Here is a 137,041-nt window from a genome sequence, read left to right as displayed (position 1 = left end):
CTCTTAGAAGTCCAGAGTCATCATGATCTGATGTACTATTTAAAATCGTATTAGGAATGTATGGATTCATGATTTTGTTAGCTGACTCACTATAATACCTCAGCATCTCAAACTGATACATTTTGCAATACCGTATAAATAAAGATTGGCTGAAAATCTATCTTACATTAATATGCTTGCAATTTCAGTTTATTAGAATATTCAGCATGTTAAAACTGCAATATCTTGTGTTTTGTAGTTCATGTCCCTGGTTTAAATCTGATGATAGTTGGGTTTAGCTCTAACTGTGATTGAAACTGGGTACTACATCCAGATGTTTTAATTGGGGGCAGTTTGTTCAACTTTTCAAATTTTTTTAAGATACCACTGGATGTTTACAGAATCTCATCATCTGATGTTACAGGGGGTAGTGGGATTATTAGCTGGATCCAAAGGAAAAACAGTGACGCTAATCATTGTCAGCTTTCAGCAATATTACACACAGCTGAAAGTGGATTACACTTCCACAGCAGTTTCAACACTTTGTAAGCTCCTTATCCTGCTCTCCGTACTTCATCCTTATGGAAGAAGATTGGCCTGGAAAGAGCAAAACCTATACGATTAAGCGCTTATAAACACGCCTTTCATTTCAATGTGAACCCTTTATTTATGATATTTAAGTAATAGTTCATATTAAAAAAGGCTGTAAATACTTAGGAACTGAATCCAGCTCTTCTTTGCACTTGTTGATGGTGTTAGAATCTGGAAAGCTGCCAAGTATGAAAACTGCCAGATGTTCTGTCATTCTTACTTTTTCTATTAAGATCTTTAAAGGGTTAAACTGTGACTTAGGACCAAATATCATGGACTTCTCTAAGGTCCTTACTGCCACAAAATCCTTGTGTTCTCTAAAGGCCAGCGACTGACTGCAGGCCATAGATATGGCAAGACTCGACCATTCCTGTGGCTCTTTGAAGCTTCACCTTATGTTGCTTTGCCCTTATACTGCAACTAATCCTGTTCTGGCAGTAAAAACATCTTAGATTCTTTGAATATTACTGATTGAGACAACAGTGTTGTAAGATAATTTGAGCATTTTGAAGTAATAATTCTAGAAAAAATAATGTGAGAAATAGATTTAATAATCAGTCACTGTGTGTCCATGTTAGATATATTGGCGAAACTTAATATATTTTTATAACATTTGTTTTGGCCATACACATTTTGCAAATTAATAAATTTATGAGGGCAATCATATTTGTGATCTGAATATATTGGGATCTTCCTGTGCAGATTCTAAACTGCCCTATGCCCTTGTGAGTGCTTGTGTTGGTGTCTTCGTCACTCTGCAGTAACACCACCAAACCACCTTGAATTCCAGATATTTTCCACAACCCTAATTATATTTCAATGCGTAGGGTACAGCGTAGGATTCATGTTGAGGTGGGACCTACACGTTTCTCTTGGCATATTTTTGATTCTGAAGCATAAATTGGCTTTAACACTGTGGCCACAAAATGCTCATTTAGACTCATTATATATTGTCACTTAAGCTCTGCCGATTGATTAAAATATTTAAGCATCACTACAATATGGATTTGTGACTTAAATATTATTTTGTCTGTTTTCTTTCCACCTTGTAGCTTCAAATGCCTGAAATTTGGTGAACTTGTTATCCACTGTGCTATACAATTCTGTCCAACAATTCCTAGTAATCTACTAGCCTCCTCTCAGTCCCAAAAAGAAAAAAAAAATTGCACCCACACACTTTATTTCTAACACCCCTAGTAAATCTCAATTGTAATCGGCCTCTATGTGACAATGGATGTCTTGTTATATTTACACAGTCGGCAAGCCTTCTAGTCTGAGTGAAAATAATGGAAATGTGCTTCTGAAGACAGGATAATTGCGATTGTTTCATGGACTGTGTTGCCACTCGTCCATCTCTTGTTTCGCTGGTGAGAAAAAGCCTCCCATCCGCCAGACGGTCGTGTTTTCACGCTGTTGTTTACCAGCGGCGTTGTTCTTGTTCTTTCCTCTTCAGTGTTTCAGCAGATTTGTCGCTCTACTGAAGAAGGTGGTGGGAAAACCAGAGGGAAACAAGCATAAATGGAATCCTCTCAGAGCTAGAGGGAAGAGTGAAGGGGCCAATCATAGAAGAGCTCTGGCATTCAGCCCCGGGGCTCTGATAGCCTAATTGAGGCGTATATCTCTTTTATCAGGCCGTGATGGAGAGACACAGAGTTTATGTCATGGAGTGGAATGGAGAGGCAGCAAGAAAAAGAAAGGAAGAGGGTGAGAGAGAAAACACTTAGGCATGAAGAGTAGAGTGAGAATGAATTTGTGAAGGAAAACACATTAAGCACTCAGTCGAAAGCCCTGAAGACAGAAGGACAAGTGGGTGATTGGGAGGAATCTGATACTAAGACAAAGAGAGACAGAGAGAGAAAGAGAATGCGAGTATGCGGATAGATGGAGGAGAGTCGTGAGAAAGTGCTAACCACAGGAAAATCTGTGAATAAGAAAATAACACGCTAGCTTCCTTGCGAGTGAAGTGGCAAATTATGGAAATTCCTATTGGATACAGACAGAGAGAAAAATGGTCAAGAACCACAGCAGTGACAGAGCAGGGCTATTCTTTTAAAATTCAATGAGGTCCAGTTACTAAAATGTCCTCCAAGCAAAGATCCAAACATCAGAACTGGCTTGGTCTCATAGCGGTGTTTCACATTGCTGCTCCTCAATAACAGCACACTTTCAGACCCTGTAAGACCCACTGGTTTAGGACCAGCCCCAGGAAGAATGACCATAACCTGCTCAGTCCATCCATTTTTATTTACTTACGTTTCTGCATCAGCTTTCCTTATTTTGAAGCAAGCTAAGCTGTCCTCACTCTCAAGTCCCTCTTGTTCTTGCTAGGGAACCGGCCATGCTGTCCTCACTCTCCTGTCCCTCTGGCTTTCTCTATTGAACCAACCACACTCTCTTCTTTGTCTAATGAACTGACCAAGCTGTCCCCCCTATCACGTCCCTCTCACTCTCTCTAGTGAACTGACCATGCTATCCTTGCTCTCTCATCCTTCTCACTCTCTCAGATGACCATGCTGTCATCTCTTTCACATTCTCGCTCTTGCTTGTCACACTCTCTAGGGAATTGGCCATGCTGTCCTCACTCTCATGTCTCTCTTGTACTCTCTAGTGAACTACCCATGCAGGGGAAAAATGTGTTTGTTTCACTCAGTGCCATATTGCTGCATTGCCATTGACTGTCACAATGGCTGAAAATTATTACTTTTTTTTTTGTCATTGTGCCATTATTTTGTGTCTGTGTTACAGTCATGACCTAACCTAACAAAATATCACTTGATACATATTGTATATTCACATGTATCTTCATAATGATGTTATTCTTGCCACATCATCCACCCCTACAACTGTCCTCTGTGTGTAATCTGGTCCAGTTCTGCCAGCAGTGAGGCCCACGTGCCTAGTCAGGATCCATGCGTGGGAATCAAAGGCTGTAACAAGCATGAGCTTCACACCAGGGGCATGGCTAATCCCCGGCACTTCCCCTTCCCCCCTGCTATCACTTGCTTCTCAATTAACTCCGTATCGGAGCAGGCTGATGGCCCTCTGATCTCCCACTCACTGCCATTGTAGAGCGTGACACCCAGAGCCTCTGGGCTCAGATGGTATCGGCTTGCTAGAACTCCGTCCTCTTTCTCCCAGAGCTTTGAAATGCCAAGAGAATGGAGGGAGTGCTCCTTTGGTGCAGATCTACTGTTCGAGTCAAGACTTAGAACCTGCCAACCTTGTCCTGGGTGCTCCCAATTACACACACGTGTACATGGAGTGCTGCTGGAGATTCATGGCCTTTAGTAACTGATAGAAAACAATGCAACACAGTAAATCCATTCCATCCATGAGTCTTAGTTCTTGTTGACCAGATAGTTCTTGTTCTTGTTGACACCTGTGGGTGTTTCTGTGCTTGAGTTGGCTTATAGTTGCCATGGTTTCATGCCAGATGCTAAGGCAGTAGGCAATATTTTACTGGCTAGTATCTATACAGCATGAACATACTCTGTTTTTCCACAAATCAGATCTCTGTCCAAACATCAGATGTGTCTTCATTATTAATAAAAACACTGCAGCCATATTTTGACAATAAGCTTCTGTTACGTCTCAACCGGAAGTAATATGTAGGAACTAAAAAACATGGGTACAACTTTTCAGATCAAAAGTATGTATCACCATGCTCTATGTACATTTGATAATCAAATCAATTCCCATTATATTTGCATAAATTTAAACTTTGCTCAGCTTTGTACAACCACCAACTCCACCCACTTCTTGTGGCTAATGTTTGTGCTGCCTCTTGTCACTGGAAACATCCAGCTTTCAGTGGAAATCAGCACAGAACCCAGGGTGTGATATTGACTCTGAAAATGCATTTGCTGTTGGAAATGCAATTCTCAGAGATGCTCTTTTTGGGTCGGGTCATCTTCTGGGTGGAGGTTATTCCACCCTCTCTGTGTCTGCACTGTTGCTAAGGAATCAGTGCAAGAGAACGGACATCAGAGAGTGGGAGTGTGGGGGTGGTGCTTTAGGATGAGTTTATAAACGCTACTTTTAGATTAGTTACATGTAGTCAAGAGCCTTTTTCCTTAAGTTTGCACATCACAACCAATACAGTGCAGCTGAAAGGCCTGGACTTTATCTCCTTTCTGTTTTAATATTTTGGGTTAAACTCAGTTAATGAGGAAAATAACAATATTCTCAGACACTAAGAGTATACTGTACATTTACAGTACCTATACACCCTAACAATATACTCACACACTTAAAAATACATCCATATACTAATACACAATAACAATACACTCACACACTAACAATATATTCATATTCTAACAATACAATAACATGCTAACATTACAGCCAATACAAGCACAACAGCACCTATTTACAGCTCTGCATTCAGGAAGTAATGGATTGGTTAAAATATTTGCCTTTGTTTGAGTCTATGTTGTCACCCACATTTAGCCCCAAATTTCCCACGGTTGTTCCCATATTGCCTTGTTACAAGATCTGCTCAAAATAAAGGCCAGGCTGGTGCTGGTTTAGCTGGTCTCCCAACATGATCATGCTAGTTGGCCAGTGTACCCTTTTCCAAAACAAACCATATGCTGGGTTCATGCTGGTCTTTGCTGGGTAATCCAGCAGGGCCTTAAGACAATGCATTCACATGTTAACATGATGGTCACTTTTGTTGTTCCACATTGCAAAGAAAATGCTATTTTTTTCATTATTATTTATTATTTTATTTATTTATTATTTATTTATGTTTTCAAAAATGCCTTACATTCCCAGGTTTCAAACCCAAATCGCCACTTGAGCAGGAGAGCATATATCTGAGCCTTGGTTTTTGGCTCAATTAACGTTTCCCCATGACTCTGTACTTTGATTTTTTTATTTTTTTTGCCAAAACATGTGTTTTTCTATTCCAAAGAACCAGGACCAGTACATAGAAGAAAACAAGCTTGATCTGTGAATTTTGTACTCTGTATAAAAATTATATACTGCGTGTTTTTTACTGAGCTTGAGTTGTAGGTGTCATTTCTGTTCAGTTTAGGTTTTTTTTTTTTTTATTTTTGTCATGGGGGAGGTATTTTGGGGTCTTTTTGTGGGTCTAATAACCTTGGGTAGATGCGGATTGCTTTGATCCATGCTCTTTATTTTTGTTTGGGATATTTTCCAAAAGGTTTGAGATTATAGAACGTGTCAGAAAAAAAGCAACAAAAGTGTTATATTTGCATGACTTACTGTATTTTTCAAGAGAAGAATTATATCAATGTGTATATTGAGTGGACGTTTGTTGATGACAAAACAAATTAGGCATTGAAATACCTGTCCGAAGTTTGAATCTAATTTCTGAGGGTTTTAGGTTTAGAATTGTTTTCTATCTCTGATGTGTTCTGCTTAATTAACTATTTCACCTCTGACTCAAACCCTCTTCTGCTGCCAGTGCAGTCATCATCGCAACTCTGAGGGAAAGATGCTACAAACGGATCTGGAATAGCTCTGGGACCATGTTCTAAACGCTGCATTAACTTTGTCTGCAAAGGTCTTTTTAATCTTCAGGACCAAATATTGACTTAGGCAAGAATATCACCAGACCTTAGAGCTAGATTAAATCTAAGAATGACACCAGATCTAATCTAGAGCCTGTTTCTTTAGCAAGTCATCATTTACAAGAAAGGTAAAAAAGGTAAAAATATACAAGCAGAAAAACTCTTGTAGCTAAAAAGCTCATTTATTATCCATTTATTTTTAGCTGAAAATCTAGCTAAAATTCAGGCAGAAGTAAAGAATTTTAAAAAATTAAAAATATGATTGCTTTATTTGGAAGTTTAGCAAAGATTCAACCAGACAAACTGAGACATGGCTGAAAGCCTAGCTTCAAGTAGAAAACATTGATGAAGTGTTTTAGCTAAAAAGCTAGCAAAGGTTTACGTAAAACAATAAAGAAATACACAAGTGAATATTCGCTAGTTTTTCAGCTAAAAAATGTCCTGAGGTGATTTTAGCTAAAATGCTAGCATTCTTCAAAGAAGCTAATGGTTATTTTCATCTATTTGGGAAGTTAGAACTTCAGTTAGATGTATTACAACATTGGAAACATTCTCTGCATTAAGCTTGTAGGAGTCCAGTGGAGGCCTTCACTCCAAAAAGACAGAAAATGTCCAGCAGCTTATCGGATCGATGCTAAATCCACAGAAAATCCGGTGAAAATTCCAAGCATGGTGCAGCCCACTAGCAGTGAACAGTGAATGGAACTGGGGGCTGTTTGAGAGAGTGCAGAAGCTGAACTTTTGGGGGTTTATTTGTCTCTGGGGAGTTTTTCTGTGTTTGCCATTTCCACTCATGCCCAATCGATGGATTGATTGGTGGGGGCCAGGAGACCACAGCTACAGGCTGCAGCCAAAAAACAACAAAATCCCAAGCCAACTTACTCTAAATTTGAGCCGGAATAATATGTTTTAGACTCTCCACTGAGTTTCATTTAGCGAAAACCTGAGACCTGAGAAATATTTCCAAATATTTGTGGACAATTATTCATCTGACGCTTCTGAAATGAAAGGTAGAGAAATGATAGAAGTCAATCAAAAACCTAATGCTGGGGGCTAGTCCTCTATTCAACACTTTGAGTATGGTGAGGTTAAGCTCATGTGCAACTGCTTCAGTGCCCAATTCCATTTAAGGCCTGGAATTGTATATTTTGAAGAGTGAAGCTACATATGTCCTGTAAATAGGACTGAAAGAGAACAGATAAATCTTTTATTGTCTCTTGGTTCAAATCAATAATCAAGATCGAATTGTCAATAATTCATGAAATGAACTGAAGTATTAAAGGGGATTTTTCTCTGAGTTCAGAGAACATTCACAGAAGCAGGAACAGGCCCTGCTTTCTTTAGTTTTCATGATTTAATTTTAAAAACGTCGCTGAAGTTAAATCTGAACCAGAGCTTTTCCAGAGCAGTGTGTGGAGTTTCAGCTGTTCATTAATATTTTTAAGTAAAAAGAGCTTATATCTGGTGTTTTTCATTGTAAACATTTATATGATTATTCAGCCTATTTCTAGACCTTTCTTTGCTTGTTTTAAGTGGTTTATCCAGGGAAATTGTCTTATTCATTTGGCATTTGGAATGTTTCAAGACAGAATGCAGATCATTTTTTCTTTTTTAAGGCAAATAGCAGACTTTCTCTGCATAAAACCACTCAAACAATTAAAACCACCCAGAAAAGGGGTGAATAATTATATAATATTTCTGAGAATGGGAAATATTAGATGTAGTGGCTATATTTGAGATAGATTTGCTTGGTAATATATGATTCTTCTGCAGTGTAAAAGGCACGGTAAAGTCGAACATGTTTAAACCGAGTGACACTCAGTGGTTTTGGGAGAAGCTTCATCAAGAATTTATTCTCTCAGATCGACTGTGTACATTTCTCAGCCTGCCTCTTCTTTTGATCGCCATGGCGGCACTCCTGAAAGACACTTTGACTTCGGAGAGAAAATTCAATTCTCACAAACTGGGTTATTACTTACTTATTTACTCGCACACTGTATCTTTTGCTGTTAATGACATTCAACCTTTTTTCCCTCATCACTGATTCTGTACAAAAGATCAATTTCTATATTTGCAATAAATTTTTAATTAAAAATGAAAATTCTGGGCTGATTTATGTGTAGTAACTCTACATTAGCCAATGACTGTTAAAGCTAGGTCTTCAGAGAAAAAGTCTAAAAATTTTGCTAGCCAGCATATTTGAGAGCCTTGGTCTGGAACTAAATGCTGCAGAGTAGATTAAGCATGTGTTTTAGCTGTGTGTGTGTGTGTGTGTGTGTTTATGGGCCCAGTGGGATTGTTCAGCTACTGTATGTGTCGGTATGAATTAGCGCTGTGGGGGAACCTTCCCAAGGAACAGAGACTCCCAGAGATATGGTTCCCTCTCTTTAACACTAACTCTAATGTAGGAGAGATCACTCAAAATATGATATCCTCGCAAGTCAAAGCATGTTAAAAACCATAACGGTCATAATATTAAAGCCACCTCTCTGTTTTTACGATCAGCTCCACTGACCACAAAGGAACACTTTGTAGTTCTGCATTTACAGATTGTAGGCTGTCCATCTGTTGCTCAGCATATCTTTTCAATGGTCTAGATCCCAACAGGACAACCACTGAGCAGGTAGGTAGTTTATTTGGGTGGTAGATAATTCTCAGCGCTTCAAAGCACTTGCGGATCTTTTCTACCGTTCCTTTCACTGTAAAGTTTTCAAAGAGAAAATGGAGATGGACGGTTTGATTGTGACTAGATGAATCTTATCATGATCTTATTTTCTTGCTGCACAAAGCTGCTCCACAGCCCGGAACTTGTAAAACGGAAGCAAGTAAACACTTTTCCTGTGGCCAGAAGGTAAAGAGATGGAGAAGGACAGAAGAGGAGATGGAAGAGAAGAAGGGAGTTTTACTCTCTTCCTGTGTCGGGACTCAGCAGTGGGAATTGGGAGTGTGCCAAGTATCCAGAGAGCCTCTCAGGATGTCTGTGTGTGTGTGTGTTAGAGAGAGAGAGAGAGAGAGAGAGATATTGTGGTGCAGAAATCAAGTTGTGGACAACAAAATCTGTTTTAACACTCACATTGTGGGGACTTTATTTACCTTACTCCATAAAACATGTCCCCATAACAACACTCATTACATTTAAAGATGGGTAAGGTTAGGTTTTATGTTAAAGTTCAGGTTAGGCCCAACATCCCCCCCCCAAAAAACATTGATTTTTGGGATTATTTGGAGTTCCATAACGAATCATCCAACATCAGTATCTGACTTCACTAACACTATTATTGTATCTGCCATCAAATCCTCGCTGCAATGTTCCCATATAGTGTAAAACCTACCTGCCACAAAGGGTTGAAGACCTACATGTTATTACCCTTCGTTTAAGAAGACATGCTGGACGAGCAGGCCTCCACGTAGCTGTAATAATAATTACTGGATGAACATGAAAGGTCAAAGAGGCAGGTGTGCAGTGTTTTGTACACTGTGTATAAACACTAAAGTTACAAATGTGAATATTGTTTCACTGCAGCTAAATGCTCCGTCAGCAACAAGCTAGAACAAAAGCGCTAACGACAGGGCGAACGGTATGGATAATGAATGAGATTGTAACTCTGCTGGAACAACAAAAAGAACTGGATGCTGCTGCAGAACTAATGCAGGTTTCCACCTTAAATCTGCATTCCAGGTAGGATTTTATCCAACAGAAAAAGAGGTTTTGTGAGTGAGGGAGTGACTGAGTTAGTGAATGAAACCCATATATCACTCATAAAATACACTGGACCTTGTTATTGCAAATATAAAGTGTAACTTTGGTGGTACTTTAGCTGTTATATCCACAGCAACCGACAGAAAAGCACTTATTACCAGAATTGATGTCCAAAGCTAAAATGTGAGCTAATGGGAGAGATCTGTGCCATAAAGCATTACGCATTTCTTGTGAGAGCCCCATGATCCATACGTTTCTTAGTCTAGTAACAAGCAGAAGACCCATCAAAGCAACCACAGAGGCTCTACTCTCTCTATTACAGCTCAGTGGGACATCATAATCATTTAGAAGCTGTAATGTTAAGGTAGAAATACTACATAGTGTTCCTTTAATTCCTTGTGCAAAGAAACAGCAGTACACTGTCGCCCCCTGTGCTTCCTGTAGTATATTGCAGTCTGTCAGAATGAATGGTTGCAGCAAAAACGAATTTACACCAAAGAAAGAAACACCCAGATATTGTGTGTAAATGTATCCAGATCTTTATTAAAGTAACAGAGTTAATGTGTTTTAATTATGACTGTAGATAAATTTAAAATAAGTAGAACTTCACAGTGAAGCTGAATGATCATATGTTAGATACAGAATTTTATATTTTAGCTTTTAAAAAGGTTAGGTTTCTCTAAAACAAGCAAAGGTTCTCAGCATTTCTTGGCATTTGTAGTTGCTCTGCTGGTGAGGGAACTAACCCATGTGTGTGTGTGTGCGTGTGTGTGTGTTGAAAGCTGCCGTGACACCATGCAATTTGCCATGAATGTGGTGTGTCATCTTGCACACGGCATTAACAGCCACAGACGGATTCATTCCCCCACTTACCAAGAGATTAACACTCATTTAAGCCATTCTTCTACTTTCTCTCTCTCTCTCTCTCTCTCTCTCTCTCTCTCTCTCTCTCTCTCTCTCTCTCTCTCTCTCTCATCATATTTGCCATAACCACTTCTACCCTTCTGGGAAGTCTTTACTAGATATCAGAACATTGCTTCGGGATTTGATTGCATACACAATAGCATTAATGAAGTCATGGATTGATGTTGGAGGAATAGTTCTGCCACTCCGATTCATCCCAAAAGTGCTAGGTGGAGCTCTATTGGTTCGGAGAAGACCTATAGCTATAGGAGAAGGTCCTATAGATCCACAGCTGAAGGCGTTACACTCTTCCTGCTGACACTTGGCATTGGGAACAGGATCATATTCAACTGCTCCATTCTGTCAACACGGTGAGTGGGTTTCAGCATTAACTACAGCTCAAAGGCCCTCAAGGAAATTTGTGCACAAATGTTTGTATATATAGTGCAAGCAAAGCTGTCTGAGAGTCTTCAAACAGCTGAGATATTTGCTTGTGTGTGTGTGTGTGTGTGTGTGTGTGTGTGTGTGTGTGTGTGTGTGCGTGTGGTATGTGAGTGTGTGTGTGTGTGTTTTCAGGTACATTCCTACTGCCTATCTAAGAATGTAATATGTGGCAAAAATGCCTGGATGGAATGAATGGACCTTTTTCTTTGACACTGAACACAATGCATCAGCGAACAATCAGCAGCTCAATGACCACATCACCGGCTGAACAACGCAGCAAAACGAAAGGAAAAACTGATACAATGAGTGGGCAGTGATGTGTAGACTACAGCCCGAAGCCCACAGCACTGTGTCCACTCTCTCAGAACACACACACACACTCACTTGGAGAGCTCCAGGCCTTTAGCTGAGTCACAGAAAACACACACAAACACACACACACACACACACTGGGGATGTTAGTGAATATATTATTCACAATGTGCATAAACGGTTTAATACCACACAGCTCCCTCTGGAAGTTTCTATCTGTGGAAATCAACTTCTATTTCTTCTAGACTCTCACTCTCCCAATTCAAGCCTGGCATTTAGACCTGAACCCAGTCTTAATCATCTCATAATCCTCTCACATTTCTGTTTTGTGTGCACTGTCTAAGTTGAAAATATTGGGATAAAATGAGCCGTTCTGATTCTGCTCTGCTTCTGACATCGTGTCAGAATCTCTCCAGTCACAGCGCTGGACATGTGTTTATGGTAGAGAGCAAGGATGAGGTTAAACTGAACAAAAACAGATGCAATGAGAACAGAGAAATAAGAGCACTGAGTAAAAAAGGAGAAAAGGAGAACAAAGAAGAAAGAGAACCAAGCGAGAAAGCAATAAACCAGAGCTTACTCTTTGGTCCTCACTGCTGTGCACTTGGGGTCGGAGTGAACAGTGGCTCGTTATGTTTTAAAGTAACGTGCTGAAACCGGCCGCTCTGAACAGATCTGTTTAGACGGGGAAAATACTGCTGTGGTGCTAGATCCTTGTAGTGATTTGACCAAAGCAGGTCACAGATGTTTCATTCAGACCCAGAACTGTGTTGAAACTTATGTCACCTTTATGACTATGTACAAAACTGACCTGAATGCTGCCTCCATTCCTCACCTACACACTGCTTTATTAATTTCCAGACTAATCCTATATCTCTCTTCAGCATGCACCACTGTTAATTTAGTGCTAACCTAACACTGCACCTACACTAGAGCTGCTAGTGAATATTAGCACTCTGCAGTGTGGGAGCTTTTGCAGCATGACTTTTTTTTTCTCAGGCTATTTTACATCTTCTGGAGTTATTATTCCATCGCAGCAAGAAGACTTTCACTCGAGTGTGGGTTTCCCACCACAATCCAACATAAAGCCTGCCACACGCTCTCCCCCCGGCAGATTTCTATTAGTTCCACATTGATTGAAACTGCCATGGAGCCCGGAGCTAAGACCACAATTATACAATTATTAGAGCAGCTCGCTCCGAACCGTGTCATGATGAGTTAGAGCCCAAAAAATGGTCGCCAGTGTGCTCCAGCCTTCATTCCGCTAATGAGGAGCTGATTTCACAGTGCCGCCGATGTTTGCCTTGAGTGTGTGTTTAAGAAGCAGCTTCTGATTCCATTAATGTCACATAAACCAACACACCACACCTCAGAGAGTTTCTTCATCAGAAACACTATCACTGTGCTGTTAGGAGAAGTGATATCGCAGTGTTAGTCTGTCATAACCCTTTTCCACCAAATTAACTATAGTTTTTGAATCGGTTCTGGTTAGGATTCCAAGGCTATGTTCACATTACCAGGCTAAAGTTGGTCAAGTTCAAGTTCATTTTTGTCAAATCAGATTTTAGTTATGTGGTGCTAGATCAGATACAGAACTGATTTGTGGCCATGAGACATTCATGTGAAAAGCAAGATCAGTATTCACTGACCACCTTTTTTTTTTTTTGTCCAGGTCCACTGTGCATTTTATTTGAGGCTCTGTGCTCTTTCTGGAGTTTCTTTAGCTTAAGACACACATGGATATTTTCATGATTCCTCCTGAAGAATCTACTATTCATTGGGTCCCACTGGGAATTAACTTATGTGCTTCAAGAACCATCTTGGTGGAAACATACTAAATTTTTCTAAAATTTGCTTTGCAAACAGGAACTGAACTAGTTCACTGGTGGAAATGACTAACAGAATAAACTCCAATGTCAATCTTTGTATTTTGTAAGATCATCCTATTTGTTTCTCTCAGGTAAAATACCCCTGTGTTAAAACCTCAGCACACTTCTGGCAGTCAGCCAGGCAGATGAAATATGCACACAGCAGCTCCGCAAGGCTGTTTAACAGCTGAAAAATGAAGGAGCCTGGGGGAAAAAAGCTGAAACCAAAGAGCAAAGGTCTAAACTTCAGCTAAAAAACCTTAGCCTGCTCTCTCTGTTTAGCTGTATCCTCCTGCTAAACAAACCATGGAAGCTGGTCGTGACAAAGCTGACACTTACACCAGACTTGGCGAAATAATCCCTTCTCTATGTTCCTGGAGATAATATTTCTAGCATGCTAGCAATGCCAGTGTCATTGGTTCAACTCCCTGGGAGCGCAGATACTACTAATAAAGGCAATAGACAAGCATGGCTATTAGAGCTAGGCCTTCAGTCCGGGCCATACATGTCATAACTCCAAATACGCTAGCACTCCTATGGGATTTGTAATGCTGTGTTTACTCTAAAGTTACGGGAGAGCACACAGTAAACACAGACATTTGTTATTGGTTAAAGACATTCTCTGTGTTTTATTAGAATTTTGTAACCCATATTACCTTATGTCCAATGTTGTATGCAGCAGCAATTTCCATTTCAAAAGAACTGGTGAAACCGCTTTTAAGAATGTATCTAGAACTTTAGTTAAGGACTAGACTGCCATTTTCCTTATATTGGTTTCCCACATTGTTAATCAGTGATTGGTTGATTCCATTGTCATATTTAAGGTCTTCTGACCAGCTCCTGAAGACCTTGATAATGGGACAGCTAGCTTGCCAGATTATACAGAGATACCACAATGCCCTGAGGGTGCCTTGTAATATATATATGAAATGTAAATGGAAAAAAAGGCTGTGATAAAAAGATTGATAACCAAAAGTTCTAACATCACTTAGAATAGCATTCCTAGGCTGCTCACAGGTAGGGACTCATTTTTCACACCAGTTGTGTTTATGGCCATTATGCAGAACAAACAAAGCTGTCCTCTGTAGCAGATTAATAATGTTGAGGGGAGTTTGGCGAGGGGGGAATCAAAGGCTAATTCATCTTTACTTAAGCATCATCTATCAGTTGACTGTTCCTTTGACCGCGTGGGTCAATCCATTTCAATAGCACAAGCCCACTGGTATTTACAAACACAATGAACTGTCCATAGAACCTTTTGTGCAATAACTGGCCATTTAATAAGAAACTCCACCTTTGGTCCCCTGAGTAGTGCAGTGGTCTAAGAAATGCCTCTATAATCAGGATTGTTTTGTTGTCCAGAATCATTGTCTAATCAGCTGTTCTAAAAGAGGTGTTAGCTGGTTGGCTCTGTATCGTGGAGGAAGCACTTGGTTGCCTTCAGTTTAGCAGGACTGTATGTGTGATTGGGTGGAGTTGTAGCTTGTGGAATTGGTGATGACACAGATCCATATTTTCTTGAAAAATATGTGTTTCTCCCATGCTTCGTGGTGTTTTGATGTCTCTTTTCAAGAGGTACTATGGCCCCCTACTGGACTGGCATAATAATGCAAATGTTTTCGTATTCATATGGATTGGCATATTTTCAAAAATATGTAGTGCACTAGGCACGTCATGAAATTACTGAATCTAGAGTTTAATAGTGCATTATATATTTCAAATTAAACAGGAAAACCTCCATACACTGTAACCTAAAATGCTATTTTCAAGTGGACAGGAGGCCAAAATATATCTGTATACATGTGGGGAGAAAAACTGGGGGAACCACCCCTACAGTTGTAGCTCCACCTTCTTTGTGTAAAGGAAGAGACAATAGCCAATCTGTTGATTTTGCTAGTCATTCTATAATCCTTACATATTCAAACACAGACTTTGAATCCAGTTTTCAGTCCTAGGATTCCTGGTCAGTTTGACTGGTCATTTTCTATGAAGAACCATTAAACTGGTAAAAGAAATAAATATTACATTGTGTAAAGGTTCCACAAAAAATACTTCATCCTCTAACCAGAGGTAAGGCAGAGCCTAAGTTGCTAATAAAGTGACCATCTACTCCAAGTTAATAGCAGGTGTTTATAACGGTGTTCTTCTATAATGCCTTTATAGCTACATTAAGATCTGAGCGGGTGTAACATCTATTAAAGGAGAGTTTTCACTGGGCCCTGCTACAAACAAAATGGCTGCTACAAAAATGTCAAACAAATACACTCCCGCAGGTTGATTGATTGATTCAGCTTTTATGCTTCAAAGAGTCCAACGTTTGGTTCACTGAAAGATGCATGTCTGTAAATATGGTCTAACATTACCTTCCAGATGTTGCCAAGTTTGTGTCAGGTTAGTGGACGTAAGGAAATTGAATTCTTTTCTGTGTATTTGCATCTGTAAGCTGAAAAGCAGGGGAACGTGGAGATTAGTCTCAGTGTTAGTATATTAGAGAATATGTTTTTAGCTACTATTGGCAGAATTGCAGCTTTTATTCCATCAAATGCCAACAGTCAAAACTAAAACGAGCCTCCATTGATTAATTCAGTGTAAAGTCAGTAATAACTCTTCCATTTGCAAAAGCAAACGCCAGAAAAAAAGGAAGTTAATTATATCCGAAAGGCACTATCTCTGCCTTTTAAGAGACCCCAAATTGCTTTCCAAATTGGAATTAATTGACTGAAAAACTTGAATGATTTTTGAACAATGCCAACGTGAGCCGAGCATCCGAGACGCCGCTCGCTTTGGAAGCGAGTGTCCCATTATTTCCAAATTCAATAGACACAACTGGGTGCAATGCTGCGAAGTGAATGTAAAAGTTCAGACTGCTGTGTCTGAGTTGAGGCTTTTTGTTTTGATCACTCAGAAGGAAGAAGGAGAGATGGTAACCTTAGTGATCTGTGGAAATGGCGATTATAGACAAGGCCTGGATGATATAATACAATTTATCAAACCCAAACAACATGGGTTTGAACAATATTCAAAAAAACGATTATGCCATTGTGTTGGTATTAGTTGCATAGACTTGAATGAGTAGTTGAAACCAGAAAAGCTGTGACTGGGAGGAAAACATAAAAGAACAAAATATAATCTTTTTATTTATATTTTCTGGGTTCCTAGTGGGTATATCTTAACTGCTGTTAGAGGAGACCTGGCGTGTGCATGTTCATGCCGTACAGAGTGAAATAAATTAGAGTGGAATCCAGTCTCTGTGCTCCATGTCTCCTATCACTATAAAAATAATGCACATGGCTTTCTGTCCTGTTGGGGGTGCTGTGTTTGTTTCAGTGAACAGAGGAGCGATCTGTTTAATTGGAGAAAAGATAACCACTGTTTTCTAAGTAAAACAATAATTGCTCTACACTTTTTTGCCATTGTTTTTGCCAATTTTGAAACAATGTTCTTATGTGTGCACACTGAACAATGAAAGTGACGCATGTTATGATGAATAAGATCATAACTGCGATTATATAACGGAACCCTGTTCCAGCTGTGATGTTTTTCCTTCTAACTCTTGACCTTGAGTGAGCGAGCGAGTGCTCCTGCTCATCCGTTTCCTGAACTCCTCTATCAACTTGTTTGCAGCTGAAGAAGGCCATGGCTTTGTGTCTGGACTCTGGCCTTCAGCTCTTCACTTTTACATTCCTCTTCAGTTTGCCCTCCGCCGTGTCCAATCAATTACGGCTGTCCCTCTCAGCAGCGTCCACCCCTCATCCATCAGCCATCACCTCCGACCATGTCCATCCTACACCCTCACTGCTCTGAATCCTGTTCTCTCTTTATATATTCTCCCTCTCCCTTAATTGCTATCTTCTTTATCTATGTGATATTTTCTCTCTCTCTCTCTCTCTCTCTCTCTCTCTCTCTCTCTCTCTCAGAATATAATTTCACTGATGAAAATGGCAAGCTGTATCTACAGGCCATACATGTCAAAATCAAGTAAAAAAATTGATCCTGAATGTAACCCTTTTGGTTCCAATAAAAACAATGTACAATACTAAAATGTGTCCAATAATTCCTATGACTTTGATTTACAACTGAGTAAATCACTATTGTCTGTAAACGGATAGTCTTTAGGAGCTCCAGGGAATAGATACAAACTTACAGAGTGTGTAAAATGCCAAAGCTAATCAAATGTTGATGTAACACTCCTGGGGGCCTTGGCATTTTCCTGCCCCCTTTTTGCACTCTGCTCAAAAATCATCCACCATACCACATATACAATCGTCCACTGTAATTCAAATAAAATAATAACATACTCAGTTACCTCTATTGATTCATTTCAGTCCTTCGTACAGTGACCACTCAGGGTTCACTAATGAGAAAACAAACAGCAGTGTTCTCTACAGCTGTAAATCAATGAGGAGAGAGAGAGAGAGAGAGAGAGAGAGAGAGAGAGAGAGAGAGGTTATTCTTATTTACCTTTATCAGTCAGCTGGAAACGAGCTTGGAGGTCACCAAGACACTGACAGTAAATACAAATAGACAGCCCTTACACACACACACACACACACACACACACACACACGCACGCAAATACATGGTCTATATCCAACAGTGTTTCAGTGTTTAGCCAGAGACCATATTTCATTTATTTAATATTTATTCAAATAACTGAGGTTATAATGTTCTTTATTTTTTTGTGTCTATTTCCTTTTTTCAGGGAGTGTTTCTTCTCTTTAGAAACACGTCCTTTGAGACCCATAGCACCGAGCTGTTTTTTCTCAAGTTGAAAGGGTGGTTGTTAAAGGTAGCTACAGAGTAACCACATCTACTTTTTTGGAAATTTCTTTTTTGTGCTGCATGTGGATTATGAATGACGTAATCTCCTTAGAAACATTCATTCATTCATTCATTCATTATCTGTAACCCTTATCCAGTTCAGGGTCGCGGTGGGTCCAGAGCCTACCTGGAATCATTGGTCGCAAGGCAGGAATACACCACGGAGGAGGCGCCAGTCCTTCGCAGAGTGACACTCACTCACTCATACCTATGGACACTTTTGAGTCGCCAATCCACCTACCAACGTGTGTTTCTGGAGCATGGGAGGAAACCAGAGCACCCAGAGGAAGCCCACGAGGACACAGAGAGAACACACCACACTCCTCTCAGACAGTCACCCGGAGGACACCCACGCAGACACAGGGAGAACACACCACACTCCTCACAGACAGTCACCCGGAGGAAACCCACGCAGACACAGAGAGAACACACCACACTCCTCACAGACAGTCACCCGGAGGAAACCCATTCAGACACAGGGAGAACACACCACACTCCTCACAGACAGTCACCCGGAGGAAACCCATTCAGACACAGGGAGAACACACCACACTCCTCACAGACAGTCACCTGGAGGAAACCCACACAGACACAGGGAGAACACACTACACTCCTCACAGACAGTCACCCAGAGGAAACCCACACATACACAGGGAGAACACACCACACTCCTCACAGATAGTCACTCAGATTAAACCCACACAGACACAGGGAGAACACACCACACTCCTCACAGACAGTCACCCGGAGCGGGAAACAAACCCACAACCTCCTTAAAAACAATTATTGAAGATAGGTAATAAAGATCTTATTGAACAACTTTAATTAAAATAGCAATGAATTCAAAAATTACATACATATACTAAACACACACACACACACACACAGATACTAATGTCATCAGCTCATCCACATCTCTATTCATTTCTGGGATGCACTTGATTAATGCATTCGTCTGCTCCCACACACTCACACACACACACACACACTCACGCACACACACTGAGCCCAGGTGTGTGAGGATGTACATACAGGCTTGATGCATCCATCAAAAAGCCCTGGAGAAACACAGCACAAATATAAATAAATAAGCAAACAACAAGCCAGAGAAGCTGAGGAAATAAACTGCTGCACCTTACACAAACACAAACACACACACACACACACACACCAGGCGGTCAGCGGTCTGTAGAACATGTGAGCATTCACTCAGAAAATGCAGACAAATGAAACACTGTTTGACATGAATAGTGTCCCGCAGATTGTGGCAAAGTCAAACCTGCTGCAAAATTGTAGTTAAACACCTTGTTATTGTGAGAGATCTCCTGCGAGCTGTGCTTCCAAGAAAAACACTGCAGGTAAACAATAGAAAAAATGTGTAGAAACAAGCCTGAAGTGGATTGCTGGCATTAACACTAGATTAAACCATAGCAACATTTTTGGAATTAGCCCCATGCTCTGTCCAAAGCTCTTTTCACATATGAATTCACTTATGAGATGCCATTTCACACATATAGTGTACAGTCAGAGATTTTCAGTGTCAGGTGCGTCCTCACAGCCGGAAATGTTTTAGGCGTGAGGCAGCACCTTTGCAGGAGGCACAGCATGGATTCACTGTATTCTCTAGAACATTAACAACTCTATTCACAAATTCACAAATGGCTCACTCTGACATCACTCAAACTTTGTACTAGGGTGCGAGCAGTCTGGGTAATGTCTGGTACAAATATTACAGATGGTTGAATTTACATAACATTCCTTCAGATAATGTCTGGAAAGGTTAATATGCATGTGTGAAAGAGGCTCATTTTACTACTACTAATAATAATTATCATAACAATAATAATAACTTTTTATAGGGCACCTTTCATGCACAGAGCATTTCATAGTGCTTTAAAATTAATTAATTAATTCATTCATTCATTCATTGTCTGTAACTGCTTGCCAGTTCAGGGTCACAGTGGGTCCGGAGCCTACCCGGAATAAACCCTGGATGTCACGCCTTCGTCCTGTCAAGTCTGTTGTCCCCGGTCATGTGCTCCTTTTAGCACATGGCTATGTTTTGTTTATGTCCTTGTCTCCGCCCTCGTCCCGCCTTTGTTACACCTCCTCGTCCGTGTCATGTGTTAACCCGTCCTCTTCGTTATCTGTCCAGGTGTGTCTCGTTTGTGTCAGTATTTAAGCCCTCTTGTTTCACGTCCTGTTTGTCGTTCAGTGGCTCCGGCCGTTTCGGCCCCCGTGACTGTGGCTCCGGCCGCTCCTGATTGTGTCCGTGGGAAGGCCCCAAGGACTTCGGGGTTGATCCCTAGAACTGTGCCCAGGCTGGTTCCTCAGACTGCCCCACAGACATTTGCCAGTCCTGGGCACCCCCAAGTTATATTGGTTCCCTTGTCTGTCCCTGTCCTGGTTCCTGTCTCTGTCCTTGTCCCTGTGCCCGTGTCTGCCTTTGTCTCTGTCCCAGTCCCTGTTACTGTATTCGTGTCTGTCCCCCTGAACGTCCTGGTCCCAGTTCCCCTACCAAGTCCTGTCCAGTACCCTGTTAGTCCAGTCCAGTCCCTGTTTCAACCTTCTGTCCCCTCTCCAGTCCAGTCCCCGTTGCAGTCTAGTGTCATGTCACCTGTCCTGTCTTCTGTCCAGTCACAGACCCCTGTCCAGTCTAACGTTTCTGTCCGGTCCAGTACCTTTTCCCCTGTCTCGTCACCAGTCTCTGCTCCCATCCATTCCCAGCAACCAGTTCTGTCATCTGTCCTGCCTCATTTCCAGTCCCCATTCCAACCCTCTGTCCTGTCTCCTGTCCAGTCCCCGTTTCAACCCTCTGTCCTGTCTTATGTTCAGTCCCCTGTTAGTCATGTCCAGTCTCCGTATCCGTCCAGTGTTCAGTCACCTGTCTTGTCTCCAGTCCAGTCTCCCTTTCAACCCCCTGTCTTGTCTCAAGTCCTGTCACCTGTCCCGTCTTCTGTCCAGTCCCTGTTCCCATCCAGTGTCATGTCCAATGTCAAAGATCCTGTCCAGTCTCCCGTCAAGTCTCATGTGTCCACTCCCATCCTGTCCAGTCCGTTCTCGTCTCTTTTTCAGTCTCTTGTTGCCCCCCTTTGTCAGTCTCCTGTCATGTCCCATTTCCCATCTCATTTATCCGGTCCTGTCGTGTGCCCAGTTCCTGTGTCTGTTCCTGTCTAGTCTTGAGTCTTGTTTTCCGTGCCCTCTCCTGTGCCAACCCCTGGGAGGTTTGGGAGTACGCGCCCCGGGAGTTGCGCGTTCTTGGGGGGGGGGCATCTGTCACGCCTTCGTCCTGTCAAGTCTGTTGTCCCCGGTCATGTGCTCCTTTTAGCACATGGCTATGTTTTGTTTATGTCCTTGTCTCCGCCCTCGTCCCGCCTTTGTTACGCCTCCTTGTCCGTGTCATGTGTTAACCCGTCCTCTTCGTTATCTGTCCAGGTGTGTCTCGTTTGTGTCAGTATTTAAGCCCTCTTGTTTCACGTCCTGTTTGTCGTTCATTTCACATTTCACTTCACTTCATTATGTATTGTTCCCTAGTCATGTCTTGTCGTGGTGTTTATCTCCCGTTTTCTAGTCAGGTCATGTTTGTTTCATAGTTTTGTCGTTCTGTGTTTTTCGTGTCTTTAGTTTATATTCCTCGTCTTGTTGTTTTCTTTATAGTTTGTCTGTGTTTTGTTCTATCTTTTGTTATTAAAAACCCTCCTTGTTTTAGCAAGTGTGTCCACCTCCGTCAGTCCGCCCCGTGATCCTGACACTGGAAGTCAGGCGGGGGGGCAGTCCTTCACTGAACAACACACACTCACACATTCACTCACAGCTAGGGAGACTTTTGAGTCACCAATCCACTTACCAATATGTGTTTCTAGACTGTGGGAGGAAACCGGAGCACCCGGAGGAAACCCACACAGACACAGGGAGAGCACACCACACTCCTCACAGACAGTCACCCGAAGGAAACCCACGCAGACACAGGGAGAACACACCACACTCCTCACAGACAGTCACCCAGAGGAAACCCATGCAGACACAGGGAGAACACACCACACTCCTCACAGACAGTCACCCAGAGGAAACCCATGCAGACACAGGGAGAACACACCACACTCCTCACAGACAGTCACCCAGAGGAAACCCATGCAGACACAGGGAAAACACACCACACTCCTCACAGACAGTCACCCAGAGGAAACCCATGCAGACACAGGGAGAACACACCACACTCCTCACAGACAGTCACCCAGAGGAAACCCATGCAGACACAGGGAAAACACACCACACTCCTCACACACAGTCACCCAGAGGAAACCCATGCAGACACAGGGAAAACACACCACACTCCTCACAGACAGTCACCCGGAGGAAACCCACGCAGACACAGGGAGAACACACCACACTCCTCACAGACAGTCACCTGGAGCAGGACTTGAACCCAGAACCTCCAGGGCTGTGTGACTGCGACACTACCTGCTGCGCCACCACGCTTTAAAATTGAGGAATAAAATGAAAACATATAAGTAAAACATACAATATCAAAAAGACAAAAATAACAATGACAAATATAAATAAAATGACAATAATATAAAATAGACTGAGCTTGCTTTCCCTCTAAGGGCATAATGGTCCTTCTCCCTTCATCACCCACAACAATGTTAGCTAATGCAGCCTTCTGTAAGCTAATGTAAAAAAAAAGCTGGGCATTTACTGTCCTCCTCCAAGCGTGTTGAGCTCCAGTGAAGAATGATGATGCAGTGGAGCCTCACGTGTCTTCGAGGAAGTAGCAGGTTTTTAGAATGTTGAAGGATATTATCTCTAACATGCTATCTAGCATTTATAATATGCTAACATTACATAATGATTAATAAATAATAGTGATGGCCTTTCAACTTTGATCATTGATTTTCCAAGCAAGCATTCACCTCCCAGACCCATCAAAACGTTTTATTTTAATGCATTAGGTCAGTTAGGCTCAGCTCCACTCCAGATTGAAGCAGGAGCATAGAGCTGCAGGGTGCGAAGCAACTGAATAATCTGGTAGAGGACAGAGTGCTGAGTAATGCTGCTAACTGGCTAACTGGATAGCTGGCTCTAGATAAAAGAGCAGAACAGTGCTGAGCTAGTCGCTTCAGTTGTTCTTCATTTAACACAATAGAGCCTCTGTCATGGCCTAAGATTTACTGATTTCAGACATGCATATGCTTTAGTTCAAACACGTAGTTCTTAATTGAGGAAGGCTAATTTGCATATTGTCCTAAGCAACAAGGAGTCTGGAGCCTCAGACATTCTGCTCAAGCTCTTTATCATTCCTTAAAAAAAGAGCATACAGACCAAGGCAGCAGAGAAGGGATTGGAGATTTCAGTGAGAACATTTCTCGCTACATTTCAAGCCAAACACACACACACACACACTCATAAGTCCCTATACATGCACATCAACCCAGAAATCGCACATATATGTATGCATTAAACATGCATTCAACACCCCAAATGGCAACCGCAAGGCATGCTGGGGTTTCTCCCCCTTCATCTCCAACAAGTCCCGTCCCCATTTCATGACTAATGCCATAATATTGTCAATTGTCTTAATTCACTAATTATTTTTTTAAAACTTTCTTGAGTAATTGATTAATTGAATGCTTCTATATATTTATAACTTATAAAAGGGTCTGTAAATTTCAAGGCACTTCTATATGCTGTATTTTCACAGCCACATTTAAGGCCTTGTGACTGCATCCAACATCTTATACAAACAATGTTCATAACATTAACATGTAAACTTTATTACAGATATACAGCTCAGCCTGACACATTTCAGGGTCAGGAGAGAACTAAGCAGTGGGAAACTAGTTATGAAAGACAAAAAAAAAAATAAAAATAAATAAATAAAAAAGAGAGAGAGAGAGAAAAGGAGGAAAGTGATTAAAGCCATGGCCGTGGCTCATGCTAGCCAGGCCCTCCTTTTCATTTCACCAACATTAAAGTGTAGAATCCACACTTTTATGGCTGGTAATTACTCCCCCCTGGGAGGCCTACAGTGCTACCATTTCTTCTGCCTTCTTTCTTCTTTATGCTGTTCATTTTTTCTGCTCTCTTTCTGCAAAGAAACAGAGCAAACCTTGGGCTCTCTGGGGGAACGTTGCTCAATGTAAAGCTGGCCATGATGAAATTTTTAATAAAGCAGATGAAAAACTTTCAGCTTTTATAAGATTGTTATAAGATTTATGTCTGTATGCTGTAACTCTGAGATTATATATATTTTTTGCTTTATATGCAAATATAGTAAAGCTGTCATAAACAAAGGGACCGTTCACGAAGTATATTTGGCTTAAAAAAATTAACAATACTGTGTACTAGGAGGCTACTAAACTGCTGTAAGCTAATTCCCTGGCTGCAACAATTGCTATTAAAATCCCAATCTGTGTCTTACGGTCTGCGAAATGTACATAGACAGTTAAATTAATGAATACATTGTTTTGGTTTTCATAGATATATCATAATTTTATGCCAAAATTAAATACATTTGTTTAAATTTACATTGCATATATTTGTAAAATCACAGTCTCAAATTTTACACAGTCTTTAAATTTTAGTATGGAATCATCATTTGTGGATCAAGTCCCTCGCCTGTTTTCCGTGAAATATTTTGCTCATTTCCTGTCATGGGTTTTTGGATTTGGGATTTGGGTTTTGGGCCAGCAGGTGAATAAGCCACTGCTAAGTGCCACTTTCTGTGAATTTCAGCCAGAGACAGGCATGCTGTGTGATGCCAACATTTCCCAAAACCTCAGTTTACTTCATCCAAATGAGAACAGTGGCAACCACTTATCCAATTTAGTTTTCTCAATGGGTGCCAAGGGGAATCACACCCTGAACGGAGTATCGGTCCTTCACAGGGCGACACACATTGACTCATACCTATGGACACTTTTTGAGTAGTCAATCCACCCATCAACGTGTGTTTTTGGACAGTGGGAAGAAACCCATGAAGACACAGGGAGAACACACCACACTCCTCACAGACAGACACCCGGAGGAAACCCCATGAAGACACAGGGAGAACACAACCACTCCTCACAGACAGTCACCCGGAGAAACCCCATGAAAACACAGGGAGAACACACCACACTCCTCACAGACAGTCACCCGGAGGAAACCCACGCAGACACAGGGAGAACACACCACACTCCTCACAGACAGTCACCCGGAGGAAACCCACGCAGACACAGGGAGAACACACCACACTCCTCACAGACAGTCACCCGGAGGAAACCCACGCAGACACAGGGAGAACACACCACACTCCTCACAGACAGTCACCCGGAGGAAACCCACGCAGACACAGGGAGAAGACACCACACTCCTCACAGACAGTCACCCGGAGGAAACCCACGCAGACACAGGGAGAACACACCACACTCCTCACAGACAGTCACCCGGAGAAAACCCACGCAGACACAGGGAGAACACACCAAACTCCATACAGACTGTCACCCGAAGAAAACCCACTCAGACACAGGGAGATCACACCAAACTCCATACAGACAGTCACCCGAAGGAAACCCACGCGGACACAAAGAGAACACACCACACTCCTCACAGACAGTCACCCGGAGTGGGACTCGAACCCACAACCTCCAGGTCCCTGGTCCGATGTGACAGCGACATTATCGAATTATCGACATTTTCGAAAACCTCTTTTCAGTGACCTAAAATGCCATTTTTGAACCTTTGTAAAAACCTTTGTTTTTAAACATAAACCGATCCGTGTGGATGGAGCCTGAAACTCACCAGGCCAGAGTTGTTTTCAAGAACTTCATGTTCTTTCTTGTGCATTTCCTTTCATTTCCTGTGACATTTGAAGATACAGACTTTTCTAAATGACTTGAATCGTGACCAATTAAGATAAAATAAAATGCTGTAATTACTGTTAACACTGACTAAAGCATTAGTGGGGTCAAGTACTGATGGTGGAGGATTAGTTCTTGGTAATGAACACCACTCCAACTCATCACAAAAGTACAGGATGGAACTTTACCACACTGGAGAACACAGCTCCATTGTTCCACAGCTCATTTCTGGGGGGCTTTATTCCAGTATTAACAATGGTGCATAGTGACCTTATGCTCATATGCAGCTGCTTCAGAACATCTTGTTCTTTTGGCAGTGGTTTTCACTCACTACAATCTTTTGGATCATAGTGTATTTCAGAGTGTGGTCTTTATACTGCCACCTAGGAAAATAAGAAAAAATAAATCACACTGTGAAGTATATGAAATATATAATATTTCTATTGTTAATGTAGAAAGATATATGGGGTATATGATATATATTGTTTATTTTTGTAGGCTAACTCCTAACACCAATTATATTCTAAACTTTGTTTTTTGTATTTTTGTATTTTTTTCACCAGGTCTCTGAAGGACTTCACTCAGATCCGCTCCCTAATGATGTGTCCATGCTTTTTTTTTGCAAAGTGACACGTTTACATAAGCTGACCATTATCCAGCATGGTGTTGGTATTAAACCCCCGTCCACCTCGCACCTAATCCGTAGCTGATTGGTCACGCTCTCGTCCTCCAAACTCCAAACAAGCCACAGCAGCTACTGTCCACAGACTAATTGGACTTCCAGCTTATCCTGACCTTAATGAGCACACTCTCTTTCAGCTTGTCCAGGCACTGGGGAATTCACTTGCAGTGGGTCAGGTTAATCAATCAATACATTGACCTCTCTCCTGCTATTCTCCAATTTGTAAGCACAAAATAGGTACAGCAACTTGTGTATGGTGAGTGTTAGTGTTTGTGGCTCTGGTGCGAGTGGATAAGACACAGCAGTGCTGCTGGAGATTTTCAATTGACTAAAACTAGACAAAAATGTGTTTTTGTTCCATTGACTGAAACGAGATTAAACCTAATAATTATTAAATGAGTAAATTGAGAGTGAAACAAATATAACACAATGTAGTTAACGTATCCAGCCAACAGTGTCCACTAATGAAGGACTAGAGCATGACCAACAAAAATTTTGCAGCTACAGATGAGCTACTGTCTCTGATTTTACATCTACAAGGTGGACCCACAAGGTAGGAGTGTCTAACAGAGTGGACAGTGACTGGACACAGTGTTTACAAACTCAAGCAGCTGCCCTGCCCCCACATCAGTGTCACGCAAATAATAGCCTTCCTAGGAGTCCTGGGTATTGAAGGGTGTCCAAACACAACACACTTGAAGGAGAACACTAACTGCTGAAGCTAAAAAACACTCCCTTTGATAAATTCTGATTTGAGTGAAGGTGAGAGAGGGATGGCAGTTATGCGCTGTTGGACTCGAGGGATGGGTCAATCTCGGATCAATGGCTGCCTCTTATTGTAGCTGAACTGACTCGTTATTGGGAGTGTCCACAGATGTTTGGATATGTAGCGTATCTGCTAGCTTCATGCTTTTTTCCATGTGAGTGTTTGTGCTTGTGATATGATATTCATAGCCCCCGAGGTTGTCCTGGTGACAGTAATCATAATGCCCTTCTAGAACAGCATTGGAAGTGCACTGTTTACCTGCTTTGTTGGATTGTGTGCAGATCTGAACTAATGTGCGAGACACAGAAATGCGTGTAAATCCCGCTCCGGGGAATGAAAAGACATTTCCAATCATCCTCCCTCTCGCTCAGTGGGAAAACATGAGTAGTCCACCAGGCTCAAAGTGAAACAGGGTTATCACACTGATGGTTAATAAGACAGTTTCTCATGCAGTGTTTTGGCATTCTTCTCACCGTATCAAATATTTATGTACCACTGCTGTCTAAATTACGGTGTTTTTTTGCATAACTCCGTTGCCACTAGAGACCGGAGAAAGCTCATGCCTGCACATTGCTCCAAGGCAAATACAGTAAGCCCAAGATGCAGCTCAAGTGGAGAATATAAGCAGGTTATGGTTTTTACAGCTAGTACAGATGACAATGAATAAAAGATCTGTTTCAGAGCCCATAAAAACCAATCAATCCTTCGTTGAGTCCAACCGCGTTTTTATTATGCATATAAATCATACAAATGTCATAAAAAGGATGACATGTTGTCACATCTGGCTGAGAATTAGTCACGTTATTTAAAAAAATGGCTGAGCAACCAGCAAGTCCATTAACGTCCCGTACAATTAACTCTGACATGATGATGCGTGGTGGCTGTGTTCCGCAGGGTTTCTGCTTAAAATGTGCCCATTATAGACGTTTTTATCAGTTAATGGCCTCACGTGATGATTTTAAGGCTGGAATATGTAAATGAGCGCTGATTTGATTGACTGTCCTGTTTTGTAATGTTACGTTCTGACTGAAATCCTCCAAAATTTTGGAAAAATATGTTCATTTAGAGCCAAACGATCGTTTGGCATGCTGCTTCCTGACAGCCAGGAACAGCTCAACATTTAACTACTCTCACATTCCTCTCCAGCAATTATTCTGTGTCAGATTGTCTGCAGGTAGCACACTCTACAAAACTTTAGTGGAACTAGGTGTGGCTGTATGCTGAGTGTGTGGGGTTACTGGTTGTGATTCAAAATGGCTACATTCAAAATGGATTGTTTGGGCAGCCTAATTGTTATATATGGATTGCATGTGTTTGCAAAGCCTTGCGCCCAGTGCTTCTGGGGAGGCTCCGGACCCACCGTGACCCTGAACTGGATAAGCGGTTATAGACAATGAATGAATGAATGAATGTGTTTTTGCGAAGCACAACGTTAACAGTGTTTACATGCTACTTCAACATCATTTATTTATTTTCTTGATTTAAAGGAATGAAAAACTCTTTCTTCATGCTAAGAGCCCTTAAGATGTCTGCTGTGAATCCTCATTCTCGAGTCTAGACACTTGGAGTGCATTTGCTGTCTGTCTGCTGTGAGATGAGCGATGCTGGGTAATGGGTAATGGGGCTGAGGTGTGGAGGTGCAGACAGGAAGGAGATGGAGATGGATGTTTTGGGAGAGAAGAGCGCCGGCCACAGGTCAGCAGACTGGAGAAAAACAGATGGAGAGAGAGAGAGAAAGAGAGAGAGAGAGAGAGAGAGAGAGAGAGAGAGAGAGAGAGAGAGAGCACTATGTAAGAGCCAGAGAAAAACAGAAGAAGAAACAACAAAGAAAAATGAAGGAAAGAATAAAAGAGAGGCAGAGAAAGTAATGAGAGTGAGGGAGGATAGGCACTGAACCTGTTTCCAAGGAGAGGAATCATTATAAATTTAAATGCTTGAACAGAATGCTTCTTATTCAAATTTGCCTGTCCACCTTAAATGGTGCTGCAGTGTCAATTAGAGGCTATAGTTACAGCTGCCAGAATGTAACAGCTGCACCATTTAAGGTGGAAAGGTGATTTGAATTAGAAGCACTCTCTCCAATTTTTCAAAACTCCAGTTTCTTGGAACATATGGATGTTTCCAATTACTTCACCCCCATAAAGGCGTACTGAAGTGAACTGACTGAGCTGTTTCTCTCACTGGAGTCACCTGAGACTAAGTGCAGTTACTATCCTTATGTGGACACCCCTATGGCTATAGCACTGCAGCTGGACACTATCAATATGGATGACCCTTATGCATTTTTCATGTCTACAGTTTAACCCACACTCTTAACACAGTGCTCCATACAAGTGGAGAAGTACGCTGCTCTACACCCAACGATTAAACTACATTGATTTGGGAACGTTAGAATCAATTATAATCAATAAACAATCATCATCAATAAGTTGATGAGGTCATTTCTGAATGAAATGAAATACCCAGGCTATTGTCAGACACAGAAAATGCTTTGTGAATAGTTTTTTAATTATATGGTATTAATATCTGTCTAAATAATTAATTCATAAATAATTGCTATAATGAAGACAAAATAAACAGTCCATTACTGTGTACATAAAATGGATTATAATTTATTTGTTTATTATAAATCAAGTCTTATTTTTCCCCCTAAAGTGTACTTTCAAATATTTATCCATACATTCATCTTCAAAACCTTTTGCAGTGGTCATTATCAACCAAAAGGGGTCATAACACAGATAACCAGTGACTAGTGACAGGATCCGTTTAAAGGTCGTCTGTTTTATTTCTTAACATTATGCAGGAGAGTGAATTGTTTTCACAGCAGGTGGTTATTTTTCTTCCCTCGTTGCTCCCTAGCATCTCAATGCAAAGAGATCACAGCAGAGTAATAGGGAATAATTTTCTGACTAGATTGTGATAGCTATAAAAATAAACAGTGGAACAAAACCCTGTACTTAAAAGAGTATAAAACCTGCATTTTTTTTTTAAATCAAAAGACTTTTATATCAGTGTAGAACAGTAAAAATGCATGGGAATCTGATGACAGGGACAGGGATTCACAGCCAGTCATTTGCAGTAAGTGCGTTTTGTGTTTCTTCTGAGACGGCGAGGCTGGTCAATAGAAAGTGTTTTGATAATATTGACCGCAGTCTGAACTGAGCGAATGTGCGCAGCTTTAAGAGGATTGCTTTTTAAAAACATGTTTCATTTGGCTTTGATTTCTCATCAGCAGGGAGAGATTCAGAGAGACTTTTGGTTTTTCATTTTGGGCACGGTTAGAGCTGCTTTTCTCCCTTTTATAAAGAGAGGCCACCTTAAGGCTTATGAAGTGGTGGCTTATTGTCCAGCATTCATTATTTAGCTTTACAATTTCAGCGGTGACCACAGCGCACTAATGGAAATATGAAATATAATACAGGATGAAATAATATGTAGATCTAGGTAAAGAAATTGGCTTATAACCTTGTGCGCCTTTCAGTAGTAGATTTTTCTGATGTATATTGACTGCACTCTTAGAAAATAAAAGGTAGATTATTGTCACTAAAGGTACAAAGAGTCTAAATGTATTTTTAAAGGTACAGTAGTGGTGTTAAAGTGCTGTTGTGATGGCTAAAGGTACATTATATTGGCTTCTCCAGAAGGAGAGGGGAATAGTTCTAGATTTAATTATAGAACTGTGTAAAGTAAAAAAAACACAACATAAGACCTGTGTTCTCCCTGTGTCCGTGTGGGTTTCCTCCGGGTGACTGTCTGTGAGGAGTGTGGTGTGTTCTCCCTGTGTCTGCGTGGGTTTCCTCCAGGTGACTGTCTGTGAGGAGTGTGGTGTGTTCTCCCTGTGTCTGCGTGGGTTTCCTTCAGGTGCCTGTCTGTGAGGAGTGTGGTGTGTTCTCCCTGTGTCTGCGTGGGTTTCCTCCGGGTGACTGTCTGTGAGGAGTGTGGTGTGTTCTCCCTGTGTCCTCGTGGGTTTCCTCTGGGTGACTGTCTGTGAGGAGTGTGGTGTGTTCTCTCTGTGTCCTCGTGGGTTTCCTCTGGGTGCTCCGGTTTCCTCCCACAGTCTCAAAACACACATTGGTAGGTGATTTGGTGACTCAAAAGTGTTCATAGATGTCAGTGTGAAGGACTGGTGCCCCCTCTAGATTGTGTTGCCACCTTACACCCAGTGATTGCAGGTAGGCTCCGGACCCACCGCGACACTGACATGGATAAGCATTTACAGACAATGAATGAATGACCAGGAGATGAAATGGGTTGTATGAAATCAACACAAATGTAAAATCTACAACTGATGTAGAATAAGGTACATGTTCTGTAACTAAAGTATCCTTGAAGGAACCATCACATTGACCGTTTTTTTGACAGTGTAGCAGCTTCCTTTCTTTCTTAAAATGCTTTAAAGGGGCACTTTAAAGTTTTTGTCTTGTTTTATGTATTTTTGTCTCCTGGGAATCCCACAAGTGCAATTAATTTTTAAAGCACTGTACTGACATCAGTGAGCAGGGGGACAGAGTGGCCATGGTTTTCTTACCCTCCTTGAAACGTTACATTGTGCAGTCTCTGCTGTGCTGAATCCAGAGTACCAAAGACAGAGGCTCTATTCTCCCTATTACAGGGCAGTGGAGCAGTTGAAGCTGTAATTATAAAGTAATACTATTTCATTTATGTTCCTTTAAACCAGGTTCTGGAACACTGCAGTGTAGATCTGATAGCATACAGTTTAAAGTGTTAGTAACTTGCTGATGTTGGATGATTAGTGACAAGTGACAGATTTATTTCAAATATTGTTTTCTGTTAGTGTACCTTGTTAATAATTATGACTTATGACTTGTTTAATTGTGTCTGTGTGAGTGTGTGTTTAGCCATGTGTCCAGCATGCGCATGCCCTTCTATAAGAGCTATAAAACAACAAGTAAACAAATAAATAGTCCTGATACCACTCGGCCGAGTGTGAGGACATCACCAGTTGTCCAGAGTGAACGCTGTAATTAAAAACGTTTGGTAGAAACAATGCCGTCAGTCTCAGACTCCTCCACTGACCGTGAGTGACACAGCAGCAAATTGGATGATGTCCTGCACTCAGTGAGTCATTTGTTATCACAGAAACAAAATGTGTCCGTCCCCAAAAGGATATTCCTTTATTAATCCCATTCAGGGCAGGTAAGAATGGGATGGAGTGAAATTTTCTGTAACAGCTTCATTCTGACAGGAGCCTACCCAGAATCAGTTTCACACACTCACCCAGCAGCTCATACAATAACTCATTCACACCTGTGGACAGTTTCAAACACTTACCCAGTCACCCTGTCACCCTGCAGACAATTTTACACAGCCAGTGCACTTACCAACATTTGTATTTGGACTGCTGAAGGAAATCAGAGCACCTGGAGGAAACCCATGCAGACACTGGGAGAACACATCACACTCCTCATAGACACATAGACAGGAATCTCTGAGGTTAGAGCCCACCCACCCAGGACCCGCATTCTACCCGCTATTGCTGTCATCTGTGTGTAGTTATGTTGGGCTATATATATATATATATATATATATATATATATATATATATATATATATACACGTTTGGTGGAAACAATATATATATTTATATATATATATCAGTCAATGAATTATTCATAATCAATATAATCATAATAATTCTCAGTGTACACAGATGTAATGTTTTAATGTATTAATGCAAATTGATTCTATGTTATTGTAACAACCAGGAGAGACTTCAGCTGTGGCTCACTTCACTCGACCATGCCTCGGAGCACTGCTTTAACACACACACAAACACACACACACACACACACGCCTCCATGACGTCTCCAGTGAGTTGCGTAACTCTCTGTGGCTGGAGAGTGACTCTGAGCCTGAATATCATCACTGCATAATGGACCCAATGTGTCCCTAAGGGCCCCTTCTTGACCCGGGCTCTTTCCTTACGTAAACAGAAGCAGTCAGACGGGCTTGTGTGGCAGATCTCACGTCCATTAAAGGCCAACAGTGTCAGCGAGGCCTGAGCTGTAGAGGTGAGCATGTTAAGTGCTGTTTTTGAATCTGGCGACAGAGTGAGACCGAAAGTTAACCTTCTCTGCTCTTGGGTTTTTGAAAGAAAACTCACAGGAAATGGTTCAACAGGTTCAGAGACTCTGTTCCAAACATTCTGTTACGTGCAAAGGTCTGCTCTTCACTGGCTACATTTAGCTGGAGAGAGCCATTGACATAGCAAAACATTGTCATTTAAGGAGACCTCGGGTTTCGTAAGCCACAACAACAGTGGAGGTAAGGTAAATAAGCACTGTTTACTCTATAAGAATCCACACGTTGTTGTTGTTGTTGTTGTTGTTGTTTGGGACTGAACACAGCTCTTTGTATCAGTTCAGACCAGTGGTGTCAATCAATTAAAAAAAATTCAATTAAAAAATCTATGACAAAAACCATAATTTTTACTTTATTCTAATATTTTCTAGTAGAAAAAGGCAAAAAAGCAGAATACAGCCAAGTCAAGCAGAGTAGGTACCATGCAGTGGGAAAGTCCAATATGATCCACCACTCAAATAATAGAAACTAATTAATTATTATAATTAATTAATAACTAATAATTGTACTCTGACCACTGATAAACGAATTACACAGACAAAAATATATGGGCCTATCAGGTTGGTGGACTTTGTAAAGTTTCCAGTGGAAGTTTGAAGTAGATGTTCCCTTGTTCAGAGAAACCAGCCACCACTTCTTTTCAAACCTCCACCATTGCGCATCATTTGAGCTCAACATGCTTGGGGGAGAATGCTAACTGCCCAAATATTTTATGCTGTGAACCAGATACCCATTTTGTCTGGCACTAGGTTTAGTGATGGAAAAGAGAGAGAGGACAATCCTACCTACCTAGAGAGACAAAAGATAATTGGACTCACTGTTACGGATGGCTGTGTCATCACCAGGGATTGAGCACACAATCATCCAATGTAGGTTAGTGTTTCTAATAAAGTGTCCACACTGTGGAAGGTAAGGGTTTCTGATAAACTGGATAATGAATGGAGGCTGGGGCTTCTAATAGGGTGACTATTAAGATACAAGGTTTCAAAATATATCTAATATTAGTGTAAAATCTGCAACTCTGTATTTGTCAAATGGCCATTAAACCTTTTGCGTTTGAGATGTAAGCCACTCCTGTGGTGCAGAAACATGTAGACAGGCAGCAAATAATCCAATTCAGCTCTATCTCTCTGTCTGTCTGTCTCTCTGTCTCTCTCCCTGGGTGAGCCCCATATTAATCCTCATTGTGTGTGCCACTATAGCTCAGTGCACAGTTAATGTACTGCAGTGTTCTAGTGCGGCTGTAATGATTCACTGTGTTCAGAACTAAAACAAAGGAGGCACAGCCTCATGTTGCTGTGTTTCAATGGATTTTTCACTTGCTCGTTATGCTAATGATGTTTACCTGCACGCAGCTCGCTCATTTTATCCGTCTCTCCATTCATCTCAATGCAGACATAGGACACAGATGTAGATATCTTGCTTAAGGCGAGCTACAGCAACATCCTGATGTCCGCATGCAAGATCTCTGCCCGTTCTCTGGTCGTATGAAAATATACAGATTGATTGGCTGTCTCAGACACTTGGAGTCCAACTGCAAATCTTAATATCATCATCAGGCTATAAAAATCTAATTTACTTGATTTCCCACTGACCACAGTTGCAGTCCACTGGCCAAGATGTGTTTGGCTCCTTTTGTAAAGAGCTAGAGCTATGAGGCTAATATGGCTAACAAACACTGGAAGGGAATAGTCACCCACAAGGCCTTTGTAAATACATCAAAACAAACTTCTATTATGGTGTTTAAACCATGTCTAGGTCGTAATGAAAGCACAATGGACTAGTTGATGTGTTTTAGGATTGTGACTCTGTTAACTAAAAGACCAAGAACAAGCTGAAAAATGAGAGGGCCATTTTGGATTAACCGTAATTAATCTTTATCTTCAGCACCATTTATCGTTCCACACAAGACGTTGCAAAATATGCCCATACACATTCCATATAAGCCGCAAGAGAACGAGGAAGCGGAATGTTATGAGGATAATAAAATTGGGTCTTAAATGTATAACAACTTTCAGTTTGTGCAGTTTTACTACAATGTTATATTTAAAAGCAAGTTTACAAAGCAGACATATTTTGATGTAAATGATTATATTTGTATGCATTTTCTAATGCTGTCGATATTAACCTATTTTTTTTGAGCCGATTAAACAGTTTACCAAATTTGGCCACAACTTCCTCCAATAATTTCAGTCTATTTACTTTGCAGAGCCAAGAGACATAGTAGCCATTTTATTTAATGAACATAGTGTCATTATCGTCAAGTTCACAAGTTAAAATATGTATTTATCATGAAATATGTGTTAAATCTCATAACTAAATCTCACTCTTACCCTTCCTCCTCCTCCCTCTCTCCCTGAAACTCCAGGGTCCTGGGGTTGTGGGTTAGAGTCCCTCTCCGACTGTCTGCAAAAGGTTTGGTGTATTCTCCCTGTGTCCGGCTGGGTTTCCTCCAGGTGATCCAGTTTCCTCCCACAGTCCAAAAATATATTGGTAGGTGGATTGATGACCCAAAAGTGTCCATAGGTGCGTGAGGGAATGTGTGTGTCGCCCTGTGAAGGACTGGCGCCCCCTTCAGGGTGGGTTTTCTAGCCTTGCGCCTGGTGATTCCGGGTAGGCTCCGGACCCACCATAACCCTGAATGGCATGAGCAATTTTAGACAATAAATTAATGAATGAATCATGATTAATTTCAAATTATTCATCAACAGTATTTATTAAGTCTATTTGGGTGACTATTCACATCCAGTGTTTGTTAGCAATGTTAGCTTTTTAGGTTTAGCTCTAAAACAATGAAGCAAAATCTGGGCTCAAAACATGTCTTGGCCGATCAACAGCATGTAGTGTCAGTGGGAAAGCCTGTGAATTTGTTCTTTAAAGGTCCTCACTGGTGCAGTTTCATGTCCAGTTTGGTGCAGTTTTTATGACCATCATTTTATATCTTAGAATTAAACAGGTGGCCTTACTGTGCCTTTCATGCTCATATATGTAAATGAGCTCTGTTCACATGTTTCAAAATGAAACATACTTTATAGTTCCATTGTTAAAGAGTGGGGTTAATCAGCCTTGAGTTGAGTGTGTGATTGTGTGTACATTATAAATTAGTTCACCTTTACAATTAGTAAGTTTGAATACTTTTAGCTTCCCCAGTTGCTGCATATGAGCCAATGGTCACCATGCTCAGTGCCAAAAGTTGGCGAGGGTTGTATAAAGCCACCCAGCATTGTTAAGGGGTTGTATTCTCTGGAACATCTGAGCACCAACAAACAATTTTAGGAAGAGTTGAGACCCAAATCTAATCATCAGTACCTGACCTCAATAAGGCTTTAGTGGCTGAATGCCATCAAGTAATCAGCAAAGTTCTGGCATCTAGACAAAAAATTAGAAGCTGTTACTTCAGCAAAGAATGAACAATTCACCCTCATTTCAGAGGAAACGCTCGTGTCCACAGTGTAGCCTCTTTAGCATATCTATTATTAATTCTGCTGCTATTAAAAGTACAGTTCTGCAACGTTTTGCTTAGCCATCATTCTCTGACGTTCATCAATAATGATTTCTCTCACCAAAGCTACAGCTTCACTCCCCCTCTTTAGCTCTTTCATCAGTTCACCCATCCATCCATCACTCGTCATTTATTCCCCCGTCACCTCTCATCGATCTGTCACTTCGCTGCTCTGCCTCTTTTCTGTCCTTTTATCACTGCACTCTTTCAGCGTCTGTCCATCCGGGCCGCACCTCGGGCCTTCGGATGGAGGGATTATTTGTTGCAGAGGAGGAGGAGGAGGAGGAGGAGGAGGAGGATGGAGGGAGGAGTGGAGCAGGGGATGATTTACAGTGCGGTGGTAAAAGCTCATCTCACCACATAATGGCACGCTGCTCCACAATGGCAGTAAACGGGATTTAACTGAGACTCTGGCAGCAAGTGTCCACTGGTGGGAATCTGGTGGTGTAGCTCTCTCTCTCTCTCTCTCTCTCTCACACTTTCGCTCTCTTCTAAGAAGACTTTACACAAGCTTTTGGAACATTTCTATGGATCTGATGGCATTCAGGAATGAGAGCATGCGGATGTTAACAGGATCACTAAATCCCTAATGTATTGGATGGAGCTCCATCACTCCAGGAAACGCATTTCCACTGCTCCACAGCACTGTTATATACTCCTACCACTGATTGCAGCAGTGACAATGACGGTTTTAGAAACTCTAGTAGCACTGCTGTGTCTGATCCACAGTGGTACAATCTGGTCAGTGGAACTGATAAAATGGACAATGAGTGTAGATACAAGGTAGGTGTTCCTAATCCTGTGATCATTCAGTGTATATAGTAGGACCACAACCAAGTTAAATTTGTCCCAGGTTTATTCACTGAGATCTTGCTCTGGCCTAATGCTTTCAATAAACAAATTCCAGCAAGCAACTAGCATGAGAAGAATTCATGAAAAATGCAGCTGAAAATGCGACGCTGCATCTGTTCTAACAGATGGAGCCGGTAGATGTGTAATCCAGAGCAGGATGATGGATTAAAACCTGTCAGGGGTTCTCAAATTCCTTCACAGGACACAATACAGGTCGTCACTTATTTTAGCATGAGGGAGTGTAGAGGCATTACACCTGTGAGTATGTTTCTGATTGATATTACTAATTAATATACTAAAAACATTTACTAATGCTTAGTTATTAATGATATTACTAATAAAATTAAACTTAATTTCTAACTCATTTTCATCACTGCAGGGGTTGGGGGATACCACTGGTTTGTTTGCCCTGACCCACCCCCCCTGAACACCTGAATGTGAACATTCAAAAAGTGGGAACAAACAGGGAAACTGGGAGGCCTTGCCCTTAAGCGAGGGAATACCTCACACCATGTTGAGCTCAAACACCCAAACCATCAACTTCCCACAGATAGGATACGAACCCTGCTTGCTCACTTGGTAGAGAACAGGTTCCTCATTTCCTGCAAACATAGTTTGTGTCCCATGTCTGTAGCGCTGATGGCTATCTCTCAGATTGTGCCTTGAAGTTAAACCAGGTTGGAATTTCCCCTTGCACATGGGTTCCCACTTTCTGAGGTTCAGAGTTTCAGGAGCCCTTTGGAGTCTGCGAGGCTGGGTTCCCACATGATGTTTTCCTACACATAGCTGCTCTAAATTCTTCACAGGAAGGAATAATAAAAATAAATAAATAAATTAACTAACAAGTACAGATGCCTAAAGGCTCAGGTAAAATGATACTCATACATACACCTCACATAAATGTCTCAGGTCAATAAAATACTTCAGCATTGGGAAATGTCGAGAAGCTCTGTGGAGCAGTTCCTAGAATGCTCTAAGGCCATTGCTGCAGGGTGTGTATTACCCTATCTACTAAACCCATATAATGCTTCATTTTATTTATTAAGTCTATTATTTATTCATTGATTTTTATTACAAAGAGCCATTGACAGCTCACTGCGGACCACTTGTTTCTATTAAAAATGGGGCCATCTCGCCAGAGGGGGTTTTATGCCCCACTTGTGGTCCACAGACCCATGCCTGAGAAACTCTAGAAAGGTCCAGTGCCTGAACCAAAGCTGGAGTTTGTGCGGCATTATTCTCTTTTCAGTGCTCAACAGCAACGTTTAGAGGGGCTTTACACAGCACTGTTTTGTGACATTATATTGTGTGTGTGTGTGTGTGTGTGTTTGAGTGTGTGCACGTACAAGTTAAAAACCTCTGTGTAGGGACCACACTTTGAAGGGACCACAAGCCCTGTGTTACGTTAAGGTTTTAAGGGTTAGTGTACGGATTGGTTTATGGTTAGCTTTAGGCTAGTAGCAGTTATGGTTAGCGTTAGGTGAAGTCTCCACCAAACAAACACAACCCCAATTCCAATAAAGTTGGGATGTTGTGTAAAACATGAATAAAAACAGAATACGATGATTTGCAAATCCTTTTCAACCTATATTCAATTGAATACACTAAAAACACATGATATTTAATGTTCAAACTGATAAACTTTATTTTTTTATTTATTTTTTTTTTGCAAATATTCACTCATTTTGAATTTGAGGCCTGCAACACATTCCAAAAGAGTTGGGGCAGGGGCATGTTTCCCACTGTGTTACATCACCTTTCCTTTTAACAACACTCAATAAGCGTTATGCGACACTAATTATGAAGCTTTGTAGGTGGAATTCTTTCCCATTCTTTCTTGATATACAACTTCAATTGCTCAACAGTCCAGGATCTCCGTTGCTGTATTTTGCACTTCATAATGCGCCACACTCTTTTACTACGAAGCAACGCTGATGTAACACGTGCAGAATGCGGCTTGGCATTGTCTTGCTGAAATAATTAGGGATGTCCCTGAAAAAGACGTTGCTTGGATGGCAGCATATGTTGCTCCAAAACCTGCCTTCACAGATGTGCAAGTTACCCATGCCATGGGCACTAACACACCCCCATATCATCAGAGATGCTGGCTTTCAAACTTTGCACTCATAGCAATCCAGACAGTCCTTTTCCTCTTTAGCCTGGGGGACATGATGTTCATGATTTCCAAAAACAATTTGAAATGTGGAGTCGTCAGACCACAGGACACTTTTCCACATTGCATCAGTCCATCTCAGATGAGCTCGGGAACCCGGAGAAGCCAGCGGCGTTTCTGGGTGTTGAACATTAAATATCATGTCTTTGTAGTGTAGTCAATTGAATATAGGTTGAAAAGGATTTGCAAATCATTGTATTCTGTTTTTTTTTTTTTCTGTTTTACACAACGTCCCATTGGGGGGTTGTAGCAGTCTATATATAAAGTCCTCACAATTCACAGATACAAACTTGTGTGTGTGTGTGTGTGCTTTAAACTTCCCCATCGGACTGCAGGGAGTCCGGATCACAGTAACTCTGAGGATGATGCAACTTGGAAAACAAATGCACATCCTCCATATTCTCACCATCCGGAGCATTATTCCCTCACACTCAAAATGTGTAGTGGATACTGATGAACTCGTAGTACATAGTGAAGAATTTGTAAAATATTTAATAGTGGATAGCAAATAATTAGTTGTGGGTCATGAATTATTAATAGTAGATAGTGATGTGTTCTATCTTTTATATTTTAATTGTATTCGTGTATTAATATTTACAGTAATTACAATATTTACAGCATTTTACTTTTGAACAGGCCCCAGTTTTGTTTTTTCAGAGGGTTGTCACAATCAGATTCTCAGCAAATTATTCACTCATTCCCACACCCTCAGGCTTCACGAAGAGCATGAGGAATTACTTCACGTCATTTTTCTTGTTACAACTGCATCAAGGCACGGAGCTGATCTGAGACCTTGAGAAGCACTTTAGTGTGGAACGTCATCCTGTGAATAAATACATTCCTGAGATACTTTCCTGTGTATGAACTAAGGTTCACATCATCTATGACTAGGACTTTGATATTATTTAAAGTAAAAACCCTGATCTGCTTCAATTTCAAAATAATATCGGAAACCTTTCTTGAGAACAAAATTCAATTAATATATATCTAATAACTGCTACTGAATAAGTGATATCTAATTTCCAGTTTGATGGCACTGCGGGTATTGTCACTGCTGCAGAGTTCCAGGGTCCTGGGGTCCCGGGTTTTATCCTCGTCTGGGGGTGTCTGTGCCTCCTGTCCTCGAGAAAAGAAATGAGCAGACGTTCAGAATTCAGGAATGTAACAGTGCCATCTGCTGGTCAGGAATGACAATGCTGCATCTCAGTAATGGCCTGAGTGCGTTTGGACCCGAAAATTAACATCTGAAGACGTCTAGCAAGCTAAAACTTATTCTGTTTTTATGGAAACTACAATATCTCTCTCTCTCTCTCTCTCTCTCTCTCTCTCTCTCTCTCTGCAGTAGTCTACAGGACACTGAAATAAGGAGGACACCTACTGGAACAGTAGGTGGGAAGGGATAAGGAGGAAAGTAGGTGGCCAGTGAGTATGCTCAGTGTCTTTCCCTCTCCCTCTCTCTCGATCCTCATGCTCTCTATCGAGCTCCGTTTATCCCAGTTTCTCTCTATAACTGGATCACAGAGTTTTAAAGTTATATAGCTCCAGAATGTCTAAGCATGTAGGCATGGCCTTCCCACTCCTGGCACACACACACACACACACACACACACACACACACACACACACATTCATATTCATGATTGATGAGTTGATTAGGATTCTGAAGCAGTGTCCTGTAACTGTGTTGCTGACTCAGGCTCTATTTCACAGCACTGGACACACACACTCACACACACAAACGCACACACATCTCCAACACATGCCACAATAAATCTAGTGCTCACACACACACACACACACACACACACACATTTAGCTTAAAAAAAGTTGTGATGCTCCACTGACCTGTAGTAGGGGGAACATAGTCTCTTTCTATGTTCTTATGGACTCTGCACTGCAGAAACTGCACTGTGTAACCTTTGGAAGAAGGTAGAGAACACCTGTGGACAGTGGACTAGCTTAGACCATCATAGAGTAGTTTCCATCCTGTTTTCTGACTCACTGATCCTGCACAACTCCTGTAGACTCATTGCTCAGTGTGTTATTTGCTGTGACATCAAAAAACAATGGATTCTAAACTGGTTTAAGCTTCCCATCATTTTTAGTTAACTTCTAATATGCCTTTAATAGTCATGATAATATTTTGTAGGTAATTTTTGCTTCACCAGCAGGTGAAAGCTGCTTGTGACAGTGTGTTAGACCAGTGATAATCCCATGTCACAGGACTGTGAAAGGCTTGGCTAAAAGCTGGGGTTAGCCTTGAACCATATCTCATATAGTGCAATTCTCTGTTTGGATGAAGCTTCAAGCTAGTTTCCCTTTCTGATTTCCCAGTTGTCCCACTCTCCGCATCCTCCTCTCCTTCATATTCTATTTCTATTTGATCTTGAGTGAAGTATGACCTGGCTAAAATAGATTTAGGAGTAGCCTGTGGGCTCCTTTCTGTAATGAGGTCCCACTTGGCGACCCATTTAACCCACTACAAAACAACTTACAGTGGAGTGACACCTAGTGTTCACGATGGATACCACAGAGTTTCATTTGCACAAAACTTCATCCCCTTTTAGAATTCAAAGTCTACATGTTAATATTCATGTTAATAAACTCCTCTCATTTCAGTTAATTTTTTATTCATCTATTTTATCAACTCACTGACCTTTTAATAACTCATTCAGTGGTCAGGGCTACCACAGGTCTACCACAAAGTAGGTATTGTTCAGGTGCTGCAGTGACATCGATACTGTGCTGCTACTGTGTGTTGAGAACATCAGAGTGGATTAGACACAGCAGTGCTACTGGAGTTTTTAAAGACCTCAGTGTCAGAACAGTCCACCAACCGAAAATGTCCAACCACCTCCTGTGTCCACTGAGGAACTAGAGGACGACCAACACAAACTGTGCAGCAACAGATGAGCTACTGTGTCTGACTTTACATCTACAAGGTGGAGCAATGAAATTGGTGTGCCTAACAGAGTGGACAGTGAGAGGACAAAGATAAATCTGTGACTGATCCACTCATACCAGAACAAAAATGTGAACAAAAAACCCATTAAGGGTGGCACGGTGGCGCAGCAGGTAGTGTTGCAGTCACAGATTCCCGCTCTGTGAGGTCTGTGAGGAGTGTGGTGTGTTCTCCCTGTGTCTGTGTGGGTTTCCTCCGGGTGACTGTCTGTGAGGAGTGTGGTGTGTTCTCCCTGTATCTGTGTGGGTTTACTCCAGGTGACTGTCTGTGGGGAGTGTGGTGTGATCTCCCTGTGTCTGCGTGGGTTTCCTCCGGGTGACTGTCTGTGGGGAGTGTGGTGTGATCTCCCTGTGTCTGCGTGGGTTTCCTCCGGGTGCTCCGGTTTCCTCCCCCAGTCCAAAAACACACGTTGGTAGGTGGATTGGAGAATCAAAAGTGTCCATAGGTGTGAGTGAATGTGTGTGTGTGTGTTTGTGTTGCCCTGTGAAGGACTGGCGCCGCCTCCAGGGTGTATTACCGCCTTGCGCCCAACGACTCCAGGTAGGCTCTGGACCCACCACGACCCTGAACTGATAAGCGCTTACAGATAATGAATGAATGAATGCCTGCACAAACCCATAAAATGTAGACTCTCATTATACAAGGCTGTCGGCGCCACTGGTCCTGAGGATTGAAGAACGGGGGGAAAGGGGAAAATTAAGCAGAGCAACAGCTGGGCTACAGTCTGTAATTGTACCTATGTGTGGTCAAGATGATAAAATGGCCAGTGAATATATAAACTTTTTAATGTTATTGCTGATCTGTGTAGATATATATTTTTACATTTTTTTTTGTATATAAGGGATAACACTTGTAGTACAACAGTACTGTGTGTTCTGAAGGTTTAGACCTAACATGATGTACTAAACCCAATTAGATTCGGGTGAATCAACACTAGTAACCCAGCAGTTGTGTGGAGATGAATGAACACATCATCAAACAGGCAGAACTTACGTCATGATGCGGCGGAGCGATACGGACAACAAAAGCAGCTCCTTTTAAGCGAATCCACATAACGCAGCACTGTTTTTGTTATCGGGGCCCAAGCTATTTGGAACCTGTTTATTAGATAAATGTTTTAAAATCGCAATTATACTCTGCGTTTCATTTAATCCATAGTCCACGCACTACTTCTACGCGCGGAGGGATGTAGACCTGAGACGCGCGGAACGAACAGGTGCGTGACGCAAACACAGTCACTGCGAGGGTAAAAAAGCTAACGGGCTCATATTCAACCGTATATTAATTTAATTTAAACATATATTTAAAGCTTTAGCCTTCATATAAAATATATACATAACTGTATAAAACGGCAGAGCTGCTGACAACTGAGATAAACATGGTATAAAAGGTAAGAGGATGTTTTTTTCCGAAGGATGTTTGCTAGCCTCAGCGCTACACTAACGTCAAGCTTCTTCTTTAACACTTTCCTTCCTTTTATTGCTTCTTCTGAGTTTGCAGAACATTTCGCGTGTTCTTCTTGTTTTTTTTCAGACGTTTGTTCATTCGTTCACTCCTTTTCCAGACGTTGTCTTCGTATTCGAAATTATCATTCCACCTTAAACCACCTTAAATGCTGCAACAGTTCCATTCTGGAGCATGTAAGGTTACATACAATTGAATGCGTGTGTACCTACGTGCATCAAAATACTGTATAATTTCACACATATACACGTGTGAAATATATATTCTTCAAACAATTTTCTAGGTAATGGTAATTTCATTTGAGATTATTCAACATTGGCTCAGTCCTAGTGAAATAATTTTATTATCTTTTCCTGCTCTTGGATGTGCTTTGATTTAAACAATTTTCCTCTGGGCTTTTGAATAGCTGTGAGTCTTACCTAAATGGTTTAAGTTTTAAGACATCTTGAACTTATAGCTTAGTCGGTTGGCGAGATTTGTGTGTCCGTATGGGTTGGAACTGGTGGCACATTTATTACTCCACTACTTTACATACAGCAGGTGAGGTTGGGCAGTGTTTGTCTTTGGTGGTTCACACCCTTCTCACTGAGAACACAGGGCAGGCCTGAAGATCCTGCTGGAGCCTTAGAACATATATGATCTACTTTACACCCATTAATTAAGAAATTATTCTATTAAAAAGACATCTACCTCATTGTTTACTAGGGATGAGCGTGGTTATTCAAACAGGTGCGTAACACTTCTTGCTTTTCTACTTGATGTGAATTCCATCCAAAAAGCCTACAGTTTAATGGATGAAGTGTAAACGAAGTAATTCAGAAAGGTTTAATATGAATCTCTCATTGTGGAGAAACCTGATTTGGACTTCTGAGTCCAAACCAAACCACTAGTGAACCTACAGACATCCTGTGGCTTTATTTTTATGATGGTTAAAGGGTGATGCATCCATTTTGCAGAATATAAACCTTGTTAAATCTGCACTAGGTAAGATTTGGTTGTTACAGCAGAATGAATTGTCAATACTGAGTCAAGAGTAAAACAAAATCTCTGCTTATGTACAGTGCCCTACTGCTACAGGTCTCACTGTAAAGCCTGAAACCCTCAACAATCAAAGCTGTCTGTTGTTTTTGGACAGTGTGATGCATGTTTTAGATATTAATGTCACACACAGGCTCTAAAATAAGTTCACACCCTGATAGAGGGTTCTGAGTGATTTGAGCTAGGAAGGCATGCCACCTTTGTTTGGTTTTCCATTCTATGCTGACATGGCTGCTTTAATGGCAGTGCACCTCAGCTGTTCACTGCTCAGTCTGTATATGTATGGGTTTTGTATGATTAGGGGGTAATAAGCAGAGCCACATCAAAGGGTAAATCCCCATTTCCTCCATTTTCTTCCTTCCCCGTTGTGCTAATCTAGGCACAACACATGGTGAGTCATTTACAGTGGTCCCCTTTCCCCTTCCTCTTTTATGCTGTCACTAATTTAGCCATGCATCTTTGCTCATTGAATGAATCACGGACCCTGTCTCTGCCTCTGACTCACAGTGGGTGGGTATTGATTTTTTTTTAATAGACTAAAGTACATAGAAATATCACATTGACCCAGTGCTCTCACCAAACTTACTTAATCAGCCAAGGAAAGGGCTGATTAATTTTGGTATTGGAAATGTATAACCCACTACTTGGCATGATGCAAGTTGTATGGCTTGGTAGTGCTGGGCGATATGACTGCAAATCAATATCATGATTAATTTAACATTTTACCTCGATTACTGATTTATTAATGAGTGATATATATATATATATATATATTTATCCCCCTTTCTCCTTTTCCCCCCTCTCACTTCCCTCATAGTTCACTGACAAGGCTTATACTGTTTTTGTCAGTGTTTACATTTGTCTTTATGTTCAGGTTTGTCTTCACTAAAGACTACATCAGAAGTTCTGATTGTGCATTTTGATTAATTTCAGATTAATTGCCCAGCCCTACGACTCGAGCTGAATGTCCATAAAGGTCCACACACAGGGTGGATAATTTCCAAAGTAAAGAATGAACTGAAATGGCTGGCTCTGGAGCATTTCAGAAGTCACAGTGACCAATGCCAAATGCTAGCTAGAGGGTTCTGAATCTCCCCTGGTTTACAGCGGGAATTTCCTCTGTGTTGGAGGTCCATCCAATCAGTACCTTTTAGGATGAGTTAGAGTCGTGTTTTATGATCTAGAAGTAATCCTCCAACATCAGTTCATGACCTCACCAATGGTCTCACAGCTGAATGCCCTCAGATCTTCTCAGAAATTCTCTATCTTCTAGTCCAAAGTCTACCCAGAAGTGTATTTCTGTGTGTAAAACCTGGATAACAACAAGTGGAGTGTGTTACGTTACTGTGATGTTATTTAAATGGTGCTAATCTGTGATTTTCGTTCATTATTAGCAACATTAGCTATTACTGTTACTGTTACTGCTGCAGCTCACCACTGCATGGCATTTCTTCCCAATCTTTCTAAATCTCTAACGGAACCACTTCTGGTCCTTATTTGTGGTTATACGGCTCAGTAGTTTTCCTGTAATCAGTGAGTTAGACTCGTTTAGGCCTCTCTCTCTCTCTCTCTCTCTCTCTCTCTCTCTCTCTCTCTCTCTCTCCTTCTATTTTCTGCCATTACACTGAGATGGAGGAGCCAACACAACATCTGGTGGTTTCCACTTCTCAGATTTTAAACCGTGCTTGTAAAAACACTTCTACATGATTAGATAAAACAGGAGCTGAGAGTGCAGGAGGAAGCAGGGAGGGAAATTCCAGTGTTTTTACGGAGTTTGTCAGATTTCAGATGTGATGTTAACACAGGGCTAATCAGAGAGGACTGATTTGAAGTGGTTAATTGTAGAGAAACATATTGATTTCTTTCGGTGGATTTCTTTACACTGGTGGTGATAGGAACCGGGGGCTGTGGTGTTTACAATGTGAGTATTAGATTATTTTTACTGTCCTGAACCACTGTTGTACTGTTTTACGTAAAGTTGTCTCCTGAATTTTGATGTTTATACTGGAGAGGTAGTGGTCAAATGTAATATATTAATATTAATATTTGGAAATATTTTACTCCACAGTGTCTTGTGTTTAAATCTCTAGCATTAAAGCTTTTAAAATAATACATTTTAGGTTTAAAACCTTTTCTCAAAGCATTATTTTATTTGTATGAGGAAGCAATGGCTAAGGAATTGGCAAAGTAATCTCGTGTGTCTGTGTGTGTTTGATTGCGTGTATGAATAAAATTAACTATGAATAGACAATTGTTGAAAAGTGAAGAGAAAGAATGCCTGCAGATATATAAAGAATAAAGTGTCCATATTTTATTCTTAACACATTTTCTCTTTAGTAAATGAGGGTTTTGTGTCATCATCTATCATTTAGCCCAGTGGGTTTGTCACGAGTTTAGCTCTAGAACAGCAGTACCCCTGTAATATAATCACTCTAATGTTTGCTAACTGTTTTTGTGAAGTAGAGGAACATCATTCCACTAAAATGTCTTGGGAGGATTGAAGTGCACATTGCGATTCATTTAAACAATTATAATTATACTCAGTTTGTTGAAAAAATAAAAATCTTCTGTAAGAGAGTGACAGCAAACCAGTTCTTTCCTGTGAGAGCAGGGGGTTTTATAGTTGTGATGTTCCAGAAGGCATCAAGCAACAAATCAAGCTGAGGTTTTCTGTAAGTTATGTAAATGAGATATGACGTGTGGTAACAATAACATAATTGAACCTTATTACTTCCTGGATCATTGTCTGAGGTCTCCACATTGTACACACTCACAAATGACATCAGAAGTGGCCCTGATATGAATGATGTCGCCTTCTAGTGGGACAAGGGGATCAATATATAAGTGTTCATTGCTACTTTTATTAATGAATAATACAGAGAACGTGTTCATTTTGGATGAATGTTTGTGATTAACAGTTTGTTAAAGGCAGTATGAAGATATTATTTCCACAATGATTCACAAATATATTAGTATTATTTATGAAAGTTGTGTTTGTAAAGATTGCTCCTGGTCATGAGTCAGAGAGTCGTGTTTGTTCATGTGCTATTGATGAACCAGTTTAGGTTTCTCCTGTCTGTAATGTGGGTCAGGGGAAATCCTTTTGACTCTGATTTTTCTCTCTTCCTCCTCAGTCCGGCTCTTCTGTCCACACCGTCAACACTCTGCAGCTCCTGCCAGCATGTCTGGTAAGTCCTTCCCAAACTTGTCTACTTTAAATGTACTTCTTCGTTGAAAGTCTTGACTCTGCTTGGTTTAAGCATTATTCTTTGTCCTTGTTTCACCTTTTTTACTCACTCTTGCTAGTCTCAGCCCTTTGCAGTTCTTCTGAACCTATAGTGCTGGACAATATAGACAACACACTAACTGTAGATTTCATTAAAGTGCAGAAGAACCATGTCATACTTTAATGATTAAATACCCACTGCATATAGCATGCCCTTCTTGCATATATTAAAAATATTGTCTGTTATGTTACTTCATATATTATAAGATTATTTTATAAATGAGAGTACGTACTGCATATCAGAGTTCTTTAAAAATCACAGTAGAGAGATGGCATTACTTTGTTTTGAAACCAGTGTCCAAACTAACATTGAAACCTTAAGTATTAAAAATAATACTCATCTGATTATGTTTTCGTTTTTATTTCTGTTTTTCAGGTAGCTACACTCCGGCCCCTGGGGGCCCTTTCTCGGCTCTCACTCCCAGTATGTGGCCCCAGGAAATTTTGGCCAAATATTACCAGGTATTTTAACTCTTGCATTACTTGTGTTTAATTGTAAGGAAACTTTGATTCTGAGAAAAGTGCAATATTAATAAAGCTATGTGTTATTTTTATATTTATATTATTCTTATTAATATATTGTTTACACATTGACAATTACAGAAAGACCAAAACGTGGATACGGAACTTCAGTACGATGAATTTGGCTTCAGGATCGACAGTGAAGGTAGGCTTGAAGAATTTTACTAACGTTAATGACTATTTTTCAGTCTCTTTTCATAACCTCAGAATAAACAGGCTGTTTCTCTTACTGTGCCTTGAGGACAAACATATGTACATGACCTTTGCTCCAGTCGGCCACCAGGAAGACTTGCTGAGGTTCAAAGTCTCTTAAACAGGAGGACCATGGCCTCGAAGGCCATAGCACACTTAACAGTCCATTTTTAATCTCTTTCTGCATCAGATGGTGTAGAATCTCATGAGTGGCTCCGAGGGGATGGCGCTCCTCAGAGGGAAGACCCACAGCAGAGGCTACGCTGGCAGGCCCACCTTGAGTTCACCCACAACCACACAGTGGGCGACCTCACGTGGGACAAAATCTCTCCAAACTTGCCTCGCTCTGAACGGCTCCGGACACTCGTACTCGGAGGGATCCCCCACAGCATGAGACCACAGGTGAGAGATGTTCTGTTCATAAGGAGCAGTCACCCACTGAATGTAGCTAATTTATATTTTTAAACATATTATATTTTTTATGCTTTTCCCCCCTTTTAATACATCCCAGATCAGATGAAGAATATGCCACAAATGAAGCAGTCTATGTTCTGTCAACTGGATCTCCCACTTGGGGTCATCCATGCTGAAAATAAATAAATTTAGTGGCCTCTACAGTGGTGCAGCATTGGCCCGATCTTGGGACATTTGCTAGTTTGATCCCTAGTGATGCCTCAAAGAGCGTGGCCTTGCTCTCTGGGTGGGTAGTACTTGCCAGTGCCGCTGCCTGTTGACGGGGCGGTTGTAGTACTCTTCCAAGCATCTTGAGCTCCAGAGGTGTTGTGTTAAGGAAAGTTAACAAGTCTCAAATGTCATTTAAAAAGATCAGATGTGACACATCAACACACTTTAGGTTGAGAAAGTGTCATAACGAAGACAAAATGACTTCTAGGTCCTAATAACTACCTTTTTTCTTTTTCAAATGCCTCATATAACATCAATACAATAATTCTGACTTGTGGAGTTTGTCAAGAACAGAGCATTTCACAGCAGGCACCTCTGAATACATTTTTTTTCTTCCATCTTAATGAATTAATTATGTAAACATATTCCCTTTTAAACAGGGTAACCAGGACTCATCTGTTGTACAGCTGTTTTTGCTTGTGTTGAATATGCGATCTGGGATCTGAGGGGGATGGTGCCATGTTTGTTGGTGTCTGTTTTGATTATTATGGTCCGTCAGCCTGTTGCATGTCATATGCTGATGTAATTTCTCTATGGAAACCGATTTCCTGCTTGACAGATGCTTGGAGATGGCTTAGTCTTGCTGTGTGTGCTGTGTTCCCAGCATGGGATATTTTTAGAGCTTCTGAGGCGAATACATTTGAGCCCTGTGTGTGTCTGTGATCGCGGGAACAAAAGCTGATGGTCTTTTATCTGATGATGTTGTGGGGTTTTTTCTTTTCCCTTCTCTCTTTTCTTTCCCCATTTAACTCCATCTGTTAGTTATGGATGCGTCTGTCAGGGGCTCTGCAGAAGAAGAGAACTTCAGAGATTTCATACAGAGAAATCATCAAAAACAGCTCAAATGATGACACCACAGCTGCTAAACAGGTACTGCCCATGTCTGAGAGAGAGAGACACACAAACACACACAGATGCACCTCTGATAACAGGTAACACCTCAGATTCAGGAATCACAGTAAGGATTCATAATGCACACACATCTGATCTTTTTGCAGCCATTTTTAGATATTAATGTGTGTCTGTAACTGACATTAATCTGCTCTATTGTTCATAATATACCACATTTTGCAGGTTTTCATTTTACTTGTTACCAATTAAAATAAGCAAACACATGATCAGAAACACACTTTACACGTTAAACAGTGTGTGACTAAACTTTGGGGATAATTTAACCACTTAAAAGAGGAAGCGATTAAAAAAAAAATACACAGCAAGTAGATCACATTTGATGTGTTCCCTTGGTGCAGTAGTTAAGAAGGTAGTAATAACATAGTTCTTACAATCTCCCCCTCTCCTGAAGATAGAGAAGGATCTTTTGCGGACGATGCCCACTAACGCGTGTTTCAGCACTGTGATGAGCGTTGGAGTCCCCAGGCTCAGGAGGGTGCTCAGAGGGTTGGCTTGGCTGTACCCCGACATCGGCTACTGCCAGGGCACTGGCATGGTGAGAAACTCTGTCTCTCTTCCATATGCTACAAGTCTTTTATTGGTACAAGACCCCCAGGGTAAGAAGACACGTTTTGTATCTGAAGCATAATAACCAAACAGCCGATGAACCACATATGGGAAAAGTATTACGGTAAACCATTAGTGTAATGCCATGCTATTTTCACTGTGTATTTCTGCATGTAGGTGGTGTCGTGCTTGCTGCTGTTTCTGGAGGAAGAGGATGCTCTGTGGATGATGTGTGCTTTGATTGAGGACCTGCTGCCTCCATCTTATTTCTCCTCCACTCTCCTGGGAGTGCAGACAGATCAGCGTGTTCTTCGGCAGCTTATAGTCCAGTATCTGCCTCGCCTCGATCGACTGCTGCAGGAGCACGACATCGGTGAGATGGACGCTAGAGAAGCAGGATGAAACCACATAAAATCTGTAGAAAAGCCTACCCGACTAGCAGGGACAGAAAAAAATGGCTCTTCTACGTTTAGTTGCTAATAAAAAGGCAATTCATTGAAGATGGTTTTAATTAGAGCCACCTACTGAGAATTACTGGATGGATATTACAAGTGATATTTATATAATGGAACAGCTTGAGTTTATTAAACATAAGAACAGATTTTGTGCTGCCTTGAAGATTGTTTAAAGGCATAATGTACAAGGTATTATTACGCAATTGTGTGGGTGTAGAATGTAAGCTTTCCCTTGTTTCTGCTGTAAATAGTTCCTCTTTTTAAAGCAAATTTTAAATCAAATCAAAGGTGGATTTTAGGTACTTTACATTCCTCAATATTATATAGTGCTGATGTTTTATTAATTATTCTTATCAATGTACACCTCTTGCACCCAGGGATTCCGGGTAGGCTCCGGACCCACTGCAACCCTGAACTGGATAAGCGGTTACAGACAATGAATGTACACCTGTGATAATGTGAAGCAATTTTCAAATAAACATAAGAAAAGCATAACCAATATCCAATACAATGGGGAGCTATGGAGCAGCTACACCTGAGTTTAAGGCCACACTAATGCCTGATGCTTTCGGCTCGAGGGCTATGAAACCTCATGGCATTGGGCTGTGGAGAAGTGGAGCTTCATCCAATAACTTTAGGAGGATGAGCTGGACTTATGTTTGCGATCTAGAGCAGACTTCACTAATGCTCATGTGCCTGACGTCCAGTGCTCATAGAAATGTTACATATCTACAATAGAGCCTTTCCTTATTGATGACCACACTTTAGAAGACCCCTGATTTCCATTTAACTCTAGTGTTCAAGGTCAGAATACAGACTTGAACCTAATGCAGATTTGTTGAAGGGCTCAATGCAGTGTGTTCCCTCTCTACAGAGTTGTCTCTGATCACTCTACACTGGTTCCTCACCTCCTTTGCCAGCGTGGTGGATATCCGAATCCTCCTGAGAATCTGGGACATGCTCTTCTATGACGGGTCCATCATGCTTTTCCAGGTCACATTGGGAATGCTCAAAATCAAGGTGGGTTTTCGCTCAACTTGGGGTCTTCATTTGAAGCATGGGTTTAACTATAGTGTGCTATGACTTTTACAACCCCGTATGGATCTTTTGCAGCACAGAAGAAGTCAAAATTGTATATAGCTACCACACTGTGGATTGATTTTTAAATCTTCTTTAGGATTAGACTGTCACATTTCATCATCATTAAAATATTAACATAATAATATGATTGAATTAGTTATTCCAGTCATATTGCCACTAGTTGAGAGACTCTTCTTTATATTTTTAAAAGACAAAACCAAGTTTGATGGACATTATAATGGTTTTTCTTCAAGTGAAAACATAATTTACATAAAGTAATTTTCCAAATAGAGAAATAGTACTTACACCTCTCCTATAAACACTTTTTTTTAAATGATGCTACTGTAAATGTGGGCCATTATGTTTGTTAAGTAGAACAGTGATGAAGAGACTATGCAGATGGCCTTCTGTAATCTTCCTCTAAAGGAACCCCTGGGCAGTGCCTTTGGAAATTAAAACAGTGTGTCTTTATCTGCCAAGGCCACAGAGAAACACACATGCTATAGTCTGGTGGTTTCTACAGGCCTTCAGAGCTTTGAATTGGCTTTAAATAACAGAAGTCGTCATTAGCTTGAAACTAAAGCACAAAACTTTTTTGATTAAATCTGCACTGCTTTCATCTAAAACCGAGACGAATACCTCAGTCTTTTGAAAATGCTTTCTTTCCCTGGAGGAGTTCCTCCCCTCCCCTGGAACAGTGTTTGTATTATACTTGGGATTTAAGTCAACTTATTGATTTCATTTTGTGCTTCACACTCTTCAAATAATCCGAACTCTCAGGTGAATTCACTCATTTCCTTGTTGCTGATAACCTTTAAAGTCGGCACTAAAAGCCTGTTATATTTGTTATTAATCCTCTCCTTTACAAGATCATCAGAAGCCATCTAACGTGTTTAAACATGGTCTGTGTGTGTCTGTTATGGGATTGGTTTTATTTTGATGTATAAAGAACCTTTCTTTCTTTCTTTGCATCTTTCTTTCTTTCTTTCTTTCTTTCTTTCTTTCTCTTTCTCTTTTTCTTTCTTTCTTTCTCTCTTTCTTTCTTTCTTTCTTTTCTTTCTTTCTTTCTTAGATTTTGGTGCCAGAGTTCTGTACATTTTATTTTCATCAAGCTTCTTTGTGCTTTGACATGGAGTGAAAAGCAAATTCAAATTTTATATTAAATATAGCATTGTTTGATGTTACTTTCTGTGCTGTTGAAATCTGGTAGGAATTTGGCTAACTGTTTCTTATCAAATATATAACGGGGCAGCAGTTGCCTAATGGTTAGAGGACTGGGCTTGGCACCAGTGGGAACATCCATGGCTGAAGTGCCCTTGAGCAAGGCACTGAACACACAGCTGCTCCCCGGGTGCCGGGGATGGCTGCCCTGACCCCCACTCTGGGTGTGTTCACAACCCCTAGTGGGTGTGTTTACTGCCACAGATGGGTTAAATGCAGATGACACATTCCATTGTACAGTGACAGATGTTTGCACATTACATTACACCACATATAACATTAGCAAAAGCTGAAACTGAAAGACTAAAAATTCCTCTCTGACAGGAGGAGGAGCTGGTGTCTTCTGAGAACTCAGCGTCCATCTTCAACACCCTCTCTGACCTGCCCAGTCAGCTGGAGGATGGGGCAGCGGTGCTGGGTGAAGCAGTGAGGCTGGCTGGCTCACTCACTCAGGATTCACTGGATGCTTACAGACACAAACACCTGGCTTACATCCTGGCAGAACAGGCCCAGCTCAACTCCAACAACTCCCACTCACTCAGCACCAACCTCAACAAGGTAAGACCAGAACACAGGGCATCACACAGTACACAAACCTGTATTAATGAGCTACATTACCTTCGATGTGGCAGCTATACTACCTTAAACTCAATGCTGTGTCTTTACAGTCAGTCCTCATTTTAAATTCGTTCCCTCTGAAATGTGATGGCCTTGTGCATGTTTTGCTAATACAGAGAGAGGCTGTGTTACTTACTGTGCAGGTGGTCCGCAGACAGAGTCTCCGTAGGAAGTCCACCCTGAGCCTGCTGTTGTTCGGGGAAGATGAGGCTGAGGCGCTGAAGGCCAAAAACATCAAACAGACAGAGCTTGTGGCAGCGCTGCGAGAAGCTATCGCCCGCACTGCGGAACATTTCCACTGCCTTGACCCTCGGCATTGCAGCATGGTCAGTCTCTCAAACTTATATTAGGCTCCTCGTCCACACTAACGTTTTTCTCCGGTGATTCTGCATCACCTTATGAAACAGCAGAGTGGCCTGGATGGATCAGATCATTTTTAATGAACATACTTTATACACACACACACACACACACACACTGTGTAGCATAAAGTGGTTCATAGCACTCAGGGAACATTTGATATTCGATTTTTGTTTTTCTTCATGTTTACAGATTGCAATTATAGCAAAATTCATTCATTCATTAATTCATTATCTGTAACCCTTATCCAGTTCATGGTCGCGGTGGGTCCAGAGCCTACCTGGAATCATTTGCCAGATTTACCAGAATTTATCATACAATATCCAGAAAAAATTCAGTAAAAATTATATCCAGATAAATAAAAATGATATATTTAAATCCAGAATTAAGTATTAATCATATAAGTATCTGCAGTGATGTTAGTGTTAATTGTATGAATCATTTTCCTCTTCAAGCTTTGTGTATCCTGTAACGCTTCAAAACATTGTACAAGTATATAACAGACTTCAGTGACGATGGAAGAAAGTTCAGAAACATAAAGTTACACCTGCCTTTGTTACAGTCGTCATGTTGTTGTAGAAAGTTAACATTTTTCCTCCTGGACGTCCGTATGTGAGTTGCATGTTCAGCAGCGCACTCGGATCAGTGAATCGGTGAAAGCTTCACCTTCGTGACTCAGCGCTGAAGCTGATGTAACGGCGTGGCACTGGGGATGAGTCAGTGGATCTTTTCTCCCTTCCTTTAAATACAGCTCTGTCATCTCGCTTCAGCCCCACAATTGTAGGTGTAGGTTTTCTAATTTACTCAAACTGTCAGAGCAGCTGTCAGAGCTGCACCCACACACACATCATTACTGTCACTCACGCACACACACTGTCAGTCTTTCCTCTCATATTACATCCCCGAGGACTTGATAGAGAAAGAATGGCATGAATACAACAATTGAGACACTTTCACAATGTGCATCTCTCAGTTTTCTTTTCATGAGGTTTGCAAATATTCTCTGGAAAAGAGCAGCAACAAAAGTGTCATATTTGAAATAAGGCTCTGATAAAAGATATAAACGAGATAATAATTAATTTATTCGTGCTAATGCAAATCAAAAAAGTATCTAAACCAGAGAGGGACAACACTACTCTAGTCGATATCACGCCCAGACACCAGCTTAAAGCTGTTCTTCCTCTATGAGAAAAGGGAATGCTGTTAATGATCTCAAATATAAAGAGACAACCTCACTCCAGAGGTTAGCTACCGGTCAACTTCTCGGTACTGTGTCACTAGCTGTTATTGTTTACAGACTCTAAAAAAAAAAATGCATGGAGTTAGACCAATTATAGTGTTGAAGAAGTGTCTGTGTACCATTGTATTTTGCTGTTGTTTATTAAGATAACAATAACATGTCCCATGTCTTCATTTATGGTCTTCAGAGTAAATTACACTTTTCAATAATCTTAATCCATTTTTAATCATGTCCAGGACTTGACGCCGGACTACTCCATGGAGAGTCATCAGAGGGATCATGAGAACTTCCTAGTCGTGTCCCGGAACCGAAGGAGACGAGCCAAAGCTCTGCTGGATTTTGAGCGCCACGATGACGACGAACTGGGCTTTCGGAAAAATGATATCATCACGGTAAGTACACAGAGAGTGAATGTGTGACCTCAGAACAGTCTGATCTTCATTGAGAAGGTACTAAACATGACTAGAATTTCAAATCTGTTATATCTATGTGTGTGTGTGTGATTGCTCTTTTTTTTTTTTTTTTTTTTTTGCTTTTTTTAGATGTATTCCTTATTTTAAAGGAGAGACTATCAATCTCTTTCTCACATGACGGTGTTGTTGTCTCTTTTTTAGTGGGCGCATTTTTAGGTGGTTTTAAGATTCAGGCTTGTATATTTAATCTTAAAATCTCAGATGTGAACTAATATTTGTCAGAGCCATGCCCATGATGTGCTCTGCGTTTGTTGCAGCTTGGAACTTTTGCACAGACTTTATTAAAAACATTTTTCCACCTAATCTTCTTGGTGCTGTCTTTTAGATCATCTCACAGAAGGACGAGCACTGCTGGGTGGGAGAGCTGAATGGACTCAGGGGTAAGAGTTGCTGAAAATATTGTGTGTGTGTGTATGTGTGTCTATATATATATATATATACATACAGATACATACAGATGTATATTTTTGATGATGATTTACTCACAAATTGTATTATTTTTGTGCAGGTTGGTTTCCTGCTAAATTTGTTGAGATCTTGGATGAAAGGAGTAAAGAGGTTGGTGGATGTAGTCATTACAAATCACAGACCTCAGTGTCTTAAATTATATATATATATATATATAAATAAATAAGAGTGTGTGTGTGTGTTTTTCAGTATTCCTTAGCAGGAGATGATACTGTGACGGAGGCCGTAACAGACTTAGTCCGGGGCACGTTGTGTCCTGCGCTGAAGGCTATTTTTCAGCATGGTCTGAAGAAACCCTCTATTCTTGGAGGACCTTGTCACCCCTGGCTCTTTATTGAGGAGGTAACACCCCTCTTCTACTGCTATATCTACATAAAATGTTCATGCACATGTACAACTGTTCAAAGTCTCAATACCTCTTATCATTAGTAAATACACACACACACAGTGTATAATCTCCATAGAAAAACATATAATGGGATGCTCTGCAACAGCTTATCCACAGCCTCTTAAAAAAAACGCTTTGTCATCTCCTCAGAGAATGCATCCTAGCCAGTGCACATAGGTTAGAGTCCAAATAACATGGAAGCAAGATACCGCTAGATACAGGAGTCAATGCTGAGACATAAAAAGCGAGAAGCACAAACTTAAAGCACACCTGAGTTCAATAACAAATGAGAATAAGAAACAGTTCAAACACTGAGACAGTGAGAGAGAGCACGGGACAATAGGGCACAGTAGGGGACTTTAAACGGTTTGGATGGTAAAAGCTAGTAGAAATTTATTCCACACACTCAGAGCCATGTCAGAGAAGAGTCTTGATGTTTGTCTTCCAGTCGGCTTTAAGGAGAGTGGTTCAGGCCTAGCTGAATAAATCAAGGCATGAATTGAGTTTTGTTCATTACCCTCATGTTGGGAAGGGCTGATCCATTTTGGTCTGATATTAAGGAAAACTTTAACTGTTAAAACAACACTCAAAAATGGTACATAATTGATGGTGTATTCGATTGCAGGCAGCCAGCAGAGAGGTCGAGAGGGACTTCAACTCAGTTTATTCAAGACTGGTGCTGTGTAAAACATACAGGTGAGAAACTTTCAGAAATAGTACAAGCCAGTGATACACAGTGGGGGAAAAATACAGACCTGACCTCAAATATCAAAGTTCAAGTATGTTGTTGCTGTCCAAAGACAAGTTAAAAAAATGTAACTTTCAACATAAGTCAATGTGAATAGATTTTATTCCAAGTGACTTGGAACTCCAGTCCATTTAAACTGACGATAGCTTTAACTGTATCTTTCTCTCCAGGTTAGATGAAGATGGAAAGGTGCTGACTCCTGAGGAGCTTCTGTACAGAGTGAGTGTCTTCTTGTTGTCATTTCCTCTTGAAAGGGATATTCACTGCATTAAATTCTCTCTCTCGCTATCTCTCTTCTGTAGGCTGTGCAGTCTGTCAACATGAGCCACGACTCTGCACACGCTCAGATGGATGTCAAGTTCCGCTCACTCATCTGTATTGGGCTGAAGTAAGCCTCTCATTTCACTTTCCATTTCTCTGTAGTAGCTGATGTTAGACAAAAGGTAATGAAAGGTGTGTGTGTGTGTATAATATACAGTTATGAGTTTCTCTCCTTAAAACAGAAGCCCTTTGGAGATCAGTAATGGCAGGCAACTGCGAGAAGTATTGTACTGTCATAATTTAAGGACAGTGAAAATGCATACAGATGCCCTCAGGTTGTTTATCACAGTCTAAGAAACCTGCAGCTGAAACGCTGGAGTCTTATAACCCTGCACTATTTTCTGTACTTTGTCTCATGTAGCACTACTAACCGAATTAATTAACTAATTAACAAACTCCCCGTGGTCTTTTGCATGGGTATAAGAACAGGGACAACACAAAGTTCACAGCCTGAGTTTACCACAAACTGGGAAGTATTAGAAGAAGCAACACCTGTATTGATCTTCTTAGGGAAATGGCTTCTCTTCATTTGACCCATCTGTGGTAGTGAACACACAAACACACACTAGTAAGCAATTCTTCACAAACACTAGGGGCATTGACCACACACACATCCGGAGCAGGGGGCTTGGGGAGCAGTTTGGGGGTTAAGTGCCTTGCTCAGGGGAGCTTCAGCCATGAATTTATTTTCTCTTGCCTGTCCTGGGAATTGAACCAGTGACCCTCTGGCCTCAAGGTCGCTTCTCTAACTTTAAGGCCATGATAAGAAGTAAGACTGTGCATTCAAACAAACTTTAGTATTCCAGTCTTGTATTAGAAGAGTAATATAGGGTGCAACAGAGTAACACTGGGTACTAAAATATTTCTGTTTTCTCCTGACTGCAGTGAGCAGGTACTTCACCTGTGGTTGGAGGTCCTGTGTTCCAGTGTAAACGCAGTTGAGAAGTGGTATCAGCCCTGGTCCTTCCTGCGCAGCCCCGGCTGGGTCCAGATCAAGTGTGAGCTCAGGTGAATACAGCAATATATTAATGTCTTTGACCTCAAAATTAATTCTATTCCATTATCATTTAGGCAGATAATATTTGTTTTAGATTGAATCTTAAAAACTTGAAATAAATATACTGGGGACCTATTTACATAGTAGTTTCATACAGATTAGTGTTTATTAAGAGCCTGGAAATATTATTTTGGCCACAGAAAAAACACATGCATTGAGTATTAATTAATTGTAGCTGTTTAATAAATGTTTAACATTTTTAAAAAATAATTTTCAGATTAACATCTGTTTTCGTCTTGTTTCAGAGTTCTCTCCAAGTTTGCCTTCAGTCTCTCACAAGACTCAGAACTGCCTGCCAAAAAAGAGGTAAGCATACCTTTATCTGCCTACACTCTGCCTTTCTGTCCTTCACATGCTCAGAAAAACACACACTGTATGCAGGATACTGCACATTTGCGTGTGACTGTGTGTGTGTGTCTGTCTGTGTCTGCTGTTCCAGAGGTCACCCATTCTGAAATCAGAAGTGGTGGATGTCTTGGTGCAACATCACCTCTTTAGTTGGGATCTCTAGGTAACTCTGGCAAGCTGTTAGCCTGTTAGCCTGGCACCCATGGTCGTAGTAGCTGTGGCTTGGGGTGTGTCCCTCTGCTTTATTTGCTTTTTCTGTTTTCCACTGTAGTTTTACCCACCTTCTAATCAGCTGCCCCTTTGCTAAACCCTTACATACTGATTGTCCAGTAGTTGTAACTAGATACAAGCACCTACTAAATCAAAGGCGTTTATGGATGATTAATGGCACACGTTCCAAAAAAGGCTTTAGCTAAGAGCTAAACTATTTCGTTCTGTTTATATTTTTTAAATGGGTTTAAATTTTAATTTTTTAATTTTATTTTTGTGCTAACAGTCTTTAAATTAATCTGCTCAAGGAAGTGACCAAAACACAAATGGCGGTGCTAAGTATTGTTCTGCAGTTTGGCATGCAATTACAAATTTCCACCAGAGGGCGCTTCAAATCCCCAAAGATCATGTTTTGCAACAGAATCCATATTTCTTTCAATTCATATTTCAAGATTCAAAGTAGTTTTATTGGCATGACTGTTATGAGAACAATATTTCCAAAGCATTACAACAACAACAATTACAAAAATGAAAAAATAATTAGAAAAATAAGTACAGGTGGTCCTCGGGTTACATCAGTCCTGAGTTACGATGTTTCGTGGTTACGACACATCTCCTATTTACTGTATAAAGCCTTGTTTCGACTTAAGTGGTTTTGCGTCGTAAATGTCGTAACGTGAACTTCGTGTTTGTTGTGTGTGGCGGAAGAATACACGGTTACGCGGCTCGGGACCGAGGAGGATAGGTGTTAGGATAGGATAAGTGCTTACGTACATACTGTACGTAAATAACATACTGTACGTAAATAACATACTGTATGTTCCGACTTGCACTGAAAATTGGTTTGCGACGCGACGTAGGAACGGATCAACGTCGTAAGTCAAGGACCCCCTGTATATTAATCAGTTTCATATGAAATATTTTCTCTTTTCCATGTTTGAATATACAATTAAACTGCAAATATGGGGCTGTTTAAAGTTTGACCACTTGGTAATGTTTCCATAAACGGCAACTAAAGTAATTTATTTTAGTAAGTTACTTACTAAAGTATGTTGGATCACAATTGTTAGATAAAATAGTGTTCCCAGATAGAAGGTGATCTCTGACTTCTGCCGAACACCAGGGTTTTATAGTATTAATATTTGTCAAGCAAACAGGAGTACAGTTAAAATTTGACAAATCCCTCTGACAGCTGTAATCCCTAGTGGAGGAAATGGTCGGCTCACCTTTGTGTAAGTACTTGACTATGGAAACAAACACTACACTTCAGCTACGTAATATTTGCTCAGGGGGGTGGGGGAAGAAAAAAAAAAAAAGGAACAAACAACTGAAAAGCTGCAGCTCAAGTGACCCGTCTTGATTAGAATAAAGAATGGTTTTCTTTTATGCGCTGCTCTGTGGTCATTTCTATTGCCCTTATGAAAAAGCCTATGGAATGTGTGCTTTGTCTTGGACCAGCTCACACCTCGCCCACCTGAATGTAACATATGCCTCCAAAGGAAAAGCTTGCTCACCGGGGAAACCAGAGAATACTCCCTTAAATGTCAAGGCTAATACGCCTCCCTGAGCTGAAGCTTTTTCTGTGCTGACCTTTTGCGAAGTGTACTGTACATGTGCCATGGCTACAATCTCCACTGTGATCTAATGAGAACCGGGGAGCTTGGCTTGTGGGCTGGACAGGCTTTGTCGCTGAGCTGCAGACAATGATTAACTGGAATGATTGCCGTTGCCTTGAGGTTTGAGGATGTCAACATAAACACATCCCACAACATAAACGTAGTCACAGTATTGTTTTCTTTATCTATTACACACTATGACTGCATTAATAATTAAGCAGTAGCACAAATGAGGTTGACACACTTGCTGACCTCTACTTGGCTGTAATTTGGTCCAAGGCTGAAGTGCTTAAAATCAGCAACAGTGCCACCTACAGAGTGATAATGCGTTAATACAAGAGCCATGAATGTGAATGTGCATTAATAAACCACAACAGATGTTTGTGTATTTAATAATTTATTGGTCCCAACCCACACAAGCAAAGCAAGGCAAGCAACACACAAACATTGACCTTCATTCTCTCTGTCTCCAACTCTGTCTCTCTGTAGGAAAAGGAGCAAAAGCCACTGAAAGAAGGTGTTCAGGACATGCTGGTTAAGCATCACCTCTTCAGCTGGGACATTGATGGTTAAACCACAGCTCAAACCCGCGTCATGTGAGACACAAACAGTCACTCATTGAAACCACGGGAGGAAAAAACACAGGATTCCAGGAGGACTTGGTGTTAGAGTAGACCAGATGCTTTTTTTTTTTTTTTTTCCCCCTCCCCCTTTCTTGTGAAATGCTTTACATAATAATGTCGAGATTGTGAGTGCTCACGTGTACAGACAGCAGTATGTCTCACCAGTGGCCAGTTTTGTGTACTCGCACTCGCACTCACTACCATCAACACTTTGGGAACACACAGACACTTGGGGTTGTACAGACCTCTGAATTTGTCCGTCGTTGTGTAACTAGCGACATGCCCATATTAGGATTTCAGGGTCTGAGCTTCATTTCTTTTTGGGGGAAAATGAACAGCACTCTCAAAAATCACCTCCTGATGTCTAGGGGTGGTTTTTCAACACGTTTTCCTGCAGCGTGTAACTGGATCCGCTGAGTTTTGAGCTGCTTTCTCGTGGAAGTGTGAATAGTGCTGCAAACATCTTACAAGAATGCTAAGAACCCCACTGCATTATTAAATAATAACACCAGCTACTCATTGTAGCCTACAACTGCCAAAGCAGTGTTGGGTATTTTGGTGAAGGTGCTGGGGGTATCATCACTTTAATGACTCAATAAAACAGGATCTAGGAACCCAAATAACAGCAAAATTGATTTTCAGTTTTCCCATAGATTAAATGAGCTTAGACACAGATCCTTCTTTGGACACGACCTGCTACTGAATGACAACAGAACTTCAGAGGTCCGTTTAGTTTTGTCTGAAGATGATCGTCCTCAGCTAAGGACATGTAGTTTGTCTGAGAAGGCACTAAATTAAGGGCATGCACAAAGCAATGAATGAATGAATGAATTTCTATGGTTTCTTTACACACTTCTGTGGACAGGCACCTCCCATACCTTGTTTAGCCCCTTAGACAACAGTCCTACGCTTGCCTTTTTTGCACATCACCACGTTGGGTCGTCAGAATTTGCACCATGAGTACTGTATATACTGTACATAATATACAAATTATACCACGTTTGCTTGTCAAACCACTCTTTCATAATCATTTCAGAAATCCTGACTGATTGGCCGTTAAACTACTATTAAAGACAATTGGGTTTAGAGGGGAAGTACCCCCATGATTCAGAATGTCCTCATAATTCTAAGACTTTTACAGTCATAATGCGCTGTGAAGAATATTGACTCAGATTTGTTTACTGTGGTGGTGAGCGGAACCAGGCTTACACATTTCTACCACACGGATTTATACATTTTTTTTTTCTCTCCACTAAGTCTTCTGAACTTTATATTGGATGTTAATGATGGGAACATACAATGAGGGGAAACAAAGCTTAGAATAGCATTAGATGTCTGGTTCCTACTGGATCACCACCACTGTGAACAGATCTGTCTTTAAGTCCCTGTTCATACCTAGCATTAACATGCACCTTGTGTGGTCTGAACACAAGTGTATTGCTGGCTACTCCTGGTGTTTTGAATATGTCTGGAGTGACCACTTATTGGATTTCTACATCATTCCACTGAAGGAAGTGAAGCAGAAATGTCAGTTTTCCCCTGCATTTATTTTCCATAAGAAAATATCTTGTAAATCCTCGCTCACGTTCCAGGATGAGACGCTCTATGCTTTTAGATGACGTGGCCTGCCCTGCTGACTCCTGAATGAGCAAGAAAGCTGACAAGGACCAAAAGTTTGTAGCCGTCTAAAATGCATTTCTGGTCTTTTTTTTTTTTTTTTTTACAGATGCGATGTAGCGTAATGTGCCCCAAACTACTTCTAAATTAGTTTCTTCTGATCTAATCCACACACTTCTCTGCACTGTCCCTCAGCGCAGACTCTAAGTCTAAAAGAAGCTAAATAGTTGTAGGTGTTGGAGGTAGAGTGAGGTCAGCATATATTTCTCTGTTTCATCAGTTTTGTGACTGACTAGTCGTCCTTAACACGTGAACATTTCATGATGATTGGACCAAGAAAAATAGGTCCAAATTAGCTCAAATTTTATCTTATAGCATTGTTTTTTCTCCTGCTCTATTTCAAAAAAAAGAAAAAGGAATGTGACCAAACTAGTTGTTGTATTTCAGGGTTTGACAGGATTGTGTAGTTTGTGTACATTTCACTTCTCTGGAGTGCAGTAGCCTGATTGCACTTGTGTGAACTGGTCTCTGTGGGGCCAAACATGACGACACTGATGTATCCTGAAGTACCTGATTCTTTGCTTTGCAAATGTATATTTTGAAATGTAAATGACAATCTATCTCCCAAGGTTTCTAAACACCCCTCGTCATTAGTGAATGTCACTACGTTTAAGTGTGCACACTATTATAATCTGCGAAAAATACATGAAACACCACCATGCTCTGGAGCAGCCACACATGATGCTGGCTAGAGGCCTTTAAACCCCTCCAGCATTGAGGTGTGGAGCATTGGCTGCGTTCTGTGGTGTGACGGAGCCTTATCTAGGATGGGTCGGAGTAGGGTCTGAGATCTAATCATCCTCTTACCTAACCTTACTCATACTCCTTTAGCTCAGTGTCATCTAATCCTCTCTTCAAATGGTTCAAAATCCATCTGACGCTTTCTGGAACTCTGGATTAATACGGTTAAGTTTTGGATAAATGTTGGCTGTGTCCACAAATTTGAGGCCGTAGTGTGTTTGTTCTCTAGCAGCCTGTGGTAAGGAGAGAGCAGGTAGTGTTTTGTATTGATCTCATGTGCATTTTTATTGGTCTGGTGTTTAATTTCACTCCTCTTTCTCTAAGCTACTTTTGAAAACACAGGGTCCTGGACACTGCTTGGGTGGTCACTTTTTGGAAATGGTGCAGATGACTTTATCAGGGAGGAGGGTGTAACGGTTGAGCATGATGGATCATTCTCACTATGACTGTACAAAGAAAAACCTATATACAAGAATAAACCTCTAGAAGAACATGCCACGTCTCTTTAATGATGCTCTCACACACTGCATGACCTTCCTAAGTCATGGCCTCAACTTCTCACAGTTTAAACTTGTCATTCCCATACCTTACTGAGACTAGTTCCTCGGTTATCTGAGCCTTTACACAAGACATGTGTGTTTCGTTCAGGGGGAAGAATATGTTAAGAATGATGATTAACAGCTCAGAACAGATTTTAAAAAGCCCTACAACACGTACTATATATTTTTATTATTATTATTGGCTTAAATGAGAAAAACCAAGACCCTCCAGGACAAAAGGATAATTCACCACCAGTTTATTGTATTGTAACATTGGAAAAATGGTGTGCTGTTTCACATGTAAACAGTGAAGATGGTCCAAGAACTTTTCAGTGAGGACAGAAATGTCAAAAACCATTGGAAATGCTGTGTTTGGTGTTGTGTTATGGTGTTTGAGAACAGTTTTCACACAGAGGATGGTTTTCTTTACTAAAGGGACTGTTGGGGGGTGAGGGGGGGTATTTTATATTTATATATATTTTTGGGGAGTGGTGGTATTTAATATTTTTATGGGAGCTACGTTACAATCACCTGTAGGCAAACAAAAAAAATTGTGGGGTTTCAGTTTTCACCACTTTACTCATCTCTACAGGTTTGTACTTGTGTCAGGGGACAGAGAAACACAATAGTTCCTCTGTCTGTGAAATTCTGCTGAAAATAACTGGACACATTTGATCCGCTGTGGGATTGTGGGTTAATGCTTTTTAAATCACTAGTACACACTCTTAATGCATTTATATTTTATGTCAAAGCAAAAGCATATGTTTGTCCTTTTTTTTAATCACTTTCATACCTTGGATTGAATTCCCTGTTCAAACAAAAAAAATGCATAAAATTTAGAACTCTTAAAACAGGATCATTTTTAAAAAGGAAAAAAAAAATCACTGAGTTTCCAATTCAGTGCACGACGGCAAGTCGGATGGTAAAGAAACTGGCCAACATTCTTCCTCAGCCCACGATTTTCCTTCTTCTAAAGGAGGCACCACCACCAAGATTTTATAAAACAGAAAAAAGGAACTAAACCAGAAAGAAGAGAACCATCATGCAGCTTATCTTTTTCCTTATGTTCTCAATAACTAGAAATAACTACAGCATAAACCAATAAGAACACACATTTTCATTATAATAATAATAATAATAATAATAAGTTAAACTCTGAACACTGCATGGTGGTTCTGGACTCCTCCGTGTTTAAGAAGCAGTGATGTGTAAAAACTAAATGAGAAACGTTGCGGGTCGCGGCCGACTTTAAAACCTCAATGAAAGATCTTCACTGCTCTGGAAGCTACAAAGACACTTGATGGAGACTAAATGAGAGAAGTTTAGCAGCTCCCTACTGCTCCTGCAGGTGGTGCTGTGGAGTTTGTTTGAGATTTGCTTTTATGCCTCTGGCCTCCTCGTCGCCGGCCTCCAGACTTTGGCTGCAATGAAGAGAGAAGAGACCGAACTGTTATTACGGCATGGCTTTGCACATAGCCGCTAGACTGTGTGTCCAGAAGTCTGTAGACACCCCTTAGTACATGGAAAATCATGAAATAAAGTGGGACATCATGCTCAGTCCAGAGGAGTAGGTTTAAGCTGGTGTGATAAACCAACCAACATCTTTGAGAAAAGCTATGATCAAATGTAAAGACTTGCTAGAAGAGTAGATGCTGTTACTGCAGTGACGAGCTTCCTGAGTCATACCCTTCATTTCAGAAGAAAGTCTGGATGAGAATGTGTCCACAAACTTCTGTCCATATAATGTGTACTCCAACAGCAGTGCAGTGGAGCGTTTCACAAAGCACGGTTTAGCCAGATAACTAGGAGTCAAAGCTGTCCCATTTTAAGGGTAGTTTCCCACTTTGGAGAAATCCTGCTGTGTGAAATAGCCTCCAGGAGAAGACGGAACTGAAGTAAATACATTTAGGATTCACACTGGGTTTATTAGAAACATATACTGGCCATTTTATCAGAACCACCCCAGCTATAATTTGTAGGTTTAAAATTAAAATATGCTGGGGTTGAGGCCACATAATTCCTCGCTCTGTCTGGATCATTACCTGTCAGCGTCGTCCTAATGCTGAATGCCCCGAGACAACAGACATGCTACAGCAGCAACATAGACTATAATTTGGCTGAAAATGTTTTAGTGGAAATCACGTCTGCTTCTGAAATCTCTTCCATCTCTGGTGTGTTCCTTACTGCAGGCATCCGGTAGACTGCTGCCTGCTTTATTCATGTGTTCAATTATGCATATTGCATAATCTATTTAATGTGTATCCATTGTTTTTTTCCCCCCCTCAATCTGTTCCAACTTCTTTACAGAGCTCAGAAAAATACATTTTTAAATACAATAGGATGCTACATATTTACTACGATGCAAATACAATTAAATAATGTAATATGAGCCTTCCTGGTAAAATGGCCAATAAATATATGTAAAAAGTACAAAATGGGCATTTCCAGTAGAGTGGCAACACTGTCTAAGGAAACCAGTCTAAGGAAATATCCATGTGGTGTTAAAGTATCCAAAGTGGTTTAAGTCTGATGCCCTATTTACACCTGCTCACTTCATGTGACTAGTATCTGGATTGTATTCTGAAAATTGTAGACACACAAGACATTTGCTATTCAAAAGCTTGTCTGGTTGGTGAAAATGAAATGGAATATGCAAATCGGCTCATTTTGTGGCAAACAGTTGTTTATATGTTGAGCCTGTCCCTGTGCAGTGCTAAAGTAGTGTCTGTTCATACTGTTATTATGAGCAATTTCATGTGCTTCATCCCGTCCTCAACCGCATGCATTCTCTAGGGTTCTCTTTCGTACAGGGACCACTTCCTGAAGCCTTTTAAAATGTTTTAAAAGTGTCTTGGGTGTTTTTAAACATGTATTTTTATGTATCGAGAGATAATACTGAATAAGAAGTGAGCGGGTGTAAATGTGGTCAGCTTTATCAGTTTTAACACAGCTTCCTGGAGTCATTCCTAAAGAATATGTTTTACATTCAATAATAAGTTAATACCAAGAAACCTGACTTTAAAACACACTGGTTAAAAACGTTTAACTTGTTAGTGGTGTTCTCGTGTCTGTGAAGGTTTCCACCAGGTTCTCTGGCTGTACGGCAGTGCTTCTGCCTGCAGTGACACAGAGCTGTCCACCAGAAAACATGCCAATGCTAAACACACATTACATCGCAATGGCCAGTTGTTTAGAGCTGTGGACTTTAAACTGCCCATTGGCTTGAGCATGTTTTCTAAGTACAAGGAAATGCCTTGACATTACTGCTGTGGATACAAATGCAAATACAAAGTCAAACAGATATAAATTATATAGGTTAGATTATATAGATTTAAAACAGTAGCATAATCCTTTAAACGCTATGTCAAAAGAGGACTGGTGTCTTAAGCTCAGATGAGTCTTGTTACCCTCTCACTCATGCTGCGAACGGGGAGTCATTTCTCTTTATGATTTACCCATTTTTACCTTGTTCTCTTTGTTGCCCTCTTTAGTCTGAGGGTCTTCCTCCCCCTCTGTCTGAGGCAGTGTGAAGAATTGGAGGTGAACAAAATTTTAAAATAATTGAGTGGAAGGAACATGGAAAATGAAAAATGAAGGAAACCCCGAACATAGAAGTGTGGGGAGGTATGGATAAGATTTTTGAGGTTGAATAAATAATAAAGTGGGAGAATTCAATAAGAAGTGGAGGTTTTTGATGATGAGAGAGAGAGAAGGATATTGAGAAATACAGATTAGTGAAACAGTTTAACAGTGTGGAAAGTTACTAACACTTTTCTAACAGCCTTAAAGCTAGGAATAACCAACATGGAAAACACTATTCATTATTGGGGAATATTCCAGTGTTTTTATCCTGACCTGCTTCATCTGTAGCATTTCTTTGATGCCTAAATTTCCATAGTTTGAAAATACAAACTGGTCCTTAGATTAATTTCATGATGAAGTGACCAATAGAAATGCTTCAAAAAGGACTTGGGAAAGTCTGCTGAATTACCCATATATATTATTTTTGTGAAATCACTAGATACATGGTTTTGCAGATATTAACAATGTAACATGATCAAGTTTCATGGACAAGACATGTCACACTTGGAATAGAAACCAATGGCAAAAATAGCAGAATCAACTGCCCATTGATTTGTAGCAGGTTTGATTCTACCACAGTTGACGCTGTCCTTAATTAGACGCCCATGTTATTGTCCATGATACAAATGCAGTAGATTAACATAACATTAAAAAACACTGGAGTATTCCTTTAAATTCACCCTCATTTCCCCAGGTTTCTTACTTGTTGCTGTGCTATGAGCGGACTGACCGGTATCCCGCTGAAAACCGGCTCCTCATTGGCCGGCGCTGCCCCATCCTCTCTCTTGGGAGCAATTTTCTTTGTTGACTGCATTTTGATTTGTGGAGGTTTGGAGTTTGAAGGCTGATTATTTGTTGACTGAAGTAGCTGTTCAGGGAGAAAGGAAGGGTGAGGAATTACAATAATTAATTTAACACACTGACAAATAAAATAGGGTGTTTTTGAGCAGCTGCAGCTCAATGGCACTAGGCAAACTTGGGCATAAATCCCCAGGCTGGGCCCAAGAAGCAGTGGAAATGTGCTGTGAGCTGATGCTGTTCTATCCAGTACTTTAAGAAATAAATGGAGTGATCACCTCACTAATGCTCTCATAGCTGAATGCCATCAAATCCCCACAACATTCTTTAATACTGTAGAGGCACAGATCATTATCTTCTACTTTTCATTAATGGTCAGCTGTCAGTGTGATGTTATTTTTGGTACATGGACATTTCTCAATCTAGCAGTGGTTCATGACAAATACTTAATAAGATTGAACAAGCTTTCTTCTATAACACATACCTTAGTGATGGTGCCCACAGCCTTGGTCCTGCCCTCCCTGAAGACCAGCCTCTGGTCTGTGTGCAGATACTCAGGGGTCTTTATGAAACGGAAGTGGACTGTGGCCTTGTCTCCTGTTCGTAAACAGTCTCGGTTCATAGTCAGGATGGTTGCCGTCTGCCTGATGCTGCCACAATGCACTGCAGGGCAAAAAAAAAAAAAAAAAGAGATGAGATAAAGAACATTCTTAAAAGGTTTAGAGAGGTCTTTATCATTTTTAAATCTATAAAATTTGCCACAATTTCCTTCAGGATCAATAAAGCATCTCATGATGTTCAGGGGAATTGAAAGGATGTAAGCTTAAATAAAAAAGGTTAATCTTGTCATGCACTGAAGTGTCAAAGTGTAAATAACCATCTATCATTTGGAATCTCGCACAAACCATCAAGAGACAAACTATCTGGACAAACTATCTGGACAATTCTTAAGACTTTTCTCAGCCTTTACGCAGCACTATGAGCGTAAACCCCTGCAGAGAAAGTGGGGAATTTACTTTGATCTGAAACATATACAATGTTTAAAACTCCCCCATTCAGTCATCAATTAATACCCAAACCTCCTCTCTGTTCAAAAATTCCTAAATAAATATTAAAAATATCACACACACACACACCATAAAAATATCAAAGATGTAGTATGTGTGTAATTAGTCCCTGCCTCTATCACCACCCACTCGTCTGTTGCTCAGCTTGAAAACCAGCAAAGTGACAGGAAATATTCCTTTGATGTAGGAGTTATGAAACTGTCTATTTGAATCTGTGTATCTGAGACCATTAATTTACTCAGGATACACATTCCAGCATCACACACACATCACAGACTGCATCAACTTGTCATACAATATAATTATGAGTTTTTGGTCTCCTCCTCACCCATAGCCTGGTATCTAGGCGAGATTGTCGTTGGGTGATGAAGTACCAATATTTCTGCTTCGAACTCCCATGATGCTTGTGGGTTTAACCGGGGCGACACCATCACCATCCCTTTCCTTATTGAAGAACGCTTTATCTGAGTAAGATCAGAAGACAGAGGGAGAGATAAATCAATCAATCAATAAAAAACAAAAAAAAAAAAAAACAGATTAATTAACTGTAAACGTCATAACTACGTGTTCAAACCTTTTTCAAAGCAAAGGAGGCAGTCTGTCCACCACGAACTTCCTTCACGGGCATCCTCTTGCGGTGGATGGATTTGACAGCAATCGAAATGAAGGCACCCAGGGGATCCGGCCCCAGTAACATGGTGTCATTCAGCCGTATCAATCCACGTAAAGTAGTTCCTGACACTACAGTCCCCACACCCTATTAAATAAAAAAGAATCTATTTAAAGCGTGTCTATCTTCATGTTAAGATGAATATAAATTTACACAAATCATATGAGAAAAAAATAATAATGTTGCTAGGTATCACCTGCTAAAATATTACGAAAAATGACTATACAGCTTTATCTACACCTAAAAAGACCACACTGACCGGTACTGAATAGGTGTCGTCTATCTGGAACTCCGCTGGCTCGTCGTCTTTAAACGACGTCCTGGAAGAGAGCAGGTTCAGGAACATCTTTAGAAGGTCCATGTTCTCCCCTGTGACGTTAGAAATCTGGAAAATGGGACACATTCTGCAAAGCAAACACAAACATACACAGAATGAAGAATTAGGTAAAGAACAATGCCTCAAAAGTGTCAAGGACAATAAAAGTGACAGTCATTACACTGCCACATAGCGACTCTTCAGTACACGAACACTGGTGAGTACAGATCTGACAGAAACAACAGTGTACCTTTCAGAGCTAAAGTTGGATGCTGTGACTATGACATCATCTTTGTTCTGGACCAGGACAGGGATCTTTCTGCAGCCAGGAGACTTCAGTAATCTCTGCAGCAGCTTCAGTGTCTCTGAGGGACAAACATCACTGATCAGTTGAACACTGAACTTCTGACAAAGCATCCTGTGGTTTCAGGATTTCCCCAACACTCCTGATCAGCCCTTTACCTGAATGACTTATTACATAGCAGCTGTTTCACATTAGGTTTAATGGGATTTAAATGAGGGTAAGGAAAAACAGCTATTATAATACTATCATTATAACTGTTATTACTATAACGAGTGTAAGTGCAGCTGTTAATGCTTTTTGGAACATCACACGTAAAATATTCAAAAAGCGTCAGGAGAGTGATTGTACTACTACAAGTAATATGTGAGACCCACCTTGGAGAATGTTGGCTGGACACATATCGATCTTGGTGACCACCACAAACACAGGCACATTGAGAGCCAGCGCTAAACCCAGATGTTCTTTGGTCATGCCAACAATCCCTGCATTACTCCCCACCTGAAATCATGAAAAACACATTCTCTACTGCAGCTGGTAAAAACGTAAAGCAGAGCTGCACAATTTATCATTCATTCATTCATTAACAGTCATCAGCCTGTGAAATACTGATCTCATAGAAGGCTTTAATATGCAAATCTAAAAAGATCTGTGTTGTTTTTCTGCACTGGGAGGATCTTGACCTATCACAGCTCCTGGTGAGTTTCTGTGAGTGTTCTGATTAATCTAAATATTTATGTTCATTAAAAACAAAGTAATTTAGTCCAAACAATGCTGGCTACTCTTTTGTTGACACATTTTGCAGTGATGTGACATGGCTAAAGTGCTAAACTAGCACCTACTGTGCAGCACTCTTACAAAGAAAAAAATAAATAAATAAATTCATGGCCTCTGACCATCAGCATGCAGAAGTCCGGTAGATGGCCGGTCATGCCGAACACTGTGGTCTTTAGATATTTCTCGTGACCGGCGAGGTCGATGAACGTGATGACTTTGGAGGACTTTTCGCAGATTTTGGTCCAGTCCAGGCTACCGCCGTGACTGTCTGGCTTGTTGACTACTTGACCCTCTTGGTCGAAGCCCAGGATGTCGTTTCCTACGCTGCTGGTGCGGCCGCTCTCCATCTCGTGCTTGTGCCTGAAGAGTTTCTGGCGAGCGAAGCCACGGCCGTTATCCAGCTCTCCATGAGTCAGCACTCCCAAGAGAGTGCTCTTACCAGCGTCCACGTTCCCCACCACAGCCACTCTGAGAAACGGGGAGAAGTCTCATATCAGGTGAAAACGGGAGAAGAAAAATCTACCTTCTCAGTTACAACTGGTGTCCTCGGTTCCCACACGATTACAGAGTGTTGTTAAAAAGGAATGGTGATGTAACACAATGGTAAACAGGCTCCTGAAACAAAGTTTTTTGTAACATGTTGCAGCCATTGAATAAAGTTAATGAGCAGACATTAAATCTTGTCTTACCTTTCAGTTTTCTACTAAATAAACGTCAAAATTTTGCAGATTTACACTGTTTCATTTTTCTTACTGATCTGAGTTTGTACAATTTAAAAAAAATAATAAAATACACCCTATCCATCTAGCCACAGAATACCTCCAGCCTGAGCACTCACCGGACCTCCAGGAAGTCAGCTTCTCCAACTCGTCTCCTGATTAGATAATCTCTGACCTGTCCTCCCGCCTCAGTGCGCTCCCTCAATAATATAAGGTCAGCCTCAATCTGCTCACACAGAGACTGGATTGTGGCCACAGATGCCTCCATATCGCTCTCATTTAGACCATAGTCCCCTCCATCTGTGTGTGAGCGTGTGAGAGACAGACAGAACCCCAAGTCAATCTTTGTATCTTTGTCCAACCTGTTTCGCTCCTTTTGTTACTCAAGAATATAAAGAAGGGACACAACCAGCTTAAGGCGCACTACTTTAGATCTTTGCACTCCAGTCTGCCCGAACAGAATGATGCAAAAAGATAATGATGTTGATGTGCACCCAATAACACTAAAAAATATAGGTTCACCTGTGGCTTTTCCTGGTTACTTTTAAACCAATGGCTTTCTATGGGGAATTAATAAATGATAGACATAGTGAGAGTCAAAAAATCTGAAATGTCTCCAGTAGGAGGAGTTATTAGCATGGAAAGTGCTGAATTACAGAAGAATCCGTCACAAATATACACCAACAGAAAATGTCATCTTATGTCATGAAATGAAGGCATGAAAAATACAAACGGAACAACTTTGCATCGTGGGATAAAATTAAAGGGTTTTTGTCAGACTTTGTCTCGTTTTCCTTGCAGTGTGTAGACAACATTTACCTTTTTCATCAATTTCAACTTTTTTGAAAATAAATGTAAAAGGTCAATTATGTCTTTGAATGATATTCTAGATGACATTTATAATGTGAAAATTAATAGCAGCCAACCTGCTTAATGTCACTGATTATGAGGGAGCTCTTCAACTACCCGAGTCTCTAAGTGCAGTCTATGTTTATTACACTAAGCTACATTTTTATTCTTACCAGACCCTACTCCCACCACGTAAATGGTCTCTCCACAGCCCTCATCCATCCTCTCTCGGAGTTGCCGTAGTAATAAATCGTACTGTTCTCCGTTGGGGCTGACCAGTGCCAACTGTAAACAAAAAGAAAGAATAGTGTGAATCTCACTTTCTGATGCTGCCTTCACATTTATGCTAACAACACATATTGGTCTATGTGAATGCTACATATAGGCTTACATCTGTATATAAGAGGTAAAATAACCTAAATATATAGGCCTCTCATTTGAGGATGTTGGCACCACAGTCACATTTGGCTGGACTTCAACCTGTTTGTATGTTTCTCCAGTGGATTGCATCAGATTTTATCATTTCACCAAGCCTCAATGTTCTTCTTCAATAGTGAATCTCTCTCTCTCATATATATATATATATATAAAGGCACTAACCTCTTCTAAAATACAAAGCAATAGAAAACATTTCAGAATGGCTCCTGTACTGCTAAAGTTGTTCACAGTTTGTCTTAAAACACCTGGCCAAGTTCCCATGACCATAAACAATGTGGAGCACAGGGTTATTTTGTATTTTCTATTGGAAATATGGACTTAATCTTTCATAATGAATATAATGATCTTGTGGGGGGGGGGGGGGGGGGTATCTCCTTTTACTCTGTCAAAGTATCTCAACGCAGTACCTCAATGTTTGACAATACACTTTTTACTTAGTGCAAATGGCACACACTGCAATATGTTTTTGTTTCAGATAATCTTGTCATAATTATGTCATCATAATTTCAAATGTACAGAATTTAGGGCATTTCTGTACATTTTGAGATCTCCTCTGACATGATGTATTAAGACATTTTTCAAAACGTTAAAAGGTACTTTAAGTAGGATTTCTGAGTGTCTGTGTTATTGTACTTCATCTACCTGGCCACCATAGGTCACACCTCCCAATCCCATCCATCTCACTAGTCTATCAAACCAACGCTATCTCCAGTGACCAAGCCGGCTAACCCCGACAATGCAGTCACTCCATCCAGGAGTATGGTTTCCTGAACAGGTGTTCTCAAGTTCACAATAAACTGGTGCTGATGCCACTAATAAAATATCTATTTTTAATGTCTGTAATCACACCCTTCATATTTTAAAAATAATTTGGTATAGTTTGAGAAGTAAATAAAAATCACAGCTGTCCTCGAGTGCTCGTCAGTATTTACATTTAGAAACCTTATTAAAACATTTTTTACTCTAAATAAACTTGATATTATGACTTTATACAAAAAAACTGACCTTTTCAGTGAATGTGGCTGAAAATAATGCCCTTTCTGCACGTTACTGACAACCTCAAATTAATGAATTATATCTTATACCTGACCCAGTCAAAATGCAAGTCTGAAATGTTGACATGTCTGAAATGTTGAAACAGAGAAAGAGAAATAAGTTTTCTCCTCTGTTTGTGTGTGATTATTCACATCTTAAATCCTCTCTTTATCCACGTCAACACTGCCCTTGCTCTGGGATTTCATCAGGGTAGAGTCGTCATGACAGCAACCATGACCTGGCTAACGATATTTACAGTGTTTAACAATGAGTATTTTCATTTTTACGTAAATTAAACCAACGTTAAATAACGGCCTTAATTAACGAGCATGTCTACAATACTCCAGTGTGCAATTCCGATTATTTTTGTCATAATGTATTTATATTTTAGGTAAAATACAAAGCTGACTTAGGCTTATCATAACTTTCCGTTCCACCTTAAATAGTGCAGCGATACCAATACAACCGCTGGACTATTTAAGGTGGAATGCAGAGTTCGAATAAGAACTTGTTTAAGTGGTCAGTTTTTGTCCACACGGCTGTGAAGGATTTTAAACATGAACACATCATGAATGAGATATTAAAGACGAATACATTAAGTGTCCAGAAAGACCTACAAAAACAGTACAATAACATTATATATCCAGTGCTTAATTCGAGGCCTAAACGAGCGACCTTGCTAGAGAAGTCCACTCCGTGATCCCCGGCCTCGCCGTTGAGAGCCTCGCCGTCTTCGAAGCACTCCGGCCCGTCTTCCTCGCCACAACCTCGGCTCGGTGGAGCGAACATACTTGCAGGAACCAAAGACTCGGCAGCGGACATCGGCCCAGAGTTTAAACCCGGCTCCGCGGCCGTTAAGGACGCCATTCGCCTAAAATTAATCTGCTGAAATCCCGTAAAATAGGCTTTTTGACTCTTTTCAGCTGCTGAATATAAGCTGATGCAGCAGATCCGCGCCAACGCCAACAGCTGCTACCTGCCGCAGGGTCACAGCTACAGACTTTAACTTTACCCACAAAGCAGAGTATTAATCATTAATATTTTATATTTATCAGTGGCTTGGTACATACTGAGGACATTAACTGACCACTGTTAACTGACCGTAGCTCGCTCCCACTCTTATTTATAGCTTTGAAATAAAAACAGTTAACATGTGTAGCCACATCGACCACGCCTAGTAATTTATTATTCATCCGTTCCGCCAATCACTAAAGGCGCTGACGCAACACCGAGCACCAAGTACAGCTAATCACAACCTGACGTTTTTCCTACATTTAAATATTGTTTGTTTGGGGCTTTGAACTAGTTTAGAGGTGACTTACTTTATTTGTTTATTTATTTATTTGTTTGTTAGAAGCCCTTCAGTGACACTGCTGGATTAGGAATAGTCCACCAACCAGAAATATTTACCCCGTGTCCACTGATGAAGGACTAGATACGACCAACACAAACTGTTAAGCAACAACTGAGCTACCGGCTCTGACTTTACATCTACAAAGTGGAACAAGAATGTAGGTGCGTCTAATACAGTGGGCACAGGGTTTAATTCTCCAGCAGCACTGCTGTGTCTGATTCACTCACATAATAATAATGATGACATCTAATATTAATGCTAAGGCATTAAAGCCTACAGAGTTTTGCTTACCAGCACCATACTGACTCCATGTTTCTACACACTATCTATAATTGCCACAAGTCAAAGGTCAGTACAAGAATTAGTGCTAGTATTAACCATTAACCAAAACATATTGCCCATGGTAAGTGCAATGACAAAGATGGTCCAAGCTCCACCCAACAGAAACTGAAACTAGCTCAAGTTTCACGTACAATGGTAACTTCTGATGAAACAAAATTGCAACCGGTGACAATCGTCTGATGAAACAGATGGTAAAACACAATGCTATATTTTTTATGATGACACATAGCCAAGGTCCATTTGGGGTCATTATTAAATGCATTTAATTATCCGAACCAAAGTCATTTCACTGCATTTGAGTGTTTATACTTACTAGATATTGAGAACTTCATGGAACCAGCTTGTAACTCACTCTGATACACATTTACAGTCATGAGCTGCTCCACAAATGGGTCCTATTCATGCTTTGGCCTTAAATATGATCACTTTCCACACAACTTTTGCACATCTGAGTACATTTGGTTTATCAATTCAGTCATAAGGTTTGTCACAATATACACAGTACAATTATGAGAAATGCTTTGATAACTGTCTGCTCACATGAAATGCAGATAGAAGTGATTAAAAATACAGGTGTTAAGCCATTAAAATACGAAAGAGATATATACAATAAAAATGTCAAATACGAAATGGCACTCATAGGTTGGCATTGATTTCTTACACCAGGCCCAAACCTCTTGTTTCCATACTACCTGAAAGATTCATGACTGTGGCAAAAACTTCTTACAGCAGATCTGTGCTTGTTTTTAACTCAACCATTTAAGTTGTGACCAATTTAACATTCAATAATTTATTCTGAATCAGAACTAATATTAAACATGTTACTGTAGGTTAGTCACATGACACCTACATGAGCATTTTATAACTGAAACATTTCTAAAGGCTTGTTCCAACGAGCAGAACGTGTCAAAATTCTGAACGGCAAAATGAACAGAAGCAGCTTTTGCCAAATCTAATCTGCTTGGGGGGAGGAAAAAAAAAACAAACAAAAAAAAACATACATTTATATAAGGCTTATGTCGGCTGTCACGAAAGACTTGGATAGCCTTGTGTTCAGTGACCTACAATAAAGCATTAATAAATATTTGTGACAACATGGGTCATTTAAAAATAAATCATGTTGTATTTTATTTTTGGTACAGAACATCCCCAGGTTATGCATCAACCAAAAAGGCAAAAGCATACAAGATTTATTTTAAAGTAAATTTATTTAAAGAATCAGCAGCTCCAAGACTGCCATCCACTTCTGCGTCAACAGCATCATCCACAAGGAGGGGCCCAAGGATAACCTTCTCAATCTTCTGCAGCTCTGGAGGGGAAAACAAGAGTAAATTAAACAAAGCAAGCGGTGTCTTCAAGTTCTGGCATTTAATTCCCATATAGACTCACCTTCAGCAGAGACATCTCTTCCATTTCTGGAGCTGCAGGTCGTCTCACAGCAGCTACACACCTGGTCATCACCGCATGCAGCAGTCCACCTGAAGATGTCACTGACCACATGAATACTTTGGGCCTGTATATTTTATTTAATCTCTCCCCCCCGCCCTTTAATTTACAGCAACAGTTTAAACCCGAGGTGAATTGAATGGGTTCCAAAACTGTCAGGTCCTTTGAAGCGGCCTTTAAATGCTTTTAAATTACAGACCACTAGATGTCAGATATCTCAATTCTGATGTTTGCCCAAAACCTGTTAAACTTTACTTGTTTTGAAACATACTGACAGGGTTGTACCATGTCCTTTTTATTCAGTATTTTCTTTTACTCAGGGCTTAACAGTGCAGCAATGTTGTGCCTTTCGGCCCACTGTACTAACACCTTCATGGCTACATTGATAACCAACATAGCTACAACAGAATTTAGTTTAACCCGTGCACGCAACTTGCAATTCCTGTTCAAAAACGGATTTATAAGAAACCCAACTTGCCCTGCATCGTTACAAACTCTTGTAGGCTTGAAAATGGTGCCTCCAGAGCTTTGTTCACACTGCAGGGCAAACAGGGTCAAGCCTCAAAACAAGGACAAGAACATACCTATTAGCAGAGAAGGAACAAGCCTTGTTCTCAGCATCAATAAAGGAGGAAGCTGCCATCACCTTCAGGAGGCATGTGACATAGACCTGCAGGGAGGACAGATTTCAAACCAGGCCTGTACAGTATTAAGTGCTCATCATTTCAATATTACATATACAGCCTCATTAATTTAGCATTGAATTGTTTTTTGTTTTGTTTTGTTTTTAAATAGTCACATTTGAGAGTCGAGTTCTATTTGTTTTCATAACTGCAAAGATTCACTTGTGATAAGACCTTTTGCATGTGAAATCAGGTAGCACAGCAATTTAAGCCAAATTAACTACACTTCATCTTAAGCATTATGTAGCAAGAATAACTTGCTGAAAGCTAGTTAGCAAGCCACGTACTTCATAGATATTAAAAGGCAATGAAGCCAATACTATGATTAGGCCAGACCTTGAATAGGGAGTTTCCACCCACCCCCACCACAAAGTGGCTAACGATTCAAGATCTGAAATTAGCCCTTGAAGACATGATACAGTATTAAAACATTGTAGTCCTCTGCATACTTCACCACTGTTGTCCTGTAGGAACCTGAAAGCCTCCAGCTGAAACTGTAGCTTGTTACTCTGATCCTGAGGAAGGAAATGGGACCTGGAGGCTGTGATCTTGGCATCAACCAAGCACCTGTAGAGAGATGTACAGTTTGAGCTGCATGTCAGAGCAAGGCCTAAACTAATCTTGGGACACAGCTAATCTGAGCCAGGATTTTTTTTAAATATTATTTGAAACTGCCTTCGAACCTGGCTTGAATCTCACTTGGGGAAAGAGACTTTGTTTTGTCTTTTTGACAATGTCGCTAATGCTAACTTTATACTATAAGACTTTGAAAAGGCACTAAAGACTTCTACAAGTCTGACACCCTCTCACATCTAAAGACAAATGTAAGTTTAGTCACAGACTGATTTTGCAAAGATTGTAATTATTATTAAACAGCCGATTTCTATTCAAACATTTATATAAAAAACACCTCTACAGCTCCCCAGCCTACACCAAACAATCAAGAGTTGCAGCCTGCTTCTGTCAAGATTCAAGATTTTCCTACATTAGAATTTAGTCTGTGATAGTGAAATCATCCAAAAAGTCCTTTGGCATATTGCTGCATATGTTTGACCAGTGAGATCTGATTTCACATGGTTCTATCATTCAGGGGTGGGATTTCTTTCAGATTAAGGTCAGAAAGGGCTAAAGATGAACTCTACTCACCCATGATTCTCAATAATGGAGTATTTAGGGTCTGCACCCACATCTGGGACAGGAGTGGCCACACAGCTGTCCACAAATATACGAAGAGGGGCATGGTTGAACTGCATAACAGATGCTTCAATGTTGATGAACTCCCCCAGGTAAAACTGGTAGGATGGCCTCTCATACTGCCAGTCATCTGCAAAATGGCAGATCAGATCAGTCAAACAAATTAACTACAGCCATTAATTTGGCACCATATTTTACCAAGCAAAGTCATCTTGCCCAGTTTTCAAAGGTTATAAAACGACCCCTCCCCATTAAACTGCAGATAACAGAAAAGCTAGCTATATGGCCAAGTTTAGCAATTTGTGTTTGGAACATTTCAGGCAGATTGGTAATACTAGTAGTACTCAAGCTTCCTTAAATGCTGGAAACTCAACATACCTATTGGCATACTTGATCTCAGATGGTACATAAGGCAAATAACCAGCAGACAAAACATGATTATGCAATACCCCATCCAGGCAGGAACACAATTGGTGTTCCAATGCAGTCTTGGGAAAGACTTGTCAGACAACATCATTTTACAATCAGTTCCAGTGCAGGGACAACATGTTAAGCCACCTTAAAAAAGTTAAAATCTCAGGTCTACCAACCTGTCATAGGTTTCAAGGAGAAAACCAGCTGTTCTTCAGCTGCTGCTGTAGCAGAGTAAGGAATCCATGCAGGCAGCAGGGAACTGCTGCTCACATTATTCTTCCTGTATTGGGTTAAAAGAAGTTTCAGTATCAAACAACTGCACAAACTGCTGCAAAACAAATGGATGTTCTTACCTGGAGTAGTGGCACTCAATGCTAACAGCAGCGCTGCCAACTCGAACAATGGGAGCACTTTGAAATACCTCTGGGGTGTAGATTAGCATGAAGGTGTAGACTAGCTCATCCTCAGTCATCTGGGAGGAACAGCAGTGTCAACACCAAATGTTAGCATAATACAAACAGAACATCTGCTGTTAGCCATGCTAACATGTTTGAGCTTTTTTTTTTTTTTATTTATTTTTTTATACAGCTTAAGCAAATAACTTCTGACTTCAGCACAGGGCTCAATAACATGTTCCACTTGTTGAAACCATGCTTTTGAGACCATTGCACAAGCCATGTCTGGTCAATCTACTGTAAATAAGCCTACATTAGGAATGTACTAGTTTTAAGCCAAGTAGTTTTACCCTCAAAGTGCTGCCGCAGGCCTGGAGTTCAGACTCAAAAATAAGGACATTGGCAGTAACATCTTGGCCTGATGGACTACAGCTACCCAGGGTGAAAGCTGAGGGGATCAGCAGCTGTCCTGTTCCAAAAAAGTCTTGCTTCACCTCCACATGGACAACATTCTCCTCACATTTTGCTGCCACACTGGAGGGGGGGATTGGATCTCTCAACTGGAATGGCACTGGGGGTTGCTTTGGCTGCTCTGGAACTACTGGGAACCTCCATGTCACAGTCTTTACAGGGCCTTGGATTAGCTGCTGGGACTGGAGATACATGGCTTCTTGCACCACTTGTTGGTTTGGTAGAACCACCTCAGGGTTCATCTGTCCAAAGTTTTGAGACTGCAATGCTGTTAAAAATGGGACCAATTCCTCACTCTGTCTTTGAGGATGCTTCCTGGAGCCAGTTTGCCCAGCTGGAGTACCTCCCAAATTCCAGGTTTTTCGTTGTGCTTCACTGAAGTTCACCACAGCAAACAGCAGCACTAATCCAACCGGCTTCAGCCCCATTGCTACAAGGCCTGGAGTCCTAGGATCACTTCCAGAGCAGAAAAGCAGCTTTTTTTTGTAGAGCTCTGCTCTACTGAAGCTCCGCCCCAACCTTAATCCCTCTCTGGAGCTTGTTAGTGCTGCACAGGTGGACGTGATCTGGGATGTATGAATGACAAAGGTTTTCATCCAAGGGGAACTCCCAAGGGTTCTCCATGTTTCCCTAATTAAGTTGTTGAGGTGTAAACCAAGTCTTTCAGTGTGGTTTGATGTCAAATGGCAGGGCAGTGGGAATTTCTCACCAGCTCAAGTAATTACTGTGCATTCAACTAAAGAGGCTTGGTCTGGTTCCTATCACAACAGTTGTACACAGCTCTCACATTGACCCCAGTTTTACAGCTTTACTCTTAGGTATGTGTTGCCAGCCGAGCAGAAGAGGGCAGCATTGTGACAACAATAGACACCGTCTTAAACTTTTGCAGTACATCAAAAATGTCCACAATTTTGTTTGCACCACCTTTAATTAGTGAATTCAGCTTGATTATACTTCACCCATTTTTGATAGAATGTAAAGTATGAAATAAAATGGGATCCACATTTACAATCCCAAATATACGTTAGAGTTGTATTAAGCCTCCCATCATTGAGCTCTAGAACAGTGGATTTACTGATTTATTCACTGAAGCCAAAACACAAACAAACCAGAAAATAATAATATTTGATTTCCATTTCCATTGTTCGCAGCTTAGGATCCATGTTAAGTATGTACTTTATAAGAGTCTGACCAATCCGCAAACAGAAGCTAGGGTTTTTAAGCTAGAACCAAGCTAACTGAGCTATATTTTAGCAGATCTTGGCTGAGGTCAGTGACTTTGCATCAAGTGACAAACACATTCCCTCTGTATAACTTCACACTACTTCCCTTTACAACAGTATTTCAAACAAAGTCACAAACCCACATGAAATCACAACTTTAGCCAAGCTGAAGTTACACCCCTTCCGTCCAGCTTTTTGGTGAGAACCAGTCATTGTGCACGCATGTTTTTACCAAGCTGTTTTTCATCAGTCAGTCATTCAGTCAGTAAGAGAATCTGGACACTTTGTCCAGAAAATATCCCTTAAAAAAGCTGAAAGTGAAAGAATGAATAAATAACTCTAGTTTTGATTAATTGTTAATGTAATTGTTAATTGTTGCTGTCCAAAGAAAACCAGATTAGCTTTAAAATACCAAACCAAAATGTATTCATAAGAGAAAGAATAAACCTTCTTAGCTTTCAATGGAAGTCAATAAAAAACATTTTATTCTCTGGTAATTTTGGAGCATTTCTACTGGTTTATTCAACATGAGATGTTCACACAGTGTAAAGAACAGCTGCTGTGTTCAAATGTGTAGTAAACTAATAATCCACAAAAACTGATATACATGTTTTCCTAAGAAAAGTCATGAAAAATGATGGAAATGCACAAAACAATCAAAAAAAAAAAAGAGTTCAAATGAAAAAAATAATAAATAAATTCATGAACACAGAAGAACAAAAATATGGGATAATTCAGTAAATTCATATAAAGCACCATTGCATTGGCTGATTTTGTGATTGCCTGAGGTTGTGCTATCCGGGACTTCTGTTTACGGATGGCTGTGGCATCGCTGAAGATGGAGTTCAGATGATATTGCTGATGTTTACTCCCTCTCTCTCTCTCTTTAGTGTTTCCATGTTTGCCTCAAACTCCATTTTTCCTTTACACATCAAGTCGCATGTCTTTTGCCATGCGTCCATCTCGGAGCGCCACAGATTTAACCTGCAGCGGATGATCTGAGACACTTGGTTCTCTGTTCCTTCACAAAGAAACTGCCACACATTCATCCCCAAGTGCTTCAGCGTCGAGCTGAGCTTAGACCTTTTGCAATTTTTAACTTCACACGTAAAGGCACAGACCTTTTGACAGGTTTTCACCACTACGTGCTTCACAGCCGAACAGACGTGGGTGAGCAGATACACTATGCTCTCTTTTACTTTACAAAGAAAGTCACAGATATTTTGCCATATTTTCCACACTAACTTCTTCAGAGTCTGTCCAGAGGGGACGAGCTGAGACATTTCACCTTCTTTAACTTTGCAGAGAAAGTCACAGATCTTTTGCCTTGCTTTCATCAAAAAGTATTTCAGAGCCGGACTGGAGCAGATGAGCCGACACAGTTCACTCGTCCTCTTGAGTAAGACCCCAAAATCAAAAAGAAGGGATACACCATTTATACCCAAAAATATATAGGACTTCATTTTAGTCAAATCCAGTTGTTCCAGAGCTGAAGCCGTGTCCACAGTTACATCAATACTTTTGACTATTCTGTGAAAATTCATGAGCATAGCTCCCAGTTCTATGCTGCCTTGGTCCAGTTGTGTTATGGGACGCTGACCACTAGCTGCCTGCTCCAAACAGTCTACAACCGTCTGCATTTTCCCCGCAATCTTGTTGATATTTTCTTTGGCTTTTGGTATACAGCATTTATTTCCCAAAAATCCCATTAAGCCTGTGAGAAGGCTAATGATTCCACTTGTAGCACCAAGGATTCCCCCTGTTTTTGTGAGGCTCAGAGAGTTCTCTGCAGGAAAAATACACTGACCTCTGATGGAAAAAATACCCCCAATAATGCCAATAATGCAGGCTATTATTGTGAAGACTCTGCACACAGACTTGATCATATCCAGCTGATCTGCCTTCTCCTCCAGACCAGACAACAGCTGGAACATTTCTTGGTCGTTTATGTCCATGAACTGCTGACCGTTCAATAAAAACGCCAACCGGAAAGACTCGTCTGTTCTGAAAGAGTGGAAACATGAACTAGTGTTGAGTGGGACAGAATATAACATTAAAGCTAATAGTTCTCAGGTACTGGAGGAGATGAAATGCTCAAACCTGATTTTGCTCAGCTGGCGCCAGTGCTCAGTCACTCTCTTCTCTGACTCGTGGGTACTACAGACCGTCGCCAGAGGCTCACTGTTTTCACATAAAAAAAATCTCAGAAATGCAGCAGTTGATTTTCTTCTCATAAACTACTAGAAAGAAAGGGATGAGATTATACCGTAGATGGTGAAATCCCCATTTTTCTTACTATTTTAATTTAATTCATTCATTCGTTCATTGTCTGCAATTGCTTATCCAGTTCAGGGTCGCGGTGGGTCCGGAGCCTACCCGGAATCACTGGGAACAAGGCTGGAACACACCCTGGAGGGGGCGCCAGTCCTTTGCAGGGCAGCACACACTCACACATTCACTCACACACTCTGACACTTTTGAGTCACCAATCGACCTATCAACGTGTGTTTTTGGATGGTGGGAGGAAACCCACAGGGAGAACACACCAAACTCCTGATGGTCACCCAGAGCGGGACTCGAACCCACAACCTCCAGGTCCCTGGAGCTGTGTAACTGTGACACTACCTATTGCAGCTAGGTTTCTGTTTCATATTAATCTTCTGAAACTCTCAGGTCTGTGTTGATGATACTTACTCCTGAGGGACTGTAACTTTCGATATGTTCTTGGATCTGTGGAAGAAATACTTAAATATTTAATACATTAAGCAAAAAATGTTTGCTAATTACTTGTATCTTGCATGAATGGTGAAACAGATAATAAAAAGAAAGACTATTAAGAAACATGCAAAGAGCCTTAAAGGAGATGACGGCAGTCTTTAAAAGAGAAATCAGCTATTTTCTCCAGTGAGATTTTTTTCACATTATACTGACACGTAGTGGCCTGAATGTGTAAAAGACTTTTTAAACATGGCCACCCCACATGGGCGACCCTCTATTATGGAGTATAAACTGATTAATTTAGAAACTATAAAGCAGTTTGATTCTTCATTTTGTGAGATGCCCTTTGATCAGAAGTATCCATCCATCCATCCATTATCTGTAACCGCTTATCCAATTTAGGGTCGCGGGGGGTCCAGAGCCTACCTGGAATCATTGGGCGCAAGGCGGGAATACACCCTGGAGGGGGCGCCAGTCCTTCACAGGGCTGATCAGAAGTATTTGCCAATTTATTTTTTAATGTCTTTGTCTCATCCTTAGCCTGCTCCTCAAGCACTGTTTATGTAGCTACAACTAAATAAGCACTCACCTCAATTGCTTGCACAGCCATTTTGTAATGCAGGTGTATTTGTGCAGCTGAAAGATCAGAATGTCTATGTTGTTGATTACGGGCTGGAAAAACCCTTTTGCATCTCTCTTGAAGGAGACAAGGAATGGAGAGACTTTTCTGGCCGTGGAGATGACTGATCGGACCTCCACAGCACTGACACCTTCCTGAAGGAAGCCCTCATCTGGAAACATGGAGGGCGAAGTGACTGCTAGCATTTCCACTGCGTCCAGAAAGGTCTGGAGAGTCTGAAGTCCCTCCCGAGTGTCGTTCAGGACTTTACTCAGATCATCCTTTAGTTCCTGGAGTTTGAAACCAGCCATAAATTCCTCTGAGCTTCTTTTGATGGATCTCATCTTCTCTAAGTTCTTTTCCCTCTTGTCGATCCATTCTGGCTCTTTGTCACAAAAGTTGTTTACTACATTAAAGTAGTTGCATGTTTCTGAGATGTACTCCTCCTGAAGTCTTTAAAAGGAAAAAAAATGAGGGAATGTTATGAATTGCTTAATAAAACAACAGCCCTGAGATGTTAAAAGTTGAGTTAATTCATTCATTCACTGTCTGTAAGCGCTTATCAAATTCAGGGTCGCGGTTCAGGGTCGCAGTGGCTGAGCGCAACATTGAACACACTCTGGAGAAGACACCAGTCCTTCGCAGGGCAACACACACTCACACATTCACTCACACACTCACACCTATGGACACATTTAAATAATAGCCAGTCCACCTACCCATGTGTGTTTTGGACTGTGGGAGGAAACCCACTCAGACATGGGGAAAACACACCAGACTCCCCACAGATGGCCACCTGAAGTGGGGCTTGAACACACAACCCCGGGATGTTGGAGCTGTATGACAGCGACACAGTGTGTTGCGCTACCATGCCACCCTTAATATTTTTTGTAATGTATTATTATATTTCAGAATTCTAACACTTTCCCACTCATTTGTTATTAAACAAAAAACAAAACAAAACAACAAAAAACCTCACAAAAATCCAATAAAATCCTGTATATTTAATCAATATATTCATGACCAAAATCCTATCTAATAATATACCTCCACAGTACCATTTTTTCTGAGAGTGTATATCCCCAGCATTGCCCTGTAGAGCTGCTAAAGTCATAGTGTTTATCATCCACCAGCAGCTCCTGACCTCACTAATGCTCTCATGTCTGAATGACATTAAAACATCTTCACAGCTAAATATCAGATATCAATTACCTGTCATCCCAGGGGTTTTCTCCACCACCACACGCCATCGTGTCCCGAGTTCCCATTGGCCAGGAGAAGAAGAAGATCTGAGGAGCAACTGGATATTGTTAATCGAGTACTGATACAATAAATAACCGATGTGTGGTTTCAGCATGTGCACTCCCCTCCACAATTACCGACACTGCTTTCACCTTTTGGTGAATGAGGATAACCACACACAGAAAACATGAGAAACCTGAGAGCCATCTTCTGGTGTAAACTGGTCAGCCATAACATTAAAACCACCTCGTTTCTACATTCACTGTCCACTCTGTCAACTCCACTGACCGTACAGGAGCATTTGTAGTCCATCTGTTGCTCTGCATACGTTGTTATCCGATTTTCTCCATGTTCTTCGATGGTCAGAACGCCCCCCACAGGACAACTACACAGCCGTTATGATGTTAGTTGTGGCTCATTCTCAGTTAGTGTGTGTTGTGTAGGTATACGTGGATCAGAAACAGCGGTGTTGCTTGAGTTTTTAAACATCTCAGTGTCTCTGCTGGACTGAGATTAGTTCACCAACCGAAAACCTCCACCACCCAAATAATACCGGCTCTGTGGTGGTCCTACGATGGTCCTTACTTTGAAGAACATAGAGCGGGGCTACAGTGTGTAATTATAAAACAACACAATGAATGTAGAAACAAGGGGGTGGTGTCATATGATCGGTTTGAAATGATTGAGGACAAGGCAGGAATTCATTCTGAACTGGACGCCAGGAACTGCTACTGTATCTTTTCTATGTTGTAGTCTGCAAGAGTGTTTGCTGCAAGAGTGAACTATGAAGGTGTGGCTGCAGATTACTTCAAACCAATGATAGAAAGCCTCCCAAAAAAGAATAAGAAACTGCAATATGTTCAATAATATGGACAAAGTAAAATATGAGTACAGATATTTCCATTTCCAAACAAACACAATCTTAAATGTGTATTATATATTTTTAAACTCTCTGTTTCCAATGCACACATGCAATAATCTGCTGCATTATTACGGTTAATCACTTGAATTGGATTCATGCTAAAATATCAAAAAGAGTGTAAAAGAATAATAGTGTTACAATAAATATACAGTATTGTACACTTACGAGTCCAGTGTTGGTGCAGAAGTTGTCCAAAACAATGACTGAGCAGGTTTGATCATCTCACACCGTGCTTAATTTTCATCTGCTTGTTTTCACCACTTCTGCTAAAATCAGTTTGAACCCATGAGAAACCTGTCAGTTAGCACCCGAGGCGTGAGGAGACGCTTCTGAAAGAAACCACACAGGAAACCGTCTCTATGAGCTCACGCTGCAAAATCATACACTATACCTTCATCACAAAAACACACTCTTATTATCTGCAGAAGATCTGAGTGTATCTCATAAATCATAACTAATCAGAACACAGAGCATTTATGAACATCACTCGTTAACACACTACAGTCCATAGACCATGTGGACACCTGCTGATACAAAATTTCTTTTAACATTCTTTTGAGAAAGTTATTAACAAGGTGTTTGTCCCTGTGACACTGCTTACAACCACTATCATTCATAGAAGGCTTTACACTAGGTTTTGGATTGCTGTGGGTATTTGATTTGATGGCAGCCACAAGAGTTTGAGTGCATCTGTCTTGAAGGTGCTAAGAAAATGGCACCATTGTGACGACAAAACACAATCTGAAAATTCCATAGTACGCCAAATGTCCACAAGTTTGTGGGGCTCTACTTAAATTAATGAATTCAGATTCTTTAAACTTCAACTATTGTGAAATCGTTCAATTATGCATACACAGAGAAATGTGATCAATGAAAAATGGGGGCTAAAGATATATGAAGTACCCCATCATCGGTGTTCTCTGAATTTTTATATGTATGTAGGAATGAACAAAAGTTTCATAAGTGCTCCCTGTACTAACTGGATTAATTCCATTATAATTTCAACAACAATGAACAAAGAAGTCATCATCTATTTTTAGCTTAATCCATTTCAGTGTGACGATAAAAATCAAATAAGAAATTACATATTTATTGATTTATTTACTAAAGCCAACACCCTAACAAACTCAAACAAAATATTGTATTGTTCATTTTCTTGGTTGGGAAAAATAAACACATATATGTACATACAAATATGATACATGTTTATTTTTCTACTTTGTAACATTGAAAATGAAAGCATACAATTTAGTCTGGTTTTCTCCCTTTCTTCCCTCTGTCTTATCAGGGCCCACATTCCCAAAAACGTGGTAGCATTAAGATAATCTTAGCTGGGAGAGAGCGCGTTTAATGTAATGCTTGCTCCACCATTTAACAATGTTCTTAGTTCTCAGAAGCCTTTGGGAAATTCAGCCCAGTACTTTAAAGGGACATTTCATTCATTCATTCATTCATTCATTCATTCATCCATTATCTGTAACCCTTATCCAATTCAGGGTCGCGGTGGGTCCAGAGCCTACCTGGAATCATTGGGTGCAAAGCGGGAATACACTCTGGAGGGGGCAGGGACATTTTAGTTGCATTTTATTTTATATATATATCTGTGAAGAGTGGTCAATACTCTTCTCAAAACAAGAGATGGACAAAATACCCCCAATATGTCCATGAACTCCTGACCATTCAATAAAAACGCCAACCTGAAAGACTCGTCTGTTCTAAAAGATTAGAAACATGAACTAGTGTTGAGTGGGACAGAACATAAAATTTAAAAAGCTAAAATTTCACAGGTAGTTGAGGAGATATTCAAACCTGTTTTCGCTCAGCTGGCGCCAGTGCTCAGTCTCTGTTTCCTCTGACCTGCTGGTAGTACAGAATCTAGTTTTCACATGTAAAAAAAAAAAACAATAATTCTCAGAAGTGTTATACAGCCTTCTAAATGTAGGTGGTTACTCTGCAGGTGCTTTTCATTTCAAACACTATTGGAAAGAGGGAGATGAGTTTTATATTCTCGAGACATGGAGACATGTTCACTGGCTTCTTACTCAACTCACTCCCAACATGATTCTCTCAGATTTACGCTGTTGTCAAACAAAACAAAATTAAACGTCTCACCTTTGGTAGCAGAGATTTTTAGGTATCAGATATGCGAGCCTATCAAAGATGAACCAGCGAGCAGTGGTTTCTAATCTCTGATCTACAAAGTCCATTCCCAAAAAAGAGCAAAATGTCAATAAAATGCAATGATGTGTAATCATTCAAACACTATTTTAACCAAAGACAAAACAAAGACCATGTTTTAAATGTTGAAATTCATAGATTGACTGATTGATGCCTTCATTCATTTTCTGGTCAGTGGGCGCAAGGCGGGAACACACCCTGTAGGGGGCACCAGTACTTCAAATTCACTCACACCCAGGGAGACTTTTGAGTGGCCAATCCACCTACCAACGTGTGTTATGTGGACTGTGGATTGTGGCAGTGAACACACACACAGACTAGTGCACTAGGGGCTGTGAACACACACCTAGAGCAGGGGGCAGCCATCCCTGGCACCTGGGGAGCACTTATGGGACATTTATGGGTTCTTATGGGACCTTTCTTAACAAAGTATGCAGGGCAACCATGCCACAGATGTTGGGTAAATAATATATATTTCCATTACATGTTTTGTGATAGCTGCTACTATAATTTCAAAGTGATATATTGTGTATTTTGGTATGTAATCTTATATTCCACGTGTCTCTACTGTACACCTTAAACAGGTTTTGAAGCTCAGCACGAAGAGATGTCCAGCAGAATGTCACAACTTCAGATTTGTTGTAAGACACAGTAAAGGAGAGAAAAACAGGGACAAGAAGAATATGGAGAAGAAATGCAGATGAAAAATTCTCTGACGTTGTCTCCTGTGTATAGCTGCCTTAATAAAATCTCTATGGCTGTTATTTGGTTCCAGGAAATGCATAACCTTTGTATATAATGATTAATGACATATATACACACATTTACATATTCATATTTTAACACTGTTATGTAAATGACTCTATGGTTTATGGCAAATTGTAAATGTAGTCACATGACAAATGTTGTACAGCACTGGATCCTGAGCAATTAAGAACACGGTGGAAGGTGGTTAAATATATGCAAAGCAGTTAATAATTAATCTTTTATATTATGGAAATGCTACATGAGTTGACGAATGTTTGGAAACCATATGAATGATTTTTTGTTATTGTTTATATTGTGGAATTTTCTGTAAGATTTACATTTTAATAAATGCACAAGAGTGAAGGAGTGGGGTTCGGGATCCAAAACAAATCATCCAGCATCCGCATCTGACCTCAATAATGCTGAGAGAGAAAAAGTCCATATTCATAACCTGCATTTCCCAATAAAACCATAAACAAAGCTGCAGCAAGACTCTTATTGTGGAGAAAAAGAGATGACAAAACTTTCTTAAAAGAAGTTCATTTATTGTAAAAGTTTTGAAAATTGTATGAGCACAAATCATTTGTATCAGCACAAATTCTGATGCAGTTTTCATGAAGAAACAACAAGTTTCAGTTTAATGTATTTCTTTGACAAGCTAAAAATAAATGTACAGTAGGTTTTACAGGAAAACCAGGAAATCCAAATCAGTTCTTCAGATCTCAGATGACAGTAAACTGAAACCACCATCGCAGCAAAAGCCTCTTTCTCACTCTTCAGTGCTAACATCTTTTAAGATTTCTTATTCTTAAGACCATCAAGAACACAATGTAATTTGATGAACACTGAAACATCGGGAAGAAAATTAATGAAATGAAGTTGGAAAAATAAATAAGCTTAGTCTATGTTAGCTTCATTTAGAATGAATTAGCTCAACAAAGTCTGCATAGAAAAGTTAGAGCCATTGTTTTTAACTTGTTTGAAAAATTGATGTGTTATAGAGTACTGAATGGCCATAGGTAGTGTTTTTGTTGTATTTGTTCAATCATTAGTCCGTTCATGCACTCATTCATTAATCTTCTGTAATTGTTTCATCCTGTTCAGGGTTGTGGTGGGTCTTGAGCCCACAAGGAATCATTTAGAACAAGCAGGAACACACCCAGGCTCCAGTCCCTCACAGGTCGTCACACACTCACCCAATCATGCACACTGGTGTAGAGAGTTTCACATACTTACATACGTACTCAGTCACTCACTCACAACTGTTGATAATTTCACTTATCCAGCCATTCACACACTCACAACCTTATACAGTTTCACACATTCACTCACACCTGTGGTCAGTCCATCTATCAACTTGTGTGTTTGGACTGTGGGAGGATTCCGGAGCACCTGGAGAAAACCCACACAGACAGAGGAAGAACACACCACACTCCTCACTGACAAAGACCCAATGAAACAATCCAACCCAGGACTCTGAGACCGTGGGCCTGTGTGTTAGCGGCTGTATTGGGTTTTGTGGCACATTTAATTTGAAATTTTTTTTGTTGTAATAAACACCAGTCAATATGGCATTCCAAGTAGTTGCTAGGTGGTTTGTAGCATGTGGTTGCTTTGGCTTTGGAAGTGACTGTTCTGGTGTGTATAGGTGTGTACTGTTATGACTAAGGTGCAGTAAGTGCTGGCTGCAGTGTAGGATCAAGGTAAAAAAAAAATACTAAGAATTTGAATATACACATAATAATAGCCACATCTGAAAAAGTAACAATAAAGAGTCATTTGATTTGGTCCTGATTAGTTGAATATAATTATTCCAATCCATGGGTTCCAGTCATATGGTTTTCTTTGTGGTGTGCTAGCCATATTGGGGACCAATTGTCTGGTTTCAGAGTGTAGCACTAATGTAAACAGATGGGAAAGATGAATACATTTATCTCATACACAGCTCCTCTTCATGTGCTGGAGAGAGTCTCACAACACTCAACACACAAGCACAAGAGCCCATTGCCCCTTTGCATCAGGGCAGTAAATGATCTCTCATTGTTGCATAAGGAAGAGAAAAAGACTGTTATCAACTGTTAGCTGTATTAGCATTTTCATCATAGAGTCTAATGGAAAACTGTTAACATGTTAACATGACTGTAATGAATAACTCTGCCCTTGTGACAGAATCTGAGTGAGTTATTCATTCACATCATATATAAGTTTTAGCAATCATGTTATATCACTCATGTTTTATTTTAATGTGTAATAGACTAAAGTCACAAGCCACAAATTCTTTTCCTTCAGTTTGCAGGGTAAATAATCTGAATAGATACTTGGAGGTTACAATTTTATTGGGACTATCTGCCTGTAACTTTTTTCTTATTTCTTAAAGTGAGTGACAAGTGAGAGATGGTTCCTGCAACCCATGAATAGAAATGGGATGTGATTTTGGGAATGAGATTGGTCCTTAAAGTATGGAATCAAGTTCACTTCTACCGAATAAGTTCTGGTGGATAGGATTCTTTTCTAAGGCCGGAATGGTTGCTCCAGAATTGTGTGGCTCTTTTTGAACTTCCAGATCCCTCTGCAGAGAAGTTTACTGATCTTCTCCCATGCTTCCAGCTCGGAACGCCATAGGAGTGATCTGGATCGGATAAGCTGAGCCACGTGGTTCTTGCTTCCTTTGGCGAGGCTGATGCTGTTGTTGCAGATTAAAAAAACATCAAGTCCGATGAAAAGTGCGTTTAAAGTTATCATTCCTGCTCTCACTGATTTGGAGAGGGCTACAGGAGTGCTCTTAGCCAGCTTCCCAATGTCAGGAAGGTCTGCAGCAAGGTTGGGGATGCCTCGACCCATGATGGTTGCAGCCTTAACTACCTCTTCAACCTTCAGAGTTTTCCCAGCTCCAACTGCCATAGCAATCACTTCCGGGTCCACTCTAGGACCCTCACTGCTGGCAACTTGCTCCATGCAATCCAAAATCTTCTCCATGTCCTCCATGAAACTCTGGAAGAGGTTGTTGGCATTTTTCCCATGATAGTTATTGACTGCCATATCAGTGATGCTTGTCACCAAGCTGTTGACCCCACTGGTGACCCCCAACCCAACCCCGGTGAGTGTGAGAGCCAGGGACACTCCTGCAGTTACAGGAGCAAGTGCAAGGCCCACAATGGACAAGACACCCCCAGCAATGCCCACTGAACTTCCTGCCACAGTGGAGATGCTGGAGCCCTTCTTCATCTTGTCCAACTGGACAGCAGCTTCCTCGAGATCTGACAAGAACTTGAGCATCCTGGAGTGACGCTGATTAAATAAGCCAATGAAGTGCAGAGCATCCCAACTGAAAAGGAACGTCAGCCGGAAGGATTCGTCCATCCTGAAAATGGAAAGTGCACAATTCAACAGGAGAAAAAAGCATAGTTTTCAATTTGGGGTCAAATATTATTGTAAGTGGAATTAGTTTGTTTGAATCCTGCTACATAACGTAGCAACATCCATGCAACATACTAGACTTCAATACCCTGCTCTGGCAAGAACAATGTACATTACCAATAAGAGTCCTTGGACAACACTCCAAATATTAAATGAATCTATGTCTGGCATTCTATTGCATTTAAATATGTCAAATGTAACTGCACTACTGACAAGCATGTCATGTCATATACTAATATAAGTTGTAATAGGTCAGATTAGTTTATCATTAGCATTAATGCTAGCTGTAAAATTACTAGGCTAACTGTCAGTGTTTTTCATATGTACATAATATAATCTCATTTTTTTGTTAACTTATTTTGTAAAATCCTTGTATATTTTTATTATTGTCTTATACGTTTCTTTCTAAATTTTGTTGTGGTGTATCTTGCATATGACAGCAAATCACATGACTACTACTGGCCAACTAGAAAATTCTTTGCCAGAAATAACATATGACACGATGTTTGACATCTGCCATGACATGTTTACAGCATAGTTCCTGTTACAATGCAGGGTTTAAATAAAGAGTTCCCATGAGAATAAACACAGCACGTGCCCGCAAAATGTACCAAATTGGACAACAGAAGAAAGGTCTTTACCGGATTTTGATTAGCTGACCCAAGTGGTCATTCAGTTTCCGCAAAGCGTCCTCGCTCATGTTCAAACTGAACTTCAGTGAAGAGCCACCACTTTTCCATCTGTAATGAAATGTTAGGTTTAAGATCAGGAAAATTTAGTGTAGAGTTGTTAACATAGGTTAAAGGTTAAAGAAAAGAAAGTTTAGTGTAAATCTAGGAATACTTACTCATAATTGCTTCCAGAATATGATAAGCCCATGCACCTGCAGAGACAAATACACCATGTTTCAAAAGTGCCTGTAGTAATTGGACTAAAACCATAAATGCAAACCGTTGTTTACAGTGTTTCTACATGTGTTCATCCATACAGTTCATTCGTTCTGTAATCACTAGATTACAAGATCACACCCTGGACAGAGCTTGGGTCAATCACATGGCTTCATACATTCGCCCTGTCACAAGTGGGGACAATTTCACACAGCCAATGCACCTACCAACTTTTGTTTTTGGACTGTGGGAGGAAGTGGAGCACCTGGAACACAAAAAAAGATTGTCTACACGTTTACTATAACTATGTGAAAATATACAACATATTATCTAGGGGTCTTCAGGTCTAGTTGTGTAGGGCCAGTGTCCAGCACTGTTTGGTGATTTTCACACTCAAGCTATGTACAAAGCTGGTTATTATCTGAAGTTATGAAGCAGATACATTTGAGCAGAATGCTCCCCAAACTGTGCAGGACAAAATCACCAAGGCCTTGAACTGATTACCACTGATCTTTGATACTGAGCAGATCAAGCACTAACTTTTTCTCCAATCTCTCACAGAGCTGCTGTGTGATGCGGATATATTTGTCTAGCTGGAAGGCCAGGACCTCCACGTTGTCCAGGTTGGGCAGAAAGAAAGCGCCGCCATCTCTCTTAAAGTGGACGAGGAGTGGGGACACGATTCTGGCCGTGGTGATGACAGATCGTACGGTTGCCGCACTCACCCTCTTTGGCAGGAAGCTCTCCCCCACAAACACAAACAGCGAAGTGACCGCTAGCCTTTCTATTGCGTCCAGGAAGTACTGAAGTTTCTCCAGACCTGCCAGAGTGTCTTTCAGAACTGCCCCCAGCTCCTTCTCCAGCTCGTCCCTTTTAGAGTCTGCCTTTACTTGGGTCAGGCCATTCCAGACGTACTCCCCAAAAGCTTTGGCCTTGTTCTCTGCGTTCTTTACGTGGTCAAACTGTAGAGAGATCTGATCTGCCCTGTCTTTGATGTCTCTCATCATGTCCAGCTCCGTCTCCCTCTGGAGGGTCCATTTTACTTCTCGATCGCAGAAGTCCCTCACTGTACTGATGTCCCCAAGGGTGTCTGAAACGTACTCCTGCAGTCGTTCCTGTAGTTTCTCTCTAAGAAGAAGACAGTGAAATCAGTACAGTTTTTACAACAGATGTACAGTCTCTACAAGTCCAAGCAACTTTGCAAAACTTGCTAGAATAACAAATATATTCCCATCAAAAAACAAACCTTAAAGCTTTCTTACACTGCATGGTACCAACTCTAACCAACTCATATCTCCCTTCTGAAATGTAGCAAGAGACATTGCACAACACATCAGTAATGGCAACCACAGGCTTTGGAAATCATAACAGAGGGTTGCTTACTCATTGTTTTTTTTTTTTGTTTTTTGTTTTTTACAAAAAGAATTTACCAAAGCCTATTTTTGCTGGATGTCTCCATCTTGCCATGTAGACCTATCTATCTGACCAGTCAGTGCTCTGCAAAGTTTACACATCACATTTAGCCCTTACCTGGCTCGCTTGGGAGCACAAGTGAGCAGAGGGTAAAAAAATGTACCCTGTTCCAGGTAACAGGTAACAAACTAGAACAAAGTAGAATCAAGGCAAGCCGAGTAGATACCATGCAGTGGTATGCCTTTTGAGATAGAGGAGAACATCATGCTCCATGTAGAGATTGACCTTCAGAGCAAGTCTCCCAATATAAATAAAAAGATAACATACACTACACTAAACACATAGTGGTCTGATTTTAGCTGAAAAATTAATAATTTGGTCTTAATGCCTGAAAAATAAACAAATGAAGAGTAGTATATATCTCCTTCCTTACACAAGTTCTTTATTATATATCTAATCTCCTCTGAACATTCAGTTGGTTCATCCCAATCATGGTGATGGTGATGGTGGATTTGGACACAGAATCACTGATGATAAGGCAGTAAATGGCCCTTTAAAAATAATTATGATATAATAATTATGAACAGCACTAAAAGAGTCATGAGGTCCTATTATCACTGACCCAATCTGCTGGTGGTTTAAAGTAATGGAGGAGCCTCTGTGCTGAATTGATTACCGGCCACAAATACAGCTATCAACCTGTGGCTATTTGAACAAGTCCCAGCAAATATCAAGATTTCAGCTTTGAGAAACTATATGTTAATAATCTGACCCGTGCCTATGAGATTTTACACTGTCCTACCCATTAAATGAGCATTATCTTGTTATAGGTTAACAATAAAAAACATATAATGAGAAATCTCACTTTCACATGCCAAGAGCTAGAAACAGCACTAATGACCAGTAGGTGACAGTATGATGATTGTTTCATAAAGTGAAGGAGCTTTATTGGGGAAATTACTGACTGAAATGCTGCTGAAAGGCCATATTAAAACATTAATTATAAATTATAAATATAAATTATAAAGCTAAGAAAGCATTCAACCTCTAAACCTTGACCACTACAGGCAGATACAGAAATTACATGGGTATCAATCTTAAATCTGTGTCACTAGAACCTGAACCTGAAATCATGATGCATCCATCCATCCATCCATCCATTATCCACCGCTTATCCGGGTCTGGGTCGCGGGGGAAGCAGTCGGAGCAAAGAAATCCAGACCTCCGTCTCCCCAGCCACTGACTCTAGCTCCTCCGGGGGGATACCGAGGCGTTCCCAGGCCAGTCGAGACATACAGTCTCTCCAGCGTGTTCTTGGTCTGCCCCGGGGCCTCCTCCCCGCTGGACATGCCTGGAACACCTCTCCAGGAAGGCGTCCAGGAGGCATCCGAACCAGATGCCCGAACCACCTCAACTGGCTCCTCTCGACGTGGAGGAGCAGCGGCTCCACTCCGAGTCTCTCCCGGATGTCCGAGCTCCTAACCCTGTCTCTAAGGGAGAGTCCTGCGGATGTCTGGACGAGCGGAGAGTCCAGAGCGGAGCGGAGAGTCCAGAGGTCCCGGCTCGACGAAGCCAACAAGACCACATCATCTGCAAAAAGCAGACATGGAATCCTGAGACCACCAAACCGGACACCCTCCGCCACTTGGCTACGCCAAGAAATTCTGTCCATAAAAATTGTGAACAGAACCGGTGACAACGGGCAGCCCTGACGGAGTCCAAATCCGACTGGAAACCAGTCGGACTTACTGCCAGCCATACGAACCAGACTCCTGCTCTGTTTGTACAGGGACTGGATAGCTCGTAACAAAGAGCCCAGTACCCCATACTCCCTGAGCACCCCCCACAGAATACCCCGAGGGACACAGTCGAATGCCTTCTCCAGATCCACAAAACACATGTAGACTGGTTGAGCAAACTCCCATGTACCCTCCAGGATCCTAGCGAGGGTAAAGAGCTGGTCCTGTGTTCCACGACCGGGGCGGAATCCGCATTGTTCCTCCTGGATCCGAGGTTCAACTATCAGTTGGACTCTCTTCTCCAGTACCCCTGCATAGACCTTACCGGGGAGGCTGAGGAGTGTGATCCCCCTATAGTTGGAACACACCCTCCGATCCCCCTTTTTAAAAAGGGGAACCACCACCCCAGTCTGCCAGTCCAGAGGCACTGCCCCTGATGTCCACGCGATGTTGCAAAGACGTGTCAACCAGGACAGCCCCACAACATCCAGAGCCTTGAGGAACCTGGGGTGGACCTCATCCACCCCCGGGGCCCTACCGCCAAGGAGTTTCCCTACCACCTTGGCCACTTCAGCCCCAGTGATAGACGAGACCCCCCCCCCCCCCCCCCGGGGTCCCCAAGCTCTGCATCCTCTGCGGAAGACGTGCCGGTGGGATTGAGAAGATCCTCGAAGTATTCCTTCCACCGTCTGGTGACGTCCCCAGTCGAGGTCAACAGTTCCCCACCCCCACCATATACAGTGTTGGTGGAAAACTGCTTTCCCCTCCTGAGTCGCCTGACGGTTTGCCAGAAACTTCTCGGAGGTGACCGAAAGTCGTTTTCCATGTTCTCACCGAACTCCTCCCACACTCGAGTTTTTGCCTCAGCGACTGCCGAGGCTGCAAGCCGCTTGGCTCCTCGGTACCTGTCGGCTGCCTCCGGAGTCCCCTGAGCCAACCAGGCTTGATAGGACTCTTTCTTCAGCTTGACAGCCCCCATCACCCGGAGTGTCCACCACCGAGTGCGGGGATTGCCACCCCGACAGGCACCGACAACCTTGCAGCCACAGCTCCATTCAGACGCCTCAACAATGGAGGTCCGGAACATGGCCCACTCTGACTCAATGTCACCAGCCTCCCCCGGGATGCAGTCGAAGCTCTGCCGGATGTGGGAGTTGAAAATCTTTCTGACAGGTTCCTCTGCCAAACGTTCCCAGCAAACCCTCAGCACACGTTTGGGCCTGCCAGGTCTGTCCGGCATCCTCCCCCACCATCTGATCCAACTCACCACAAGGTGGTCATCAGTTGACAGCTCAGCGCCTCTCTTCACCTGAGTGTCCAGAACATATGGCCGCAGGTCAGATGATACGACTATAAAGTCAATCATCGAAATGCAGCCTAGGGTGTCCTGATGCCAGGTGTACTTGTGGACACCCTTATGTTCGAACATGGTGTTCGTAATGGACAAACTGTGACGAGCACAGAAATCCAATAACTGAACACCACTCGGGTTCAGATTAGTGGGGCTGTTCCTCCCAATCACGCCCCTCCAGGTCTCACTGTCATTACCCACGTGAGCGTTGAAGTCCCCCAGCAGAACAATGGAACAAAATCATGATACATCAGGTCTTTAAATACAGGTTCAGGTCTGAACATTCAGGGAAACGTCCAGGCTACTGAGGAGAGCAAACAACCATATATCTTATCAGACTTACACGTGTCCAATCAAATACATCTACAGAGGTCATTGGGAGAGCACCAAAACTCCTGAAACCCTGCACCACACCTGAATTTGTCACCTTTTAATAGATCTCTTACTCACACAAAGGCACCACCTAATCCTGGTCTGCACAAACAGGTGAGCAATAAAAGAATATAAAATATCTTATGATCTGTACATTCAACTCTTAGTTCCTTTCAGATTAGAATGTATCTACAAATGAGAATGTCATTCCTGACAATATCTGGGACAAAATACATCAGTAAATCATTGTATTCTAGTATTTTGGGCTTAAGAAACAGTATCTCAAGCCTTGACGGCAACAGTTTTGTGTGAATGTTGCTTTAGCCACTTTTAATTTGGGCTAACGTTATGAAAAAAAAAAACATAAATTTAATAATGTGAGAAAACACACTTAAAATGGACAAGGCTTATTTTGACAGGCATCAATTTGCCGACAGTTACTTTACAATAGAAAGAGTGGATTCTGTGCAAATTCAGAGACCGTACTTCGTTTTTGTTTCCCTTTTTAAACAAAATGGCGGTCAGATGCAAGTTACCCTTTTTTTCCGCAACATGAAATAATCAGTAAAAATTAAAAAGTAAAAATTTTAATTAATTAATTAAAAATTAAATAATGAAGTAAAAGAACATGAAGAAGACTCATCAGTTGAATACAACTATGTATTTACAGAATCAGTATTTACATGTATTGTTTTTTGTATAGTTTATCAAACCCCTACTGTTATTTTATTCCTTTTTGTACATTATTATTATTATTATTATTATTATTATTATTATTATTATTATTATTATTTATGTATTTATTTTTTTGTCTGTTGGAATGCATTTTCTTCTAAATTTCAGTCTTAAACATAAGTTGCATTCGACTTCTCACTTTGGAAATCAACAAAGTATGTACTTTCTCCATGTTTATTACATCAGGGAATTCCAAATTTTAATATACACATTTATTTAGATTTTTATAGTGATAATTATGACTTACACACTAAGTTTCTTCTTATGAATTAATAGAGATATGTTAAGCTCTAATTATTTATACATTAAAATGTAGACCCCTTGAATTTTCAAAAACAACGTTATGAACTCTCACTTTATGTTCACAAATGCATTGCTTTGAAAAACCTAGATCAGTTTAAACTACTAACCTGACTGTGGTCGCCATTGGATGTAAATTCAAGGTTCTTCTCTCTTCAGTTCTTCATTAGATGTGTATCCTGGTTCTATCTGGCGCAGACAAAAGAAGATAAAAGGTTCCTCACTAAACTTTTTTTGTTCTCATTAAAACTGGGGGCAATAAACTCGCCACAACAATAACTTCCAGTGATTCAGTCATTTCAGGTGTTGTCGTCGTTTATAAAAATAATGTCATGCCCTTAAAGCATTTCAATAGATGTTTTTCTCAGAACTATCCCTCACAAAAAAGTGAACAAGTTTAAGAATGGAACAGAGAATGCACACTTACTGACAACGCTCAGCTCTGAGGCTAAAGCCAGACTTGAAATTTAAGCCTGACTTTCCAGCTGTTTAATAAAGTCCATCAAGTTTCGCTTTCCTTTCTTTAACCTCATACCACCGCCTGGGATTATTGTTGTTTCTTCTGCCAAGCCACACCTCTTCGCGCTGATTGGCTAACTCACACCTTGTCTACCGACTGGCGCAGCCAATCCTAGTCCAGAAAAAAAAAGAAAAAAAAAAACACGTGAAAAAGAAAAGACTGAGGGGGTGACTCACCTTAAGCCCTGCTCCCAAGGAAAGTGAATGAGCGAATAAGTGGAATGTTTTAAGATCATTGTACAACTGTACAATGAAATTTGACATTTAACCCAGTAGTAAACACACACACTCACCCTAGTGATTAGGAGCAGTAAACACACACACACCTGGAACAGCGGGCAGCCACCTGGGAGTGTTTGGGGGTTGAGTACCTATGGTGATCAATAAAAGTGTTTCTTTTTCTTCTTCTTCTTCTTCTTCTTCTTCTTCTTCTTCTTCTTCTTCTTCTATGAATCCAATGTAATGGCATTTACTCTAGGATTAAATGGTGCCTGAATGTCTATCTGACACTTACATTTCTGGTCAAGACATCACATTAGAGCTTGCATATGGAAAGGTTTGAACAACCATGAAGGCTAACTGAGAAATCCTACTTAGTCATGGAACAAATTAAATATGGTTAAAATCCAGCAAAAAAGTTCCAGCACAAACTGTACATAAATTATTCTTCTAATATATCTAAATGTATACCTAACATCTAATCTCACAATAAATGGTAGACATTGTATATAGGGGATTTGGATATTGGATTAAAATATTTATATAAGAATTATGGCAAATACAAAAATATTTCTGCAAATTATTAACAATTTATTTGCATTTAACTACATTTAGAAAAGAAGAACAGATGTTCTGACTTCAGCTGCTGCAGACAAACAGCACCACGAGACCTAACACTCCACCATACACACAATGCAAGACTTGTTGTGTCCCATTGCTGTGAGCTGTTCACATTGACAACATGATGTTGTTATACTCCAAGGAAATACAGAGTGGGTAAATTCAAAATCATGATACTTTCTTAAACAATTCTTATATCTGATCCATAGCCAGACTCATACTTTATATTTATTGGGTCTTGTTTGCTTCCACATACATGTATGACACTTTATTGTTTGTCCAACAGGTTGTTAGATCACATTTGTGTGTATGATGTACACAAAGGAAAATATAATACAGTGTGAGATAATAAAAGGTGAGATAAAACAGGGACATGATACAAAATCCATTCCATACATTTACATGGTTATCCTCATCCACAGTGGAGCATCTGGTACATAAATCACAATGCAGAATAAATGTGAAGATTGAAAATGATAAGGTAGCTCATGAAGTTAAAATGTGTCTCAGTGATTCATGTATTAAGAAAAGCAAATTATTTTTTAATGCAAATGTTACATCACATGACCAACAAATATCTTACAATAGATAATAGAATAAATCATGTAGAAACTAACAGACAGAACATTATATTCATAGATATATTTCATAATAAGATCACATTAGAAAACCAAAGACAACTTAAAAGGAAAGACTGTTTCAGCCTAAGAAGTTATACAGTATTAATGATATCTGTTATTTTCTGAGAATATATAGTGATATAACTGTATAACTGAGTGCTTTCGTCTACGTATTGAACAGCATGTACGTGACATATACTGCCACATAGACTAGTGTATCAGATTTTTGGCCAGTGAGCAGTTACAAAAGACCATTTCCCAAAATTTTTATTGGGTTTAAAAGCAAGTATCAGTGATTTAATTTTCATTCAATTGAATATTGATTTCACTGAAAGACAGTACAAAAGAAAATATCTGTACAGTTTACATTGAAATTGATTGTTTTTGTGAATATAAACACATTAAAATGTTTTGCCGATACGATACATTCCAAAAATGCTGGGACAACAGTGGTTTCCATTAAATATGGCTGATAATAAGAGACCTAAATGCTTTGCAGCCTTGTACTAATAAATAATCTTTTGGACTCTTTCACTGTCTTTGATTGTGTGAATTCTGGGACACAACCCACCATTGCCTGCAAAGACTGAGACTTTGGTGAATGCTCATTTTATACCTTTTATATTCACAATTACAGTATAATGCTTTAAAACAGTGTGACGTGTTTTCTATAAACATTCTTTTTTATGGTGTGTCACAGGTGTCAAATTCTAAATGTTAAATGAAAGGTTCAGTACAAAACAAACCAGAGAATCAGGAATTTGCGAATATTACAAAATTTCCACACTTTTCTAAAAAAGGGGTTTGTAATCTTCTCTGTTTTTTTGTTTTATCAAACTTTAATTATTTAATGTGCTTTAGCTACTCTGGCATTTTAACTCATATTTTCAATTAATGCATTTAGGTTTAAGTAATTAATAACATTGCATGCAATCCTTTTAATGCACTTCATCCACTTCTGCATTTTTGATTTTATCATTTCCAAAACTGTAAATGATTGGTTGAGTATTTCAAGGTTTTTCTGGAAGGTGGCTTTCCCTTCACACAGACAGTCATACATCTTATCCCACGCCTCTATCTCTGTGTGCCACAGAGCCGATCTGGAGCGGATTGCCTGAGATATTTCGCTTTTCTCTCCTTTGGCCAAACTCACACTTTCCTTGCAAATGAACAGAACATCGAGGCCAATGAAGAGTGCATTGAGAGTAATAAACCCAGCCCTGGCTGATTTGGAAAGGGCCAGAGGTGTGCCCTTAGCCAATTGCCCAATGTCAGGAAGGTCTGAAGCAAGATTGGGGATACTTTGTGCTGCTTTGGCATCTTGAAGACCCATGTTGACTGCAGCCATAGCTACTTCTTCACTCTGGAGAGCCTTCACAGCTGATGTTCCATCCACAATGGCGTCTATACCTTTGCCTACTGTTCCAGCTCCAGAGATCACTTTCCCAGCCACAGGGACAATATTACCATAATTCACACTTAATTTAAGACACTGATTACTTCCCTGTTCTAGACAGCCCTGGACAGTTTGCACATGCTCCATGAACTTTTGGAAGATGTTTTTAGCTTTTTTCCCATGATGTCTATTGACAGCCATCTCAGTGATGCCTGTCACCAAGCTGTTGAGGCCACTGGTGACCCCCAACCCAACTCCGGTAAGTGTGAGAGCCAGGGACACTCCGGCAGTTACAGGAGCAAGAGCTAGGCCCACAATGGACAAGACACCACCAGTAATGCCCACTGAACTGCCCGCTACAGTGGAGATGCTGGAGCCCTTCTTCATCTTGTCCAACTGAACAGCAGTCCCTTCAAAGTCTGACAAGAACTGGAACATCTCAGAGCGGCACCCACTGTATGTCTCAATGAAGTCCTGAGCTCTTCCGTTAAATAAGAACATCAGCCTAAAACACTTGTCCATTCTGGCAGAGGGAAATTAAGGTTAGGAAATTGTTCTAATGCCACAAATTCTTCTGAGTTAAACATGGGGTCTAATTCTCTTACCTGATTTTGCTCAGTTGCTCTATTGAAGCTTTGATGCGCCAATGTCTGAACCAACTGAACCTCGATGGAGGCTGGCTGTTTTACCATGAATAATAGGACAGAAAGCATTTGTGTAGACATGTGAAAATTGTGACACCTCTAGCCAAGTGATATGAGGTTTTTTTGTGTGTGTTTGTTTGGGTTTTCTTTTTTTTTTACATAGAAGTAGTAAACATCCTCAGTAGCTTATCAAACATAGAATAAAAACTATATATTCAGAAAACCTCAATGCACTGTTATTCTGTCTTTCATAACATAAACATAAAAAAAAAATCAATATCATCAAATTGTCTCATGCAAAATTTGAGTACCTCAGAGCATCAGTAATTACCAACATCAGCTTCAGCAGAAATCACAGATTGCAAACATATTTGGAAACAACTACAAACATTTATTAAAGGTGGGATTTTCCCCCCACTTTCTCAGTAGTAGTCCTCTAATTCTGAAATGAACTTAGAATGTCTATCTATAAATGTTCTATGTTTCAGTCAAGGGACTGTGAGGAGTGTCCCAAAAGCTTATTTGTTATATTTTTCTTTTATATATATTTATTTATTTGTGTGGGTGTGTGTGTATGTGTGTGTGTTTGTGTGTGTGTGTGTTTGTGTGTGTGTTTGTGTGTGTGTGTGTTTGTGTGTGTGTCTTTGCTTGTTCATAGTGAATAGTACATTATTGGTCATTATCCTGTTGTAGAATATTAGTCATATTCATTCATTTACCAGATGGTTTGTTAATGGCATCTAAGATGTTCTGGTACTTTGTGGAATCCATTCTTCCTTCCACCTCAAGCCATCCCTTCAAACATACCTTTGCTTATTGTGGAAAATTAGTTATTCTTCCCTTATACATAACACAATTAGTTATTATTGCCTTATACATGTGTATTTGAGTATATTTGAACTGTAGTTTGGAGTGGAATAGCAAATGTATAAAACATAGATAATCTAATAAAACTAAAACACCATACATGACTAAAATGTCATTTGTACGTTGAGGACACTTTACTTCATCATAATGATTTGTAGTTATTTTTTGTTCACTTGGTGAGCCCCCATCCACTGTTGGCTTTGTTTCACTACATACACTCAAGCTCTGTTATTTACCCAAAGAAGAAATATGAACACAGATTTCTTGTCAGTAACAGCAAAAAAAACAAAACAAAACACAAAACTAAGTTTGTAGACTCTGCAGTTAAATCTTCAGGTTAGGTTTAGAGTTACTTTTGGGTTTATGATTAGGTTTGGGTTTAGGGAAAGAAGTTTTTCAATTGGGTTGCCAGATATTCATTTTACACCATTTAGGATTCCTGGGAATGGTATTTAACGGCTTATTTCATATTACACTTTATAATTATAAGTGGGATTTTATATACCTATAAATATAATTGTGTACTACATTAATTGTTGTACAAATTGTCATACAAACTTAGATGTAAACTTGTAATGTAATAATCTTACACTTATAACACAGTGAAAGTATTTAAAATATATTTATGAACTAAAATGTGGGCAATTTGGACCCAAGATGTACTTAATAGTAAATTACTATCACAGTGTTTAACGAGTCTAAGAAGTATAAAGTTTGCAAAGGCCACTCTGTTCTTCAATGGTCAGGACCCCCACAGGACCACCATAGAACAGGTTTGATTTGGGTGGTGGATCATTCTCAGTGCTGCAGTGACATTGACAAGGTAATGGAAGGTTAGTGTGTGGTGCGCAAGCTTACTAGGGCATTGTTCTCACTGGATGCTAATATGTGGACCATGGTGCAGTGCTGGGAATGATACAGTAGCTAAATCATACATGCTTTCTGGTGGTCTTGCAAGGTTTAATGATGTGTATACACTTACCTCTGAACACCTATAACATCCAGCATGTTCTCAGATCTGTGCAGAAGGAATTGACTTTAGATTAATCACAACACTCTGAAGGATTCCCACACTGTGATTAGTGTGTTTATTATAACAGAATTACTCACATTCTCTCGCAGAGAAGCTGGGTGATGGAGATGTATTTTTCCAGATAGAAGGCGTGGACGTCCACATTGGCCATGCTTGGTAAGAAGAAGTGTCCTGCATCTCTCTTGAAGAGGATGAGGAGTGGTGACATAGTTTTGGCCGTGGAAATGAACGTTCTGACCTCCACAGTGTCCACCTTCTGCATCAAGATGCTCTCATCCATGAAGACAAACAGTGAAGTAACAGCTAGTTCTTCCACTGCATCCAGAAAGAGCTGAAGTACACCTAGTCCTTCCAGAGTATCCCTAAGGACCACCTCCAGCTCCCTTTTCAGTGCCTGCTTTTTGAAATTACCTGAGAATTTCTCTGAGCGGCTCTTGATGTCTCTCATCATTTTCACTTCTGTCTCCCTCTGAAGAATCCATTCCTGTTTTCTGTCACAAAAGTCCTTCACAGTTCTTATGTACCTGAGGGTCACTAAGACGTACTTTTGCAATTCTTCCTCCCTGTGGCAAAAGATGAGTAATTCCTTTAGAAATCATTTTAAAAAGATTTAAAACATTATATAGAACAGGGGTAATAAATTAAAATTCATTAAGGTCCAGTTAGAGAAAAGGTCCAGAACATAATGTACAACCTGCATATGATCAGTGCCATATCCTGCGTATTGAAGTAGTCTTGTAGTTATAGCAACATTATATGTAGTTAACAATGGAATTTCAAATCAAATTACACTTTCAATTACATTTCAATATATTTCAACAAGATTTATAAATATTATAAATAACAAATACTCTAAATAAAATGTCCTTTTCTAATTTCAAGCAAAATTTACAAATAAAACAATGTTTTGAACCAACAAAAAATGTAAATAAAGGCCCTAAAGTCTTATGTTGACTTAATCAGCAATCTGATTGGCTCTTATTGCTGGAGGGCGGGACTTTATCCATTAACAGTAAGCTGATTGGCTGTTTATACTGAAGGACAGGACTTTTTTTCGCAAACACAATCCATGTTCAGTGTTATGAGAACTGAGCCCTGACATAATGCATACCATTATATATATACTATTATATACAATAAAAGCCTAAACCATAACTCTGTGTAGGTCCCTTTTGTGCTGCTAAAAATATCACACACTAGAATATATAACTTAATATCAAAATAAGTGTGTTTTGGCATGTCATGACACATGGAATGTAATATAACTCCTTTAAATAATTATTTGTGTAATAATTAATTTAATTCTCAGCACTACAACACACTCTTTTGAGCATGTGACCTTCAATTTTTTTCTTGCTGGAATACAGCATAGCTTTTTCATAATCTAACATACTCATCTTAGTCTTTTACACAGTCAGCCTTTTACACACCTGATTGTGGAATCCATTTCACATCTGATGGTAGAGGATGTTATTTCACTGCCCCTCTGATACCAGTTGAGCTGAAATCATAGGCTCCTGGCAGTGCTTTCCTCTGGATTGCACTGGACTGAGACTGCATAAACACGTGGAAGAGTAAATTTCAGCATGCTTTCTAGTTTTAGATCCATTTGAAATTTATTGGTACAATATATTTTACATTCTGATGTTGTCAAAAAGCAGATTTCATAGCAAGTCCATAGCCCAGTCTCAGTGGACTGACTAAAACTTAATCAGAACAAGAAGAGACTCCAATAAAGAACTCAAAACACAGAATCCAAAGCAATAACACTGCAAATGCTATAAGGAAATGAAAAAAAAAATAATAGCAAACAACAATTGCAAAAACATGGCCACAATGAAACAACATCTGGTCATATTCATATGGAAAGCAACATAAATATACAGAGAAGAATTTTAATCAAAAACCACAGGGAGACGGTTAACTGCATTACCGACAGTGCTACAGAACTAAACAACTTGAGTTACAAATGAATTTGTGTGGTAATTCATACAGTGAATAAAAACTTACAAACAAGTTAAACTTCAGCCAGCACCACCAACAGTCGTTTTTTCCCCTCAAACACTGTTCCACTCTAAAAGACGCTTAACTTTGCAATATAATCAACCAGAGAGAACTGGTTTTCCCCACATTCATATCCCTTTAAATATATAAAGTAATAAATAATTATATGATGAGCATATACCATGTGATAGCTAAATCTATGTAAGTACTTACTGTTACTCTTTTTAGTCCCTGAGTGTGTGAGAAGCTCTTATTAAGTTCTGGGTTTAAATAGAACACTGTCAGTTTCACTTTCCACAGTCCCCTGCATTAATAACAACGGTCAGACTGTGTGAGGATGTGATGACTCATGAGAATAAATTAAGGTCAGTATGGAGCTAAATCTATGACATAAATATTAAAATCTGAATTTTGCATGTTTTAAATATATTTAATATGAAATGTTTACATTTGAATTTGAATTCATTTTTGTATGATTTTTTAAACTTGATATTTATAGATGATGAAATATTCAGATTTGATAAAAACCCAGGCTGTAACCCTACGGACACATTTGAGTCGCCAATTCACCTACCAAACGTATGTTTTTTGACCGTGGGAGGAAACCGTGCACCAAGGGGAAACCCACGCAGACACAGAGAGAACACATCAAACTCCTCACAGACAGTCACCTGGAGTGGGAATCGAACCCACAACCCCAGGACCCTGTATAAAAGTATAAAACTGTATAAAAGCGACACTACCTGTTTGGAATGAGGCAAGACAAGAGTGAATAAAATTGATAGAATATTCAAGTTCCACCATTTTGAAGCGCTGCGCTATAAGCAGGAGCATTCACCTAAATGTCACCTAAAAGTGACTGTGACTCGACTCACCACTTTGGACCAAACTTTTTGAGAGAATCATTCTGTTCAAAAATTATATCTCTCAGTATCTGTGAGATACTCTAAGATCATCTCCAGATTATGAGAGTGTGTTGTTGTGATGAAGAAATAGTGTATGATTGTGCAGTGTGAGCTCTGAGACAGTTTCCTGTGTGGTTTCTTTCAGAAGTGTCTCCTCACGCCTCAAGTCAGGTTTCTCATGGGTACAAACTGGTTTTAGCAGAAGTGGTGAAAACAACCAGATGAAAATTAAGCACGGTGTGAGATGATCAAACCTGCTCAGTCATTGTGTAGACAGTCAGTAGCAGCTTCCTGCCTTGTTCCCAATTATTCCACACTGATCAGGATGAAGCGCTTACAGAAGATGTATTAATGTATGAAAGCATGAATCAAAAGCTAACACTCATAACTCGGTGGATCAATCATTAATCTGGACAACAAAGCACCATATAAACATTACCTCAGAAAAGGAATTAGTGACTAATAAAACCTCTTTGTGTCTACACTCACTGTCTACATTGTTCTATAATCACACACTGTACTTCTGTTGCCCCGCCCCCTGTTCTTCAAATTAAGGACCACCACAAGATCAACAGAGAGCAGGTATTATTTAGAAAGTGGATGTTTTTAGTTGGTGGACTATTCTCAGTCCAGTAGTGACATTGAGGGGTTTAAAAACTCCAGCAACACTGCTGTGTCTGATCCACTCGCACCAGCACAACTCACACTAACACACCGTCAGTGTCACTGCAGCACTGAAAAAGACTCACCACCCACATCATACCTGCTCTGTGGTGGTTCTTGGGGGTCCTGACCAGTGAAGGATTGTGGAACTACAAAGGGCACCTTTATGGTGATTGGTTGACTGGTGTACACCAGTAGAATAAAATCTTTCAATTGTAGATATTTCCCGTGTTTTCAATGTGACATTAAACTCATCCACCAAATGGTGAAATTCTTTTAAGCTTTTTTTATTCATATTTACCAGGTGTGCCAGTAACTGTGGAGGGGTGTGTACATGTTGAAACCACACATCAATTGTTTACTTAAGAGCCAGTACCTGAATAAATATAACAAGTTGCTCCTCAGATCTTCTTCTCCTGGCCAAGACAAACTTGAGACATGATGGTGTGCGAAGACCCTAAACCAAGTCATGGTGGTGGAGAAAACCCCTGGGAAGACAGGTAAAACATATCTGATATTAATCCGTGAAGAACTAATAAAAGTGCTGTTATGTTTTAATGTCATTCAGACATGAGAACTTTAGTGAGGTCAGGAGCAGCTCTTGGATTAGTTCTGGATGAAAAACACTGTTCCATCTCATCCCAGAGGTCTTTGAATGGCACTCTGTCACTTCCACAGCTCTATAGGCCAGTGCTGGGGAAATACTTCTCTTGCTGAAGCTTGGCATTGAGCATAATGACCCTACAGCACTACATTTTGTTTCATGTTTTTTGTGGTAATAATTTACAACAAACAATCTGAATATATTAGGTGTATAACTATTTAGACAATGTATAACTGTTACTCAACATACTCCTGATCTTTTGTAATTTTGTGGTAACTGTTGTGTAGTGTTAAAATTACAATAGCAATCTCACTGAAAAACAATGACCTAAAACATTCAGTAGTTTAAAAATGGCAAGTGAGAAGAATTTATCCATCACTACAAACTTTATGAGTCCTATCAGCAAAAAACACTGCAGAAGTATGTGCATCAAATAGTTATGTTCTTGGGGATAATATTTTATCCAAAATTACATGTGAGTTTTAGTTTAGAAAATTTAAAGATGGGGATTTCTATGTTAGCAATTGTGAACACAGCAAAGTCATAAGTCAAAAGTCAAACTTGTCATGTTTATTTTCTTGTTTCTTTTTTTAATATAATACAAATTGTCCTTTTAATACTATGCTTTTAACTCTTTTTTCCTGTAGAGCTCAGGAGGAGTACATCTCAGAAACATTTGACTACATCATAAAAGTGAAGACATTTTGTGACACTGAACCATTATGGATCATTCAGAGGGAGAGGGAGATAACGAATTTGAGATCCATCAAATTACGCTCAGAGGAATTTTTTGCTGGTTTCAAAATCCAGGAACTGACGGATGATCTCACTAAAGTCCTGACCGATACTAGGGAGGGACTTAAGACTCTCCAGACCTTTCTGGACGCCGTGGAAAAGCTAGCGGTCACTTCACTGTCCATGTTTCCAGATGAGGGCTTCCTTCAGGAAGGTGTCACTGCTGTGGAGGTCCGATCAGTCATCTCCACGGCCAGAAAGGTCTCTCCATTCTTTGTCTTCTTCAAGAGAGATATGGAAAATTTTTCCAGCCCTTAATCAACAACATTGACATTCTGGTCTTTCAGCTGCACAAATACACCTGCATCACACAATGGCTGTGCAAGGAAATGAATTGAGAGCTTAATTATATTTACATAACCAGTGCTTTAGGAGCAAACAAAAGACGAGATGAGGTCGTGAAAACCATGAAGGATCAGTCTTTTCTACCAACAGAAATAGGAAAATAGTAGTGGTGAAAATACAGCCCAGAAAATGAAGAATAAATCTGTTTTATAGTTTCTGATTATGAATCAGTTTATTAGTGCTCTTTCACTGTAGTGGGCTTGGCTCTTCTCTGCTTTGTTCCTTTCCCTTTGGCAAGTTTGGTACCTAGAAACTGGGTTTTTAGTACCTGCCCACTCATGGGTCTATGTGTAAACCTTGTAAAGCTCTGATTGGCCAGAGAAAGTTTTGTTTTCACAATGGAATGCAGACACCTAGCACAAACTAGCCCCTTGTAAAATGCCCAAACTACAGTAGAGATCACTTTTTTTAACAGACTTACAATGGCAGTTTAAAATGACACCATATTTTTGTTCTTCAAATTTTCACTGGAGTTGTGACAAATGAAAGAATCCAGCAAAAGCTTGACGGTACAACAAGGAACAAAAAAAACTGCTGATCTGTCTAAACTGGTGTGCTGAGTTGTGTTCAGTGCCAAAAAACAACAACACATGAATGCATGATGAGTAAACAATGATTTACATTGATTTACATTTACTACAGCCACTGTAGAACTTTCCAAAAAACACAGTTCCCATTAGAGATGGGCTTCTGCAACATCACTGGTTACATTTTGGATTGGGGGAGGGTTATTGTTTATAGTAGCTGAATACAGTTGAATAGAATAGGTACCATGAAGTTAAAATTGTCATATGCTCTATAGAGAGGGTCTCCCATGTGGGGTGGCCATGTTTAAGGAGTGAAGAAATTTTCACTGGAAATGGCTGATTTCTGTTCTAAAGAAGAACATGAAACCATGGCAATGATTTTTCTTATATAAACTCCCCCTGTCCCAGTCCTTTTGGGCAAATGTTGCTGTCACAAAGTTAAATATGGGCAATTAAATAACGTGGTGCATCAGGTCCTCCTCCCTCAATCCATGGCTGAGGGGCCCTTAAACATCACAGAGCAGATATAATTTGGGTGGTGGATCATTCTCAGTGCTGCAGTGGCACTGACGTGCTGGTGGTGTGTTTGTGTGTGTTGCACTGATAGGAATAGACAAGACACAGCAGTTCAGCTGGAGTTTTTAAACCCTGTGTCCACTCTTTTGGACCACCCATTTTGTTGGTCCACACTGTAGGTCCACTCAACTATTACAGCACACTGTGTGTTGTCCTCTCATCCTCCATCAGTGGACACAGGGCGCTCCAGCAGCACTGCTGTGTCTGATCCACATGTACCGGTGCAATACACACTAACACATCAATACACTCTGTGTATTGTCAGTGGTGCTTACAAAATGGAATGTGAGTGAAGGAAACAAGAAGTTGAAATCCACAAGCTCCACCATGTTCAGCACACAAACTGTGTTCAAAGTGACCGTGAGAGTCTGATCCTCTTGTTTCTTCCATGGCCTTCTGTTTGCCCCAGTGTCCAGTTAGAAAAACTTCAAAATAATAGTCCTTTCACACAACTCTTAACTATAGCTGATAGTCCAAACCAAACATGCAATTTAGCTATGTTATGCTAATTGCTAACCACTGTATTTCCTTACAAAGGGTTCATAGGGTAAGTTTGGCCAGTCCAATTTAATCTCAGAATCAGACTCAGTGTGTGTGTGTGTTTCTGTTCATTAGCCTGTTTATAGCACGTTTTTTTTTACAGCCATGCTAACTCAAAGTCCACAGTTGAGTCAAAAGTTTGGGGACATCTGAATGAAGGACATGCAGAGATATTATGCCCCGCAGGTTCTACTCTTCTGGGAAGGTTTCAGTAGCCATTCCCAGGTAGAGTGCAACAATGATGGTCTATTGAAATTTTATTCAGCATTTCCTGAACAGATCACCAGTGGTTAAACCAAAGCACCACTTTTTTGTGCACTTTAAAATTAGCATTTTAATTCATAATTTTCATTACCTAGTTTTTAATTTGCCATCTCCACATCATTGCATTCAGTTTTTATTCACAATTTGTATAGTGTCCCAACTTTTTTGGAATCCGGTTTATATATATATATATATATATATATATATATATATATATATATATATATACATATTATGGCAAGCCAAACAGGAAATATTTAATTAACTTTGATATTGTCACGCAGGGCTCTCTGAACTCCAGATCCCAGAATTCATTAGACAGTCACATGACACCACACCGTTCTCAATCACCAGAGTTCTGATTTGGAACACCTGCTTATCTCCCTATTTAAGCTTCACTCACTCACCAGTCATTGCCGAGTATTGCGTGATTTATCTCCGAATACAAAGCGTTCTCTATTTACCAGTCTGTCTTGAATTCCAGTTACTTACCTTATGCTCGTCTTTCGGTTTTCGTCCCTGTCTTGCCCATTTGGATTTGTTTGCTCTCCGGTTTATGAACTCTGCCTGGCTTTTCGACTACTCTTTAGGATTACCTCGGATGTACTGTTTGTTCCCGGTGTTCGACCCTTCTGTCTGGCTTTTCGACTACTCTGCTGGCATATCTCTGAGGTACTGTTTGTTCCTGATAATCGACCCGGGCTAGTTATTGTTAACCCCTTGTGGACTGTTGCTAATAAACTCTTTATACTGCTCGCCGCTTGTGTCTGCCTTCTGTCCAGTCGTGACAGAATACTCGGCCATACCATGCAGACAGCGGGTTCTGAAGCCATGATTACGGCGCTAAGCTGTCAAGGCCAACTATTAGGTCAACACCAACAAACATTGGCTAGTGTTACTCACGCTATTGAATCTCTCGCTCAACAATAACAAAATCAGCAACAACAACTTTCGCAGGTATTAGAGAGCGTTAAAGCACTTACAACTTGCTTTTCTGATAGTAGTCGTAACACTGAGCCCCTTTCAGTCCCGGTTAATGTCTCTTCGCATTATCCTGTCAGTAAGCCAGAAGTATTTGATGGTAATCCAGCTAAATGTAGTGGATTTTTGTTACAATGTTCGATATTCTTTGAGAATACAGTTCCAAGTTCGGATAAATCCAAAATAACTTTTCTGATGTCACGTCTCACGGGAAAAGCACTTGAATGGGCCACTGCGGTATGGAATAATATAATGGACAAAACGTATCCTGAGTTTTTGACTATGTTTAGAGAAATGTTTGATCACGCTAATGAGGGCCAATCCAATGGGGAGATTCTTCTGACTCTTAAACAGGGCGCTCGCACCGCAGCTGCCTATGCTCTGGAATTCAGAACTATTGCTGCAGGGAGTGGGTGGAATGAGCCAGCACTCATGAATGTTTTTCGAAATGGACTTAACTCGGATATACTAACTGAATTAGCCTGTAGGGATGAAGGAACATCTCTGGATCAACTCATTTCCATGTCCATTCGTCTGGATCAACTTTTAAAGAAAAGACCCAAGAACACGGGTCAGGGACATCTTACCCCACGGGGTCGTTCCTTTCCTGGTTCAGAGAAACAGAAGATTCACTCGAGTGTGGTTCCCGGTCCTAACTCTTCAACGGAACCTATACAGTGTGATGCTTTGAGACTGTCTCAAGAGGAACACCGACGACGCCTGCATAATGGATTGTGTTTATATTGTGGAGGTTCTGACCATTTCAGACGAGACTTTCTCAAACGTCCACGGAGTAAATATACACATCCTCAAGGGAGGGCTTCACACATCAAAACGGTGAGTGTACCCACAGCTAGAGTAATTTCAAGATCTTTTGTAATACCGTCACTGTGTACTGCCAAGGAAATTCTCTTGTTGTTCCAGCTTTGATTGACTCTGGAGCCGAGGGAAACTTCCTTCATCAATTCATCGTCAACAAGTTACACATCCCAACGGAACCTTTGTGCAGACGAGTCCTGGTCCGTGCCCTAGATGGTCTTCCAATTGGAGGAGACCCCATCTCACAAGAGACTATTCCAGTTCGACTTCAAACCAGTTGTTTGCATCTTGAGTGGATTTCTTTTTGGTGCTCCCTAAATCAGACTTTCAGATTATTTTAGGATTACCCTGGTTAGAGACACATAACCCAGTTATTTCATGGAATCCGCGTGAGATCAGGTCCTGGTCCACTTATTGTAAATACCATTGTTTAGCACTAGATCAACTTTCTGTCCACTCTACTTCGGTAGAAAGTCCTAATTCTCCTGTACACGTCCAAATTCCCTCAGAGTATGCTAGGAACTTCGAAGTGTTTAGTAAGGTCAAAGCCACAAAATTACCTCCACATAGACCCTATGACTGTGCCATTGAACTTGTAGAAGGAGCTTCTTTGCCCAAATCGCGTATATACCCACTTAATTTAGAGGAAGAACGAGCAATGGAAGAATATGTGAAAGAAGCCTTAGATCAGGGGTTTATTTGCCCATCTAAGTCTCCGGTAGCTTCTGGGTTCTTTTCTGTGAAGAAAAAAGATGGTGGTTTGAGACCCTGTATAGACTACCGTGCTCTTAATGATATTACGAAGAAATACGCATATCCTCTACCACTTATTCCGGTAGCATTAGAACAACTTAGAGGTGCTACCATTTTTTCGAAATTAGATCTTCGTAGTGCCTATAATCATATCCGTATAAAGGAGGGAGACGAATGGAAAACAGCATTTAGCACCACTAAGGGACACTATGAATATCTGGTGATGAGTTATGGGTTAGCTAATGCCCCGTCTGTATTTCAGTCCTTTATGGATGACATATTCCAGGATATGTTAGGACAGTTTGTGATCGCTTATATTGACGATATATTTGCCAATTTTTATAGAAGATTCATTAGAAACTTCTGTTCCATTGCTGCTCCCCTCACAGCCTTACTTAAGGGAAATTTGCAACGTCTATATTGGTCCCCTCAAGCACAAATGGCTTTTGAGCGTCTTAAAAGAGCCTTTTCTACTGCCCCCATTCTCAAACATCCGGATCCGTAGCATCCCTTTGTCCCTTTGTGGTCGAGGTAGACGCTTCAGAAACAGGGGTAGGAGCTATCTTATCTCAGCGAAAAGGGGATTCCTCAAAGCTGTACCCAATCGCTTTCTATTCTCATAAACTATCTCCCGCGGAGCGCAAATATGGTATTGGGGATAGAGAACTGCTGGCAGTAAAATTAGCTCTAGAAGAATGGAGGCATTGGTTAGAGGGTTCTTTACACCCTTTTTTGGTGATAACGAATCATAAAAATCTAGAATATCTTAAGACTGCAAAGCGAATGAATTCTCGTCAGGCCAGGTGGTCATTGTTCTTTTCACGATTTCATTTTTCTATCACTTTCCATCCAGGCAGTAAGAATGTTAAAGCAGACGCTCTATCCCGCTTATATCAGGGAGACCTTAAGGAGAGGGGGGACAGTGACTTCATTTTACCGTCATCGGTATCAGTGTCAGTCATTAGATGGGAACTTGATGATCAAATCGACAATGAAAACCAATCTAACGAGGTGCCTAGGGAATGTCCAGAAGGGAAAAAGTATGTACAGGCCTCCCTCCGAGACAAGTTAATCACGTGGGCACATTCATCCCTGTCATCTGGCCATCCGGGTGAGACATGCATGTAGCGTATGTTGGTCATACACCGTGATACCTCTGTGAATATATATTTAATATATATATTTATATTTGTGTTTATAGCGTTGACCTCATTCAAACGCCTATAATCTCTGATATTTGACTTAATGATATTAATTAAAGTTTATAATTGGCTTAAGCAATTAAAACGTTAATAATTAGTTTGAGAATGAATACTAATCAAGCTAAGTGAGTTCTTCAGGATTTTCAGAAATTCTAATGAACAAACTGCACACACTGTGATTTCAAATAATGAAAGTTTTATTAACAAAGAGAAGGATATTTACTTAACATAGCGTGATCTTGAAATCTCACGGCATCAAAGCAGGGGAAGCCGATTCGACTGTAGCGATACGCTAGGCACTCTGGCTTGTGACTAAAGTGTTGCTAACTGAGGTTTAATTAATACAAAATTTATCAAGAAACTTGATTCAATTTTCAGCTCTGGAGATGCGAAAGTTTAGCTTACTTTTCGTCGATTATCTCCACTCGTTGAGTACAAAGGCTCTCTGAGGTCCTGGGAGTGATGGCGTCTTGTTTGGTGTCGCGGAAGTTTCCAGGCTGAGTCAGCGTGGAGGTTTTTCTTCGTCGGTTGAGTCGCCTCGGCGTACTCGGAGCATGATGACGCCGGCGGCAGGATCCTCTGGCTCAGTGTCTTGAGTAGGAGGGTCCAACCATATGGACGTTTGGACGAAAGTTTCGCTGGTTACTGCAGATCCAGAACTGAAAATCGATTCAATAAACTTACTTATTCTACGACTTTCTTATATCTCGGCGGTGTTTTCTTACTCTGGCCACGAATAAGTTCACCGGCTTTGATCAGTCGTGAGATTAAACTTAGATTGGGCGATAAAACATAAACACGATTAAAAGAAAAGAAGATATTCAAATCACTCGACGCATTATTAGGCTTTATACTCTTAGCTAATTCAAGACGTCTCTTGTGAGCTTTGATAAAGCCTTTAAGTTTCTTCTTTGTTCGTTCGTCGGCGTGGAGAAGAAAGCGTCTCGCTTTGGAGAGGTTTTGGAGTTTGGAGCGATGTTCTCTGCTGGTCTCTTTGTTGTTTCGAAGTTTCTCGGATTTCCTTGAACTGTTGTTGTCCTCCGTTCTTTCCAACTCGCTTCTCTTCATTTTTCGCTCTCTGTCTTCCTCTTGAACTTCTCAGAAGAAGTATTATTCTGGTGTTTAATTCACTTTTCTAATCAGAAACAGAACTTCTTTTCATGGTTGACAACAGCAATATACATCATTTCATTAGAAGGTGGGCATTCATCTGAGGACATAGAAGGTGACATTGATACATTTGTTTATACACATTTAATCAGAATTTGATTTCATTTCCGCTATTGTTTAGGCGACCCCGAGCGAGGCGTAGTTTCGCCAGTGTCCATTTGGGGTCGCTGTTGGTCCATGCCGTTGGTTGTCGAATAGATGAGTCACGGGGGTTCAACCGAGGTCACTTTCGTTAACCATTTGCTGATTCTGTAAGCGATAATGAGCGGACACTTAGGCGCCCCTGTCGTAAAAGAGGGCCGTAAAAACTCTCTTCTTTGTTCTGTGTTCCTGTTTCTCACAAGCATCATAAACTGGTTATCTCTCTAGTTCCTGAAGAGAGAAGGGGTGTTGGGGGCCATGTGTCACTTGAAAGTGTCCTTGATGTTAGATTAGGTGGGTGCGTAAGGTTCTGTGAGTGTGTGGGGGCTGCGGGGTCTTTGCCCCCTGCGGTTCGTGGAATGCTGACTTCGGGACTAGATAAGTCCTGGTCAGAGTGAGAAAGATTTAATTCAAAACTTTTCATTTCTTTATTTCTTCATTTTGATTTTTCATTGTCCTTTATCTATATTCGGTCCATACTCCACTACACGCACTACTCAACTCATCCTAGCTCGGTATTGGTGGGAATCGGTTAGAATCGAAATTTTGGTATTCCAGAAGATGTTTTATCAGACCGAGGTCCGCAATTCACATCACGGGTATGGAAAGCATTTTTTGAGCATCTAGGGGCTAACATTAGTCTTACATCCTGGTATCATCCCCAGAGCAATGGTCAATGCGAGCGTATGAATCAGGAACTGGGAAAGTATTTACGTTCTTACTGTCATAAGTATCCACAGGACTGGTCACAGTACTTAGTATGGGCCGAAATAGCTCAGAATTCTCTTGTTAATTCTACCACTGGGCTTACTCCGTTTCAGTGTGTCCTAGGCTATCAACCTCCGTTAGCTCCTTGGACTGCTGCTATTTCAGGAATACCAGCAGTGGATGAATGGATGCAACGCAGTGCGGAAGTTTGGGAAGAAACCCATCAACACATTTCAGAGATTCTGTCTAGATATAAAGAGAGGGCAGATAGGTACCGGTCTTCTACTCTCTCCTACCAGATTGGAGATTGGGTTTGGCTGTCAACAAGAAATATCAGGTTTGAGGGAGGCAGTAGGAAACTACAATCCAAGTTTATTGGACACTTTCGTATTTCTGCCAAAATCAACAATGTTACGTATAAGTTAGAGCTTCCTGCCCAATATCAAATCCATAACTCTTTTCATGTTTCTTATCTCAAACATGTAGTTTCCGGACCCTTGAACGAAGAACTGCCCGACGACGTACCATCCACGGCCATGGAAAACGAGGATTCATCTATTTATGCTGTGCGTGAGATACTGGAATCGCGTAGACGTGGAGGGGTTCTACAATATCTCATTGACTGGGAGGGTTATGGCCCTGAAGAACAGTCATGGGTACCCGCTAAGGATGTTTATGACTCGGGCCTCGTGTTAGCGTTTCACTCACGCCATCCCGAGAAGCCTGCTCCGCGTCCAAGGGGTCCCCAGAAGTTCTTCATCCAATCCTACTCTACCCGGTCCTACGTCTAGGTCAAGAAGTCAGCGGCGTTCTCGGATCCCAGCACAAGCTAATGTCCCTAGGTCGGATACTACTGGTCGAAGTGGTGGTCGTCCTCGCTCCAGGCCTGTTTGTTCCTGATAATCGACCTGTGCTAGTTATTGTTAACCCCTTGTGGACTGTTGCTAATAAATTCTTTATACTGCTCGCCGCTTGTGTCTGCCTTCTGTCCAGTCGTGACCGATATATATAGAATGAACGCTGATATATATAGAATGAACTTAAAATATAACAAAATGACATCGGTCATTTTGTTGGTTTGAATTTGAGTTTGAGTTTGTTTGTTTCATTGTGAATTCTGTTGTTCTCTTGCTCGTTTTGTTTTCCTAAATGTTTTCGTAGTCTTCGTGTTTCACAGGGGATTGTTCTAAGAGATCTGGCAACCCGTTTGGCTGTTTCTGTACCCGTTTGGAAGCTGTTTTGATCGCTCGGGTTTTCCTGTTTAATCGTTTCCATTGTTATTTCTATATTTATATCTGTTTTTATAACCTACTAACCATCCATAGATCTATCTTTTAGATTGTCTCCGCAGGAATATTCATTACAGAGGCACTAAAACTGCCACCGGACCCTGGAGTAACGTTCTTGGTGTAAGTTACTAAAATTCACTAAAAGCGGTAAGTACCTGCAATTCCATGGCTACTACTGGCTGTTTTGCCTGTTCAGAGTGTGGCATGTTTAGTTTAACGCCCTTTTCCACCTCTAGCGATAAATATAGTGGTTGTATTTGTAGTAAGTGTCAGTTAGTTAGCTCTCTGGTGGATAAAGTGGACCAGCTAGAAGTGCGCATCCGGAGCTTATTATTGTTGAGGGATAAACAGCGAGATTCAGTGTTAGCAACTCCGGGTGCCTTAGGGAGAGTTAGCACCCCCACGACTCCAGCGTTAGAGCCCTCACAGCGGGGTGAATGGGTGACGTCTCGGCGTCATAGCCGGAAAGCTAAGGCTGATGCTAACGCTGAGGCCAAAGCTAGCCCACCGGGACACCACGCTCCTCCGATTCGCGTGTCAAACAGGTTTGCCCCGCTCAGCGAAGCACCCGCTGAGGAGCCTGTTAAGAGTGCTCTGGTTATAGGAGACTCTATTGTTCGGCACGTGAAATTAGCTACTCCTTTAGGGGCGCCGGCAGTAACAGTTAGCTGTTTATCGGGAGCCAGAGCGCCGGATATTAGTGGCAACCTTAGACTGTTAGCTAATAGGAGATATTCGAGGGTAGTCATTCATGTAGGGGCCAATGATATTCGTCTGCGGCAGTCTGAGGTAACTAAGGGTAATATTACAGAGGTGATTAAACTGGCCCAGACGATGTCCGATGCCGTAATCTGCTCTGGTCCCATACCAATGCGGCGTGGCGACGAAGCTTACAGCAGACTTTGGGCGTTAAACTGCTGGATGTCCAAGTGGTGTTCCGAAAATCAAGTGGGCTTTATAGACAATTGGTTACGTTTTGAGGGCAAGCCTGGTCTTATAGGTAGGGATGGTATCCACCCCACGCGGGAGGGTGCTGCCTTACTTTCTTGCAGTATAGCACATAGTCTTTTAGTTAGTCGGCAGAGTAGTGTAGATAGCTGCTGACAATCCAGAGCCGGGACCAGGCCGCAGACAGACAGGCTAAACCGACCGTCTGCGAACTGTCTTGAGGCGTCACCCAGGTTCAACTGTATTGAGACTGTGTCTTTCCCCCGAACTAAATGTAAAAGTAGAAAAACAAAATCAGCCTGTTTCAGCAACCTAATCAATATTAAATCATACACAACACCTAGCAGCAACACCTCAGAACTAAAATTTGGGTTACTCAACATAAGATCGCTAAACTCAAAAGCACTCATCGTAAATGATATTATAAGTGATCATAAATTCAATGTTTTCTGTCTCACGGAAACGTGGGTTAAACCAAATGAATATTTAGCACTAAATGAAGCCACCCCCCTAGGCTATAATTATGCACATAGCCCAAGAATATCAGGCAAAGGAGGTGGAGTATGTGTAATTTACCAAAATACCCTAGAAATTAGTCTTAAACAATGTGACACCTTTTCTTCTTTTGAGGTTCTCTCCACTATTATTACAAATCCGGTCACAAAAAAGGACGCATTTTTATTATGCAACATTTACAGACCACCAGGGCCTTACTTAGAATTTCTGAAAGAATTCAGCGATTTTGCTACAAACCTAGCGGTGTGCAATCATAAAGTTATAATTGTAGGAGATTTCAATATCCATTTCGAGAAGGAAAGTGACCCACTAAAAAAGGCATTTACCTCAATCTTAGACTCTATTGGTATTACTCAAAATGTAACAGGGCCTACACACTACTGCAGCCACACTTTAGACTTAGTTCTGACACTAGGTCTTAACATTGACAAAATTAATATCTTACCGCAATCCTCAGCAATCTCCGATCATTACTTAATTTCATATGAGCTACGTTTTATCCATAATATATGTAAGAACCCTCGCTATTCTACAAGGCGTATAATAAAACCATCTTCCGCCCTACAATTTATAGAAAACCTACCAGAACTATCGACCCCAGTTCCAACTCCATCAGACCCAATGGACCTAGATGTACTAACTGACTACCTAGAAAATACCTGTCGATCTACTTTAGAAAAGGTAGCACCACTTAAACATAAAAGTATAAGACAGAAAAAGCTCGCACCATGGTATAACGATAAGACCCGTACTTTAAAACAAACATTACGAAAACTAGAGCGGAAATGGCGATCAACCAAGCTTGAAGTGTTTCATTCTGCCTGGAAGGACAGCCTTATAGAGTATAGAAATGCCCTCACTAAAGCTCGCTCAGCATATCTGGCCTCGCTGATCTCCAATAATAAAAATAATCCGAGAGCACTGTTTAGTGTGTTTTCTAGAATTACAAAAAATCAAGCAGGTTCTGAACAACTAATTCCAGCAACTCTCACCAGTAAAGATTTTATGGACTTTTTTAATAATAAAATTGAGAATATTAGACAACAAACTCTAGCCACAGGATCAAATCCATCCTGGCTGCCACCTGATGTGAATGAAATAAAACATAATATAACTGTAAAAGAAAGACTTGAAACCTTTTACCCACTCCCACAATTAGAACTAGAGAAGATTATCACCTCCGCAAACTGTACAACTTGCACACTTGACGCAATTCCCACAAAGTTGCTCAAAGAAGTACTACCAGCTATTATTGATCCTCTTTTAACTATAGTAAACTCATCGCTTAGTCTGGGCCATGTACCCAAAGCTTTTAAACTAGCAGTTATTAAACCTATGATCAAGAAACCAAATCTTGATGCTAGTACACTGTCTAATTACAGGCCTATTTCTAATTTGCCATTTCTGTCTAAGATCTTAGAAAGAGCTGTGGCCCAACAACTTAGTTCATATCTACATAAGAATCATATATATGAAAAATTCCAATCTGGATTCAGGCAACATCATAGTACAGAGACAGCTCTAGTCAAGATAACAAATGATCTTCTTCTTGCCTCTGATCAAGGCCACGTATCCCTGTTGGTGCTTCTTGACCTAAGCGCAGCCTTCGATACAATAGACCACAATATTCTCATAGAAAGGTTAGAAAACATGGTTGGAATCACAGGGACAGCCCTATTATGGTTCAAATCTTACTTAACGGAACGTTATCAATTCGTAAAAGTAAACAATCTAAATTCAAATTATTCTAAAGTAAGATTTGGAATTCCACAAGGCTCTATTTTAGGACCATTATTATTTACATTATACATGTTACCGCTAGGCACAGTTATAAGAAACCATGACATTAACTTTCACTGTTACGCAGACGACACACAATTGTATATTTCAGCCAAGCCCGATGACAAACACAGATTAAAGAAAATAGAGGACTGTGTAAAAGACGTGAAAGGCTGGATGTTGCGTAACTTCCTCCTTCTAAACAGCAACAAAACAGAGGTCCTGCTTTTGGGTCCAAAAGTGACAAGAAATAAATTATCAGATTTAATTTTAGATCTAGCTAACTTTCCAGTTAAACCTGGTTCAGCAGCAAAAAATCTTGGTGTCATAATTGACCCGGATTTATCATTTGATCAACACATAGGTAGTATCACTAGGACAGCTTTTTTACATCTTCGCAATATTGCTAAGATTAGAAATGCCTTATCCCTCCAGGACGCAGAAACATTAGTACATGCCTTTATTACTTCAAGGCTTGACTACTGTAACGCACTACTGTCAGGATGCACCAGCAGCAATTTAAGAAAACTTCAATTAGTTCAAAATGCTGCAGCTAGGGTCCTCACTAAAACTAGAAAATTTAAACATATCAGCCCAGTTTTATCATCACTTCATTGGCTGCCTGTTAAATTCCGCATTGACTACAAAATTTTGTTATTAACATATAAAGCTCTACATGGGCTTGCTCCTGAATATCTTCAAGATACAATTTCCTATTATGAGCCTCCACGTTCACTCAGATCACAGAATACTGGATTTTTAAATGTTCCCAGAATTCAGAAGGCCTCAGCTGGGGGAAGAGCCTTTTCTTATAAAGCCCCCCAACTCTGGAATGATCTTCCAAAAAATGTTCGGGACTCAGACACAGTCGCAATCTTCAAATGTAGGCTAAAAACTCATTTGTTTAGTTTATCATTTGGTAGCTAATGCTCCCCCATAGATAAAGGCGGCAGATCCGGGGGGTCCATGGACACAGGGAATTATAGTATACTGAGACGCTGGTGCTGTCGTCCCGCCGCTTCTCGCGATCACTCAGGTTTGTTGACGGTGGAGCGGAGGGATGCCAGTGTTTCAGGATGCTCCCGTGTCTGTGTGTCCTCCTGGTTCTCTCCTTTTAGTTAATGCTGTCATAGTCAGATCTGCCGGAGTCATTAGCCACACTCTGGAAATTTTCATATTTTCTACTTTACAAACACAAAACAGTTCAAAACTAATTCCATCCCTTTACATCTTTCCGAGTAAACGACTGCCCACCTGTCTGTCTGGACACTGATGGATGACTGTCGAGATCCTCCTCCACTCTTCAGACCAGCTGCCCACGCTCCAGCAACCACCAAGTGCCTTGAAGCTGTCCCTACACTGAAGTTCTCATGGACTACTAACTATCATCACCAGTAGATTGACCAGAGGAGGATGGGTCACCCCTTGTGAGCCTTGGTTCCTCCCAAGGTTTCTTCCTCAGCTGGGGGAGTTTTTCCTTGCCACTGTCGCCCCTGGCTTGCTCACTTGAGGGTTTTACATTTGTCTTTACATTTCATGTCAAATCTTGTCTTACTGGAATTCTGTGAAGCTGCTTTGTGACAACATCAGTTGTGAAAAGCGCTATATAAATAAATTTGATTTGATTTGAGAACTTTGATAAATATAGAATGAACTTTGATAAATATAGAATGAAAGCTGATCTATATAGAATGAACTTTGATCTATATAGAATGAAAGCTGATATATATAGAATGAACGCTGATATATATATAGAATGAAAGCTGACATACAGGGGTTGGACAATGAAACTAAAACACCTGGTTTTAGACAACAATAATGTATTAGTGTGGTGTAGGGCCTCCTTTTGCGGCCAATACAGCGTCAATTCGTCTTGAGAAAGTCCTGTACAGTGGTCAGAGGGATTTTAAGCCATTCTTCTTGCAGGATAGTGGCCAGGTCACTATGTGATGCTGGTGGAGGTAAACGTTTCCTGACTCGCTCCTCCAAAACACCCCAAAGTGGCTCAATAATATTTAGATCTGGTGAATGTGCAGGCCATGGGAGATGTTCAACTTCACTTTCATGTTCATCAAACCAATCTTTCACCAGTCTTGCTGTGTGTATTGGTGCATTGTCGTCCTGATACACGACACCGCCTTCAGGACACAATGTTTGAACCATTGGATGCACATGGTCCTCCAGAATGGTTCGTAAGTCCTTGGCCATGATCATTCTATATAAATCAAAGTTCATCCTATATATATCAGCGTTCATTCTATATCCCCCATACTCAAATAGCGCCCTCCTGGCCTTTTTAGGCCCATTGAGCATCTATTTCTGGCCCGAGAGCTGTTTTGAAAAGTTTATTTTTTTTTTTAATTATGATTTTTTTTTTTTCAATCGTGCTGTCTGCTCTTATTTTGAAATCGCGCACCGCGATCTCAAGGCGAGGCTGGTGATTGCCTTCATGGCAACAATAAACAGATAGCAGTAAAGCCTTCGGAAATGAGACAGTCACTCTCGCTCAGCAGCAGCAACACGTTTACCGACCGGAGCAATAATGAGATGCCCGAAATTTGCCCCAAAAAGAAAACTGTGTTCAATGTTCATTCTATATATATCAGCTTTCATTCTATATATATATATATATATATATCAAAGTTCATTCTATATATATCAGCGTTCATTCTATATATATCAGCTTTCATTCTATATATATCAAAGTTCATTAAATATTTCCTGTTTGGCTTGCCATAATATATATATATATATACACACAAACAGGAATGCCACTGTCAAGGAAATAACAGAATGGGCTCAGGAATACTTCCAGAAAGCATTGTCAGTGAACACAATCCACCGTGCCATCCGCTGTTGCCAGCTGAAACTCTACAGTGCAAAGAGGAAGCCATTTCTAAGCAAGCTCCACAAGCTCAAACGTTTGCACTGGGCCAGGGGTCTTTTAAAATGGAGTGTGGCAAAATGGAAGACTGTTCTGTGGTCAGATGAGTCACGATTTGAAGTTCTTTATGGAACACTGAGACGCCATGTCATCCGAACCAGAGAGGACAAGGATAACCCAAGTTGTTATCAACGCTCAGTTCAGAAGCCTGCATCAGTGATGGTATGGGGTTGCATGAGTGCTTGTGGCATGGGCAGCTTGCATGTCTGGAAAGGCACCATTAATGCAGAGAACTATGTTCAGGTTCTAGAACAAAATATGCTCCCATCTAGACGTCATCTCTTTCAGGGAAGACCCTGCTTTTTTCAACAAGATAATGCCAGACCACATTCTACAGCAATCACAGCATCATGGCTACGTAGGAGAAGGATCCGGGTACTGAAATGGCCAGCCTGCAGTCCAGATCTTTCACCCATAGAGAACATTTGGCACATCATGAAGAGGAAGGTGCGACAAAGAAGACCCAAGACGATTGAACAGTTAGAGGCCGGTATTAGACATGAATGGGAGAGCATTCCTATTTCTAAACTTATGAAACTGGTCTCCTCTGTCCCCAGACGTCTGTTGAGTGTTGTAAGAAGAAGGGGGGATGCCCCACAGTGGTAAAAATGGCCTTGTCCCAACTTTTTGGGGATTTGTTGACGCCATGAAATTTAGAAACAATATATTTTTCCTTTAAAATGATACATTCTCTCAGTTTAAACTTTTGATCTGAGTTTGGGTTCTATTCTGAATAAAATATTTGATGTTGGCACCTCCACATCATTGCATTCAGTTTTTATTCACAATTTGTTTAGTGGAATGCATTAATTGCTTTTCCATTATTTTAAATAGCGAAAATTGACTCGAGAAATGAACTTTTCTAATTACGAACCAGGTCAAGGAAAGGACCAAGTTCGTAAGTAGAGGTTCCACTGTATATAAAAATGGAAGTGGTGATATTGTTTATTTATACAAGCACAAGTCACAAGCACTGTATGTATGTATGGGTGTGGGCCATGTACATAAGGTCATCTACTGACACTGTTGGCTATGTTTGTGGTTGTGTATTTTATTATCCATCCATCCATTATCTGTAACCGCTTATCCAATTTTAGGGTCGCGGGGGGTCCAGAGCCTACCTGGAATCATCGGGCGCAAGGCAGGAATACACCCTGGAGGGGACGCCAGTCCTTCACAGGGCAACACACACACACACACACACATTCACACCTACGGACACTTTCTAGTCGTATTTTATTATACTAAACTGTATTTTTGTGATTATGGTTATTTCTCTTTTAGCTTGTAGTTGTGGCTGCAGCCACAAGTGCTGCGGGCCACTGTTTTTCTCTCCACTGTCTTTGTATTGGTTTGTTTTATAAGTGGTATATATGAACGGACATTGTATTAGCTGAACCACTTGTTACCATTTTATAAATTAAAATGTTTTATTAATACTATTTTGGGGTTTGAGCCTTAAGGCTGCTAGCTACAACAAATTATGATAACATATCATAGGACGTTTTTGTGTAGTTGCCTCCAGGAAGGTGCTTCTTGTTGTTTTTAGTTTTCTTTCTTTGTTTTGTGGTTAAGGGGTGGGTACCCTAGGTGCTCTGGTTCTGCCATTTTTGGGGGTGGTTTACTGTAGTGCTGTCATCTTGCTTTTGGTGACCTCAGTTTGATATTGTAGTGTTATTGACTACAGGACTAGTGTGCAAATCAAAGGGCTCTGTGGGTTGGGCACTTCCTTTGTTGGTCTGTGATGTTACTTAGTGTCTATATATATCAGCTTAAACCCCATACAACGTTTTAAGAGTATCTAGAGCATTACGTTTTTTATTTCCCTTAGTGCATTTTTCTAATTAACTGAAATAAAATTTGCATTGAGACTTCACATTCTGATTGGTAAACGGGTGTTATTTTCTGGCTCTCACACTCTTTCAGATGAGAGGCCTATAATATAGGGGTGACATAGTCGATGTCTTAAATATCATAGTTGTGCACATTAGTGTAAGCCTTGGGTGTCCGGGGTGTGTCCGGCCTGTGACCAGGCAATAGCCAACTCCGGCACACAATGATCATAAAACATACCATTTATTCAGCCATTCACTTACTTTGGGAGCAGGGCTTAGGGTGAGTCACACCCTTAGTCTTTACTTTTTCATGTGTTTTTCCTGGACTGCGCCAGGTAGACAAGGTGTGAGTATGGTTATTAGCCAATCAGCGCGAAGAGGGCGTGGCTTGGTGGAAGAAACAACAATAATCCCAGACGGTGGTATGAGGTTTCAGAAAGCAAAGCGAAACTTGATGGACTTTATTAAACAACTGGAAAGTCAGGCTTTAATTTCAAGTTTGGTTTAACCTCAGAGCTGAGCGTTGTCAGTAAGTGTGCATTCTCTGTTCCATTCTTAAACTTGTTCACTTTTTTATGAGTGATATTTCTGAGCAAAACACCTGTGGAAATGCTTTAATGACAGGACGTTATTTTTTTATAAACGACGACAACACCTGAAATGACTGAATGTGTCACTGGAAGTTATTGTTGTGGCTAGTTTATTGCCCCCAGCTTTAATGTGAACAAAAGATGTTTGGTGAGGAACCTTTTATCTTCTTTTCTCTGCTCCAGATAGAACCAGGATAAGCATCTAATGAAGAACTGAAGAGAGAAGAACCTTGAATTTGCATCCAATGGCGACCACAGTCAGGTTAGTAGTTTAAACAGATCTAAGTTTTTCAATGCAATGCATTTGTGAACATAAAGTGGTCGCACAGGTGTTCATAACGTTGTTTTTGAAAATTCAAGGGGTCTACATTTTAATGTATAACATAGCCTATTAGTATAACTTTTAACATAGCTTTTATTGGGCGGCACGGTTGTGGGTTCGATTCCCGCTCCGGGTGACTGTCTGTGAGGAGTTGGTGTGTTCTCCCCGTGTCCGCGTGGGTGTCCTCCAGGTGCTCCGGTTTCCTCCCACAGTCCAAAAACACACGTTGCAGGTGGATTGGCAACTTAAAAGTGTCCGTAGGTGTGAGTGTGTGAGTGAATGTGTGTGTGTGTCTGTGTTACCCTGTGAAGGACTGGCGCCCCATCCAGGGTGTATTCCTGCCTTGCGCCCAATGATTCCAGGTGGGCTCTGGACCCACCGCGACCCTGAATTGGATAAGCGGTTACAGATAATGAATGAATGAATGAATGAATGAATAGCCTTTATTAATTCATAAGAAGAAACTTAGAGTGTAAGTCATAATTATCACTATAAAAATCTAAATAAATGGGTATATTCAAATTTGGTATTCCCTGATGTAATAAACATGGAGAAAGTACATGCTTTGTTGATTTCCAAAGTGAGAAATTGAATGCAACCTATGTTTAAGACTGAAATTTAGAAGAAAATGCATTCCAACAGACAATAAATAAATAAACAAAAGTAAGGATTTGATAAACTATGCAAAAAAATATGACATGTAAATACTTAGTTGTATTTAGCTGATGAGTCTTCTTCATGTTCGTCTTCTAAATTTTTACTGATTATTTCATGTTGCTGAAAAAAGGGTAACTTGCATATGATCGCCGTTTTGTTTATAAAGGGAAACAAAAACGAAGTACAGTCTCTGAATTTGCACACAATCCACTCTTTCTACTGTAATAGGAAGGAGTAACTGTCTGCAAATCGATGCCTGTCAGAATAAACCTTGTCCATTTCAAGTGTATTTTCTCACATTATTAAGTTTGTCTTTTTTCATAATGTTAGCCAAATTTAAAAGTGGCTAAAGCAACATTCACACAAAGCTGTTGCCGTCAAGGCTTAAGATATTGTTTCTTAAGCCCAAAATACTAGAATACAATGATTTACTGATGTATTTTGTCCCAGATATTGTCAGGAATGACATGCTGATCTGTAGATACATTCTAATCTGAAAGGAACTAAGAGTTTTATTCAAAAGAGAATTATTCAATAGTTTTTTTTTCCAACATATACGAATGTGGGGAAAACCAGTTCTCTCTGGTTGTTTATATTGCAAAGTCAACCGTCTTTTAGAGTGGAACAATGTTTGTGTCAGGAAACGCGGGGCGAACTGACTGATACGGACGCACACGCTAAAACACAGTTACTTTTATTTCAAAAAGGATAACAAACCAAAGACAAACTAGGACTACAAAACAAAGCAAACGACTTCACAACAAATGGAAATGACGACCTGAAACAAAACCAGGAACAGCAGAGACAGACTAGACTGGGCAAAACGATGATAGGAAATGAAACAATACAATACTAGACAGGGAGAGCTAAACAGGCAAACCTAGACAGGGAAAGCTAAACAGACAAAACTAGACAGGGAGAGCTAAACAGACAAACCTAGACATGGAGAGCTAAACAATACTAAGAATAGGAACGAAACAATAGTAGGACTTGGAATGAGAAAACGACAGAGACAGGCAGACCAGACTAAGCAACAAGACATGGAAACAATGGAAGCGAAACAACAAAACTTGGAGGAATTAAATGAATGACCGATAACCAGGAAATGACACTTAAGGGAACTTAAATACATGATACAGACGAGACATACCTGGAACAGATAATGAGAGGGCAAGGTAACAAGTGAGACACGGACGAGGAAGTGGAACAAAGGTGGGACTAGGGCGGAGAAATGAACAATAACAAACAGACCCATTTGCTAAGTGAGCACATGGCAGGGACAACAGACAAGACAGAACAAGGGCGTGACAGTTTGAGGGGAAAAAAACTACTGTTGTTGATGCTAGCTGAAGTTAAATTTGTCTGTAAGTTTTTATTCACTGTTTGAATTACCACACAAATTCATTTGTAACTCAAGTTGTTTAGTTCTGTAGCACTTTCGGTAAACGCAGTTAGCTGTCTCCCATGGTTTTTGATTAAAATTCTTTTCAGTATTGTAGTGGAGTATGGACCAGATCAAGAAATGAAAAGTTTAAGACTCTCCACTCTGATAAGGATTTTTGGAACAGAACCCCACATTCCACAGAATGTGTGTGTGTTGAAAGACTCTGCACCCCCCCCCCCACACACACACACACACACATACTCATGCACACACATATGTCTAAACCCAAAGACTAAGCAAAACACACTTCAGTGACCCCAGGATGAATGAGTCACCACCTTCAACCCAGATGACTCCTAACCCAGGGTTATGACTCTTTTAAGCTGAGGAGATCAAACAAAGTTTTGGAGACCAGGATTAAAGAACCCCAGTTTTAAAGCTATTGGCGCCTAGATAGAGCAACGATTATCTTCTGCAAAATCAACAGATGGCCCCCAGAACTGACCTTCTAGTGAACTCTCACAACCCTAGTTCAAACCAGACAAACAGCATGGACCAACAGTGCCCCCAAGTGGACATTTGCAAAATCACGTTTCACCCTGCCGCCTTCTAAATAAATAACGGACGCATCGGGCGCCGCTGTTTATAAACATGTTTTATGCAATATGTATTAATGTTACCCTCTGTTACTCTCAGGTGAATGTCTACTAACTAATGAAGTGATGTGTATTACTGTTTCAATCATGAAGGAACATTTCTGTCTCTGTTTAGGAAAACGAATTAGTTTCTAACATCTAGAATAGTTGGTAATGTACTCAAGATATATACATACATATATATTTGATAAAAATAATCCAGTACACTCATTATGCTATACCCAAGTATGTATAATGTTTTATTTTATCCAGTATTCTATTTTATCCAGTATTTTTGTAAGAGCCAAAAATGTGAATTCTCTCTCTCTCTCTGAAACGTGAAGAAAATCACGTAAGCCTCAGACCCAGGATCCAATCAGAGAAAGGAGACCTCCCAAATGGGCGTGACCGTGCCACATCTGAAAAGGGGTCACCCAGGCCTTGGCTAATCTCTCTCTCCTCTCTTCTCTCGCTACGCTTCCTTGTGACATTCTCCTCTTTCCGAGCTCTCTTCTTTTCGCTTTTTGTCTTCTAGCTACGCCGACAAGACGACTCTTCAATAAGAACTCTCTAAGAAAAGGACTTCACGCAACTCCCAAGGGACTCATTGTGTCAGTTAGCAGTGCGATACAGAAACTACAGAGTAACATCGAGTAATTGTCAATCAATCAAGCCCAATCCAAGTATTTAATTTTACGACTGATCAAAGCAGTTGAAACTTATTCGTGGCCAGAATAAAAGACACTGCTAAGACAGAGGAAAATCGTAAAATAAAGAAGCTATGTAATTCGAGATTAGTTCTGGGAATCGGAGGAAAACAGCAAGCTTTTACCTATTGGGAAGTGGAAAGTCCAGCCAAGCCAGAGCTCTCTGTGAAGGGAATCCCCGACTGACGTCACACCGTCCGAAGGACGTCGAAAAGTGGCTGACTCACACGGGAGGGAATCTCCCCACTGATCAGACTAACTTCAGCCGTGACAAGTCAAGCCCCAGAGAAACAACAGAGCAAAGATCCGCGGGACATCAGCGGCTGTGATCATAAAACCCGAAATCGGAAGAAAAGTAAGCTAAATTCCTAATTTTCAGAGCTGAAACTGAATTAAATCTCTTGATAAAATCATATCCTGGTCAGATTAGATAATAACAAGCCTCACTCCCAAGCCATATCGCCTAGCCTATCTCTAAATTCGAACCGGTTTCACCTGCATTGATTCTGTGAGATTTTGATGATTGTGCTATGTTTATCAAATATTATCTTTCCTCTTAATAAAGTATTTCCATTATTTGAAATAATAGTGTGTGGAGTTCATTAAGAGTCTGAAAATCCTGAAGAACTCATGTAGCGGTGACAGTATTCCCTCTCTAATTAATTGTTAATGTTTTTGTCATCCATCCATCCATTATCTGTAACCGCTTATCCAATTTAGGGTCGCGGGGGGTCCAGAGCCTACCTGGAATCATCGGGCGCAAGGCGGGAATACACCCTGGAGGGGACGCCAGTCCTTCACAGGGCAACACAGACACACACACATTCACTCACACACTCACACCTACGGACACTTTCGAGTCACCAATCCACCTGCAACGTGTGTTTTTGGACTGTGGGAGGAAACCGGAGTACCCGGAGGAAACCCGCGCGGACACGGGGAGAACACACCAACTCCTCACAGACAGTCACCCGGAGCGGGAATCAAACCCACAACCTCCAGGCCCCTGGAGCTGTGTGACTGCGACACTACCTGCTGCGCCACCGTGCCGCCCTGTTTTTGTCATTTAAGTCAATAATAATAATAATAATTATAATTATTATTATTATTATAAGTTAAATCACTATTAAGCATAACTAGTATATTAATGTTGCTTTTCATATGAATATGACCGGATGTTTTTTTATTGTGGCCATGTTTTTGCTATTGTTGTTTGCTATTATTCTTTCATTTCCTTATAGCATTTGCACTGTGTAAAAGACTCCGATGAGAATGTTAGATTATGGAAAAACTATGTTGTATTCCAGCAAGAAAAAAAATTGAAGGTCACAGGGTCAAAAGAGTGTGTTGTAGTGCTAAGAATTAAATTAATTATTACATGAATAATTATTTAAAGGAGTGATATTACATTCCATGTGTCATGACATGCCATGTGGACTGACACTCTGAATGAAAATCAAAAAACGCATTATTATGATATAAAGTTATATATTTTAGTGCGTGAGATTTTTAGCAGCACAAAAGGGACCTACACAGAATCAGGGTTTAGGCTTTTATCGATATCGATAATGGTATATAATATTATGCTGTATGTCAGGGCTCAATGCATTCTGTTTACGGATAAGGTCCCACCCTCCAGCAATAAGAGCTTGGTGGTTAGCACGTTCGCCTCCCGGCGCTGGGATCTTGGGTTCAAGTCCCATCTGGGCAGAGTTTCCATGTTCTCCCTGTGTCTGCATGGGTTTCCTCCGGGGTCTCCGGTTTCCTCCCACTGTCCAAAAAAACAAAAAAAACATGGAGGGTAGGTGAATTGGTTTCTGTAATAACTGTCCTGGTTAATGAGTGTGTATGTGTGTGAGTAAATATGTATGTGCCCAGATATATATTGGCGCTTTGTCCTGGGTGAAATCCAAGTGCCCGATGCAGTCCTCCAGGCGGAC

General features: G+C 40.6%; 6 protein-coding genes across 10 annotated transcripts; 1 reads left to right on the top strand and 5 right to left on the bottom strand.

Annotated features, from left to right (window-relative positions):
- Positions 1–44,106: 44,106 nt before the first annotated feature.
- sgsm3 (small G protein signaling modulator 3) lies at positions 44,107–65,816 on the top strand. 3 transcript variants are annotated; one of them, XM_066642249.1, is made up of 21 exons: positions 44,107–44,254; positions 48,675–48,728; positions 49,203–49,288; positions 49,430–49,493; positions 49,731–49,942; positions 50,987–51,094; positions 51,528–51,671; positions 51,860–52,055; positions 53,012–53,157; positions 54,763–54,996; positions 55,200–55,382; positions 56,893–57,048; positions 57,455–57,509; positions 57,638–57,687; positions 57,787–57,939; positions 58,611–58,681; positions 58,904–58,952; positions 59,036–59,121; positions 59,940–60,062; positions 60,357–60,417; positions 62,775–65,816. In XM_066642249.1, exons 2-21 carry the CDS (start codon positions 48,722–48,724, stop codon positions 62,856–62,858), a joined length of 2,268 nt encoding a protein of 755 aa, XP_066498346.1. In that variant the 5' UTR covers positions 44,107–44,254; positions 48,675–48,721; the 3' UTR covers positions 62,859–65,816. The 3 variants fall into 3 exon arrangements, with proteins under 3 accessions (XP_066498346.1, XP_066498344.1, XP_066498347.1); XM_066642247.1 differs by lacking the exon at positions 44,107–44,254 and adding an exon at positions 44,293–44,428; XM_066642250.1 differs by lacking the exon at positions 44,107–44,254 and adding an exon at positions 47,343–47,461.
- A 305-nt stretch (positions 65,817–66,121) lies between these two features.
- gtpbp1 (GTP binding protein 1) lies at positions 66,122–77,528 on the bottom strand. 2 transcript variants are annotated; one of them, XM_066642644.1, is made up of 13 exons: positions 77,093–77,528; positions 75,118–75,229; positions 74,215–74,395; positions 73,496–73,844; positions 72,977–73,100; positions 72,549–72,663; positions 72,242–72,386; positions 71,887–72,069; positions 71,641–71,776; positions 70,730–70,908; positions 70,151–70,315; positions 69,331–69,381; positions 66,122–67,286 (listed from the first exon to the last, which is right to left on the bottom strand). In XM_066642644.1, exons 1-13 carry the CDS (start codon positions 77,282–77,284, stop codon positions 67,188–67,190), a joined length of 2,031 nt encoding a protein of 676 aa, XP_066498741.1. In that variant the 5' UTR covers positions 77,285–77,528; the 3' UTR covers positions 66,122–67,187. The 2 variants fall into 2 exon arrangements, with proteins under 2 accessions (XP_066498741.1, XP_066498742.1); XM_066642645.1 differs by lacking the exon at positions 69,331–69,381.
- Positions 77,529–79,235: 1,707 nt separating this feature from the next.
- LOC136664532 (zona pellucida sperm-binding protein 3-like) lies at positions 79,236–83,211 on the bottom strand. Its single transcript, XM_066641743.1, has 8 exons — positions 82,596–83,211; positions 82,204–82,322; positions 82,027–82,130; positions 81,389–81,566; positions 80,692–80,809; positions 80,144–80,229; positions 79,503–79,591; positions 79,236–79,422 (listed from the first exon to the last, which is right to left on the bottom strand). The coding sequence occupies exons 1-8, from the start codon at positions 83,142–83,144 to the stop codon at positions 79,304–79,306; spliced, it is 1,362 nt and encodes a 453-aa protein (XP_066497840.1). The 5' UTR covers positions 83,145–83,211; the 3' UTR covers positions 79,236–79,303.
- A 1,320-nt stretch (positions 83,212–84,531) lies between these two features.
- On the bottom strand, positions 84,532–89,699 carry LOC136665339 (uncharacterized). The gene is made up of 6 exons (XM_066642914.1): positions 89,606–89,699; positions 88,489–88,565; positions 87,247–87,729; positions 86,634–86,669; positions 86,040–86,120; positions 84,532–85,943 (listed from the first exon to the last, which is right to left on the bottom strand). The coding sequence occupies exons 2-6, from the start codon at positions 88,542–88,544 to the stop codon at positions 84,785–84,787; spliced, it is 1,815 nt and encodes a 604-aa protein (XP_066499011.1). The 5' UTR covers positions 88,545–88,565; positions 89,606–89,699; the 3' UTR covers positions 84,532–84,784.
- Positions 89,700–92,937: 3,238 nt separating this feature from the next.
- On the bottom strand, positions 92,938–103,102 carry LOC136665097 (apolipoprotein L2-like). Its single transcript, XM_066642656.1, has 6 exons — positions 103,007–103,102; positions 102,690–102,768; positions 97,210–97,797; positions 96,630–96,665; positions 96,424–96,522; positions 92,938–95,726 (listed from the first exon to the last, which is right to left on the bottom strand). Exons 2-6 carry the CDS (start codon positions 102,704–102,706, stop codon positions 94,877–94,879), a joined length of 1,590 nt encoding a protein of 529 aa, XP_066498753.1. The 5' UTR covers positions 102,707–102,768; positions 103,007–103,102; the 3' UTR covers positions 92,938–94,876.
- An 824-nt stretch (positions 103,103–103,926) lies between these two features.
- On the bottom strand, positions 103,927–112,533 carry LOC136665126 (uncharacterized). 2 transcript variants are annotated; one of them, XM_066642705.1, is made up of 6 exons: positions 112,447–112,533; positions 109,929–110,052; positions 108,576–109,061; positions 108,448–108,483; positions 106,560–106,634; positions 103,927–106,477 (listed from the first exon to the last, which is right to left on the bottom strand). In XM_066642705.1, the coding sequence occupies exons 2-6, from the start codon at positions 109,943–109,945 to the stop codon at positions 105,433–105,435; spliced, it is 1,659 nt and encodes a 552-aa protein (XP_066498802.1). In that variant the 5' UTR covers positions 109,946–110,052; positions 112,447–112,533; the 3' UTR covers positions 103,927–105,432. The 2 variants fall into 2 exon arrangements, with proteins under 2 accessions (XP_066498802.1, XP_066498801.1); XM_066642704.1 differs by lacking the exon at positions 112,447–112,533 and adding an exon at positions 110,509–110,624.
- Positions 112,534–137,041: the final 24,508 nt, after the last annotated feature.

Source organism: Hoplias malabaricus, chromosome 13 (assembly GCF_029633855.1).
Source record: "Hoplias malabaricus isolate fHopMal1 chromosome 13, fHopMal1.hap1, whole genome shotgun sequence".
Classification (NCBI taxonomy): domain Eukaryota; kingdom Metazoa; phylum Chordata; class Actinopteri; order Characiformes; family Erythrinidae; genus Hoplias; species Hoplias malabaricus.
Note: the sequence above shows the minus strand (reverse complement) of the source record. Positions and strands in the feature narration are given on the sequence as shown.

Bases quoted from the DNA above. Each gene is read 5' to 3' on its own strand.
- gtpbp1 (XM_066642644.1), bottom strand. From the start codon at position 77,284: ATGGCGTCCTTAACGGCCGCGGAGCCGGGTTTAAACTCTGGGCCGATG. The intron at 72,387-72,548 runs GTACACTGTTGT...TTTGCTTTGCAG, and splicing joins TCCAACTTTAGCTCTGAAAG to AATGTGTCCCATTTTCCAGA. The intron at 69,382-70,150 runs GTAAGAAACCTG...ACACTGCCTCAG, and splicing joins CGCTCATAGCACAGCAACAA to ACAGAGGGGGAGGAAGACCC.
- LOC136665097 (XM_066642656.1), bottom strand. The intron at 96,666-97,209 runs GTTAGTGCTTGA...TTGTCTCTGCAG, and splicing joins TGTGAGAGATTGGAGAAAAA to GTGCATGGGCTTATCATATT. The intron at 96,523-96,629 runs GTAAGTATTCCT...ATTTCATTACAG, and splicing joins TATTCTGGAAGCAATTATGA to ATGGAAAAGTGGTGGCTCTT.
- sgsm3 (XM_066642249.1), top strand. The intron at 57,940-58,610 runs GTAACACCCCTC...ATTCGATTGCAG, and splicing joins CCTGGCTCTTTATTGAGGAG to GCAGCCAGCAGAGAGGTCGA. The intron at 58,682-58,903 runs GTGAGAAACTTT...CTTTCTCTCCAG, and splicing joins GTGCTGTGTAAAACATACAG to GTTAGATGAAGATGGAAAGG.
- LOC136665126 (XM_066642705.1), bottom strand. The intron at 108,484-108,575 runs GTGAGTAATTCT...CCTTCTGCACAG, and splicing joins CAGCTTCTCTGCGAGAGAAT to ATCTGAGAACATGCTGGATG. The intron at 106,635-108,447 runs GTAAGTGTATAC...ATGGTAAAACAG, and splicing joins GATGTTATAGGTGTTCAGAG to CCAGCCTCCATCGAGGTTCA.
- LOC136665339 (XM_066642914.1), bottom strand. From the start codon at position 88,544: ATGGGAACTCGGGACACGATGGCGTGTGGTGGTGGAGAAAACCCCTGG. The intron at 86,670-87,246 runs GTGAGTGCTTAT...TTTCTTCCACAG, and splicing joins TGGCTGTGCAAGCAATTGAG to ATCCAAGAACATATCGAAAG. The intron at 85,944-86,039 runs GTTTGAGCATTT...CCACTCTTTCAG, and splicing joins CGCCAGCTGAGCAAAATCAG to AACAGACGAGTCTTTCCGGT.
- LOC136664532 (XM_066641743.1), bottom strand. From the start codon at position 83,144: ATGGGGCTGAAGCCGGTTGGATTAGTGCTGCTGTTTGCTGTGGTGAAC. The intron at 82,131-82,203 runs GTAAGAACATCC...AACCCAATACAG, and splicing joins ATTGAGTGCCACTACTCCAG to GAAGAATAATGTGAGCAGCA. The intron at 79,423-79,502 runs GTGAGTCTATAT...TTTCCCCTCCAG, and splicing joins AAGAGATGTCTCTGCTGAAG to AGCTGCAGAAGATTGAGAAG.